At 48.1% G+C, this 142078-nt stretch overlaps 3 protein-coding genes, 1 long non-coding RNA gene and 1 pseudogene across 13 annotated transcripts; 3 read left to right on the top strand and 2 right to left on the bottom strand.

Annotated features, from left to right (window-relative positions):
- Window positions 1-14515: 14515 nt before the first annotated feature.
- Window positions 14516-23127, top strand: TMEM254 (transmembrane protein 254). The gene is made up of 4 exons (XM_047826259.1): window positions 14516-14677; window positions 16769-16872; window positions 17062-17121; window positions 21432-23127. The coding sequence occupies exons 1-4, from the start codon at window positions 14588-14590 to the stop codon at window positions 21550-21552; spliced, it is 375 nt and encodes a 124-aa protein (XP_047682215.1). The 5' UTR covers window positions 14516-14587; the 3' UTR covers window positions 21553-23127.
- Window positions 23128-36400: 13273 nt separating this feature from the next.
- Window positions 36401-36663, bottom strand: LOC125147595 (small nuclear ribonucleoprotein E-like; annotated as a pseudogene).
- Window positions 36664-50783: 14120 nt separating this feature from the next.
- Window positions 50784-64904, top strand: PLAC9 (placenta associated 9). The gene is made up of 4 exons (XM_047826437.1): window positions 50784-50954; window positions 62623-62720; window positions 64142-64268; window positions 64767-64904. Exons 1-4 carry the CDS (start codon window positions 50903-50905, stop codon window positions 64811-64813), a joined length of 324 nt encoding a protein of 107 aa, XP_047682393.1. The 5' UTR covers window positions 50784-50902; the 3' UTR covers window positions 64814-64904.
- Window positions 64905-74506: 9602 nt separating this feature from the next.
- ANXA11 (annexin A11) lies at window positions 74507-118937 on the bottom strand. 3 transcript variants are annotated; one of them, XM_047824909.1, is made up of 16 exons: window positions 118754-118937; window positions 94982-95015; window positions 92748-92810; window positions 90691-90803; window positions 89376-89768; window positions 87992-88079; window positions 87688-87782; window positions 86864-86977; window positions 85001-85091; window positions 84550-84629; window positions 84357-84413; window positions 81960-82053; window positions 78659-78754; window positions 77638-77696; window positions 77350-77472; window positions 74507-75334 (listed from the first exon to the last, which is right to left on the bottom strand). In XM_047824909.1, exons 3-16 carry the CDS (start codon window positions 92800-92802, stop codon window positions 75275-75277), a joined length of 1518 nt encoding a protein of 505 aa, XP_047680865.1. In that variant the 5' UTR covers window positions 92803-92810; window positions 94982-95015; window positions 118754-118937; the 3' UTR covers window positions 74507-75274. The 3 variants fall into 3 exon arrangements, with proteins under 3 accessions (XP_047680865.1, XP_047680864.1, XP_047680866.1); XM_047824908.1 differs by lacking the exon at window positions 94982-95015; XM_047824910.1 differs by lacking the exons at window positions 90691-90803; window positions 94982-95015.
- A 70-nt stretch (window positions 118938-119007) lies between these two features.
- On the top strand, window positions 119008-137527 carry LOC125147731 (uncharacterized). 8 transcript variants are annotated; one of them, XR_007145282.1, is made up of 6 exons: window positions 119008-119304; window positions 121380-121458; window positions 123881-124073; window positions 126427-126608; window positions 131608-131788; window positions 134204-135757. It is a non-coding gene; the product is annotated as an uncharacterized LOC125147731 (long non-coding RNA). The 8 variants fall into 8 exon arrangements; XR_007145283.1 differs by lacking the exon at window positions 119008-119304 and adding an exon at window positions 120500-120800; XR_007145287.1 differs by lacking the exon at window positions 119008-119304 and adding an exon at window positions 120503-120800 and having other exon boundaries at window positions 123970-124073.
- Window positions 137528-142078: the final 4551 nt, after the last annotated feature.

The raw sequence follows: 142078 nt of genomic DNA, 5'->3' as shown, positions 1-142078 counted from the left end.
GTTGTATTAAAAGATTAAGTTATGCTGCCTCGAGTAAATCCTTATTGATTGGCGCGTCCTCAGAGAACCCTCTCTCCCTGTCTGGACCTCATTTGTCTTGTTCACCACAGTTGTATCCAGGACCCCGCACTGTGCCTGACACCCAATGTTCACTGACTATTTGAATGAATGATGTAACCTTTTCTGCAACCCCATTTTACTCCTTCATCTATGTTTCAACTTCCCTGCTTTCCTTGCTTCTAGTTTTACCTCCATCCAATGTACACCATTTTCACCCTGCCAATTAAAAAAAAAAAAATCTTCACTGACTCACGTTGGCTGAGGGATTGAAACTCCTCAGTTTGGCACCTAATGCCATTAAGGATCAGGACCCTACCTGCCTCTCCAGCCTCACCTTCCTTCACTCAGTGTCACATTGTTCCCTCTGGCAACAACAAATGGCTTCTAATTCTCAGGGCACACAGGGCTCTATCCAGTTTCCCATAGGTTTGTTTAGAGTCCCCTCCCCCTCATGATCCTAGGACAGTATGGGGGATTTTTCTTCATCAGTTCATGCCCACCCATCTCACCAGGAACTTGTGTAGGGAAGAGAATAGAGTTTAAAATATCCCCCCCCCCCCCCCCCCCGCCCCCGGGGCGCCTGGGTGGCTCAGCCGGTTAAGCGGCCGACTTTGGCTCAGGTCATGATCTCTCGGTCCCTGAGTTGGAGCCCCGAGTTGGGCTCTGTGCTGACAGCTCAAGAGCCTGGAGCCGTTTCAGATTCTGTGTCTCCCTCTCCCTGACCCTCCCCCATTCATGCTTTGTCTGTCTCTGTCTCGAAAATAAATAAACGTTAAAAAAAAATTAAAAAAAATATTTTCCCCCAAATAGATAACCAGTCATCTTAAGTCAATGCATACTTCACTTTTTTCTCCATATTTTGAAATGTTACCTTTATCACAAAATAAGTGGTTGGGTATTCATCAGATGTGTCTCTTGAGTATCATTTCCCATTGATGTATATGATTTGGGTTTCAAATACCAAATGTTTTAAATTATTACAGTTCTTTATAGTGTGTCTTTCTTTTTTTTTTTTTTAAGTAGTTTCCACAGCGAACGTGGAGCTTGAATACATGATCCTGAAATCAAGAGTCACATGCTCTACAGATTGAGCCAGCCAGGTGATCCTATAGTGTGTCTTAATACCTGGTAGAACAGTCTTATGGGAAAAAACAAACAAAAAAAACCACAACGGTATCTTATTTGGGCTTTATTTTGCACATCCCAAATTGCCATGAAGGTTGAACATCTTTTCACATTTCTTGGCCGTTCAAGTTTCCTTTTTTAAGGATGTCTGATTTATACCCTTTACTAATTTGTCAATAACGTATACATCGAAGAATTCCTTCTTGTAGTGTCTAGATGGGGTGTCTCTCCCGATCAGATAAGAGCCCCCAAATTCACCTGAAGCAGAACAAAGGAGACAGACATTTTTTTTTAAATTTTTTTTCAACGTTTATTTATTTTGGGGACAGAGAGAGACAGAGCATGAACGGCGGAAGGGCAGAAAGAGAGGGAGACACAGAATCGGAAACAGGCTCCAGGCTCTGAGCCATCAGCCCAGAGCCCGACGTGGGGCTCGAACTCACGGACCGCGAGATCGTGACCTGGCTGAAGTCGGGCGCTTAACCGACTGCGCCACCCAGGCGCCCCCAGACATTTATTGAATACACTGCAAGGGAGCAGTGAGCAGGACAGCAGAGGAGAGGCTGTGGGCACAGAGGCAGTGGGCGGGGTTGTACTTAAAGGCAGAAGGTGAGGAGGTATGGGGATTTATGGAATCTTCTCTTTTTTTGGTAACTGTGCCTGGTTGTAAGTAGCCCATTGGTCAGTTAGGGCCTGTGGACATTTTGAGGTGGGTCTCCTGAGGGGCCTGTCAGTGTTCAGCCAGGGGGCTGCTGTGGGCCCCTTTCTACATTCCGTTGCTCAAGCCTCTTTGCCTCAAAGCAGCCTCTACCCTCCCAAGTCCTTCAACTTTATGGTGCCCTTCATAAGAATGAAGCTTTCAGGGCACCCGGGTGGCTCAGGCGGTTTAGCGTCTGACTCTTGATTTGGGCTCAGGTCATGACCTCAACGGTTCAGGAGATCGAGATCTGGGTGGGGCTGTGCGCTAACAGCTCTGAGACTGCTTGGGATTCTCTCTCCTCTCTCTCTGTCCCTCCCCCACTCGCTTTCTTTCTCTCTCAAAATAAATAAATAAACTTTTTTTTTTTTTTAAAGCATAAGTTTTCAGTTTAGATGCAGCTATAATTTCTAGCTTTCCTTCTATGGCTTTTATTTATTTATTTATTTATTTATTTAATGTTTGTTTTTTATTTTTGAGAGAAAGACAGAGGCAGAGAGCACACACAAGCAGGGGAGGGGCAGAGAGTGAGAAAGGGAGACACGGAATCCAAAGCAGGCTATAGGCTCCAAGCTGTCAGCACAGAGCCCGATGCAGGGCTCGAACCCATGGACTGTAACTTCATGACCTATGGACTGTAAGTTCATGACCTGAGCTGAAGTCTGGTGCTTAACCGACTGAGCCACCCAGGCACCCCTCCTTCTATGGCTTTTAATTTTAATATCTTGCTAAGAAGTTTCTTTCCCCCTCTCAAAGGTTGTAAAACTCTTTCCCTGTATTTTCTTCATTGTCTCCAATGTGTAGGTACTAATCCACCCAAAAAAGAGACAGAAAGTGTAAAGGGTGAGAGACTTTTTTGCCAACCCAGAGGGGTGGCAACGTACGACAACATAGGTGGCAACATAGGACAAGAGGACATAGGACATAAGGACTTGAGCTACCCTTGTTACGCATGAAGAGGGTGAGTTAGAAGAGAGGAAACCTTTCTGGATTTTTTTGTTTTACTTTTTGCATTGAGCTCTGAATTTTATTTTATTTTTTTTAAGTTTTTTAATTTATTTTGAGACAGAAAGCACGAGAACCCTCAGATCTTGACCTGAGCTGAAGTCAGATGCTTAACGACCTAGCCACCCATGTGCCCTGAATTTTATTTATTTATTTATTATTTTTTATTTTATTTTTTATCTTATTTTTTGTTTGTCTAATTTAATTTTTTATTTTATTTATAAAAAGAGACAGAGCGTGAGCATGAGAGGGGCAGAGAGAGAGGGAGACACAGAATCTGAAGCAGGCTCCAGGTTCTAAGCTATCAGCACAGAGCCCAATGCAGGGATTGAACTCCCGAGTCGGGAGATCGTGACCTGAGCTGAAGTTGGACGCTTAACCAACTGAGCCACCCAGGCCCTGAGAATTTTAGTTTTTAAAGTTCACTTTTGACAACCTGGCTATGAGGGGATGGCTCTGATGTAGGACTTTTTCTTCTTCTTTTTTTTAAAAATTTTTTAATGTTTTATTTATTTTTGTGACAGAGACAAAGCATGAGCAGGGGAGGGGCAGAGAGAGAGGGAGTCACAGAATCTGAAGCTGCCTCCAGGCTCTGAGCTGTCAGCACAGAGCCTGAGGCCGGGCTGGAACTCACAAACCAAACTGCAAGATCACGACCTGAGCCGAAGTCAGACACTTAACCAACTGAGCCACCCAGGCACCCTGAGGACTTTTTCTTCTAAGAGACAATTATTAACTCCGTTTTAGCCATAAAATATCAAAAATAAAAATAATATGTTAAACCCTAACAATTTCTCCTAACATAAACACAATTGTATAGTCAATTAAAACTCTAAAGTAAAAAAAGCATCTTGAAAAAAGTGCAGCCATTGAACTTCTTATTCTCTGCATATCCTAAACCTCCCACATTCTTTCTCAAAATCTATGGCATTTCAAGACTAAATTTTTAACGCAGATTTCACACCTTATTGCCGTCCTACAGCTAAATTTTGCTGCTTTCAGAAATCTTTTGTATGTCAGTTCCATGTGCTTCAACTGGAGGTGAAGTACCAATCTTGAGGATATGTTTGCTTTTTTGTTTTGTTGGAAATTAAGCTAGAGACACTGGAAATAACGTGTTCTTTGTTTTCCAAAAGAGATCAATCTGAGGTTTCCTAAAGTTGGTGACGAGTCCTTTAGAAAAAGCAGAAATCAATTCTGAGCAAGAAAGTTTAAGGTAAGCAATATTATATGAAAGTGAAACCGAACACGAATCCATTTTTGTTAGCTTAATAAACACTGTATGTCGAATTCAAATGTGCTATTGTTTTTCTTTTAATGAAGATAGCTTGTATTGATCAATAAACTTTCGAGTTGTCTGGATGTATGAGGAGATATAAAACTTATTCTCATTTAGACTGATCAAGAATTGCTTTATTTGGGGCGCCTGGGTGGCTCAGTCGGTCGGGCGCCCGACTTCAGCTCAGGTCACGATCTCGTGGTCTGTGAGTTTGAGCCCCGCGTCGGGCTCTGGGGTGACAGTTCAGAGCCTGGAGCCTGTTTCGGATTCTGTGTCTCCTTCTCTCTCTGTCCCTCCCCCATTCATGCTCTGTCTCTCTCTGTCTCAAAAATAAATAAACGTTAAAAAAAAAAAAAAAGAATTGCGTTATTTGATCTCAACGAAGTTTCGCTTTAGGCTGTGAATCCAGTTTGGGTCAGGATGATACACTCACCTTAAGCAATTGCCATTTATCAAAGAAACCACAAGGGTTTACTAGAAAAGTTTTAAACTTTTTTTTTTTAAGTTATTTATTTATTATGAGAGAGAGAGAGAGAGCGCAGGAGCAAGGGAGGGGCAGAGAGAGAGGAGGACAGGATCCGAAGCAGGCTCTGAGCTGACAGCAGGGAGCCTGACTTGGGGCTAGAATCCACAAACTGTGAGATCATGACCTGAGCTGAATTCGGAAATTTAACCGACTGAGCCACCCTGGTGCCCCCCTGAAGATTCATTCCTAATGATGAATTGAACTTGCTTGCTCTCTTTAAAAGGTTTTACTCTGCTAGGGGTGCCTGGGTGGCTCGGTTGGTTGAGCGTCCGACTTCAGCTCAGGTCATGATCTCATAGTCATGATCTCATAGTCTGTGAGCTCAAGCCCCACATCGGGCTCTGTGCTGACAGCTCAGAGCCTGAAACTTTGCTTTGGATTCTGTGTCTCCCTCTCTCTCTGCCCCTCCTCTGCTCATGCTCTGTCTCTCTCTGTCTCAAAAATAAATGAAAACATTAAAAAAAATTTTTTTTTAATGTTTTATTCTGCTCAAATTTCAACTTTACTTTCTTCTCCTTGAAACCAAAGAATCTCACCATACCATCCCCAAGTTTTAAGCATAATTGGCCTTAAATCCACAGTAAATGATCAGGTAAGAAAAGAAAGGCAAGGGGCGCCTGGGTGGCGCAGTCGGTTAAGCGTCCGACTTCAGCCAGGTCACGATCTCTCGGTCCGTGAGTTCAAGCCCCGCGTCAGGCTCTGGGCTGATGGCTCAGAGCCTGGAACCTGTTTCCGATTCTGTGTCTCCCTCTCTCTCTGCCCCTCCCCCGTTCATGCTCTGTCTCTCTCTGTCCCAAAAATAAATAAACGTTGAAAAAAAAAAAAAAAAAGAAAGGCAATATTATTAGGAAAATCATAGTGATGCAATCCTAAAATATAATTATCTCATTGAATAAAGAAATAGAAAAGGCTCCATATTTTCCCAGGGAAAGCCCATAGTCAGAAAACATCCTGCAAACAAATAAGGTTATAATTAATCATTTTTCTAAAGGGACCCCAATATACTCAAGAGCAATTTGATCATCTGATAGCTGTATGCAAAAGCCTACAAGTGGATTGTTTAGCGGCTAGAACTGGTAGGAGAATCTAATTCAATAGCTCAGTAGAAGCTAGGACTAATAACCTGGCCCCAAACGCTCAGATAAATAGGTTCTGGTGATTTTACAAAGAACCTCAAGGGTCCATAAAAATGAGATGTCTTCCTATGGTTACAAAGCTAGTTATTGTCTTCTCAAAAGTGTTCAGAGAATGTTGAGAAAATGATTTTATAGGACGCTAGTGAGTTCATCACAACTGCACCAATATCTTTAAATATGGCACCCCTTTCAAGCCTCCTTTTGCTAGCATACTCTATTATAATAGTCCGCTGCTTTAACTAGGCTCCCTTTCTCCAGCCCCTCAGAAGCACTAGTATATGGTATTATCTTTGTAGTTCATGTTGTCATTAGTGGTTTTGACAAGCAGGAATCTAAAGTCTAATCATCCATTAAGTGAACCAATAAAATTGAGTTGCTGAATATGTAAACCCCAAGATTACAGCCAAGATCAACGTGTCTTCGCCAAGGTGAGCTTGGTGAATTGTTCCATCGACCCTACTGGAAACAGTCTTCAGCTGTGGCCAGGAGAAATGTATTCTAAACCAGAACAGAATCACTAACATCAACTTTCTTTCTTTCTTTCTTTCTTTCTTTCTTTCTTTCTTTCTTTCTTTCTTATTTTTCAACGTTTATTTATTTTTGGGACAGAGAGAGACAGAGCATGAACGGGGGAGGGGCAGAGAGAGAGGGAGACACAGAATCGGAAACAGGCTCCAGGCTCTGAGCCATCAGCCCAGAGCCTGACGCGGGGCTCGAACTCACGGACCGCGAGATCGTGACCTGGCTGAAGTCGGACGCTTAACCGACTGCGCCACCCAGGCGCCCCTCAACTTTCTTCTTTTAAAACAACAGAAAAATAGGTCCAAGATTAAAATGTTATAATTTTTAGTTCCTCAAAATGACTTATTAAAATTATTTGTTAAAATATGTGCTGCTACTTATATGTGACCTTCACAACTCTCAACTCTGACCGGGCTGTGAAATAGAAACTAAGGCTGCCTCATGGGGCGCCTGGGTGGCGCAGTCGTTAAGCGTCCGACTTCAGCCAGGTCACGATCTCGCGGTCCGTGAGTTCGAGCCCCGCGTCAGGCTCTGGGCTGATGGCTCAGAGCCTGGAACCTGTTTCCGATTCTGTGTCTCCCTCTCTCTCTGCCCCTCCCCCGTTCATGCTCTGTCTCTCTCTGTCCCAAAAATAAATAAACGTTGAAAAAAAAAATTAAAAAAAAAGAAACTAAGGCTGCCTCAGTCACATTTTAGACCTACCCGATCCGATTCTCCAGGAGTAAAACTCACGGGCAGATCTGTAGGCTATGGTTAACTTTTGTCGTCACATCACATCATCTGTTTCTGTTCCTCTGTCTAGTATTTCATTCATGTTAACATTTCTGACCACCACGTATTTTCTAGGCACTGTACTACATACTTTCCCATACCGTTTCATGTACACTAATATTTAGAGATGGATTGACATTTTAATATTTGACAACTCTGATATGATCCATATTCTTAACAACGCAGACAAAATATTTTAATATAAATAGGAATAGAGCATAACTTACAGTGTAACTCATTTAGCTCAATGCTGACAGTGTGGTTAGTCAGGCTTCAAATATTAAAAAAGTATTGGATTATTTCTTTTTGCTTTTACTTTTTTTAATGTTTATTTATGTTTGAGAGAGAAAGAGACAGAGCGTGAGCTGGGGAGGGGCAGAGAGAGAAAGGGACACAGAATCAGAAGCAGGCTCTAGGCTCCACGCTGTCAGCACAGAGCCTGATGTGGGGCTCAGACTCATGAATTGTGACATCATGACCTGATCGGATGCTTAATTGACTGACACCCAGGTGCCCCTGGATTATTTCTTTATTTAATAATTTGAGCTAAAGCTACCAGCATGAGTTTAATAATCCATGCTAAAATTGTATTCTGCACTACAAGTAGGGGTTTCCATTTAAAGAATAATTGTTCTAATTCTATTTCCTGAATTCTTCTAATACTTCTTCAGCTATCCGAGCTTTAAATATTGATTTCCCAAACTTATCAAACGTGATAGAACAAGTGAATATTGAAGATCAAGCTAAAAGACTATTTGGGAACGATTTTCGTTTAGACTATTTCCCCTGACTTCCTGAATGCCCCAGGGCATTTTCTTTTCCTGTACCATGTGTTAAAGTTGAAGTGCGTTACATAATTGAACTGATTAACAATTTTCAGGAGACTGACTAGCATCCCAACAGAAATTTCACCAAACTTTTCACTAATACACCTTAATCTTGACAGTCCAATTTTCCTCTCAGAACACTCTGAATTCCCAGAGATGGCTTCTAAATATGGAGCCTCTGTGTACTTAAAGGAGCTTTGCACCACTGAGAGTAGCTTTGGGGGTGCTGGGGAAACCAGAGGAAGCCTTGAAATGGGCTGCTTAGAAACAAGAATGCAAAGTCCCCCTCAAGCCTTGCAGGCTTCAAGCACTGTATATCCCTTACCCTGACTGTACCTGCAGCCAAGTGGAATGATTTGTTTGTGACACAACGAATAGTAGATGACTACCATTTTAGTGGTAAATTTTCATTTGTGATTCCGGGGGCTGTGCGAAATAAAACACCCTTATCTCTTCCCGTAATTGAAGGCAAATTGCTTCTGGAATTTCTTCTGAGAAAGACCATCTAAGAACACTGATTTGACATACTAGTCTGTGAAATAAAACCTTTTTTTTAATGTTTATTTTTTATTTTTGAGAGAGAGAGTGAGCAGGGGACGGACAGAGAGAGAAAGAGACAGAGGATCCAAGGTGGGCTCTGAGCTGACAGCAGAAAGCCCAATGCAGGGCTTAAACTCATGAACCGAACCATGAGGTAATGACCTGAGCTGAAGTTGGACTGAGCCAGCCAGATTGTGAAATAAAACATTTAATGAATGCACTTTCGTAGGGAAAAGCACTGTTTCTATGATGGTTATTTTTATTTCTGAAGTATGTTCTTTTTTTTTTTTATTTTTTTTTCAACGTTTTTTATTTATTTTTGGGGCAGAGAGAGACAGAGCATGAATGGGGGAGGGGCAGAGAGAGAGGGAGACACAGAATCGGAAACAGGCTCCAGGCTCCGAGCCATCAGCCCAGAGCCTGACGCGGGGCTCGAACTCCCGGACCGCGAGATCGTGACCTGGCTGAAGTCGGACGCTTAACCGACTGCGCCACCCAGGCGCCCCTTTTTCTTTTTTTTTTTTTTTAATTTTTTTTTCAACGTTTTTGATTTATTTTTGGGACAGAGAGAGACAGAGCATGAACGGGGGAGGGGCAGAGAGAGAGACACAGAATCTGAAGTATGTTCTTAACTGATTAAGTTTTTGCTTTTAAAAACCGATGCTGAAGTATATCATGATGTTTAAGCTTGCCTCAGAAGCTCAGAAAATAAAAATCTGCCTATTCTATCTGATTTCACATCTATCTTATTTATTAATTTTTTTTAAGTAAGCTTTATGCCCAGTGTAGGGCTTGCACTCACAACCTTGAGATTAAGAGTCACATGCTCTAGCGACTGAGCCAGCCAGGCACCCCTGATTCTACATCTATTTTAATTTTTTTTTTTTTAACGTTTATTTATTTTTGAGACAGAGAGAGACAGAGCATGAACGGGGGAGGGTCAGAAAGAGAGGGAGACACAGAATCTGAAACAGGCTCCAGGCTCTGAGCCATCAGCATGGAGCCTGACGCGGGGCTTAAACTCATGAACCGCGAGATCATGACCTGGGCCGACGTCGGACACTTAACCGACTGAGCCACCCAGGTGCCCCTCTACATCTATTTTAGTTAAAATATCAGTTAATTTCTTTTTTTTAATATCGGTTATGTCTGAAAGCAATCATTAGTGTCACAAGAACAACTTATTAATAAATTTCAATAAGCAATGTAAATGCATTAAATAGTAATGATTGGAAAGAAGAGGAACTTAAATTTATGCTTACAAAATTTAGAAAGAGAAATATCTTAAAAATTAGTAATTTTAACAGGGTGCCTGGAGGGCTCAGTTGGTTAAGTGTCCGACTCTTGGGTTTGGCTCAGGTCATGATCTCATGGTTCATGAGTTAGATTCTCTGTCTCTCTCTCTCTCTCTCTCTGCCCCTCCCCTGCTCACTCTATCTCTCTCTCAAAATAAATAAATAAACATTTAAAAAGTAGTAATTTTAAGATTAGAGAAGGATTTAAATTGGCCAGGAGAACAAAGCATTTTCAAAACTCTCAACTACTTAAGAAATCTCCATGATAAATCAGTGATATGCTACTTGCATATCAATATAGCTGTTTATTAAATCTCTCAGTGATATTACAGAAAATGTTTGGTTAACCCATTTTTTATACCTTAAATAAATCACAGTATCCACTTAGAAATAAAAGTACTCATTTACATTTTAGAAAATTACTAGGTGTCTACCACATTTCAGGTGCTGTTCTAAATCCTGAGACATCAGCGAGCACAATGCTTATAATCCCTGTTCCAGTGGAACTAACATCCATCCAATGGGTGGGAGCCGGGAGGGGTGGGAGGACAGAAAATAAACAAGGCAGCAAATAATTAAATAATGTCAGATAGGTAATTGGCTAGAAACAAAATGAAACTGAGTAATGGATAGAAAGTGGAGGGGGGTAAATTGCTGAAGGGAAACTAACATCACTGTCTCTGGGGTGGGAACTGAGCTGACAAATCTGCGGGAAATTGCAAATCCAAGGTAAGTACAAATCCAAGGAAATTACAGGTAAACCTACCTGTAGACCACTAGTACATAGGAATAAAAATCTAACACACGTGGGGCGCCTCTGTAGCTCAGTTGGTTGAACGCCCGACTTCAGCTCAGGTCGTGATCTCATGGTCAGTGGTTTCGAGCCCCGTGTTGGGTTCTGTGCTTTGCATCCTCTGCCTCCTCTCGCTCTGCCCCTCCCCTGCTCATGTGCTCTCTCTCTCTCTCTCTCAAAAATAAATAAACATTAAAAAAAATTTACACATGAAAAACAGACCTTCTTCTAACATTTGCAGGGTCCAGGGCAACAATATAAATGAATGCTCACATACCACGTCTTAACATTTAGAAGTTGTAACTCAAGATAACAAGGTGGTAAAGGAAATGTATTCCACATTCACACCTTGACAATATCACCACACCAGAATGTGATGGTATGAGCAAAGCCTGCCTTCAGCTCTTGACCTAGCCCCTTCCTCCTACTTTTGGACTCGAGTCTATACCGCACGGAACCTTATACACCCACATGTGGACTCTTTGTGTTTAACTTCTTGGAAATATTCAAGAGGTTGTTGGATGGTTTCTACAACATCATAATTTTTAGTTTTCCACAAATTTTTTAGCAATTAATTCCTGTCTCCATCCATACCTTAAATATTTTATTCCTTAAGGCTCTGTTTTTGAGTCCTATTCTTTCCCATTTTATACATCTTCCCTAGGTGACCTCATTCATTTCCATGACTTAAATTATTGTCAGCAGGCCAATTACTGCCTCCCTCGGGCTGTGTTTTTCTCTAAGACTGTCTGTTTGATAATTACACTCAGAAGTCTCTCCTAGCTCAACATGTCTGAAATTGATTGTATTCTTTTCTCCCCCAACCGTGTTCCAGTCTTCTCTGCTTCAGTAAATAGCACCCTCCCATCTGAGTTGCACAAGTGAGAAATTTGGGAGTCATTCTTTACACTGCCCTTTTCTTTACCTCTTTCCTCCACATCCAGTCAGTCACTAATTACAACAATTCCATTTCCTCAGTATCTTTTTTAAAAATTTTTAACGTTTATTCATTTTTCAGAGATGGAGAGAGACAGGGCATGAGCAGGGGAGGGGCAGAGAGAGAGGGAGACACAGAATCTGAAGCAGGCTCCAGGCTCTGAGCTGTCAGCACAGAGCCCGATGCAGGGCTTGAACCCACAGACCGTGAGATCACGACCCTAGCTGAAGTCAGACTGCTTTAACCGACTGAGCCACCCAGGTGCCCCAGTATCTCTCAAATCTACCCATTTATCTATAACCCCTATGGACACTATATTGTTCAAACCACTGTTTTTTCTTTCTTTCTGTTTCTTTCTTAAGAGATAAGTCTTTAGATTTTTTTAAAAAAATGTTTATTTGTGTTTTTGATAGACAGAGAGAAAGCATGAGCTGGGGAGGAGCAGACAGAGAAGGAGACACAGAATCCGAAGCAGGCTCCAGGCTCTGAGCTGTCAGCACAGAGCCCGATGCAGGGCTCAAACTCAGAATCTGTGAGGTCATGACCTGAGCCGGAGTGGGATGCCCAACCTACTGAGCCACTCAGGCGCCCCAGCTGTGTGTTCTTTATGAATTGACAAAAACTACTCACATCTGAGTAAAGATCTTCTGTACCTTCATCTGGATTCCTTATGTGTGCATGATGGTCTGATGGTAAGACCCCTGGTTATGTCCCTACCACTCTTTCCCACCATAATCAGGGCTGTGGGGAGGGGAGCCACGGAGGACTACATATCTTGATGGGCTCAGAGCGTGATGGTGGAAGATATGGTTTCCCTAGCCATTTTGCCTCTTCAACAACTTTTATCCTGAGTTATTCCTCCTATTATCTCCCTTGCTGCAGACTAATACCAGAAGAGGCATACTGAAAAACAATAGCCTAAAATTAGGGAAGTTCTTGAAAACTCTTGGTAAAGGTTGGGTTAGGACTGTACTTTGTAGATTACTGTAGGTCGGATTTGATAAAGGGATTGCACGTGGGTTGAAGAAGTAGGACAGAGGAGAGAATGACTGAGGGAGGCAGTAGAAATTAAGCCACGGTTTAATCCAGAAGGACGGTAAGTAATGTTACCCAATCAACAGAACTCTTGGAAGCTGACTAGATATGAGGGCAGCCAAAGGTGGGCGGGAGGGAATCTGGATTCCCGGAAGAAGGAAGTGGCTATTAACATAAACAGGGGAGCCTTGGTGGGACTGACCCTGTGGATAATAGTGGACATATCTTTTAAGTGCGGTGTAACACCTAGTAAAGGTGACCAACAGGCAAGTGGAGGGAGGCTAAGGCTGCAGACATTAAGGCTGGAGTCATCCAGATGGAGGCAAAAATTGAATCTCAAAGGTATGATTATAAATATAGAGAAAAGATCATGGGAAAAACCTGTGTCTAGAAGACAAGAAGTAAAAAGAAAGCTGAGAAAGCACAGGTATTCAGAGAGAGAGAAGGACCAAGAAAGTGATGTGATGGGAAAAAATTAGTACTAAGAAAAGCTGTCTAGGACTGTTAACTCCAATGTTGACAGGCACTGTGATTTATCTGGGAAATGGATTGCATCACATATCCTGGAATTCATTCTTTATAAAATGTATCTATTTATTTTGAGAGAGAGCGAGAGCGAGCACACGTGCATGAGTTGGAGAGGGGCCAGAGAGAGAATTCCAAGCAGGCTCTGAGCTGTCTGCACAGGGCCCGAAGCTCAGGTTATGATTTCACGGTCCGTGCGTGGGTTCAAGCCCCCAAGTCGGGCTCTGTGCTCACAGTGCAGAGCCTGCTTGGGATTCTATCTCTATGCCCCTCCCCTTCTTGCACTCATGTGCATTTGTGCTCTCTCTCAAATAAACTTTAAAATTAAAAAAAAAAAAAAAGGTAGTCCAATACACTCATGTTAAAAAATGAGGACACAGAACCTCGGCTGTTCCCATGTCAACGAAAGAAGTTTTGGAAATATTCCACACCTCATAGAGCATGGTCCTTAAGAGTGCCAGAACGCTTGGCTACCACTTGATTTCCAGTATTCCTGCCCACTTACATGACTTTGGACATTTCTATGTGCTGTTCCCTCTTCTTTCATGTGAGGGACAATAATCTGTGCAGAGTTGTTTTCAGAATTACACTTAGCACAGGGCCTGATGCAAAGGCCCAGGAATTATCATCAAAACTTATAAAGCACTATGGGCGAGAGACTTTTGTGAGTGCTGTTATTATAGGTAGGTATTAACTCATTTAATCCACCGAAAAGCCCTGAGGTAGGAATAGATATATTCCCATTTTACAGATGAAGAAACAGACCCCATGTCAAGACTTAATACCTAACTTAACTGCAGTTTCATTCTCCATCCCACTCCCCGATGTGAACTTCAACCAGCCACATTGGAATTTCTCGGTCAACCCCTTACCCTTTGGCAGGGATGCATTGCCTAAAACAATGCAATCCTTGGTAATAAATTGCTTTTATGCCCTCTCTCTACCTTAAAAACAAACAAACAACCCAAAGCCTTTTCTGCAGCTCAGCAGAGCTCCTTTTGATTTGCTAGATGGGCGCTGCCCCACTCAGGAATCCTTCAGTAAAGCCAATTTGATCAATTACTCAGTTGAATTTTTGTTATTTAATAGTGACTAGTGTAGGCTTAAGACACAAATGAGTGGCACAGGCAGTACTTAAACCCAAGCCGTCTATTCCACAGCCCCTGCTCACTAGTGCTGTGCAGTACGATACATCTTCACTAACGAAGAGGAAAAGCATCCCTTCACTCAGACTCGTGGTTATTGGAGGCGGAAAGTACCATCTATTCCAACACTTTCCTCTTAAGCCCGGGAAAGGGCCATGCACAGAGGGGGTGTTCCCTGCGAGGCAAAGACCGGCGCAGCAGGTCAGAGGCCAGCAAGCCTCGCTGTCCGCGTTTCCCAACACGCAGGTGCCTCGGCCTCCCGGGGGTAAGGAGGAAGGGAGGAGCGCTCGCCCAGGCCCCGCCCCGCCTCGCCGTGCGCAGCGGAGCACGCAGTCTCGAGCCTTGCAGTCTCGCTGAAGTGCCGCAACCATGGGGACAGCGGCAGGCGGTAAAGCGTACTTCCAGAGGGGCAGTCTGTTGTGGTTCACCGTCATCATCCTTTCATTTGGGTATTACACGGTAAGGGCAGCGGCCGCCCTGAGCCCTCCGAAGAGCGGAGCAAGCACTCCTCCAAGCGCAGGACCCGGGCCAGCAGGGCCGGAGGGGTCGCGCAGGCGCAAAAAGGCTCGGAGCCCCGGGGGCGGAAACCGGGCCCGGGAAAGAAGACGCAGGCGCACTCGTGTGCCCGCGCCTCTCCCGGGTTCTCGCGGTCCTGAGAAACCTGCTACCCAGGCTTTGTCGGGATGGGGGCGGGGGCGGGGATGGTTCCCCATCCCACGATTCAGTGTGTAGATCTTTCAAGATGGTGGTGACGAAGTCCGAGGCCGGCAGGGCTGCTTCTGGCTACTTCCGTCGAGCCAGACGTTTGCCCTCGCTGGTCACCGTCCTGGGACTGGGCTATTTCGCGGTGAGGAGTAGGGAGGGGTCGTGCACCTATTTGGGCCCTCCAGGCCCTCGTAGGGCGAGGGGAGCTCGGCAGCGAGGTCTCGCGCTTGCGCGTCCGGCGGTTGCCTAGGTTACTATCGTAAGCGGAAGGTCGGTGGGCTCACGGGACGGTTTCTACTCCACCTGTCCCTCCTTTGCGTCCTCGCGCCTCCACACTTACTGCGGCATAACCGGGTGTGAGTAGAGTTCACCGAGGAGGAATTCACGTTGACAGGCTGCCGTAGGCCTGCCGGCTCAGAATAGGGCTTCCGAAGCAGAATGTTTGAGGCAGTTAGAATTGTTTGGAAAACGGGGATAAACCTAAAGAAGGGATAGACAGGATATAAATGTTATGGCATAGATGTGGTATCAGGAAGAAGGGATCTCTGCTGAGAGAGGAGCGACTTTTGTCTGGCTGACAGTTCGTTTAATGGATAATAGGAAACATGCCTGGAAAAGTAGCTTGGGGACTAGGTTGGTATAATTTTGAAGAGAGGGAAATCTATTTGGATCTTGACGGGGAGATCCTTGGACACTGGGGCTTAGAAGTGTGTTGTCGTGTCCACAGTGTTGTTTGTTGTCAAATCTGAGCTCCTTGACTCTGATTTCCTCATATGTAAAATGGAGGGATTGAACCGAAATTCTGCAAAGGTGCATTTCTGTTCTATGGTTCTGCATTCCTGACTAGTTAGAAAAATAGATGGAGGAAAGCGTTGGGGACCTCAAATTGGGATATTATGGGGCTGGCAGGTGCTGCCCCTTCCATTCCCTTTGGTTTTGGAAGGTGCAGTGATATTTTAAGCTTTATTTAAATTTTAGATGTGTTACAACATAATGGGAGAGGTAGGACTGCTCTTGCCTGAGATCTGAATGAGACAATAACGTTTTGGACCTGTTGGCATTTAATTATTCTCAGAAAAATCCGGCAGAGGTTACAACATAGAGATTAAAGGAGAGTCGATCAGATTACACAAACCTAATGTGATTAGGTACTTCACAAACTTGACTCACATATTTTTCAGCTCTGAGGTGGATCATTCCCAGTTTTAGAGGTAGGAAGAGTGAAAGAAGTGAAGGAATTCTAAGTTAAATGGGGGTTTTGTTCAAGCTGTAGCTTCTGTCGTAAAGAAGCTACCAAGGACGCGGAAACTTAAACATTTATTAGTAACCTGTATAAAAATAATGTTTTGGGTGGAATTCATTAAGAATAGGAGTCATCCAGCCTGGACACTGAGTCTGATAATCACACAGCTTCCTTGTCATAAATCTCCCAACCAGATAACTTTTAGGAAATATTAAGTGGAGGGGCACCTGGGTGGCTCAGTCAGGTAAGTGTCTGACTGTTGATGTAGGCTCAGGTCCTGATCTCACAGTTTTGTGAGTTCGAGCCCCACATCGGGCTCTGTGCTGACAGTGTGGAGCCTGCTTGGGATTCTCCCTCACTCTCTGCCCCTCCCCCACTCGCACTGTCTTCTCTTTCTCTTAAATAAATAAAACTTCAAAAAAAAAAAAAAAAAAGAAAGAAAACACAAGTGGAGAATGGAAACCCAAATGACTTAATTCAGAGTTTCTTTGGTCTTTAGTTGTTTTTGTAGAATCTGGGTTATTTCATAGTTTCTTTGAAAAATAAACCTGTGCTGATTTCAGCACCCTAATAGGTATTCTGTGCCTCTGATTCTCTTTCAGTGGGTTGTCTTCTGGTCTCAGAGTATTCCTTACCAGAGCCTAGGGCCGCTGGGCCTCTTCACTCAGTACTTGGTGGACCATCATCACACCCTCCTGCGCAGTGGGTAAGGAGAGCTCCGGAAGTGGAGTGTGGCCAGCTCCAGCCCTACCGAAGACCTGGAAGGCCTGCACTTGCCTTTAGATATCTAAGAGTGTTGCTGGTTCACATTAGGGCACCTTTCTTTTTGAGGTTTCTGTGTTAGATTTCATCAGCAGATAACCATCACCTTAAGCAAGGCTGACTTTTGTTTCAGGTATTGGCTTGCCTGGCTGATTCACGTGGGAGAGGCCTTATATGCCATGGTTTTGTGCAAGTAAGTGTTGGGGTTTTTTTGTTTGTTTGTTTTTTGCAAGTAACTGTTTTTAATAGGTTTTTATCATTTTTCTCTTGGTATCTAATGTAAGTTAAGAGTAGCCACATTTAAATAATTCATGCCTTTGTAGGCCAAGAGCATCCTCAGGGTAGGGTTGAATCCCCACGCCTAATACTGAGCCTAGCCTAGAGGGAGTGCTCAGTAAATATTTAACAAATGGATTCATTTCATTTGTGTTGGCTAGTCAATTAATGAGCTACTTAATTTAGATGGTTTTTCTCATTAAAAAAAAAAAAAAAAATTCTCTGAATAGCCCCAACTAGAACAGAAGATTTGGAGTTTGCTTTCTAGTTTGAAAAAGAGCCAAGTTAGGGGACCCTCGGTGGCCCAGTTGTTTGTGCATCTGACTTCGGCTCAGGTCATGATCTCACAGTTCGTGGGTTCGAGCCCTGCGTCGGGCTCTGTGCTGACAGCTCAGAGCCTGGAGGCTGCTATAGGTTCTGTGTCTCCCTCTCTCTCTGCCCCTTCCCCTATTTGTGCTCTTGTCTTTCTCTCTCTCTCTCAAAAGTAAATAAACACTAAAAAAATTTTTTTTTTTAATAAAAAAAGAAAAAGAGCCAAGTTATGGACATAGGCCATCGATTCTCAGATTCTCAGTCCTAGTTTCATGACTGAATCACCTGAGGAGCTTTCTCAGAATACACATGTCTGGTTTCCAGACCCAGAGATCCTGATTTGGTAGGCCTTGCTTCAGAAATGGGAATATGTTCTTTGCTTTCAAGCTCCACAAATAATTCGGGGTTAATTCGGCAAGTTAAAAAAAAAAAAAGAAGCTTTTGGACTAGACCCTACTCAGCAGATGCCAGCCTAAGTTAATACTATGTGAGCGTATTTGGAAAGATTCTCTTTCCATTAGTACTTTACGTAAGCGTGTAGAGACAGCCTGCTGTCATGAAGCAATGGTTACCGTCATGCCATATTCACTTTGCAATATTTACTTTTTCTGGTCGAGATGAACTATCACCTCTATTATTATTGTATTCTAAAGGTGAGAACTGAGATACTTTATAACAACTATCTTTTAATAATAAAAGTAATTAATATTTATTGGGTGCACACTCTGCCAGACCCCTGTTAAGTGCTTCAAATAGATTATGTCACTCTGTCTTCTGATTTATGAAACAAGCTGGGCGCTCTAGGAGAGGAGCAGAAAGCTGCTTTATTCTTTCTCACCCCTCTCCAGTTACACTCACCCTGTGGGTTATTGTCTGCCTCCCACTGGACCGTGGATGAAATCTGAAGTGGTTCCATAGGTTTTCCAGTCACTCTCTGATGTAATCCAGTCTAGTCCAGGCTATTTATTAAAACGATGAAACTGTTAACCAAAGTCAAAAGTGTCTGTTCTCATCCAGCTGGGGCTCAGGAGGCTGCCCTGGGGAAGAGAGTGTAGTTAGTGTCTTCTCTCTCGGGCCACCTCTTTTTCCTATTTGTTAGCGACAGCTGCTTGTGGCCCACCAAGGTGGGAGTAAGTTTGGGGAAACAGGGCACGGTCCGCCTTGTGGTCAGGCAGCTGGGGGCTGTGGATGTTGCATGCCTGGTGGTGGCTTGTTTTCTCCGGCGGAGGCCCAGTGGATTTTTGAGAAAGCAGCCATCACTGGGGATCAGTCTCCCTTCTGCATTTCCCTTGATGGTTCCTTCCGCTGCCTCCTCCAGCCTGCCGCCTGCAGTTTCCCTTCAGGATCTGTGGTTGAGGGGAAGTTTTCTTTTACTGAGATCTCTTCTACCCTTCAATTAGGGCCTCTGGGCCAGGGTCCCTTTTCAGCCCACCCACGCCTGTGGCCTTCCACCAGATCTGGATGGCTCACAGTCACAGCTTCCTTGTCCTCCCAGTGGGATAATCTGCAGATACATGCACTTCCCACTGCAGTCATGTATGTTTGGTCTCCCATCAGGCAAGCTTTACCTGAGTCTTAACTTTAGAGTCAGATATTAATCTCTTCCCCTAAATTCCAGGGGACTCGGGTCAGGCTCTCCAAGTGGGTCTGTTGAAGCTGTTCTTTGAGTCTGACCTGTGACAGGAAATGCCGCAGCACTTGGCCCCTTCAGCCTTGCATTGAAATCTTAGCTTGGAGGCGTGTGGTCTAACCCCTCGAATTTACAGTGTTGGAGTATTGGACGCCTGTTCTGTTATGGGCATTTGGAGCCTCCAGTGAAAACCAAAAGACTCAAATTTAACATCCTGCTATCCAAGTTTTTGAAGGGTAGAGGAAGAGCAGGCATAGAGAGGTGAGGTCACTCTTACTATGTTCTTGAAGTTATTTCTTTATGGTCTCACGTGTTGCGGTTAGTCACTGTACATCAGAATAAATACTCCATTTGAATTGTGAATGAATGAATGAATGAATTTAAGTGAATGTATTTTTGTAACCTCCCAAATCACACTATCAAGCCATAAAAAGGAATTGGTGAATCCTTTTTAACCAGAGAAAAGATTGGTCTATGTGTTTGACTTCGTAGCCACCATAATATATATAAATGTAGATATCAACTCTTCCGTAACTTTCCATTGTCGCATATGCCTATTTTCATGTCTACACCTATAAATTTACCTCATTCATTTTATTAGTGCATAGTATTCTGTTAAATGGCTGTGCCTCACTGTATTTCACAAATCCCCCCTCTGATGGACTTTGAAGTCTCTAGTTTTTTATTATTATAAATAATACTGCATGAACATGAATTCCTCATATATCCTGGCCCTTGTGTTGTTGCCGATTAAAGGGAAAGCTTTCAAATTTTGCACCGTTTTTTCTAGAGTCACGTAGACCTCCTCTATTAGAGTAAGAAAGTTCCATCCTGTTTCTAAGTTAGCTGAGAACTTGTATTCAGAATGGATGTTGTCATTTCTCAGATGCTTCTGCATGTATCCAGATGACCATAGGATTTTTCTCCTTTAATCTGTTAGTGTGGAAAACAATATCATTTCTACGTATACTATTCTAAATTAGAAGTCATCCACATAAGACTTATTTATATACAGATGAGACCAGCAAGCCATTCACTCCCATTAGGCCATTTTCTTTTGAGCTCTGTTTCAAGCAATTTAGTTTGCAGCCGGGTGTTTATTATTTCTGTGAGCCAGGCTTTTGACTAAGCACTGTGTGTATGTTATCTCCTAAATCATCCCCAAACTTGCTGGGATAAATACCGATACTTCTGTTTTTCAGAGGAGGACACAGAGTCTAAGAGAGGAGTGGCTTGCCCAGCCGTCACAGCTGGTAGTTGGCCAAGCTAGGATTTACATCTGGTCTACCTTCAAAACTCTTCCTCTGAAGGCATCCCAGTGCTTTTTAACCCTCCGCTCATCGAAGTCACAGGAGAAACTTTTTTTTTTTTTTAATGTTTTTAAACATTTATTTATTATTGAGAGACAGGGGAGGGGCAGAGAGAGAGGGAGACACAGAATCCGAAGCAGGTTCCAGGCTCTGAGCTGTCAGCACAGATCCCGACACGGGGCTCAAACTCACAAACCGCAAGATCATGACCTGAGCGGAAGTCAGACGCTTAACCGACTGAGCCAGCCAGGTGCCCCGAGAAACAGTTTCAGAATTCCATGTCCTAGGCAGTAGCCAGACTGCATCTGAGGGAAGAGTGTACCATCCTGAATGCACAAGAAAAATGAAAATAAATGAACTAACCATGCGAGTTAAGAAACTAGAGGAAAATGGCAAAAATAAACCTAATGAAAGTAGATAGAAGGAATATATATATATATATTTTTTTAAAGTTTTTTTACTTATTTTGAGAGAGAGAGAGTAGGAGGAACAGATAGAGAGGGAGAGAGAATCCCAGGCAGGCTCCATGCTGTCAGCGCAAAGCCTGATGTGGGGCTTGAACTCATGACCTGAGCCGAGATCAAGAGTTGGACACCCAACTGACTGAGCCACCCAGGCATCCCTAGAAGGAATACATTTTTTAAGAAAATGGAAGGCTAGGGGCGCCTGGGTGGCCCAGTTGATTAAGCGTCTGACTTCGACTCAGGTCATGATCTCATGGTTCGTGGGTTCGAGCCCCACGTCGGGTTCTGTGCTGCCAGCTCGGAGCCTGGAGCCTGCTTTGGATTCTGTGTCTTCCTCCCTCTCTGCCCCTCCCCTGCTTGTGCTCTCTCTTTCTCTCAAAAATAAACCTTAAAAATTTTTTTAATAAATAATTAAAAAAATAAAAAATGGAAGACTAACTCTTATGAAACCATAACATAAAAATTCTGGTGGTTAAGTTTCTCTTTTTTATTTTTTATTTTTTTTTTTTAGGTCTAAAGGCATCACGGACGGTCGGGCTCAAGTGCTGTGGTTCCTACAAACTTTCCTCTTTGGGGTGGCATCTCTCTCCATCTTAATTGCTTACAGACCAAAACGCCAAAAACAAACTTAAGGAAGATATTCAAATGCTTTCTCTACACTTTTGGCCTTCCACTTCACTGTTTTGGGGGCAAGGAAGATGCTGACTTTACTTGATCTTTCTACTTTCCAGAAGTTGGAGACTGTCTAGTTATTCATTATTCTTTCATATGCTCTGGTTGAACTTGACTGGATGACAAGAAAGGATTTAAGCTTCCCAGTTCTGTAGACAGACTGTTAGGCAGAGGGTTTCCAGCTACCTTCTTGAGGTCATTGGCAGTGCTGGTGCTCATTCTATTGTCTGGTTTAAGCTGTGCACCAGAATTGTCTGGTGGTATAATTTTGCTCCCACCTTCTCCATAAACCCCATCTCAGCTCTCTTTTCCGCCAGTTTTTTCCACCTTTCTGAACCAAGACAGAGTGACATTTCCACGACACCTCAATTCCACACACAGTAGGCATCTGTGAGGCAGGATCTCATCTTGAACTTCCTTTTCTCACGCCACCAGGAAAAGATCAGAAAGATGAGCAGGTGCATGGAATGGGCCAGGCCGAGCAGTAACATAGAGGCACAGAGGACACGCTGAGTACCGAGAGGGGAGGATTGGGGGACGCCTTCTCTGATCCTGCCAGCCCGAAGCCGTCCTTCCCTCCACGTGGCCTCTAGGACATAGCACTCTGTGGTGTGCAAGGGTCTGAAGGCCACTGCTGGATTGCTCCTTCCGGGCAGGATCACATCTCAGACAGATTTATTTTTGTTTCAGCACCTGGCCCATTGCTTTGCACACAGGTGTCCTACCAGCGTTTTCCGAACAAAGGACAGAAACCGATGTAACTTTCCACGTGTTCAGTGTCATTCCAGTTGTTCTATGAAAACTGCAGAACCCACTCAGTGTATTCTCTTCTCAGTGAGAAGCACAGGACTGCCCTTGGCCGGTAGCGCCACCTTTCTGTGGGTTCCCCATTAGGAAACCTGTATCTTTTTCTTAGTCATTTTCTCCAGTCTGACATCTCCCTCCTGCTCTGGCTTACTCTAACACAGCTGTTCCTGAGCTAGAGATTCTAACTGGAAGCTAGCGACTACCTCTCCCATTCACCTGATTAGACCTTTTTACTACTGACTGGTCAGGGCAGAAGGGTCACTGACTCTGTCCCCTGACCTTGGCCAGAATGGCTCAGTCACCTAGGAGCCATTCAGATTCCTTCCCAGGAGGATCTGTTCCCCAGGGACTAGACCTGATTTTCCTTCTATGATGCAGGAGGGCATGTTACCTGTTTTAAGCAAACGTTTATGAGAGGCAGCCCGCTCACCCCTAAAGAGGCCCCAAGTAAAAGTACAACCCTGAGAGATGATGGACTGTGAATTGTCTCTGGTGGCGATCACTTTCTACAACTAAATCTCAGTCTTTCCAGTTTCTCTGGTGGTGAAGGGGTTGCCTTTTGGTGAAGAGACAGATTTTTAATCATAGAGTTAAACATCATGGAAATCCAACCCAGATTTTTTAAACGCATGGCCCTGTCAAAAGAGAAATAGTAATGACAATATTACAGTAATGGTGACAGCAACGATATGGCAGATTATTGAATAAAATGCATTAACTTGAATAAATGCTGTGAATTGCCTTTTCTGTTCAAATACTTTTTTGTATGTCAGTTTTGTTATTGTCGCACATTTGATTTTACTCTTTTCTAAGTAGACTCTGTTATGGAACTGTTCATACAGTTCAGATATTGAGGCTTTTTTTCCATGGATAAAGAAACGTAGAGGGGTGCCTGGGTGGCTCAGTGGGTTAAGCGTCCGACTTCAGCTCAGGTCATGACCTCACGGTTTGCGAGTTCAAGCCCAGCGTTGGGCTCTGTGCTGACAGCCCAGAGCCTGGAGCCTGCTTCAGATTCTGTCTCCCTCTCTCTCTGCCCCTCCCATGCTCATGTTGTCTCTGTCTCTCAATAATAAATAAACGTTAAAAAAAAAAAACAAAACGTAGAATTCCCTAGTTGCAGGGCATATGCTCCTCGTTACATTTACAGAGCTGCCCGGGGCCCGTTTACCTCCATGCACACAGAGTCGTCGGTGGACATGAGTGTCTCCTTTCACTGTAGGAGTGTTCCCCTTTTGTTTTCATTTATATTTCATTCAGCATCTGATACAGTCTATGCAGCAGGCAAGAGGAATATTTGTGCTCTTTTAAGTGCCAAAAGTATAAACTATAATCTCACTTGTGATATTATCATGGCTTACCCCAAAAAAAGGATGTTAATGAGCACACAGTGTAGGTCATTTTGTGGACCCATAAACTGCATCCCATCGAGGTGAAGTAACATCACGTGGAGAGGCCAGACCTCAGCTGGATCTTGTGTCTCCCCTCCTCTGCAGCCCAGGAGCATAGAAATTAAGCCTGTGAAACAAAAAATAAACAAATACAGAGACCTGTTGGCTTTGTGTTGCAGCTGTAAAGGTGATAGGGGAGAAACATCCTTGTTGAGTTTGGATGAGAAAGGACCAGAAGCACCTTAATGGAAGCAACCGTGGGAGGCAGACAAACTAACCTGTTTTCTCCTGCCCCTACCCCGAAGATGTTTGGGAGCATGTGTAGTTTGGAAGAACAAAAAAGAAAGGACTAATGGAAAAAACTAATGACCTCACCACTTAAATAGTAACAGACCTGTTTATAGTTTCTCCTTATAAACATTCAACTTATTTAGGACTCCATGCAGTCTACGTCTAAACATGTTTTCAAGCCACGGTTTTAAAACAAGTCTTGGGCTTAAGAGGTCCTATTCCAGATGGAGGGTCTTTGGCAAAACAGCTTGCCATCTGCGGGCCGTACGTATTTACACGGAGGGTCTGAAGACACAAGGACAGTCTGAGCACCTGCCGTTGAGATTAGAGAACCCTGCGATCACGTTTTTATCTTTGCCTGGACCCTTCCTGGAACCTTGTTAATTAAAGCTCTTAGTTTGGCATAAATGTCATTGATCTGCCCTTTATTGGCCCAGGCCAAAAGATGCTGGTAGGGCAGCTGAGTAATGTCTGTGTAAGCATAGGAGACACCTGTCCACAAGGCTCCTTGTCTGCCTCAAATTGGGAATTATGGTTCTCTCTTCATCAAGGTTAGTGAGAGATTAATGTCATTTCACATTTCTCTTTATGAGGAAGAACGCTATCCTCTGATTCCACAGCGGATATTTGAAAATCCTACTCAAAATACTGTATTTGTCATTTCTATGACCATTTTAAGATGGCTACTAGGCTTTCTTGATAGGATTGAGTTTACCGATTGCCTCCTTTTTGCTTGTAGTGAGGCATAAAGGTGGCTTAGGGAAAAAGCCTTTGACACCCTAGTACTGTCAGGGAAATGTTCACGTAAGTGTCAGGGGTGAGAGAGTGCATTGTGGGAATGGAGGTCTCAGTCTTTGGATTTCCCACGAGACGATTCACACAGGGGAACCGCGCTGCAATGACAGCCAGCCAAAAGGAAACCGCGAGCACCAAGCAGTTTCCTAAAACGAAGGTATGCTCTCAAAACGGGAGAGAGAGCCGGCAGCTTCCCCAAGGTGGAACCAGCCCCCAGGTTGTTTTGGGTTTGGATATTACTGGGTCTCTCTGGGCCGGGAGCTGGGACACACAGTGGGGAAGCCTCTAAAGGAGGTTGCTGCCAACAGGATGGGAAACTCCTTCCACCGTAGGGCGATCACTGCCTGCTTTGTAGCCTGATCCGGCCCTTCTCCACGGGCAGGGCTGGACCCAATGCCAGTGCATATATTGAGTGTGGGGGTTACCCTGGGGCCCAGGTGGGAGAGGAGAGCACTTGTCCCGTACCTGTGGCTCTTGAGCTGTCGGGCCCAAGGTCTTAGAAGCCTCAAGGTCAGCCTCAAGCTCCCAGGCTTTGTGTAGCTTTTTCTTCCTTTCTTTCTTTTTTTTTAAATCACCATCCTTGCCTCCAGCTCATGTCTCTATTGTTCCCCTTCAGGGGCTGGGGACTCTGTCTCTGGGAGTTACATTCACTTTTTCTTTGTACCAACAGGTTGCACAAGCCGTTCTTAGTAAACAGAACTTAGTTGATAAAAACTGCCACCAAAGCTTTGATGTTGCTATAAAGGAGAGTAATGATAAGATAGGGAAGTGTTCCCTAGCCCTCAGGCATGTGGGGACCACCCCCCGCAAGGCTGGTCATGCCTCTGCTACACAGGAATTCATTTTAAGAAATCTTCCTAGGGAAGAATAACTATGAAATGCCCTGCTTGGTTTGTTCGTTATATTTTTTTTCCTCTGATACGTATGAGAAGAAAGCACAGTTGTTACCTAACTCACCAGGCACATTAATGATGCATTCAGCGAACTGTTAACGATTTAGGGGTATAACACTACGCAGTGATACCGAAGTGTGGCATTTCACCTGGCTCCAGGCACGAGATTTTAGGCAAGTTTGTCACCTTCCTGGACCTCAGTTGCATCAATTTTGCATCGCGGCTGGGATGAAAGTAGAATGCTAAACGTAAGTGAAATAATCTAGATAAAGCAACTTCATACACTGTATCGTACGGAACAATAGTTTTACTGGAAGGCTGGTAATCACCAGTGATGCGTCCTGTGCTTGTTAAATGTGCCCATGCAGATGGGTCACGTGAAACCTTGCAGAAATGCAGGTTCTGTGTGGGTTACGCGTGTGTAGCGGGGAGGGCAGGCACTCGGTAAGTTAACTGGTCTTGATGTTAAATTGAAATAGTTCCCTTTTTAAGGGGAAATACGCTGATCAGTTGAAGAAAATGATTGGGGTAATAAATCGTGAGCTGAGGGACTAGGTACAACTCCCAGAAGAACAGAAATAGGATATATATCATTGCTTTTACTTGAAAAGTTGTAAGCCTTCAGAAAAGTTACAAGATGAGTATAGAGAACATCCATATACCCTTCACCTCCCAGGTTCACCAGTTTTTAACATTTTGCTGTGTTTGCCTTATCCCTCTCTTTTTGTCCCTCCATATGTAATTGTTTCTTTTTCTCCCCCCTGAATCATCCGAGAGTCTTTGTAGACACCACTGCCCTTCACCTTCAGTGTGCATCTCCCAAGAGCGGAAGCGTTGTGTTACATAATTATTACACCCAGGAAATGTAATGTTATCTTTTACACAGTTCAGATTGGAATCTCCCGCCTTGTGCTGATAACATCATTCAGAGCCTTAGGGATGATGGGGGTGGGAGGGTCCCGGATCCCGTCCAGAATCACACATACTGTTTAGTTGTCCGCTTTCCTTAGTCTCTTTAACCTAGAAGGGTTCTCTGCCTTTTTTGGTTTTGGTTTTTGCCTTTAACGACCGACATTTTTGAAGTGCCCAGGCCCAGGCTATGTTGCAGAATGGCCCCCAATTTTGCCCGCCTTCTCACGATCAGACTGAAATTAAACGTGCTGGGAGGAACACTGCCAGGTCCTTTCCAGTGCATCACAGTGAAAGGTATTTCCCCTCCCTTTGAGTTAATAAGAGATGTGTGGACCGACACTTCAATACCACATGACCACATATTCCCAACCCGTTGATGATTATCCATTATGATTATCCATGGGTGATTCTAGCCTCAACCAATTTTTACCATGATGTTTATGAACTGGTGATTTTCCTATTTCCATCATTTCTTCTACATTTATTAGTTGACATTCTGTAAAGAAGAGATTTCCTTGGGACATCTGGGTGGATCAGTTGGTTAAGTGACCGACTTTGGCTGACGTCACGATCTCGCGGTTTGTAGGTTTGAGCCCCGCTTTGGGCTCTGGGCTGACAGCTCGGAGCCTGGAGCCTGCTTTGGATTCTGTGTCTCCTTCTCTCTCCGCCTGTCCCCACTCACACACACTCTCTCTCAGAAATAAATCTTTTTAAAAATTAAAAAGAAAAGACTTCCTTTCTCGTTGCTCCACCCGTTTTCATTTTTTGTTCGTTTAATATTGGAGGTATCACAATGAACTTATGATCTCTTTTAAATTTTATGTATTATAAACCCGGTGTGGGGCACTGGCCTCCATAATGTTTACATTTTGAAAAGCCAGCTCAGGACCTTTAAGAAAAACTTTGCTGGGTACTAATGTTGAGTGGCATAGTTAGCTTATTTCAAAGTTTATTTTATTTTGAGAGCAAGTGCAAGCAGGAGGAGGGGCAGAGAGAGAGATAGAGAGAGAGAGAATCCCAAGCAGGCTCCACACTGTCAGTACAGAGCCGGATGCAGGGCTTGAACCCACAAACTGTGAGATCGTGACCTGAGCCAAAACCAAGAATTGGATGCTTAAGCGACTGAGCCACCCGGGTGCCCCAACCTTTCTATCTACCCTTACCCATAACAGGTATCATTAATTTTGATTTATCCCTCCTGTGTGTAATTTTGCAAATGCAAACAAATAAATGTTCTTACTTCACCTTTTCCTTAGGTACCAGTTCCTGTGGTAGATAGATGCCCACCATGGCGTAGATTTTCCAGACAAAAATGGGCTGAGGCCCTTTCACAAAACACCTGGCAAAAGATTGGGGGAACCCATCCCCGGGAGAGTGGTACATCGAGCGAAGCACCAAATTTTGTAAAATTTTCCGCTTTCTAACCCTCCAGAGTCCTCTAAAATCTCCATGAGCCAGAGCTGTGCCCCTGATATAACCTCAGAAGACCCAAGTTGAACTACCTTACCTTACCTTTCCGGCTACTGGGAAATGAAGCCACCCAAAAAAGACAAGATCTAATCAGGAGAAAGCGCCAGAAGGGGGAATCCTGCAGATACTTTACTTTCCAAGGGAAAAATAACAACATAGCAACCCTCTGAGACAACTGATAAATAATAAGTCACACTGCACCCCTTTGTTACTGTTGTTTCCCCTGAAGAATGAAAGGCGGCAGGTGTAATGGAGTAGGGTCCTCGGCTTTTGAGCCACAGCTCTGTTCACATTGTTATCCCGTACTTATTACCTATGTCACCCTGGGTGAGTTTCATCATGTCTTTGAGTCTCAATGTCTACTCGCCCCTTGTTTTGTTTCCTTTTATCCCCATTTCCTGCCTGCCCCGACTCCCAGGCAACAATTCCAATGTGTTTGCTGGGCATTCATTCTTGCAAAATGTACGTTGTTTTGTGAGCAAGTATCTTTAATGTAAATGAGTGGTATTGTGATATATTAAGACTTAAAGACCGGATCATGTTGCAATATGCCAATTGCTACTAGACTTTGGTCTCCAGAAGGACTTCCAGGACAGTGTGAGTTTGGGAACTTAATCTGATTCTTGTTTAACTTTTGACAATTTGCCAACAAGAGCTGGGTTGCCCACATTCCATTGGAGGGAAGAAAATCTGTATGCTCCTTTGGAGCGGGGAAAAATCTGTCTCCAATACAACATGAGAGCCAGCTGGAACCTGTCTGTCTGTGAACAAGACAGGTAACAGTAGAAAAAGAAAGTCCAGGTTGGCCAACTAAAAAAATCTATCTTAGTTTTGCTCAACTTAGAGAGAATGGCATTAAACTACAGAGGAGATGAGATGAAATCATGTTTGTGGCCCTCTTGTAATCAGAAAGCTGGAAGGGACTGCTTAAATGTTCAGATAGACACCCCTTTCATTTTAGCTTTGGAGAAACTGAGTGCCAGTCACGTCACCACCAAGGTCACACAACCAGTTTGACGGCAGACCTAGGTCCCTGACTCCTCCATATGTCACCAAGCCGCAGGTCAGCGGTGTTGGACGAGACATCCAAAGTATTGTTCTCAACAGCACGCCTCACCTCCCAACTATTTTACAAATGTTATCCAAGAATGATCCACGAAGAGTGAGAATTATCTCCGTCGTTGTTAGCTGCCCTAGACCCCTACATCCCGTTCATGTTATGGGTGCCTGCCTTTGATGCCGTCTCCATAGCAATGTACAAATATTGTAAACACTCCACAGACCTAGGGATTTTCTTGCTATTGGTTAAAGATGCGGCACTAATATGTTGCACATGTATACAGAATAGGGGTATTTATAGCCTTTGCGAAACTTTAACATCTGCGATGTTGGCGAGTTGGCCGGGCTTATGTTCTGGTATTACAGAATATTTCCTAGGAAACCGAAAATAAATACATTATGAAATTTCAGTGTTCCACATGTCACTAGTGTTGTCCTGGTGTCCTGTCGTGCCTATTACAAAACACACTGTTGGCCAGAGACCCGAATTCCTTAAGTAATCCCATGATATCCTTTGAAACTGCAGGAATCTCACAGAATGGCTTCTCTGTTTATAATAATGAGAGCAAACATTAATTGAACTCTCCCTGTGACCCAGGCATTATGCTTAGAGACTTGCTTGCATTCTTTCCTTGAATCCTCACTAACCTTTGGGAAGTAGGCGCTGTTCCCATTTTCCAGGTTAGAAAACTGAGGTCTGATGAAATTGAGTAGTTCTTTAACAGTCAGAGCCAGTGAGTGGTAGAACCAGGAATCAAGTCCGGATCCCTGTGAGTCCCAAGCCTACGTTTGTAATGGGCATTCATGGCCCATTGGTTCTGGATGACAGACGTAAACCGAATAAAATCATTCCCTGGGATTAATATATTCACAGTGAAATACACTGCTCCATGAAATACATATTCAAAATGGACTCTACCACCTAGCTTCTTATATAGATATTATTCCTTCTAGGGGTGCCTGGGTGGCTCAGTCAGTTGAGCGTCCAACTTCGGCTCAGGTCCTGACCTCACTCACAGTTCATGAGTTCGAGCCCCACGTCAGGCTCTGTGCTGACAGTTCAGAGCCTGGAACCTGTTTTGGATTCTGTGTCTCCCTCTCTCTTTGCCTCTCCCCTGCTCACACTCTGTCTCTCTCTCTCCCTCTCAAGAATAAATCAACATTAAAAAAAATTTTTTTAAGAAATTCTTCCAAGTATATTTCAAACAAGGGATCCATTTGAAATGTCTCTTTGAAATGGCATCTAGTAGGAAAGACATTTCCATCTGAGCATGAGTCTGAGCAAGGGCCAGCTAGCTTGGGAGATAGCCCGAAGCAGGTCAGCTATAACCGTTACATCCACACTAGGTGGAACAGGTAGGTAAATGGACCTTGGCCTTCAGGGCCTGTGAGCCAGAGACCAGGCATCTTCATTCAAGCAGGATCAAGGTGGAGATTAAGAGGCCACTGGGGGGGTGCCTGGGTGGCTTGGTCAGTTGAGCGTCCGACTTCGGCTCAGGTCATGATCTCACGGCCCGTGAGTTCAAGCCCCGTGTCGGGCTCTGTGCTGACCGCTCAGAGCCTGCAGCCTGTTTCCGATTCTGTGTCTCCCTCTCTCTCTGCCCCTCCCCTGTTCATGCTCTGTCTCTCTCTGTCTCAAAAATAAATAAACGTTGAAAAAAAAATTAAAAAAATAAAAGAGGCCACTGGGACTAGAGAGGGCTGGGCAACTGAAAGGGTATGCCCAGAAATGGGGCAAAGAGGAACCATTCATGTGATATTGGGGCAGGGTGAGGGGACTGCCTTGCAGAATGTGGCAAGGAGAACTCAGTTCATCATTCAAATGTTCCAAAATAATTCTCGTCCTGGGGTCCACGGATGGATCAGCGAACCTTTAATATAGTCTGGGATCTGAAGAGGCCCAGCGAACACAGCCTGGGGCCTCCAGGAATTGTTCTTTGAGAGGGTGGGGGGCACTGGTTGGCGCAGCACCAAGGCTCTCAGATGCATTCAGGAAAATGGACTTAATAAGATAGGGGGGCAGAGGAGGGTACAGCTGCCATGTGACTAGCCCGGCAATGTTGGACAAAGCATTTCACCTCCTGCACTTGGGTTTCCTCATGAAGCAGTTTAAACTTGATGGTTTATATGTTTCCAGCTTTAAAATTCCTTTAAAATCCCAGAAGCACTAATCACTAGTGCAAGGATTTACTGGGATAAGTAGTGAGTTCCCCGTCACTGGCAGTATTCAAGAAGAAGGAGAATAGCCACTTGTCTAACATGGCCCGAGAGAGAATTCCTACATTAGTTAGGAAGTTAAGATTTGACTTTGAGTAATAAAAACAATAATAACGATAATAATAATATTAACTATCATTGATTAAGTAGGTAACACGTGCCCAGTACTGTTCTAAGCATTTACACACATCTCATCTCAGGTATGATTAACATTCCCGTTTTGCAGAGGACATTCAGAGCTGAGGTTGACAACATGTTGCTCTGACTCCCCCACTTCCTAACCACCACCCTTCATTCCACCTTCAGCCTCTGTCACCACCGGGATAGGCATGCCTTGCCCGGCCTGGGTTCCGAGTGCACGGCCATACGACTGCTCCCACTTGAGCTAGCGGAATGCAGACATCCTTGCCAACAAAGATGCTTTCCCAAGGCGTGTTGCCAAGAGCAGGAAGGTGTGGTCATCCGTGCTGAGAACCCCAGTGCTCTGGGCCCCTTTCACCCTCCACCTCCCTTTACAGAGGGAAGACTACTGCCCAGAAGGGGTGAGCTAACTACCCACACTCACCCAGCACATTAAGTGTCAGAGTTGGAAAACAAACCCCCTTGCGTCCCGACTTCCAGGTCGGCGCTTGACGTTGTGTTGTTTTGTTTTTAGCTCAGCCCTGTTATTGTGGTAGCTCACGTCCGTCCGTCCCTGACAGTCCCCCGGTTTTGATTTCTGACTAGACACATTTTCGCATGAAGGCACATGGATCAACCACAACTAATTGGAGATTCACAAGGCTGGTAATTATTTAAATTCCTGTCTGTTCTAAAAGTCCGAATCTAATCTCACCCCCATACGACCAAATTTACCTCATACTGATCCTGAATCAGCATTTCTGCTTTTAAGCACATGTCTTTACTAACATTGACCCCGAATTACATATTCCTGCCTACTGTATTTTGCCCAAGTCCTCAGCCCGCTAGAATTGCCCCCCCCCCCCTCCAAAACGCCCTCGGCTTATCTGCCAGGGCTGTGAGTTCCTGCTCACGTGCACCCCCGAGGGAACTGCAGTCACTGGAACACTTAGTTTACAAACTAAATTTATGCCTCAGTCAGAGACATGTGACCCCACTCTGCTTTAGAATCCCCCACTCATCTACCCTTTCAGTCCTAGGGAACTGAGGTAAAAGCAGAATTGTTCCAGGGCAAAGATATTTGCCTGTACCTTCTTTTTCCTTCCCTCCCTCCCTTCCTCCCTCCCTTCCTCCCTCCCTTCCTCCCTCCTTCCCTCCTTCCCTTCCTCCCTCCTTCCCTCCCTCCCTCCCTCCCTTCCTCCCTCCCTCCCTCCCTTCCTCCCTCCCTTCCTTCCTCCCTTCCTCCCTCCCTCCCTGCCTTCCTTCCTTCCTCCCTTCCTCTCTTCCTCCCTTCCTCCCTCCCTCCCTTCCTTCCTTCCTCCCTCCCTTCCTCCCTCCCTCCCTCCCTTCCTTCCTCCCTTCCTCCCTCCCTTCCTTCCTTCCTTCCTTCCTCCCTTCCTCCCTTCCTTCCTTCCTTCCTCCCTTCCTCCCTTCCTCCCTCCCTTCCTTCCTGTCTCTTATTAGTTCAGTGGTTTCCAAATTTTAGGTGCAAAATTATTAATTTCAGTATGATTTAAAGGGTGTCCGAGGACTGTATAACTTTAGGTCACATGCTGGCGTGAGGACCAGCCCCTTAGCAAGGGGTCCTTCTGATGGGGTTCTTGTGCAAACGGCTAAGAAAGAATTCTTGAGACATCTTTGGTGCAAAAAGGTGATTTTAGAAAAGCACAGGGACAGGACCCGTGGGCAGAAAGAGCCGCACTGGGGTTGTGGGGAGTGACTGACGATATACTCTTAAGTTAGTGGGGGTTAGGGACAGCGTTAAGTCCTAAGGAATTTGAAAGCAAGGTTTTCAGGCCCTTGAGGGGTAGCTACTGTCTAGATAGATAAGATTACTTTTAGTCTTTAATGAAACAAAAACCTTAAGGAAGTAAGGCAGCCCTGAGTTCCTTGAGCAAGGTCATGCTCTGCAAGTTTTAGGTGTCTCTCAGTGGGCTGCAGGCTTTAAGGAGATTTAATTTAAGCTACATTTCTCTCACCTTTGTTTCCTCACCACTTCCACAGTCTGGAGCACTGTTTACAGTCAGGAGCAGGCTTTGGAGTCCAGTGTGACCTTGGGCAGGCTTCTTATCCATTCTCAATCCATTTCTAAAATGGGGGTGATGACAGGACTCCCTCACAGGACGTGTTTGCTGAAGGGGGAATCAGTGGGTCTGGGCCTCTGCACCCTGGTCTCTGTCACCTGCTACAGGTCCTACTTCACCCTCAGATGTAGAGACTGTCGTCAGCATCAGCCCCAGCTGGCGTCATGGCCGCCTTCACCAGCCCATCACACTCAGGAACTGTGCCCAATGCCACAGAACTAGGGCCCGAAGCCCTGTTTTCCATTGCTGACTGGACAAGGGAACTCTCAGAGTTTAGGGAGGCAGGGCCCAGCCCCTCCTGTGCCCTCCCATAAGGCTCAGTGCATTTTCTACAGTCTCCCGGGCTGGGCCTCCTCTGCTACCCTCTTTTCCTTCCCGCCCTGCTTCCTCAACTGCTCCCTGCCCCCACTCATTGCTGCTAACCCACTGGCTGGCTTTTGAGCAAGGCCCTTTCTCGGGGCCTCAGTTTCCTTTTCTGGAGAAAGATGAGCTTGACTGCAGCAGGGGTTGTTTCTACTGCTATTACAAACGTATCGCATGCTTGTAGTGAAACGTGGGATCGATCAACAACGTGCCGTCGGCCACACAGAGCTCCCAGGCATGCGAGGACCTCACTTCCATCCCAGTTTCTGCGTTGAAGAGATTCCACGCTCACCAGTTGAATGTCAGGTTCGTTTTCTACGTATCAGCAATGGGTGTATGAATGGGCATGCGTGAAAGAGAGTATGATACATATGCACACGCACTCATTCACACACTTTGTTCAGGAATGGGATTGTGTCATGAATGCTCTTCTGAAACTTGCTTTCTCTTTTCAACACTAAGTCTTGGAGGTAATTCCATTCTGGCATATGTAGATGGAGTTCCTTCATTGTAACATCTCCTTAGTATACTGTCTGCCATTTTTGTACATTTGATTCATTACCTATGGACTAGATTCTTGAAAGTGGAATTGCAGAACCAAGGGCATGTACATGTAACGTTGTTGTAGATGTGGGCAGATGGCCCTCCACAAAGGCTGTAAAAATTTATGTTCCCACCAGCAGAATATGAGGCTAACATCAGAGAAAGTGGGAGCCATCAGGAGAACCAAATCTGAGGTGATGGGTCAGTACGAGGCCCATCTGAGCTTGAAAGAATGAGGCTTCCGCCCAGAGGATCGGGAGAAAGGTTAGTTCCATCGAACTGAGGATGGGCAGCATAGTAGCATCCTCAGGGCGGCTCCCAGTGACTTAGGATTGATTGCTTCAGAACCCAAGGCTGGAAGATGCTTCATGCCATTGAGAAGGGAGAACAAAAACCTTTATCTCAATTCTGTGGCAGAGGGATCACAGCCTTTGGTTCTCCATCTCTTTGGGATCATGGGCCCCTTTCGGGATTTGACAAAAGCATGGGACCTGTGCCCTGAGTACGCACACATACTCAGACAAATGTGCACATGCAACTTTGCATATAGTTTCCAGGAGCTAATCCCAAATCTCAATGTACACGAGACATCACACAGAAAGCCCAAATTGGCCTTCTGGAAGGTAAGATACGATGCAGAGTCCCAAGCCATTCTAACCCTCTCAAACAAGGCCATCGTAACCTGCTAGTGCCAGCTGTCCCGCCGCTGATCACAGGCCCATCAGTGAGCCCACCTGAGATCAGTGGAGACCAGCAGAAGGACCACGTAGCAGAGCCCAGTCCAAATTGGTAACCTGCAGAATCATGAGCTAAAGAATGACTGATGTTTAAACCATCAAGTTCGGGGATGGGTTGTTATACAGCAAAAGCTAACGGATACAATCTCCATGAAGAACACTTGGGAATGCTATTGGGAGCCTCAAAAGAGGAGCAGAACAAGTGGGAAGACGTTCTATGTTCTTGAGCGGGAAGAATCACGATCATGGAGATGTCGATTTGCCCTAAATTATTCTATAAATTAAATAAGCTGCAAAGGAAACACAAATGGGATCTTTTTATAATCAGAAGAGCTGATCCTAAAGTTCCCATAAAAAAAAGAAAGGGTCAAGAAGAGTCGGGGGGGGGGGGGCGGAATCTGGAAAAGAAGATGGAGAGGACCTATTCCTATTAGACAGCACAACACATTACAAAGCTTCAGTAATGAAAAACGGGCTCATGAATACAGCAACATATTAGATAAGCAGAATAGGAAGCCCAGAAACAGATCTAAGTATATAGGAGTTTGGTATATGCTGAAGGCAACTTTTTAAATCAGTAAAGGAAACAAACAAGTATTGTGCAACTAATGTCACTGGGGAAAGTAGATAGCCATCTGAAAACGTATAAAATTAGGTAGGCACATTTACTTCGAGATTCAAATGTAAAAAAAAAAAGAAGTCATATTAGAAACAAGAATCTATTTTTTTAATGAAAACAATCCCACAACATTTGCTGTCATCTGATAACAACGTGAAGGTAGTCAAAACAATTATGAACAAGTGTTTCAGAACGACTTGTTCTGAAGCACGCCTAAAAAAACAAAGTATATTGGGGCGCCTGGGTGGCTCAGTCGGTTGAACGTCCGACTTCAGCTCAGGTCATGATCTCGCGGTCTGTGAGTTCGAGCCCCGCGTCGGGTTCTGTGCTGACAGCTCAGAGCCTGGAGTCTGTTTCAGATTCTGTGTCTCCCTCTCTCTCTGCCCCTCCCCTGTTCATGCTCTGTCTCTCTCTGTCTCAAAAATAAATAAATGTTAAAAAAATAAAATAAAATAAAATAAAACAAAGTATATTTGCTTTCTCAAGAATTTCTCACTTCACCGATCATTTCTAGTTGGAGATACTTTGGAACAGGGTAATAGTATCTCTTTTTAGCATGATCCGACCCAGTTGGTTTCTCGACTTTGTTTTAGAATGAATCTGCATTATCTAACACAAAGTTCATACACTCATCAAAACCAATGATACGGCCCTCTCTCCGAATTTACTTGCTCATAAGGCCACACCTGAATCCAAGATATATTTTGCAAGTATCTGAAGATGAGGTTGATGGGCTCTACCATTACCTTGTACATTTTGTGACCCCGGGCCATGGTGCACCATGGTGAAAGCTGACAAAGACCACACACAATACTGTGTAGTTTTTTTAAAGCCTTATGGTGGGAAAGGGTTGTCTAACTATGATATAAAACACAAAAGTCATAAAAGGACATTAAAAAGAAATACGGGTAAACTGTATTATGTGAAAATTTTAAATTTGATGTTGAAATTACTATAAGCAGACTAAAAAGACAATAATGAAACTGGGATAAATATATGGAATTCATAACATAGACAAAGGGGAACATCCTTAATATGTAAAGAACTCCCACAATTCAATAAGGAAAAGCTTTACAACACAACAGAAAAAGGAGTAGATGATATTAATATCTAGGTCACAGAAAAGGAAATACAAGTAGTTCCGGATATTTTAAAAGATACTAAATCTCACTCATCATAAAATACATTAAAATTAAAATTCTACTCAGAAAACAATTTCCCACCTGTCATGTTGAGAGGAAACCATCTAAGAGTTTTATAACACAATCTGGAACTCGTGTGAGGGGAAAGGCATTTTTACATACTGCTGTTGAGAGTGAACATTGGAGTCACCTCCATAACTCAATTTGGCATTATCAATCAAAATTGCAAATGCGTATAGCCTCTGACCCAGAAATACAGATATATTCTGATGCACGCAAGTAATATACAGACAAGGTTTTTCACTGCAGCATTATCTGTGACGGCATATCATAAAATATTATGCAGCTGTCAAATGAAGAGAAGGAGGAAGTACTTTTATGTGCTGATATGGAAAGATCTCTAAAAAATAAGTAGAGAAAAATAAAGTGTAACACAAACCGTGAGATCATGACCTGAGCCAAGGTCGGCTGCTTAACCGACTGAGCCACCCCAGGTGCCCCTAAAATTTCTAATATTTTTTTTTTAATTTTTTTTTTCAACGTTTATTTATTTTTGTGACAGAGGGAGACAGAGCATGAATGGGGGAGGGGCAGAGAGAGAGGGAGACACAGAATCCGAAGCAGGCTCCAGGCTCTGAGCCATCAGCCCAGAGCCCGATGCGGGGCTCGAACTCGTGGAACGCGAGATCGTGACCCGAGCTGAAGTCGGACGCTCAACCGACTGAGCCACCCAGGCGCCCCTGCTTCTTTTATATGCTACAGGTAGCCTCTATCTTTGGGTCTCTTAATGCACGTGTTCCTTTTCACCACTTGGAGAAGCTGTACTATTGGGATACCCATGGCCGCAGAAAATTGTGTTTGAGTACTCATGAGTTCTGCTCATCTGCTGAAATGCTAATGGGTGACAGTGGGTAGTTACGAGTATCTCTCTGTGAAATGGAAGTCACTTTGCTTAAAAGTTATCACCGATGAGCATGATTGACACTATGCTTAACAGTAATAGTTTCAAAGAAAGACAACTGTGTGTGCTTCTGTTTTCCCAGAAAAAGAGTAGTGTTTCCCTAAGGCACCAGTATTCACATTGGTTTTTTGGGGTTTTGTTTTTGTTTGTTTGGTGAAACTCCCTATACATTCTTCAAGCATTTTGAGGACACTGAACAGCTTTTCTTGTGTTATAACTAGTGATATTTACTGCCTTGGACATTGAAATCGAAAAAGATTTTAACACTTATTTAGTAATTCAGTTGAAAAAAGCAATAATGAATGCATTGCAAGTTAGTAGCGTCTTAGCAACGTTAGGAGATTGGTTCTTACCTCATGGGTCCTCCGAGATCATTCCTAAAGAGTCAGTTTGTTGCAGAATATGAAAGAGCGTAATGAAAGACTTAACAGTGAAATTCATTTGCCTTGCTTTATAACACCTGAGTCTGAGACACTGTGAAATGTGTTTAAAATATTAGAAATTTTAGGGGCACCTAGGATGGCTCAGTCGGTTAAGCAGCCGACCTTGGCTCAGGTCATGATCTCACGGTTTGTGGTTTCAAGCCCCACATCTGGCTCTGCGCTGACAGCAGGGAGCCTGCTTGGGATTTTCTCCCTTCCTCTCTCTCTGCCCCTCCCCGACTCAGGCTTTGTTTTCTCTCAAAATAAATAAAAATAAACTTAAAAAAAGATATTAGAAAATTTTTCTCAATTTTGATGGCCCCATTTCCTTGGTTTCCTGTTCTATTGTTACCCATTATATGAAGGGTTATTCTTTTTCCCATGTGATCTGCCTAGAGAGTAAAGACTCAGTTTTATCAGAATAATGATCTGATTTTTATGTTGTTATTACGCCTTTAATTATTTAAGAAAACAAGGTTTCTTACTTAGGAGGGTGCTAAGTGTGCTTTATAGTCATGTCATTTTCTGTATTTATTCTTAAATGTTTTTATTGTCACTTTCAAGTAGATACATGAGTATTTCCCACGTACCCGTGATCCTACCTTAAGTGTTCAAATCTCCTGACAACTTTGGATTTTTGCCTTCCTCAGGTCAATCCTAAACATAAAACAAAATAAAATTATAATGATATCTGAGATTTCCCAGACAGCCCAAGGAAAATCACAAGAGATCTGTTACTTCGCCTTATAAAAAGGGAGGTGCCAGAAATAATTAGATCTATTTGATACATTACTATTGATGAAGTTGCATGGGAAGGAATGGAATTATTTTTGATCGAAAGAGGAGGAAACTATAGGAAATTTTCTTTCAGTGGAAGACTATGCATTGGCTGTAGTTTTCCCTTCTGCATTCTGGTTTTGATTTCATGGGGGTTGTTTTGCAATTCTGTAAAATGTAGGTAACTGACAGCAACAGAAAAATAATTCTTGTTTTTAGACATGCACATGACCAAAACAGGTTTCCGCCCTGGAAGAAGCTGGTTTGGCCTTCATTCATGCATTTGTTGTAATATTCCTTTACGTCTACACCTTTGTGCTTTTGGATTTCTCCTTTGGACCAATTATAATTTGCTTTGTTCCCTTATTGAATCAGTGAAATAAAATCCTTAACACATGTTTGCATTATATCTGTTTGAGAGTCACTATTTTACCTTTTTTTTTAAAAAAAATGTATCTCTTTATTAATTTTTAAAATGTTTATTTATTTTTGAGAGAAAGAGAGAGCACGAGTAGGAGAAGGCCAAAGAGAGAGGGAAACGCAGAATCTGAAGCAGGCTCCAGGCTCTGAGCTGTCAGCACAGAGCCTGGTGTGGGGCTCGAAGTCACCAACCATGAGATCATGACCTGAGCCAAAGTCGGACACTTAACCGACTGAGCCACCCAGGTGCCCCAAAAATGTATCTTTTAATAATGCATTGAACAGAAGCCCAACTCATCACGATTCATTACAAGAATGAAAGCTTTAGGCATTTGAGTTTGATTCTTTCCCTAATGCTAGTTGAGAAAACCTGGATGGTGGAAACTGAAAGATCAGTAGCTGACATTGACCTTCACCATGTAATCTGGCCCCTCCCCAGCATGGGGTTGCCTTGGGCAAGTCACTTCCTTTCCCTACACCTCCCCACCCTTCTAGTTGGGTGGGTCTAAAATAATCCCTTCCCACCCTACAGCACCAGCCAGGACTGGATCAAGCATCTTAGCCCTGGAAGGTTAGCATCAAACACGTACAGTTTAGGGGTGCCCAGGTGGCCCAGTTAGTTAAGCATCTAACTTGATTTCGCTCAGGTAGTGACCTCATGGTTCGTGGGATCGAGCCCCGTGTTGGGCTCTGTGTTGAGAGCACAGAGCCTACTTGGGATTCTCTCTCTCCCTCTCTCTTTGCACCCCCCCCCTTTCTTTCTCCAAGTAAATAAATAAACATTAAAAAAGAACGTGTGTAGTTTAGAGATCAGTATGCAGGTGGGGGCCAGATTAGAGGCGATAAACGTTAATACCAATTTACATGAACTTTCAATTATTGCCCTCAGGTTTTTTCAACTGGGATGAAGTGAAAGAATTAAACTCTCAAGTGCCTAAAGTTTAGAGATTGGTCCTATTCTATTCAGTTAATGGGGTTGCTCCAGCAGCTGAGCTGAAATGAAGGCAACATGAAGATTTCTAAAAACTTTTTACTGAAGTATGTTCATCTTAAGACTGGAACACACCCAAGTGACCAGCACCCAGACTGAACTGCAGAACAGTACCGGCACCGGAGGAGTCCCTCATTTTTATTTTTTTATTTTTTTTAACATTTATTTATTTTTGAGACAGAGAGAGACAGAGCATGAACGGGGGAGGGTCAGAGAGAGGGAGACACAGAATCTGAAGCAGGCTCCAGGCTCTGAGCTGTCAGCACAGAGCCCGACGCGGGGCTCGAACTCACGGACCGCAAGATCGTGACCTGAGCCGAAGTCGGCCGCTTAACTGACTGAGCCACCCAGGTGCCCCAGGCGTCCCTCATTTTTACAGCCACTGGCAGCCCCAGCCCACATGAGAGTAACTCAATACCCAGTTCTCACAGCATGGCTTAATTTTGCCTGTTTTTGTACTTCGTATAAAGTGAATCATACAGATTTTTTGGTGAATATTTCTTTTCATTAATTATACTTCTGTAAGATTCAGCCTTGCTGCTGGATACGGGTATGCTGTTTCAAAGGGGCAATTACACCCCAATATTTATAGCAGCACTATTGACAAGAGGCTAAGTATGGAAAGAGCCCAAATGTCCATCGATGGATGAATGGATAAAGATGTGGTGTATATATATATATATATATATATACACACACACACACACACACACACAATGGAGTATTACTCGGCAATCAAAAAGAATGAAATCTTGCCATTTGCAACAACATGGATGGAACTAGAGGGAATTATGCTAAGTGAAACTAGAGGAAAACCAGTATCATATGACTTCACTCATATGAGGACTTTAAGAATCAAAACAGATGGGGAGGAGGTGGTGCCTGGGTGGCTCAGTCGATTGAGCGTCCGACTTTGGCTCAGGTCATGATCTCACAGTTTGTGAGTATGAGCCCCACATCGGGCTCTGTGCTGACAGCTCAGAGCCTGGAGCCTGCTTCGGATTCTGTGTCTCCCTCTCTCTCTCTGCCCCTCCCCCACTCATGCTCCCTCTCTTTCTGAGAAATAACTAAACATTTTTTAAAAAATTAAAAAAAAACAAACAGATGAGGGGCACCTGGGTGGCTCAGTCAGTTGAGCGTTCAACTTTGGCTCAGGTCATGATCTCACAGTTTGTGGGTTCGAACCCTGCATCAGGCTCTGTGCTGACCGCTTGTTCAGAGCCTGGAGCCTGCTTCAGATTCTGTCTCCTTCTCTCTCTGCCCCTCCTGCGCTCACGCTTTGTCTCACCCTGTTTCTCAAAAATAAATAAATGTAAAAAAAAAAAAGAAAGACACAAAACAGATGAACATAAGGGAAGGGAAGCAAAAAGAATATAAAAACAGGGAGGGGGCAAAACAGAAGAGACTCTTAACTATGGAGAACAAACTGAGGGTTACGGAGGGGTTGTGGGAGGGGTGGTGGGCTAAATGGGTAAGGGGCACTAAGGAATCTACTCCTGAAATCATTGTTGCAGTATATGCTAACTAATTTGGATGTAAGTTAAAATAAATAAATAAATAACTTTTTAAAAAAGAGGGAAAAAAGATTCATCCCTGTTGTTACATGTGGGGGTAGATCTGTCCCTGATGTAGTCAGCCGTCGATGGGAATTTGGGTAGTTTCCATCCCAGGGCTATTGTGATAGTGTAGCTCTCTTGATATTGCTGTCCACGTCTTTTCGTGACCACGCATTTCCATTAGGTATATACCTGTGAGTGGAGGTGCTAGATCACATTTATTTCTGCATCTTTCGATCTGCATATGTATTTAAAAAACAAACAAACTTGAATTCATGCTGATCTCTCCAATTCTGATCGAACAGAACAGGGCCCATGTTATCCTTCCCCCTTTCCTTATTTGTAATTCTTTTCTTTGAGAAATCTAGCTCCCATTAAATACAATATATTTACTTATTCGCTCAATCCTAGGATACCCATAACGTAGCTTCAGAATTGCTAACCCATAGTCCTTAGTCCTGTCTGCTGAGAGGGCCTAGAAGCAGTGACACCCCAGTAGCAACGAGCACACCCAGCACTCAGATGTTAGTTTCTAAATACCATTCTCCAAAAAAAGGAACCAGGGTTCCTTGGAGAAATGACTGAGTCCGGGGGCGGGGGGCGGGCCACGGGAATACAAGATGAGCCTGAAACATCCTGTGATCTCAGGAAGTATGGAAGTGCTCAGAATAGAATAGGAGTATTTCAAAAGGACACAGGGGTCATCCCGAAGATGCTCCTAATCGCCATATCTGGGACAATGTGAGAAACAAAACAAATAATGTTTGTAATGGATTAGAAGCCACAGAATAAAAGAAATATCCGCGAGTCCATACTTAAATAAACAACTGAATAAGTCACTAAATGGGAGAGAAGGGAGAGCCCTTCTATACACTTGGATTTCAACTCATAAATGTAGAAGGAATTATGGAGGTGGAAAATCACCTTTGGAAAACCAACGGTAATAAATATTGCAGATAAGAATCAGCAATGAACGCTAAAATTACTGGGTTGAAAGTATGATGAGAAATAGATTTATATAGTTTCAGAGCATCTCCACATAAGGTACTTACTAATTACAAAAGGAAATGCAGTAATTTTGGAGTGGAGAAACCTGGCACACAACAGCTTTACCACAGCATCCTTCAAAGTTAACAGTACAAGTAACGAGACAGCAATATCACATGGGCCCTCTGGTCTGATGCACTGGGAAGGATGCAATAGCACTTCTGTGGGGCTCTGACCAAAAATGCACAACTTCAGGGGCGCCTGGGTGGCTCTGTCTGTTGGGTGTCTGACTCCGGCTCAGGTCATGATCTCTCCGTCCATGAGTTCGAGCCCCGCATCGGGCTCTGTGCTGACAGCCCGGAGCCTGGAGCCCGCTTCAGATTCTGTGTCTCTCTTTCTCTCTGCCTCTCCCCCATTCACACTCTGTCTCTCTCTCTCTCTCTCTCTCAACTCCAGTTGAGGGACAGTCTGTAAAACAATTGGCCAATACTCTTCAAAAATGTCAAGGTTATGAAAGAAAACATAACTGACCCGGACTCATAAGAACCATCAAAGTTCTGAGACACACGGAAAAAGAGCAGCTGTTCTAGATCTGTGGAATCCCGGATGGCATCCTGGACCAGAAAAAAAACAGTAGGGGGACAATTGGCAACATCTGAGTAAAGTTTATAGATTCTTTAATCCTATTGTATTGCTGCTAATTTCCTGGATTTGCTAATTCTTCTGTAGTCATACAAAATGTTAGTATTTGGGGAAGCTGGTAAAGCCTATACAAGAACTCACTGTATTATTTTTCTAAGTCTAAAATTATTCTGGGGCGCCTGAGTGCCTCAGTGGGTTAAATATCGGACTCTTGATTTTGGCTCGGGTCATGATCTTGTGGTTCGTGGAACTGAGACCCCGTGTCGGGCTCAGCACTGACAACACAGAGCCTGCTTGGGATTCTCTCCTCACCGCCACCCCCCACCCCCCGCCCCAGCTTGCACTTTCTCTCTCAAAATAAATAAATAAACTTAAAATAAAATAAAATAATTTCAAAAGAAAAATATTTTTAAAGGAAGAAGAAAGGGATTGGGCACGACTGTGTCATCCTTCGGCCAAAATCCCTTCCAGCACCTCCGCCCATAGCACGAAAGCAGACTCTCCTGAGAGTGGCATTCAAGGCCCTCAGTAATCAAGCCAAACATTCCCCACCAATCTCGAAAGCACGAGGTGCTTGGAAGAAGCCTTATGTTTAAAGATCACCGTCATGCGACCTTGACTCAGAACCGACCTCAGGAAGCAGCATCTTCTGTTGGCTCTTACTTGGTCAGCAGTTGACTTTCCTGACTCGCTGGGAACTTTGAACTCCTTCCGAGGGCCTCCGCAGGCCTTTTAGGCATTGCTCACACACCCTTTCTAACCCCGAGAAACGCACGACATGCAAATAAGGCCAGGAAACAACAGTGACAGGCTCAGGGACACTCGGAAAGCAGGTCAGAGGCTGGCAGGGGAATTCACACTATCTGCAGTGAGGCAGGTGTTGCTGTGATCCCCTCTTCGCTGGTGAGCAAATTGAAGCTTAGAGAAAGGAGGGCATCTGCCTAAGGCTACATAGCCAGTGAGGACAGAGTCAGGGCTTACACCCGATGCCTTCCCTTGCTTACTGACGGATTCGAACTGAAATGCTTTGAATAGTTAGCCAGGCAGGGTCCTGAGACAGTCTACATTTTACCCCAACTCCAGCCTTGAGCAGCAAAATGAGATCTCCCTAGAAAGCAGTGCAGACAAGATTCTTAAAGAGCCAGGGTGATGCCAGCCGACTCCCCACCCACCAAGCCGCGGAGGATGCTGGAATCGAGCATCAACACATTCTTGGCAAATGTCACTGCCTCTTACGATGACCTGAACGGACACTGAGCAATGTGAATCTGTGCAAAATACCTCTGGGCAGGCAGGATTCCTTGCTAGACCCCACTCGGCGGATCTCCTCCACTTTTAAACGTGGATTCATCACTTCAGAAAACGCCGGCTGGGAAAGTGTTCTTGCCAAGCTCTGGGATGGCCACAGAACCCATCTCCCAGAGTGGCAGCCGCAGTCACTGAGAAACGGAGCACACGGTGCTTCCAACGCGGTCGGGATCGGTGAACGTCAGCTCTCAGGGCTGTGATTATTGACATTGTCATTATTTTTATTTTCTAATGCTTATTTTTGAGAGAGAGAGAGACAGAGCATGAGTGGGGGAGGGGCAAAGAGAGAGAGGGAGACACAGAATCTGACACAGGCTCCAGGCTCTGAGATGTCAGTGGGGTTCAAACTCGGAATGACGAGATCATGACCTAGGCCGAGGTAGGACACTTAACCGACTGAGCCACCCAGCGCCCCTTGATATTATCAACGTTAAGCCTCTACCCTCCCCCACTGCTCAGCCCCTTGGACTCAGCAGATTTTCCCTTCTTACAGAAAGATCTTACATATTTTCCTATCTGGGGAGATTCAGGACCGCATACCAGAAAGGGAGCAGAGTCAAAAACAAAAAGTTCTAGGGTGGGGGAAATGGGTGACGGACATTGAGGGGGACGCTTGTTGCGATGAGCAACGGGGGTTGTACGTGAGTGAGGAGTCACGGGATTCTACTCCTGAAGCCAAGATTACACTGTATGTTAGCCAACTTGACAGTCAAAAAGTGTTCTGAAATTTCAGCTTGTCCATCCTACCCCCCCCCCCCCACTGCTATCTAACCCCCAACCTCAGCAGAGACATCCATGGCCACACCCCACCGCCCCACTGGGTCGCTTCCTCTGACAGTGGCTTGCATGGCCCTGGGCTAGTAGCCTGCTCCATCTATGCTGAGAGGAGGCGGCCTGGCCCACCAGCACTGAGGGCTCTCCTCGAATGGGTCTTGCTTGTGCCCAGACAAGAAGACGAGGAGGCTTTGTGAGGCCCAGCTCTGACACTTCTAGCCCCTGAGACCCTTTCCATTGGGCTGTGCCTCCCCCTCCGCCCCTCCGCCCAGCCCCCCAGAGATGATGGCCCTTTGCTTTGGTTGCGGGCTGGGAGAGCAAGCCTCTGCCTGACTCCCCTCCCTTCGTCCCGGAGCGAAGCCGGGTGGGAGGCCCGTGCCCGGTTGCCTGTGGAGGCGTGGGGTCCCTGGGAGCAAATCCCCACATTTCTACATGGTATGTGTCTAACCTTGGGCCACTTCTTAACCTCCCTAAGCCTCATATTGCGAATCTTGACGGTAGCATTAAATGAAAAACTGCAAGTTACAGCACTCCATTGACACAGGATGCTATGCGTGTCCCCCTAATGGCCAAGAACTTGCCGCTCAGAGCCCTCAAATGCCCTGTTTGCCCTCTACTCACCCACCTCCCTCCAGACTTCCTAACTCCCTGCTCACCTGGGGCCTGAGAGTCAAGAGGCCTAATATCACACAAGAGCATGGATTGTAACATCAGATCTACCTGGCTTTCGAGCTGAGATCTGCCCCCTCTCTGACTTTAACCGAATACATCTTATTTGAAAAATGGGGATAAGGACACTCACCTTATAGGTTTATTGGTACTAGGATTAAATGAGATAACCCACGGACGGCCTTTGCCCAATACCAGGTTCCGAGAAGCTTAGCAGATAACAGAGTAACAACACATAATGATACTTATTGTCATTAGTCCAGCTGGCCACCAACTTGCTTTGAGACCTGGCATATGGTTGACATATTTCCCTAGTTCCTGGCACTTTCCCTAGTTCCTGCCCGTTTCTTCTACTTTTTGTTTTATTGCCCATTTCTGGAGAAGGTCAGAAGGAGGATATTAACAAACGATGACCTTAATATCATCTGGCCCGGAAGTTTTCCCTTGCGTGTTGTAGCCTGATTTCCGTCGGTATGTGGAAAGAAATTGATTTCCAGACACTTGAGTCAATCCAGCCAGTTCATGGAATCATTTGAGTTGTCCTTCTAAGGATTTTCTAAGAAAGCAATGGACCCTTCTACTGTTAGCAATATTTTGTCCCCTTCACGATGCCTCTTCGTTTGTGTTTCGTTGCATGGATCACACTAAGGATAACTAATAGTGACTCACGTTGCCTCTTTACCTCATTCCTGGCTTAACAACGAATGCCTCTCTCCTCTCTCCTGTACGTACGCGTCAACTATTTGTGTGAGGTAAAAGTAGCTATCTTGTTACGGCAATATCCCTTTATTTTCTTTATTTCTACCTCTTAGAGTTTGTTGTTGTTGTTTAGTCTGGGAAGGCTGTTCGATTTCACCAAATAATAGTTTCAGTGTTCGTTGAAATGATACGGTTATTTGATTTTTGTTTCTTTGACCTAATGACAGACACGATGGCTAGAGATTTTTCTGGAACTCCACTTGGGAATGAATAGCTATTTAATTTTGTGTTCCAATTAGTGGCTAAAGGATGGGGTACACAAGGAGCACTAGGCTGTTTAGATGCCCATTCAGGAAAATATTTAAGTTTGAATCTTTCTTTGCAACCACATTAAAATTCTAGATGGATCAGGGATTATACCTTTAAAAAAGTTTTAGACTAGTTGGCAAAAAAAATATTGGAGAATATTTTTTATAGTCTTGATATGAGGAATCATAAGCAAGTTGTAAAAGCTAGAAGCCATAAAAGAAAATCCTGAGAGATTTGGTCACCTAACTAGCTAAAACTTCTTTATGATGAAAGACACCACAGAGAAAGTTAAAGACTCGGGAGGAATGGAAAGAAACATTGCCAACATACGTAACAGGCATTGGATTAATAATCAGAATATGTCAAAAGAGGAAAATAGAAAAAAGTATTTGACTAGGCAAACAAATACTAAATAGCATGTAAACGAAAATGGTAAGGTAATATTTTTCATCGTCACACTGTCCACGTTTTAAAAGTTGTTTCCAGCGTTGCGAAATGTGCATGGCTAGCTAGATCTAGGACTTCAGTGGTATTTTAGGTCAAGTATTTTATGTAAATGGCGCCCCCTGCAGCCCAACTGCCTTAACTACATGGAACGTTAGTTCCATTAACTACAATGGAATTGGGTGCCCCTTGGAGTCAGGCTCTGAGTGCCTGCCTCCTCCCTCCGGCTGAGTGTCAGTTTTTGCATAACCAGTAAGATGTGACAGGCCCTCTAACTCAATGATTCCTTTTCCAGGAATCTAGCCTTTCAGAAATATATGAGTATGTAACGTGGGCGTAAAGATACACGCAAAAGGATGCTCATTGAAGCTTGCTTTATATTGGGGAAAAACAGGAGAGAAAGTACATGTCCGTCGACAGAGGGCTGTCTGCACAAATAAGGGGGCATCCGTTCGTGACATATTTTGCAACTCTTCAAAGGAATGAAGTGGATTTCTGTGTACTAACAGAATAATCTTCAAGGTTTAATGTTCTGACTGAGGTGAACATGAATGTGAAAGCAAATCCCCCAGATATCTATTATTCATTCCCATGTACGTACGTTTGCGTCTGAAAATGCATAGGCAAGGAGCTGGAAGAGTCCACCAGGCTGACAGAAGTGGACTGGAATGGCTGCGCCAGGGAGGGTGGTGACAGGGAGGACTCTCAGCTTTCACTCTACCTGCTCTATGCGTGACTCTACCACAACCAGAAAGTTTAGTACATGTGCTGTTTTTCTCTGCGACTTCAAAACCTTAAGTACCCCCACTTGGTCCGAGCTTCGAGAATCCCTGTGGGTTAGGCTGTTCTTTGACACCTTCCCACCTGGCTGAACTACTGAGGAATGTCCTACGGAAGCGGGAGACATTGTTGTTGGCATTCTGAAATAGATTTTTCTGAGCCGGCTCATCCGGGCATCCTAATCCCCACGACAGCTTTCTAAAAATTTAGATCCAAGTCTCTGTGCAAGATCTGCGGATTCAGAACAGGAATTTCTGTGCTGTGGCTATTATCTGGAGGAGGAAGTGACGGGTGAGGGTCCCTGGGTAGTGTGGTGGCTGTATGGGACAGCCACAGGTGGGAGGGAGAAGGCAGGGAGGCAGCCTGGATCTGCGAGGGCTCCGATGACCCCCAGTGGAGACACCTGATGGATAAAGGTGTGCTCTTGGGCCAGTGTAGCCAGGCCAGGCCCTCAAAGCTGTGCAGAACAGACGGTAGGACTGCAGCCTTCATTTCTTGTTTTCGCTAAAAGTTAGCTTTTCTTGCACTTTTTGGGTGGGTGCTATTGTGTTCTAAACTGGAGGGAAGGTGGAGAGTTGAAGTTCACCCAAAAACTCACCTGGGTTTGCTTAGATGGAGAAAGAAAACCCGGCTCTTGGGGACGATGTGTAAGTATATCCTTATTTAAGGATAAATAAATAAACTCCGGCCTGCAGAGGCGGTGGAAGTGGATTCAAATCCTGACTCCGCATTTATCAGCCACGTGACTGTCGCAAGGTTCTTAACCTCTCTGAGCCTCAATATCTTGGTCTGCAGAATGGATGTAACGATGTGCTCCTCCTGGAGTTGCAGTGAAGATTGGAGAGGTTGTGCGTGTAGAAGCGAATCAATCAAAGCTGAGCTGCGGCTTATTAATATTACGGCAGTTCCTAGACCATGAACTCCTGGAGGAAGACATACGTGATGCCGAGAATTTTTTCTCTCCTCCCTTCTCCAGAGTTTACCTAACACTAATCTAGTACAGACCTTAAGTATTTGCTGAACACTGATTCTTTTTTTTTTTTTAATTTTTTTTTCAACGTTTATTTATTTTTGGGACAGAGAGAGACAGAGCATGAACGGGGGAGGGGCAGAGAGAGAGGGAGACACAGAATCGGAAACAGGCTCCAGGCTCTGAGCCATCAGCCCAGAGCCCGACGCGGGGCTCGAACTCACGGACCGCGAGATCGTGACCTGGCTGAAGTCGGACGCTTAACCAACTGCGCCACCCAGGCGCCCCTGATTCTGATTTTGATCCTATTAGGGCTTTGGGTCTCTCCTTGCGATGAAGCCATTTCACAAGTCGGTGTGTTACAGAGAGCAGTGCAAAATAATTGTTGCCTACAGACAGGCAAACTATTCCTGTTAGAGGTTCAATTCTCCGTCTCCGTGTGGAAGAAGCCGGTCTCACCTCCACCTGTGCCTTCTTGCCAATATTCCAGACCCATGTCTGTTCTTTGGACTGGGTGTCACCTCTTACTGGTTCCCTCCTTAATCGTGAGTGAAATAAAATCTTCAGCACATGATCACTTTACATCTGTATGAAAGTCACGATTTTACCTTTTCCTGAAAAGTACCTTTTAACACTTGCTATTTACCTGTTAGCAGAACAGGAAGTTTCCATGAAAGGCAGACCCCACCACTGAGACTCTCAGGGTCCCTGTCCCCTTGTAGTTAATTACGAATTAAAATGCGTAGGTGGACGGATGAAAGCCTCCGCACTCGGTGCGTTCGGGGTTCGGGAACCGGGGGTGACACCGGGGAAGCCTCGGTCTGCGGGTCTGAGATGGGCTCCCGCGAATACCCGGGCCGGGGAGCGGTGGCCCCGGGGTGGGGGTGGGGGCAGCCCTCGCCCCTCCCGCCCTCCTGCGCCCGGGCCCCCGGGAGCCGCAGGGAAGGGGGGCGGCGGCCCCCGGCTGGGGAGGCGCCCGGGCTGGCACGCTGACCCCTCCGCCCGCGGGGTCTCTGGAGGGGGCGGGTCGCGCGAGCCGGAGAGCCCGGAGCCGCCCAGGAATCTTGGCTCCGGCTGCGAGCATTTCCTGCGGGCGGGCCGACGCGGGCCCGGGGGCGCGGCGGCGGGCAGACTCCGCGCTGCGCTCGGCCAGCCGGCAGCATGCGGCCCCTGCTCTGCGCGCTGGCCGGGCTCGCCCTGCTCCGCGCCGCCGGTGAGTGGGGTCGGGCCGGGTGGGACCGAGGGGACGGAGAGCGGAGAGATGGAGAAAGGGGGGACCTCCCGGGAAGGGGGGGTGTGTGAAAAGAGACGTGAGAGAGAGCGCCCGAAAGAGGAAGGCTGGAGAGACCCGACGCCCCGCAGGAGAGAGAGGAGACAGGCATCGCAGGGCGGGGAGGTCAAGTCTGCAGGGAGGGCACACATCCCCCCAGCGCCCCCCGCCGCCTTCCGGGCCAGCTGCATCCCGAGGGCCTGTGGAGGCGCCCGGGCTGGGCTTACGGGCAGGGCACTCCCTTGGAAGCTGAGTTCCGGCAGACGACGACCCAGGCTTGGCCCAGCAGAGCCAGCGGGCGGACAGGCGGCCCCAGGAGAAAGGCCACGACTTCACCTGCCATCTGGCCGGCCGAGGGCTCTGCGGCGTGGGAGAGGACAGTGTCTCTGCTTCCAGAGATCTCCCCTGAGGCCCCGAGCTGCCTTGGGTGGGGGTGTTGGGGTGCGGGAGGGAGAGGCCCTCCGGGTGCTCCACAGGCTGGGGGAGCTCCACAGGCTGCTGCTCCCAGCGGGGCAGGTGAGGGGAAGGCTGGCCTCTCACAGCGGTGCCATGGCAGAGGCCTCACCAAGTACCCAGGCCTCCTGCCCCCTCAGGCAGACCCTTGCCCCCACCAGGCGGCTTGCCCGCCAGCCTGGAGCCAGTGCAGGTGAATCACCTAAGTGAAGTCCCCTGAGCTAAGATGGGAGCCTCCCAGGCCAGTGCCTTTCAGGGCACAGCCAGCTGTGGGTGTGAGCACCCAGGGGCAGGGTGGAGGCCTGTGCTGATCCTGGGCAGCAGCCCCCCCCCCCCCCCCGGCCCCCCGGAGTAAGTTGGATCTGCTGCCTTATCTCTGTGAGCCTGTTTCCTCCTCTGTAAGGTGGGGAGAATGACACCCACCCTGCGGAGACTGAATGAAGTCCCCAGCACGGAATTCAACACACACGGGCCCCCTCCCTCATCCCCTCAGCTCCACTGATCTCTCTGAGCCTCAGTTTCCCCACTTATTAATGAAGGAGGACCAACAACTGCCTCCTCAAGGGCTGTATGATGAGTGGCTGGGACTGTGCTCGGCACAGAGCCCATAGAGCCAGGCCTTCTTTCCCCCCTCCTCCCCCGCTGCTCCTGGAGCCCCCCCCTCCCCTCCGGGAGCCGAGGGCACAAAGCCGAGTCTGTGCTCCCCCAGAGGGAGGATCTGGCTGCCGCCCACAACTGGCCGACTTTATTGTGGCCCCTGCAGTCATGACCAGTATATGCGCTTTAATTTAAAACCGTTCTTAAACATTCTTTCTGATTATGCTTGCATATTGCTACGGATGTTTTAAAAAGGGGGGAAGTATAAATGTATGAGTGTAATCTCACACCGCGTTCGCACAGTGTTGTGTATAATCTTTCAGACTTCAGACAATTTACCATTGTGTTTCTTAACGCTTGACTATGAAATATCTTGGATGCAAAGGCAGAGCAGCGCGGCAAACCCCGGTGTTCCTGCCATCCTGCTTCGGCGAGTATTGGCCTGTCTTGTTTCCTCTGTCACCCCACATTCTGTCCCCTCCCTCCAATAATTTTAAAGGAAATTCCAGGCACCATATATTTTCATCCGTAAATATTTCCTTCGGTATCTCTAAAAGATAAGTAATCTTGTTCTTTTTAAGTTTCATTTATTTAAGTAATCTGCATACCCAGTGTGGGGCTTGAACTCATGACTCCAAGATCAAGAGTCATATATGGGGCGCCTGGGTAGCTCAGCAGGTTAAGCGCCTGACTTTGGCTCAGGTCATGATCTCACAGTTTGTGAATTCAAGTCCCGAATCGGGCTCAGAGCGTGGAACCTGCTTCAGATTCTGTGTCTCCCGCTCTCTCTGCCCCTCGCCTGCTCATGCTCTGTCTCTCTCTCCTTCAAAAATAAATAAATACACATTTAAAAAATTGTTTAAATTCATATGCACTCTGAGCTGAGCCAACCAGGCACCCCGAAGATAAGTAATATTTTAATAAACACAACTGCAATACCATTATCACACCCTAAAAAGGGATGAAAATTTCTTAATATCATCAACTGTCCACATCCCCCGTTGTGTCATGTTTACATTTGGTTTTGTTTTGTCCAAATAAAGTACACATGTTGCTTTTGGCGGACATATCAGTTATGTTTCCTTTAACACATGAGGTCTCTTCCCCCCTTTTCCTTAAGATGTATTTGTGGACGCAGCTGGGTTGTTTTGTCCTAAAAAGTTTTTCCACATTTAGATTTTAGCTGATTGCATCTGCTGCGAGTCATTTAAATGTTCTTCTCTCCCCTGTATTGTCTATAAACTGGCAGATCCGGAAACTTTTGCTGTTCTGCAAGAATATGTTAAGATGGTTTGTTGCTTTAATTTGTATTTCTTTGATTACTACTGAGGTTGAACTTTTTCTTTAAGTGCATATTGGTCATTTCTACTAATTCATGCGAATTGTCTCGCGCTTTTCAGTTGCGGTACTGGGATTTTTCATATTGACCTACAAAAGCTCTTTATGTATTGACCGAAGCAAACTGCTTGGAATGCTGATAAGAGCCCTTTTTCAAAATTAAGTTTTCTGTTGAGTTCCTTTCCTGTTTTCCTATCAGAGACATCTAAACTCCTAGAGCCTGGTTCTTTTACCAGTTGTCACCCATGCCTTGGGGCCCTTTGGGCATTCTCTCATTGTCCGCCCCGGCTCCAGATCCCCGTGGACTGGACATCTGTCTTCCACTGGAATTCTGCTTTCTGCTTCAAGTGAAGGAAGAAGATGCTGAAGGGCTGTCGTGAGGGTCACAGCATTTCTTCCTACAAAGATGGGTATCGTGGGAGTGAACCAGTCAAAGACGTTTTGATCCCAAGCACATATTTGGGCTCTTATGGGGCCCCAGACAGCTGTGAGGGTCATGCGAACAGGTCCTCTTTGCCCCATACCTGTCCAAGCCCTCATTTTGTAACTGTGTTCAAGTGTATTTGCTTGCCGAATGATAGGCGCGTTGAGAAGCAAGACGTTGGTGTAGGAAAGCGACTTTATTTGGAAAGCCAGCCAACTGAGGACATGGTGAACTATTGTCCCAAAGAACCATCTCTCAGAGCATGTGAGTCGGGCTTGTTCTATGTTAGAGGGACAGGGAGTCAAAAGATGACTGATATCTGTAGACATTGAAAACAGTCGGGTAACTTCTTTGCCCTTGGTCAGTTGATCTTTGTGTGTAGGAATCTGGTGGTGTCGTTCCTGTAAATCTAAAACATAGCATAGTCATTTCTGTATGTACTTCTGTATCTCCTCCAATGAGGCAGGTTTCAGGTAAGAAGGCGGTTTTTGCAAATCTCAGTTGTAAGCAGAATTCCTTCCGTGATTACCGTGCCTGTGTGGGGGGCTAAGCAACGTTTCTAAGCTACAGGTTACAGTGGCAAGGGAAATAAACGCAACATGGAGTCAGGCATGCTAAGTGTCTCCCTGTTACCTTTTACAGAGGAGGCAGCTGAGGCCCCGAGAGGGGAGGCCCTTAACTTACACAAGGTCACATGACTGCCAGTGCACGGTCTAGACTGTGTCGGGCAGGTAGGATTCAAATCCTCTCCCTACCACCTACTAGCTATGTAATCTTGGTCATGTTACGCAATCTCTTTGCTCTTTAGTTTTCTAATTTGTAAAAACGTGACGTAAGCGTCAAGTGGGATAATGTACGTAAGCGCTCAACAGAGAGCTTGGCGCACAATGAGTGATCGCTAATCGATGGGAGCTTCCCGTGTAGAGTGTGGCTATGCCTATTGAAAAGGCGAAGGACCCAGGAATCCAGTGAGTGGGACTGGCTTGTAAGAGACCCAGAGAGCCGAGTCAGCACCGAGCCCTCTGTGTCCTTGTTGGAGAAGCCCCTCCCCAGCATCCCTTGGACCCCTGCATAGGTTTATCCCTAGAGCAGATGCCTCTCCATCCTGAGAACTGGTCTGTGTGACCCAGCAGAGAGGCAGAGCCCTGGCAGCTTCCTCTGCCTTCTTCCATCTTCAGCTCCCCTGATAGATGCCCTACACGCCACTGGCATAGCACTTGGCAGTTCCAAGGCATCTTCAAGGGCAGGAGTCCCTTTAATCAACACAGCAGTCCTGCCAAGTAGACCTGGCAGGACAGCTCCCTCACCGTCTGAAAGAGAGGCAAAGAGCGTTCTCAGTAAGTCTCGGAGGTGGGGCTGTGTCTCTGACTTCCAGCCATGTGTGCTTTTCACGGTGCACGGAGAGAGGTTTATTCTGGATGGCTTCTTACACCTTCTCCGTCTTGTGGGGCTTTTGGAGTGTTCTAGTACATTATGACCCCGCGGACTAAAAGAGCATGGTATTCCAAGATGGAAGGAATCAGGGTTCCCATATGGCTCGGGGAGCAGAGCTCTCTGCCAGCCCTGACCACCAGCCAATCTACCTCTGAACTCACATATGAGAAAACGAATAAATACATGTGAGCCGAGGGGGGAAGGGGGCTTTTTTATGCCTAGCTTACTTACTGCAACCAGATACTGAATGTACTGGAAACGACATTGAAGTGTTCTCAGAGTGATCAACAAGACTCAGACCCCCATTTGGAAAATGACCAGAGACCAGGGGAGATGGGAGGGCGTGTCTCCCCCAAGAATGTGCCTCAGAATCTGAGCTCTTTCTTGGGGGGCTCAAGAGTCTCTCTCCTGGCTCAGCCAGAGCAGTTCCTCATACTGGAATTCTTCATATACTTGTTTGAAAATAGTATTCTTCTGCTTAAAAAAAATTTTTTTAAACCGCTGGTGGTTTTAAATGAAGCACCAATTTTAATACAATTATTAAATGTGGTAAATTTTATTCTATTATAGTGAGTGCGGTCGAACACAATTAACCCCTAACTGATGGATGTTGCTGGTCAAAGCAGAGTGTGTCTTTGATGATTCAGAAGGCACAGCAATCTTCAGGGTCTCCTCTGGGAAATTATGCGTCATCCCAGAAATCACTGGAGCTGTGCACGCTTTCTTGGTGTTTGAGTCCCAGATACAAGAGGTCCCCTATGCCTGTAAGTAGGGGGGGCCATACTTCCTGCCTCAGAGGATGGGGACGCGGTGGCCATGTCTCTTTAACTGAAGAAGTTAGCCCAGCACCTCCGCTGGGCCTCTGGCCTCCCCGACAGCCTGCTCTCACCAGCCCACTGTGTTCCACCCATGGCCGCCATCCAGGGTGCGCATAGGCCCTGAGTGGGAGCCAGGCCAGGGAAAACAGCCCGGCGTCCAAGAAGGTCCATTTCCCAACTGGCCGGGCAGGGAGGGCGGGAGCAGAGGAAGGAAGGGAACATGGAGACCCACAGCCTTGGCTCCTCCAACATGCTCATGGTAACCCTTTAGCCTTCCCCACTCCTGACTGTCCCAACAACCCCGTGGGGCAGGCATTATCCTGAGCCCCTTTCTACTGACGGGGAAGCTCAAAGACATGGCAGACGCCCAGCTCTTGTCTCGCTGGAGCTTCTGATCCAAGAAGCAACTTGTCCTTGACTCACGCCGGTTTTGTCCTGGTAGCTAATTTTTGAGGCCTCTCAGCAGGCTGTGAGAGACAAAGCGGCATCCACACATGAGCCAGATGGGGGTGGCGGTGCGTCAGGCCTCCCCACCCCGAGTTAGCAAGGAGGCAGCAGAGACTCAGGGAGGAGAGGAAAGCTTCCCACAGGCCCGCACCAACTCGTGGCAGAGGGGGGTGAGAACGGGGCTCTCCGGTGTGTTTGGGGCCCTTGTGCAGTGAGGTCAGTGCCAAGTTAGGGACCCACGTGGGGGAGGGAGCAGCAGCACAGGCCCCGAGGCAGCTTTCTCTCTCAGATGAGCTCGTAGGGAGGCCTGGATGAGCTCACGGACAGTTGTGCAGCGGAGCCCAGGGCACAGCTCTGTCCAGATGTGAGGGATTAGTGCTGTGTGATGTGGAAAGCAACCTCAGCCAATCCTTTCCCCTGGAGGGCTTTTGGAGCCAAATTAGACCTCATTGCAGACTCGTACAAAACAGGATGTTTTAGGCCGGCGGAGGGGAGTAGATTCATGTTGTTCAGGACTTACAGGGCTGGCAGACCCTCACACTTGGCCAGCCGGGTCAGACTGTTTCCTCCTGGCCCAAGCTGGGGCTGGGAGAGGGCAGGCCGGGCTCCGGGGAGAGGCTTGGCCAGAGGCTCATGGGCGGAGCCCACAGTGGCTGTGTGTGGACACAGATCCACACTGGACAGATCCCCTTTTCACGGACAGTCCTCCCTGGGGGTGAAAGCGACTCTTCTTGCCCCCCAGGAAACCCTTCCTCTCTAGACTGGGCTCTGGAGAGCTGAGTTCTTTCCGCTGAGACAGATGAGTCAAACTTTCTAGTCCCTTCACCATGGCCACTTCTAGATCTGCTTCTGCCTATCAAAGGCCCAGAACAGAGCACAACCATCCAGGTGGGGTCCCTCAGACCACCCCCTCCCTCTTCCTGAGCCTTTCCTGTCCGCGCATGCGGCCCGCCACGGCTTCTGCTTTTAGCTAACAACCCTATCAGACAACTGGCCTTTATTATGGAAAATTTCAAACCATATATACAAGAGCAGAGAGGGTAGTGGGAAGAACTCCAATGTCCCCGTCACACAGTTTCAACAATTATCAATTTCGGCCAATCTGGTTTGGCCACCCATGCCCCCGCCCACTCCCAGGCCTGGATTACTTTGAAGTGAATCCAAGATATCATAACATTTCATCTCTAAAGATTTCAGTATGGATCTCTGAAAGACTCCCTTTTAAGAACATAACCAGTCCTCACTTGAGCCGCACATATACTAGAAAAAAATAACCGAAGTACCATTGTAATGTCACCCCCCCTCCCCAAAGTCAACAAGACCATTGTCTTTAAAAAAAATTTTTTTTTAATGTTTATTTATTTTTGAGAGACAGAGAGAGCGCGAGCAGGGGAGGGGAAGAGAGAGACGGAGACACAGATTCTGAAGCAGGCTCCAGACTCTGAGCTGTCAGCACAGAGCCCAACGCGGGGCTCTAACCCACAAAGTACGAGATCATGACCCGAGCCGAAGTCAGACGCTGAACCAGCCGACTCCCCTGGCGCCCCAAGACCGTTGTCTTTTGAAGAGGCTTTTCTAAGTTCAGTGGAGGGAACTAATGGAAAATACAGAAACAAATTGTTCTCCGTGAAAGATGCTCAGGGTGGAAGGGAGTTTTGTCTCTGCTGTTAGTTCTTACCCCTAAGTGGAAGAGCTGGGATCCAGAGAGAGTTGGGACAGGAAAGTCTCAGGACGGGAAGCCTCTGGCAGAGATCCAGAAGGCCAGCTTGCTGCAGTGAGAGATCAGGAGAAGGGTGCTAGGGGTCCAGTCATTTGCTAACCATGTGACCTTGGGCAGGTCACTCAACCTCTCAGAGTTACACATTCATCACCAGCAAAATGGCTCACCATCTCTGTCCTCGCCTCGAGAACTGTCAACCTTCTGGGCGACTCTGTATGTCCCCTTGGGCCATCCAGCCAACACCTGGGTCTTACGGTTACAACAGTTTTGCACCTAGACAGATCAAGTCCAATAACTCTTTGTCCCCACTGTGCCTCAGTTGCCCACGTCTATGGCCGCAACCTTGATATTGCCACTAGGAAGCTGCTTCACCTCTTAGAGCTGAAGCTGCAATATCTTTTGCCACTCATTCCTTCCGTTACTGCCATCACCCTTCAGCCCCTCCGTTTCTCCCAATTTATTGGCCCTCTTCTTGGCCTCTCTCCTTCCTTATTCAAGCTAGACTCCAGAGCTCATCCCCTTAACTGCTTGCTGGTCAAATCCTCAGTCCTTTGCTCGCTTGCTCTCCCCCATACTCTCTCTGCAGACTCCCAGCTTCCGCTCCATCCAGCCACCTGTCCTGGCCACTCCCAGCCTGTCAGGTGGCACACCGTGGGTCTGGGGTTTCCAGAGTTCTTCCCTGAGTCGCGTCCTTCTCCATGGCCCTCCTCATTCTCCTCATCTCCTTTTGAAGTCCTCTGCATATTTGAGCCCCCTCCCCAGTGGTCTGCCGATAAAGTGGCTCGCAAAAACAGACACAAACCGAAACAGGACATTTGCTGGTTTCCATGATGGAAGTGCTCTCACTGCGCCTCCCGTTTTAGTGGCTGTGTTCAACAACCCCCCCTTACAGAATTCCTGAAAACGTCACAACTAGCTTCCTCTTTCACAAGCCAACGCGTATTACCAGCAGATGATTCCCCTCTTGCTTCACAGAGTGAACAGAGGCCAGCAGGTGAGAACTCCCTCAACTTCTTGGCCCTTTGGGTAGAGGTCTACTGTGCCCCTTGTCCTCTGCTCAGTTCTTTTTTTTCTTTTCTTTTTCCTTTTTTTTACTAATTTATTTATTTATTTTTACAATTTACACCCAAGTTAGTTAGCATATAGTGCAACAATGATTTCAGGAGTAGATTCCTTAGTGCCCCTTACCCATTTAGCCCATCCTCCCTCCCACAACCCCTCCAACAGCCCTCAGTTTGTTCTCTGTATTTAAGAGTCTCTTATGTTTTGGCCCCCTCCCTGTTTTTTTTTTTTTTATTCATTTTAATTTTTATTTTTTGAGAGAGAGAGAGAGAGAGAGAGAGAGCACAAATGGGGTAGGAGCAGAAGAGGGGGTGGATACAGAATCCAAAGCAGGCTCCAGGCTCTGAGCTGTCAGCACAGAGCTCAACATGGGGCTCGAACTCATGAACGATGAGATCATGACCTGAGCTGAAGTTGGACACTTAACCGACTGAGCCACCCAGGCACCCCTAAATCTTTTTTTAAATTTAGTGATTTATTTTTGAAAGAGAGAGAGCACACGAGTGACTGTGGGAGGGGCAGAGAGAAAGGGAGAGAGAGAATCCCAAGCAGCTCACAGCCGGGAGACCGAAGAAGGGCTCGAACTCACAAACTGTGAGATCATGACCCGAGGGGAAACACAAACACAAACACAAATATGGAAGCAAATAAGCCCAGAACCGTGAGAGGAACCTTGACTGTGGACCCTTGGGTGGATGATGTTTCTCATTGAAGTTCTGGGCTTGAGAAGCTCTGTGGGACAGCTTCCAAGGGACCTGCACTTCCTGCCGTGCTCCCTCTCAGCCCGGTGTGGTGGGCGAGCACGCCCGGAACTGAGACTGCTATGTCTCCTTTACTTCTGGAAACTAAGTTGACGTGAGAGAATCAATCCCCTCACTTGAATTATTTTAACTTAATATGTTCCTGAGACTTTAACTTTGTCATTTCTGGCTGCTCCCATCATTCAATTTAGATCATTAATATAAATTAGTATATGCCTTTCACCTTTCTGTGAGAATCCCAGATGTGAAAGCCTGAGTGAATCTTTCTTTATTTTGAACCGTGAGTTCCATTTCCAGCCCTTCACAGATGGGCCCCTCCTGTCTCACGATGTTTCTTTCTTTCCGATGACACTTGGGCCCCGGCTTTTCCTCAGGTGCTCATTTTCAGCCTTCCTTGGGTAGCCTAGAAGAGTTTGCTGCAGTCACTCATACATCTTGCCTAGCTTATTTTTGCCAAATCTGATCACTTATGTATTTAAAACTTCTGAATAATATACATATATCACCAATCTGCAATAATCCTGATTCAAAAAAAAAAAGTTCTTCATTCAGTCTAATCTGCACTGAAACCCTTTTTTTAAATTTTATTTTTTTAAATTTACACCCCAATTAGCATATAGTGCAACCATGATTTCAGGAGTAGATTCCTTAGTGCCCCTTACCCATTTAGCCCATCCCCCCTCCCACAACCCCTCCAGCAAGCCTCAGTTTGTTGTCCATATTTCTGAGTCTCTTCTGTTTTGTCCCCCTCCCTGTTTTTATATTATTTTTGTTTCCCTTCCCTTAGGTTCATCTGTTTTGTCTCTTACAGTCCTCGTATGAGTGAAGTCGTATGATTTTTGTCTTTCTCTGGCTGACTAATTTCACTTAGCATAGGACCCTCCAGTTCCATCCACGTAGTTGTAAATGGCAAGATTTCATTCTTGTTGATTGCCGAGTAATACTCCATTGTAGATATATGCCACATCTTCTTTATCCATTCATCCACCGATGGACATTTGGGCTCTTTCCATACTTCGGCTATTGTGGATAATGCTGCTGCTATAAACACGGGGGTGCATGTGTCCCTTTGAAACAGCACACCTATAGCCCGTGGATAAATGCCTAGTAGTGCCATTGCTGGGTCGTAGGGTAGTTCTAGTTTTAGTTTTTTGAGGAACCTCCATACTGTTTTCCAGAGTGGCTGCACCAGCTTGTATTCCCAGTCCTTTGTTAAGTTCTTTCCTTCAGGCTGTAAGTGTGGTTGTTTCTTCGACTTAAAAGAACAGAAATGACAACAAGAAACATTCTGTAGACCATGTGATCTGATCTCCCTTCCTTCACAGCCAAACTTCTTGAAAAATGTTTCCCAGGGTCCAAATTTCCACCTTCCAACCTCTCTTTCCGTTCCCATCCCACAGCATCTCGGCTTGGCTTTGCCTCCACGACTCCTTGAACAGGGTCGGGGTGGAATTTAGCAGGACTTTCCTGTTGCTCTGTCTTTCAATCCTTATCTTGCTAGACTTCCCTGCTGCTTTAGGCCATGCTGACCACTTCATCCTCAGGGAAGCTCCTTGCTTCTTTTCGTTTCTGGGACAGTGGCCTTCTTCCTGAGTATCCGCATTCTCCAAGGATCCAGCCACCTCTGCTGCCTCACAGGTACCTGGGGGTCACTGACACAAAACCTGAGCTCAGAACCTTCTGGTGTGATGGCTGGTGGTGCCAGGAGGAACCAAGGGGGAACCAGCGTTGGGGAGGAAAACGATGAACCAAAATCCGGACGGGTCGGACCTCAGATCTTCCATTTAACTAGCTGCGTGACGTAGGATATAGCATTTCACCCCTCTGCATCAACTGGGGATAATAAACAGGTTATTGTAAGGATTGAATGAGTTCGCACACTTGTTTAGCGGGCCATGTGGTACATAGTAAGTGCTCATCAAATGTCTGATATTAATAACTGGTCATCAATGTCAGTGTGACGACTAAAATATCTTCCCTTCATCCTCTCTATACCTACTGCCTCCCCTCATCACTTCTCACAGGGATTCCTGCAATAACTTCCTGCCTTCAAAGCCAAATCCCTCCGATCCATTCTCTGTATTTAAAAAATTCACATAGGACCGTGTGACTCTTGTGTTGAAATAAACCCCAAGATAAGCACTGCGGTTGGCTTATTAGGGCCTCTGGTTTTGTTTCCATGACCCAGTGTCCTCCCATCCACCCTGTGTTTTCCAGCCACGCCAACTCCCTGAGGGTTTGCACACGGAACCGTGCCGTCGTGTGCCTCTCTCTTTGCACACGCCGTTCTCTCTGTCTGCAACCTTGCCTCCCTTCCTTACCTCACCCAGTTCAGGCAGCAGCTTCTTGAAGAAGCCCACCTGGGTATGGAGGTGACCATGGCCATAGAGACAAGCGAGTGATTGGGCCAGCCCCCTGGCCCCTCACACCCTGACCCACACACTGAGCCTTCCTTTGCTTCTCTGTGACTGTTTTCAGGACCCACCTCACGGAGCCCAGCGCTTTACGGGAGTCTCTAGTGTCACAGGGAATGGTGACAAGGCTTGTTTTTCCACAGCTGCTGAACCCTTCATGCCTTCCCATGGAGACCCAGCTTGGAACACAGGGTGTGACAGACACATGGCTATCCACGGCCGTTTAGACGTCATAGAGGAGGTAATCAGGGTGACTTGGGAGGACGTACAGCTTCAGGACCACCTGGCAGCCTGGCAGCTTTTTTTTTTTTCTTTAATTTTTTTAATGTTTGTCTATTTTTGAGAGGGAGAGAGACAGAGTACAAGCGGGGGAGTGGCAGAGAGAGAGACACACACACAGAATCTGAAGCAGGCTCTGGGCTCTGAGCCGTCAGCACAGAGCCCGACGCAGGGCTCGGACTCACGAACCGTGAGACCACGACCCGAGCCGAAGTTGGATGTTTAACCGACTGAGCCACCCAGGCGTCCCCAGGCTGGTAGATTTATAGGGCTCAGGACAACCTTGCTTTGGAAAATCGGGAAAACCCATGCCAATTCTGCTCCCTGGCCACCATGTGAAACATCTCCCTGCCCTGTCTGGGCTCTTAGGCTGACCAGCCCTCAACAGACCCTGCCCCTGGTGGGGGGTGGGGTGGGGAGAGGGGCTTGCTTAAACCCAGCTAGAGATCGCCACATAATTACACAATGAGATGGTGGAAATTCGGTCACTGTGTTTTGTTACACAGCCACGGTTTGTAACCGGGGGTCTATAAACTTGTGTGGGAAGAAATTACACCTTATTTTCACAAACCTTTAACTGGAATTTAGCATTCCAATTCACTATAAATACAGGCAACACACCATAGTAGTATTAACAGTACTGTGACTTTGTTCTCAATAGAAATCACAGGTAATTTCACTCCATCATAGTTGTTGTGAATATATCGACACATCATTCATCCTTGTCAGCATGACGTAATTACAGTCGTCGTTAGACCTGATGTTAGATCGTGTTATTTCCTAAGTTAATAAATACATACATTTTTACATCAAAGATTTAATTTTTAGCACTTGGACAGTATTTTAATGCAGTGGGAATCCTTGGAAATCCTAATATGCTTTATTTTGTTTTCAATTAAGGTATTTTTCTGAGAAGGGGGTCTGTAGGTTTCACCAGACTGCTTTTCATTCATGAAAAGGCTGGGAACCCTGAATAAAGAACATTTCAAAATCCCCCACCTGTCAGTTGGCAGAATTGCCACCAGGGGGCGGGGCGACAAAAGGAATGTGAGCTCCTAGTGGTGAAGAACGGAAAGGAAAACTGGAAAAAAGGGTGGCTCCTTGTCAAACCTGTTGTGACTGGGTGAAGCGCTTAGGGCCCGAGCCAGCGGCGGCCTTAGAGAACGAAGCCCTAGGATCCTGTCACATCTGGGGGATGGCGAGGCCGAAAGGGGCTGAGCCTGAACAAGAAGGGCCCAAGTCCCCTGGCGCTCAGTTCTCTCGCGCCCCACTGGGCCGCCCCGTGCCCCTTAGGATGTGGCTGATGGACTTGGCTCCACTCTAGTGCCCCACTCCTGCCCCCCTGCCCCCGGCCCCACCCCGCTCCCATCTCTCTCGCTCTAGACGGTGGAGAAGACCGTGGAACACCTGGAGGCAGAAGTGAAAGGCTTGCTGGGTCAGCTGGAGGAGCTGGCCTGGAACCTGCCCCCGGGGTCTTTCAGCCCCACGACCCCCGACCTCCTCGGAGACGGTGAGCGGCTGCCTCGGGCTGGGGTGGGGGGTGGGGGGTGGGGGGAGGGATGGTTGCCCACCGCACGGGTGTGGCCTGGACAGGCAGGGAGAGGCCTCGGGTCAGAGTTGGGAGGGCATCACCCCCTCCCCGGCCCACCCCAATGTTCTTTGCCCTCGCCCCCCTCTGGAGGGCGCTGCAGCCTGGCATCCGGACGGGGCTTCGGGAAGAGCTGGCACAGTTCACCGGGGTCCCACCCAGCGCCGCGGGGGGCACAGCGCTGCTGCCTCCTCCGCTGGCCATCTTCCCGCCTCAAAGCTCCTGGTCTCCTCTCAGGTCCCTTGCAGGGAACCACTCCTGCGCCACCACAGAACCCTCCGAGGGCGCGGTGGAGGGGCTGCCCCCTGCCCCTCCCCGAGCCCCGAGTTCCCTGTCACAGGAGTTGGGGGGGGGGGGCAGGGCCTGGGAGCGGGGCCGCGGGGGGCCTTTAGCGCTCCCGAGCCATCCCTTCTCTTTCAGATGGCTTTGGAGCACCGGAGCCAGAGCTGCCCGGCAACTGGAAATGACACGCCCGTGGTGCAGCTTCTCTGGGCACAGAGTGGCACATGGTGGCCTGCCTTCCTCAGCTGTGTGCACAATAAAAGCTACTCCCTTGGGCCTCTGTGTCTGCTGACCGTGACCCCTATAGCCACAGCCCCTTCTCTGTCCACTCCCACGCCCCGAGGCCCACATCCTCCTGCAGGCTCAGACCTGGGGACTTCCGGCGGGCTGCTTCCGCCCGTCTTCGTTATAGGGGCAGACAGGGCAGGAGCTGGTGCGGAGGTGAGGCACCCGAGGCCCAGACCGGCAAGGGGACACAGCGGAAGGGCCCTTGAGTAGCCTCACTACTCAGAATGTGGCCATAGATGAGCGGCAGTGGGAGCCCGTCACAACCCAGACCTCCTGAATCAGAACCTACATTTCAGTGAGATCCCCAGGGGACAGGTGTGCAAATTTGGGTGCGACTTAAAACCTTTTCTATTGAGGTAAAATTCGCGCAACGTAAGTTTCAGATTTTTAACCTTGTTAAACTGTTCAAATTCAGCCGTTTCACACTGTTGTATAACTCATTGCCGAACATTTTCATCACCCCCAAAAGAAACCCTGTACCTACAAGCAGTCACTTTAAAAAATTTTTTTTTATTATTATTATTTTTGACAGAGAGAGAGAGACAGAGTGCGAGTGGGGGAGGGGCAGAGAGAAAGAGGGAGACACAGACTCTGAAGCGGGATGGAGGCTCCGAGCTGTCAGCACAGAGCCCGATGCGGGGCTGGAACCTCCAGATCGTGACCTGAGCCGCAGTCGGTCGCTTAACCGACTGAGCCACCCAGGCGCTCCCAAGCAGTCACTTTCTATTCCCCTTCCTGCCATCCTTCAGAAACCACTAATATTTCTGTCTCCATGGACATTTTATATAAACGGAATCATACAATATGTGGCCTTTGTGTCAAACCTTTTTACCATTGACCATAATGCTTTCAAGTTTCATCCGTGTTGTAGCATGTATCAGTACTTTATTCTCGTATAGCTGAATGATACTATACCATTTTACATTCTCCCCAACAATGTGTATAGAAGGGTTTCGATTTTTCCACATCTTCACTGTGTATCTTTCTAATTATAGCCATCGTATTAGGTATGAAGTGGTAACTCATTGTGGTTTTAGGTTGCATTTGCCTAATGGTGATGACCATCTTTTTTGTGTGTGTTTCTTGGCCATTTGTCTTTCTGCGGAAATATCTATTCACGTCCTTTGCTCATTTAAAAATTTTTGTCTTTTTGTTATTGAGTGGTAAGAGTTCTTTATGTATTGTGGATACTAGGCTTTTTCAGATATATGACTTACAAATATTTTCTCCCGTTCTGTGGGTTTTTACCTTCTTGGGTGCCCCTTGAAATACAAAAGTTTTAATTTTGATGAAGTCCAATTTATCTATTTTTTTGTTGTTTTTGCTTTTGGTATCAGCAAGAATCCATTGCCAAATCCAAGGTCATGGATATTTATTCCTGTTTTCTTCTAAGATTTTTATAGTGTTTGCCGTTACATTTAGTTCTTTGATCTGTTTTGAATTACTTTTTGAATATGGTGTGAGGTTGGGATCCGACTTAATTCTTTTGCTTGTGGATATTCAGTTGCCCCTGCATTATTTGTTAAAGAGAATATTCCTTCCCTATCAAATGGTTCTGGCACCCTTGCCAAAAATCAATTAAACGTAGATGTTTAGGTTTCTGAATTCTATCCCATCTATAGGTCTATCTTTATGCTGGTATCTGACTGTTTGAATTACTGTAGTTTTGAAGTAAGTTTTGAAATTAAGAAGTGTGAGATCCCTGACTTTGTTGTTCTTTTCCAAGACTGTTTTGGTTATTTGGGGACTGGTCCTTTGCAATTTCACATACATTTTAGGATCAGCTTGTCCATGTCTGCAAAAAGGCTGCTGGAATTTTTATAGGGATTAGATTGAATCTGTAGATCAGTTTGCAGAGTATTTGCCTTGTCAATACTGAGTCTTCCAATCTGTGAGCACAGGGTGTTTTGTATTTTTGTGTTTTCAGTGTACAAGTCTTACACCAACAAATTTACCCTTATGTATTTTTTGTTATTATTGTAAATGGAATCTTATTTTCAGATGGCTCACTGCTAGTATATAGAAACACAACTGATTTTTGTATTTTGATCATGTATCCTATATCCTGCAGCTTTGCTGAATTCGTTTATTAGCTCTAATAGTTTTTGTGTGGGTAGGATTTATAATTTCCTATATAAGATCATGTCATCTGTGAACAGAAACTTTTACTTCTTACTTCCAATTTGGATGCTTTTTCTTGCCTAATTGCCCCGACTAGAGCTTCCGGTACAATGTGGACTAGTGGTGGCAAGAGCAAACATCTTTGTCTCGTTTCTGATCTTAGGGGAAAGATTTTCTTCTTTCACCATTAAGTATGTCAGCTCTGGGGGCGCCTGGGTGGTGCAGTCGGTTAAGCGTCCGACTTCAGCCAGGTCACGATCTCGCGGTCCGTGAGTTCGAGCCCCGCGTCGGGCTCTGGGCTGACGGCTCAGAGCCTGGAGCCTGTTTCCGATTCTGTGTCTCCCTCTCTCTCTGCCCGTCCCCCGTTCATGCTCTGTCTCTCTCTGTCCCAAAAATAAATAAACGTTGAAAAAAAAAATTAAAAAAAAAAAAGTATGTCAGCTGTGGCTTTTCATAGATACTCTCTATCTCAGGTTGATAAAAACTCCTTTTCTTACAATTTCGTTTTTAACCATCCAAAAGCGTTGGGTTTTTTCAAATGCTTTTTCTGCATCAGTTGGGGTGATCGTGCGGTTTTCATCCCCCTTTATCCTACTAACAATGTGTATTACATGGACTGATTTTTGTATATTGAATGGTTCTTGTATTCCTTTGATAAATCTCACCTGGCCATGGTGGCTAATCCTTTAACTACCCTGCTGGATTCAGCTTGCTGCTATTTCATTGAGGATTTTTGCACTTCCCTTGTGATCTCTTTGTCTGGCTTTGGTATCAGGGTAACATTGGTCTCATATGAGTCAGGAAATGTTCTATGTTTTGAAGAGTTCGAGCAGGATTGGTGTTGCTTCTTTAAATGTTTGCTTGAATTCACCAATAAAGCCTCCTGGTCCTGGCTTTTTCTTTGAGAGGTTTTTATTATCGATTTAATCTCTTCTTATAGGTCTATTCAGATTTTCTATTCTTGAGTCTCATTTGGGAATTTGTATATTTCTAGGAATTATCCCATTTTATGTAGGTTATCTCATATGTTGACCTGAAATTATTAACAGTATTTTTGTATAACTTTATAATCCATTAAAAATAAATAACATTTTATTTCTATAAGTTATCAGTAATGTCCCACTTTCATTTCTGATTTCAGTAACTGAGTCTCCTCTGTCAATCAGTCTAAAAGTTTGTCAATTTTGTTGGTCTTTCCAAAGAATTATTTTTTTTGTTTCATTGATCCTATTGTTTATCTATTCTGTTTATCTGTGTTCTAATCTTTATTTCCTTCCTTCTGGTTGCTTTGCATTTAGCTTGTTCTTCTTTTACTAATTCCTTAAAGTGAAAAGTTATTGACTGGAGATCCCTTTTTTCTTTTTTAACGTAGGCATTTGCGACTATATATTTCCTCTGAGCACTTTTTTTTTTTTTTTAAGGATGTTGTTTAATTTCCACACATTTTGTAAATTTTCCAGATTCCTTCCTGTTATTTATTTCTAATTTCATTCCACTGTGGTCATAGAAGATATTCTGTGTAGTTTCAATCTTTTAAAATTTGTTTAGGGGCACCTGGGGGGCTGTTGGTTGAGCATCTGACTTCGGCTCAGGTCCTGATCTCATGGCTCGTGGGTTCGAGTCCAGTGTCCCACTCTGTACTGACAGCTGAGAGCCTGGAGCCTGCTTTAGATTCTGTGTCTCTCCCTCTTTCTACCCCCTCCCGCTCATGCTCTGTCTCTTGCTCTCTCAAAAATAAACAAAAAAAATTTTTTTAATTTCGTTTAGATTGTTTTGTGGTCTACGTGGAGAGTTTTCCATTTGCACTTAAGAATGTGTATTCTGTTGTTGGGTCTACTGTTCTATATATGTCTGTTATGTCTAGTTGTTCTACAGTGTCATTCAAGTTTTCTGTTTCCTTGCTATCTCTTGTCTATTTGTTCTATCCACGAGGAAAGTGGGGTGTTGAAGTTTCCGACTATTATTAACTATTTCTCCCTTCAATTCTGTCGGGTTTTGTTTCAAATTTCCTGGGACTGTACAGTTAGGTGCATACATGTTTATAATTGTTCTATCTTGATGGATTTAACCCGTTTATCAGGATAAAATGTCCTTTGTCTGCCAATCTGCTTTTTTGAGAGTTTATGCCATTTATATTTAAAGCAATTACTGCTAAGTAAAGGCTTATACCATTTTGCTATTTGTTTCCTATGTTATGTATATTTTGGCTCCTTAATTCCTCGATTATTGCCATATTTTGTCTGAGACAGTTTCAAGTGTACCATTTTGATTCCCTTCTCAGTTCTTTTACTATGTTTTAGTTATTTCCAGGGATTAAGTTAACATCTTAATTTGTAATAACCATTTTGAATTAACACCAAGTTTCAACAGTATATAAAAACTGCTCCTACATAGCTTCACCACCTTCCTTTGTGTTGTTATTGTCACAAATTACATCTTTATGCATTTTGTGCCCATCAACAGAGTTATATTTCTTGATTGGTGTCACTGTCTTTAAATCATGTAGAAAAAAAAAAAGAGCTACAAACCAAAAAACATATTAATAGTAATGTTTATGTTTACCTAAGTAGTCGCCTTTGCCAAGGTCTTTTGTTTCCCTCAAGTGGATTTGGGTTACTGCCTGCTGTCTTTCATCTCAGCTTGAAGGACTTTTAGTGTTTCTTATAGGGCAGGTCTACTAGCAGCAAACCATCTCCGTTTTTCTTTATCCAGGAACGTCTTAACGTCTCCTTCATCTTTAAAGAATATTTTGCCAGATATAGGATTCTGGGTTGACATTATTTTTTCTTTCAGCACACTGAATAGGTCATCCCACAACCTTCTGTCCTGCACAGCTTCTGACAAGAAGTCAGATGTTAATCGTACTGGTGATCTCTTGTATGTGACAAGTTGGGTTCTCTGTTGCTCTCAGGATTCCTTGTCTCTTGTGTCTAGTTACGTGTCTCGATGTGGATCATTTTGTGTATCTTGCTTATAGTACGTCGAGCTTCCGAGATGTGTAGACTAACTTGTTCCATCAAATTTGGTCAGTTTTCAGCCACTGTTTCTGCAGATATTTCTGCTTTCTCTCTCCGCTGACTCCCATTACATGCATGTTGCTACACTTGATGGTGTCTCACAGGTCTCTTAGGTTCTGTTAACTTTTCTTCATTCTCTTTTCATTTTGCTCCTCAGACTGGGAAAGCTCAACTGGCTTATCTTGAAGTTTGTTGATGCTTTCTGCCTTCTCAAATTTCTTCTTAAACCCCTCTAAGTGAGTTTTTCACTTTTACTGTAGTTTTCAACTCTAGACTTTCTACTTGGTTCTTTTTTTGTAGTAACAAATTTTCTCTCTCTTCTATTCTAATATAGATTTTATTTCTATTAGGAAATTACAAAAGGGAGCCAAATAGAAGTTGGCATTTTTAAAGACAGTCGATTTAAAGTCTTTGTTTGGGAAGTCCAATTTCTGGGTTTTCCTCAGTTTCTAGTCACAGATTTTCTGGGTTTCCTGCGTACGGCTCATGCTTTCTTGTTTTCCATGCCTCATAATTTTTGTTGAAAATTAGGCATTTTGAACATTATAATGTAACAACTCTGGAAATCAGAGTCTTCCCCTTCCCCAAGATTTATCATTGCCGCCTGCTGTATTAGTTGTTTAGTGAGTTTTCTGAACTGATTTTTTGACGTTTGTATTCTTTGTTAGGTGTCACTATTGAAGTCTCTGAATTCAGTGAGCTTGGTGGTCACTCGTGATTCGACACATTTCCTTAAACTCCTGGAACCAACTCCCCAACCTCCATCCCCAAATCTCCCAGTCTTTGCAGATGTGTTCTGTGTGTATTGGGGCTTCTGACACTCGGCCAAGTGGTCTAGGACTCGACCTAAGCCTTTATTTCCTGCTTGTGCAGAGACTTAAGATCAGCCAGAGGTGAGCGCTGAGAGCCTTCTCGAGTCTTTCCTAGGCATGCCTTCAGCCCTGGGCATATGCGTGCCCTTCCAGATTGCCAGGGACTCGTGGTGCTCTTGGAAACCGTTATCCCCCAAAGTATTTCATGCCCAGCCTTTCTTCCCCAAACTCTTCAATTTGTCTCCTATTTGCCCCTACTGTTATCCCTTCCTCCAGGCATCAATGGCTAATACATTTGCCTTCAAATGTCCCCCAGAGTTGCCGCCTCCCCCCCTCCCACCCACCTCCACCAAATTAGGTGAAATAAAAGCAAGTCATTTGAGCCGGTTGCTTTCAGGGAGCAACCAGACAGATAAAAATATCCATAGTTCTTGAGGACAACAAGATCCATTCTGTTCCCCCCAGTGCTAAGAACTTACAAGGACCGTGGGATATTGTTTCTGAGGCTGCTGCTGAGCTAGGGGGGGTGTGGGGGATAGGGGCGGGGTAAGTGAACACGCAACAAAACCCTCTTAACGGAGCCTTTTTTTCTCATTTGGTTGCTGCAGACTTTCATTTAGTTTCCAGAGTTTGAATAAAGTTGATTCTGACTGTTCTCATCACCTTATTTGTTGCTTTCGTGGGGGAGGAACACTTCTAGAGGCCCCTACTCTACCATTTTTGCTGACTACATTGAAGTTTAAGAAACTCTGATCTAGTCTTTCATTTTACAAAGGCACAACAAAGGCCCAAAGCAGGGACACATGACTTTTCTAGGATCACAGAGCAAATCAGCAGCTGATCTGAGATCAGGACAAGATACTTGACTCCCAGAGTGGTACTCTTTCTGCTTCAGGATGTCCAACTCTTACTGTTAGAAGGAACGAGGTTCAGAGTGGACACCCGTGTTGGGCCAAGGCTAGCTTTCCAGGGAATGGGGGCTGAGGGTAAGAGCCCCTTGTAAAGCTGAGGGCTTCAGTGATTGAATCTTTTATGGCGAGGGTCCCTGTAAGGGGCCAGGCAGAAGACTGAGCACCATGGCCAGAGAGAGCTTTCAGGTTTGATGGGGTGAAAATTTAAGCTGTTATCTGCCCGGTGAAGACATTGGTGATGATTTAGCTTGGTTTCTTGTTTCCAGGTCTGACTCCACTTCCATCAGCCAGGGCAGGGAGGAACTGGCAGCAGAAATAAGGGGCCGAGTCCTAAGCTAGAGCTGTAGCCCTTTGCCAAAGCAAGAGGAAGGACACAGCACGGTCACCCAGCGGTCACCGCCCGTGGGCATCTGTAGAGGGCCAGCCTGCAGATCCCTCTTGCCCCATCTTCCATCACCTGACTGAACTCCAAACACAGCCTTCCTCGAGCTCACCTGCCCTGTGTGTGACCCAGCACCTCCAGGCTCAGAAGTTCTGTCTCAGCTCAGGAGCGTTTAGATCAGCATCAGAATGACAAGGCAAGCAGGAGGCAGGAGCGGTTTCCTGGCCCCCAGGCCTGCTCAGATCTGTGAGGTTGGGGCCCAGGGACCTGCATTTTGACAAGCACCTCAGATAATCCTCATATGCGCTGGGGTTTGAGAACCACCACTTTAGGACCATTTCTCCACCCGCAAAGTAAGCTCCTTTATTCAGCCTAATATACAGCAGGGAGGATTTCTTCAATTGTGCACCCAAAACAAGTGACCCCCTTGCCTCGCCCTCGCCGTGCTCCTGCCCCCAACCGTGTTCCTTCCGATGCCCCACAGCTGCAGAGAATTCACTCAGGGCTGAAATTCACCAGGTATCTCACCCTCTGGTAGCTCTTCTGGAAGTGACATTAGATGCGTGGCAATGAACTGGCCTCGACCACCATTTCCAGGGGGCAGAAAAAGACCCAGGGTAGCCCTCTCCCAGAAAGATGGCCTGTAAGGTTGAATGTCTCCCTCCCCATCTTCTTTGTCCTGGGCGTAATCAACGCAGTTATAACCTCCTGTCGACCTTGGAAGGCAGTAAATGCCTTTGCCCCTGAAGCGAGCTCACCGAGGAGGTCATGCAGCCCTCCAGCCCATACTTATTATGGGTTGGGTTCCACGGGCGTGACCAAGAGGGCAGCCTGAGGGACAGGAAGGTAGAGAGAAACCAAGACCAGGATGAAGGCAGGTGGTCCCCAAGTGTGTGGACCAGGGAGGGGTCTCAAACTCCCGACACCTACAGGGCCAAACAGGTAACATGCAGTGGGGTGTGGTGGGGCTGGTGACAAAACAGAGAGCGCTGTGCTCCAAGGGGGCAGCTGCAGCCTGGCTCTAGCAGCTCCTGGTCTGCAGGGTTGCCAGAGCTGGGTTTTTCCAGGGAAGCCAGCATTGTGTATTTTTACAAAACGTAAAACCTCTCAATACCTCAATGTTGGCAATAAATTCGAATGTCTGAAAAGACGCTTTGGGGACCAAAGTAAATGCGTGTACAGTCAGGTACTGCCTGCTGGGCACCAGGCTACAACCTTTGGTGCAGACAACAGGGCAAAGTAATGTCACCGGGACACTTACCGTCACCTTGGAGGGGGCTGGATGCAGGCCCTGGCAGGGCTCAGGAGGCCGCCGGGGTCAGCCTGAGTTCACAGTCATGTCGGGCCAATCAGTCCATCCCACCAGGCAGGGCCCCCCTGGCACCCGAGGGCAAGGGGCCTGCCCTAGGGGGGCAGCACCTGCACCGGGCATGCTGGGCCTTGTTCAAGAGGCCACGGGCATGGAAACAGGGGGAAAGGAGTGAAGAGCAGGACCTAAAATCGATATTCCAGGGCCCACAGGGACTTCTCTGGCTGGGGAGTGGGTCTAGGGGGAACAGGCTGGGATCTAGCTCATGGCTGCCCCATGCCCCTTGGGCCGTCCTCTCCTCTCTTCTATGTCCAGGGGAGACTGAGGGGTCGGGTGGTATTCCCAGGCAGACGTCTACTCCAGGGACAAGGCCTCCCTGGACCCTGCCAGGGCCCAGCTGGCTTGATCTCCCACCTCAGTCCCTGAATTCTCTCCTTTCTAAATTCCAACAGAGGTCAGAAAGGGAGTGAGTGGAGACCCCTGGCAAGGCAAGCTCCAGGCTTCTGGAGAGAACAATGATGTCTAGAAACTGTGACCCTTCTAGACTCACCCTCTAACACTACTGACCAAGGGGCCAAAGGCCCACCAGGACCACAGCCACAAGCACCTCTCAGACCGAAGGGTCCCCGAAGGGAGGCGCCAGTCTTGTGCCTCTCTGGGTTGTCCCTACCCTCCTCTCCGGCGCCTGGCCGTGAGGACTGCCCCAGGAGTCCCACACACACCCTCTTGCCCGTGCTTCTTCCTCAGGACCCGGATGAAGGACCACACTCTTCTACCTTGTCCTCAGTGCACTACACCACACCCGTATTTGACCAAACTCCACACATCACTTCAGCAGCTGGGTCCTGAGCACGGATGTCGGGAACCTCCCTTCTCGTTCCTTACAAGCCGGGGCTCCATAAATTACCCACGCTCAGGATTTCCTGAGCATGTTTCTACTTAAAGTCATATACACTTGCACTGGCTATTAAGGCCGAAACCCAGAGCTGCAGGCAGAATCGGGAGGCAGGAGAAAACAAGCTGGCACCAGGGAAAACATTTCCAAAATGTTCCAGAGCTGGCTGACTTTAATTTAGAAAGTTTTTGGCTATTGACATCCAGGTTTAAGGCACATTCACGTAATTTACACGAAGCCCTGTCACTGGCAGGGAGCTGGCCGTGTCCTCATGGCTTCGCACAGAAGAAGGAACAGATGAGTTTCTGGCCTTTTTCTTCTTCTTTTTTTTTTTTTTTTCCTTTTCTAAGAAAACTCTAAGGAGTGGGTTTGGCAATGACAAAGCTGATGACACATTCTCACCAGATGCAAAGATTACTGTCAAAGGTCTTCCCTTTTACTCCTTACCGAGGACACGGTGCTCCCCAGCCAGCCTCTCTGACCCGAAACGTGCACGCAGCACAGACCTGTATGCATCTGTCTGGCAGGGACTATTATAAAAAAAGATGCCTCCAAATAAAAATGAAAAATTACAGGACTAATATGAAGCCAAGAGTCTCAGCCACAAGCAAAAGGGGATGACTGCATGAGTCGAGAAATAAAACACGTACTTCAGCAGCAAGCGGCCGTGAGGGCTGGGGAGGGGAAGGCACCCTGAGGGAGGGAGGGACCCAGGTCCTTCAGCTCGAGCATGATATACGGAGCAGGAGAGGTGGCGGAGGATGGGCCAAGGCTCTACGGATGGACGGGCGGCACTGGGGCACCTGGGGGGCTACTCTGTGGATTTGTTAGAAACAGATGGACATTCTCTTGACCTTTTCCTGGCATCGCTGTTGCCCGCAGGCGGACAGAAGGGAGCCACCAGTCACAGCTCAATCGTTGCCGCCACAGATCTTCAGCAGAATCTTCTGGTAATCCCCTGAAGTGTCTCCCTGATCACAGAAACAAGGAAAACATCAGCTGAGGGAGCTGTGGCCCAGTTTCGGCCTCCTATCTTCTGATTTTCTTCTGCCCTGAGCGCTTTTACAGAGAGGCAGGCCCCACGGGGGAAATTCCCCATCACGTGGGTCCCGCGGCGGGAGCGGCTCACTCGTATTCTGCGTCACTGGCGACCCAAACCCAGTGTGGTGCGGTTCGGCTTCCCCAAACCCCCGCTGAAAAAAACAGAGCTGCACTCACCCCAGTGATCAAAGTCGTAATTTGAAAAATAAATACACAAAAATTATAAAAAGCTCCCCCCAAGCCCCTAACTCTGAGCTAACTCGTGGTGGTCTCTCCCCAGTGCAGTGTCATCGTGCTAAATTGAGACTGCCCCTGATGCGGCACTAACTGTGCTCTGGAAGAGTAATCTCCTGTGGCAGGAGCGTCTGCTGCTATTATTCGGGCATCCCAGCTCAGGGGCGCCTGGGTGGCTTAGTCGGTTAAGCGTCCAACAACTCAGGTTATGATCTCACGGTTATAAGCTCAGGTTATGATCTCACGGTTCGTGAGCTCGAGCCCCACATCAGGTTCTCTGCTGTCAGCTCAGAACCCACTCTGGATCCTCTGTCCCCCGTTCTATCTACCCTCCCTCACTCGCATGTGTGCACTCTCTCTCTCTCTCTCTCTCTCTCTCTCTCTCAAAAATAAATATTAAAGAAAGAAATTAAGAAAATATGCAGAACACAGTTAGCTAACTTCCTTTTTTTTTAAAAAAGAGTTTTATTGATTTATTTTAAATAATTTTATTTATTTTAAACTAATTTATTTTTTAAGTAAGTTCTATGCCCCAGATGGGGCTTGAACTCACGACCCTAAGATCAAGAGTCGCATGCTCTACTGACTGAGTCAGCCAGGTGCCCTTCACTTAGCTAACTTCTCATCATTTCCTTCTACCGTTTCTTTCCTCAGGGGTGAGGCCTATGGCATCTTCCAGTAGCCCACGGGCACACAAGACCCACTCTGTGAATAATTACTAATCCTCTGCTATCAACATCATCATTTTTATAGCCAGGAAATGGAGATTAGCTGTTCTCCGCGACAGGCCCAACATCAAATTTGAGGGAGTGTGAAATCAGAACCTGGTTGTGGTGACTTTGCTTTCAAGGCTCATGTGAGTTCAGAATTTAATGGTCAGACCACCCCCCCCCCCCCCCCCCCGCCACCAACAGGAATGCATTTTGTCAGACCAGCCCTGGAACACGGTGATAAGAGTAGCTAGCGTTTCTTAGACATGTCACATGTCATGACGTGCTTTATAGGGGCTGTCTCAATCAAGGCTCCCCGAACTCCTGGGGGGAACTGTAATTATCCCCATCTTGGGGATGATGGAACTGGGGTTCAAGGAGGGTGAGGAACCTGCTTGAGGTCACACAGTTAGCAAGTGGAAGAGCTGGGCTAGACTCCAGTCTGACGAGGAACCGCGTTCCTGCCCCAGGGCAAGGGGCACCCTCGGGACCGGGACCCTCATGGATAAAGGACGGCTGAGTGGAATGACTGTGACCCCGGGGCCCTGTTCTCAAGTGCCTTCTTATGCTGCCCCTGCCATGAGGCTGGGTGAAGGAAGTACTTGTCAGTGGGCTGAGCTCCAGGGAGCCTCGGGATGGGAGTCCTCACTGACGGGTCAGGGTCACAGGGTGACCAAGTACCCAGGTGGGGAGGCCCTGCGTTTTCTCACACACCGGTGTTTGCGCTCCCCCTCTTTCCACTTACTGAGCAGCAGGTGTGCTGGAGGCTGGGGAGATAGGGACGGGGCGCCATGCAAGGTCAAGGCCCAGCCTGCCCTCGGGAGCTTACAACAGTCTGGGGGCAACTGGACAAAGAAGCAGAAGCTGAAGAGGGCCAAGTACGCAGCCCACAGGCAAGATGCCTGTGCACGGCGGAGGCCAGAGTTCTGAGCGGGGAGGTATAGGAACGATGCGGGTGACCAGGGAGGTCCACAAGCATCCATCCCCCAGAGGGCCCTTACCGCAATGTCGTGGTACAGCGACTTGCCGTACAGCCGTTTATACTCCATTCTGATGTCCAGGAGGTCGATCTCACTGCGAGACACCATGATGCGAATCAGGGTCCGGTCCTTCGTCCCCGCTCCCTGGAAAGAGTCCACCAAAGGCGTGAGCAGTGGGCATCCTTACTGTCCCACGCTCCCGCTGTGGGCCCTCTGTCCTCTTAGCTGAGGGGTGGCTCTCCTCGGGCCCCAGTCATGGGAGGGGCTGAAACTCCCCCACCCAGACCCCTGCATGTGGGAGGCACATACCCTCATGGCCTTGTTGAGCCTTTCAGCAAAGAAGGCTGGGGTATTCTTGAGACATTTCACTAGAAGAGAGAAACAGCATAACTCAATCTGCAGAAAACTCTCAGTCCGAGGGGCCTCAGAGAGAGCGCGTGTCCTTCCAGGAGGCCGCACGTGATGCCCGTCACTGCATCCACCTTCCTCTCCCCATTTCTCCTCCAGGCTCAATTATCTGTGATCTTGGCTCCGGCTCTTTGGGATAGAATCACGCAGGGCCTAGAAACCAACCTCAGCCTCCCTCCTGGCAACCCATGTGGTGAAAGGAGCCATGTAGGGAAGAAACATGGCTGGTGACGGGGAACCGCGTTCCTGCTCCAGTGCGAGGGGCAGCCTTGGGACTGGGACCCTCACGGAGAAAGGATGGTTGAGTGGAATGACTGTCTCCTTAGAGACCTCAGGCCACGATCCTTACATCAGAGAGGACACGCCAGGAAACGAGGAGCCAAAGATGGGCAGACTGCTACGTCCCCACAGGGTACAGGGAGGTCACAAGGGCTATGCAGCCGGGGCCCAAGCCCTGACGGTGGGCAGAAGCGAGCCCACCGGGCCCTGCCCCGAAGGGCACGGCCCCGCACTGTTCCGGGAGCTAAGCCAGCTTTCCTTAGCAAGGGCCTGTTTTGCTGTTGCAAGTAAAAATCTTTCCACGTGTTTCCATCACCGACATCTGACAACTGCCTGCAGGGATGTATTTTTAGAGGGAACTTGGCAGGATGTGAGTCATCTTCCTCCGGGAGAGGAGCTGGCTGCCCTCCCGCGAGTGCCCGCGCACCGCGGCTCCCTTCCCCGGAGCTGCGCCCGAGACACAAACAAGGCACCTCGGGGGCAGCGGGAGGGGCGGTGCGGCAGTGAGCGGGGAGCGGTCTCGTTTCCCACCAAGGAGGCCCAGGATTCAGCATCTTGGATCACGTGGTTCGCTAGCTACCCCTCAAGCAGAGAGCGGTGAGCACCCTGAAACCGACAGCGCCGGCGACCCCAAGACACCGACCCACGGCCAGCATGCCCTGCTCCAGGTCCCCGGACATCTCCCGGCAGATGCTCTTCTCAATGTCTCGACCCGTCATCCGCTGATACTCGTTGAAAACTAGCGGAAAGAGAGGGAACAAGTTACGGACTGAATTCTGTCCCCCGAAATCCACATGGTGGAGTCCTAACCGCCGGTGCGCCTCAGAACGTAACTGTATTTGCAATGCAGACTTTAGAGAGGTGGTTGAGTTAAATGAGGCCCTTACCGGGGCGCCTGGGTGGCTCAGTCGGTTAAGCGTCCGACTTTGGCTCAGGTCATGATCTCTCAGTTCAAGGGTTCAAGCCCCGCGTCAGGCTCCGTGCTGACAGCTCGGAGCCTGGAGCCTGCTTCGGATTCTGTGTCTCCCTCTCTTTCTGCCCCTCCCCAGCTTGCACTCTGTCAAGAGTGCACTCTCTCTCTCAAAAATAAATAACATTAAAACGGAATTAAAAAAAAAATTGAGGCCCTTAGTGTGGGCCCTAATCCGATCTGACTGGTGTCCTTATAAGAAGAGATTTGGACACACGAGGAAACACCAGGGACGTCCACACAGAGAAAAGATCGTTTTAGAACACTCCAAGAAGCTGGCCATCTGCAAGCCAAGGAGAGGCCTCCGAGGCTGACACCTTGATCTTGGACTTCCAGCCTCCAGAATGGTGGGAAAGTAACTACCTGTTGTTTAAGTCACTCGGTCTGTGGTAGTTTGTTGTGGCATCTGGATCAAACTGACACAGGACACACGGTAAGGAGGCCACCCCGCCTCGCCAGAGCCCGCCTTCTCCCCTCTGCCTGCAGCACCCCACGTGGCCCCACTGACGGTGCCCACCCAGCTCTCGAGTTGGGCAGGGTCTTCACCCCACGAGACGTGTGCCCCCAACTCCCGCCTGCTCATGTGATCCCCTCACCAGACTGCTTTCCCAATCACACCTTACTCCCCCACCCAGGACCCCTCCACACACACCAGCAGAATGTTTGCTCTCTTCCCAAATCCTTTCCCGTCTCCAGGCGGACTACATGTGCTAACTCCTATCCGGCCCACACAGCCTGCGCTAGGACAGGCCCAGAACCCACGGGAACAGGACCCTAGGTTCCTAGAGAGGCAGATGGCACAGTAGCGACTTAAGTCCTAACTCTGGCTCTGCCCCCGGAGATTAATCCTCGCTTCCCCTGCCCGGGTCTCCCTTTCTATCCCTGCTCCCTAACCTTTGGGCATTTGCCCCTCTGTGTCGTGAATTCTGCTGTACCTGTATTGGTCTTCGTTACTTCCTATTTTCTTCAGATCAGCTCCTCTTTTTCCCCTAAGTAATAATATTTTTGAAACCACGGGTTTGATGTACTACTTATGTATTCTATATGCATTGAAATAAATAAAGACCAAGATGGAAATCTGTTCCCTCATGCGCCGTGACAGCGCAGTGGAGGGATTAAGAAGTGCTCTGGAGCCAGGGCCCAAGTTCGGACCTGAGCTCTGCCACGTGACCGGCTGGGTGGCCTAACTTCCCACCGGCCCCGCACCGCCCCGTGGCTTCTCCCCCATCTGTACCAAGGGGAGAACACCAGCACCTGCTGAATGCAGTACAGCCTAGGGCACGTACGGAACGGGTGCCTGCGTTTTCACTCGGGCTCCCACCGTGCCGCTGAGCGTGGCTGTCATTCCCAGTCCTCACCGCCTCACATACTAGCCTTTCCGACACAGCTGGCCTCCGGGACTCCCCTCCCCTGGGTGTTCCTTCACAGCCAGCTGTGATGGCCATGGCCCTGTCCTCCGCTGGTTTCTCTCCAGATCCCCTCCAGAGGGAACCTCTTGCGGTCCCAAAGCCTCAAGCACCAATGACCCACTCAGAGCTCCCAAGCTTCCATCTGGAGTGTAGGCGTCTCCTGACCTCCAGAATCCTAAACCCAGTGGTCCACCTGGAATCTCTGGACAGAGGCTCCTGACTTCTTTCCCTCCTAAAGCCTGTTCCGCCCACAGCTTCCCGATCTCGGGGGAGAGGCAGGCACTCTGCTCCTCCTCCAGCCACCCTCCATGCTTTGCTTCTCTCACACCCCACGTCCAAGCGTCAGCAAACAGGGCCAGAATCTGCCCCTCCCCGCCCCGCCCCTGCCACCCGGTCCGGGCCACCAGCCTCCTGGCTGCTCTGCCACTGAACCCTCCACCCTTGACGACACAACAGCCAGTGAACACGCAAAATCTAAGTTAAATCACCTCCCTCCTCCACTCTGAGCCCTCCAGGCCCTCTGGCTTTACTCAGAATGAAAACCCAAGTCCGTGCAGTTGTCCCCAGGGCTGTCCACCACTCTGATCTCGTCTCCTCTGGCTCTCACTCATGCCACCCGCCCCAGCCTCAATGACCCCCTTTGCTGGGAGCCCCCCTGCTCAGGGCCTTTGCACCTGCAACTCTGTCATGTTTTCATTTTTTAAACAAGCTTTATTTATTTTGAGAGAGAGAGAGAGAGAGACGGCAAAAGTGGGGAAGAGGCAGAGAGACAGAAAGAATTTCAAGTAGGCTTCGCAATGTCAGCACATAGCCTGATGTGGGGCTTGAACCCATCAACTGAACTGTGAGATCATGACCTGAGCCGAAACCAAAGTCATTCGCTCAACTGACTGAGCCACCCAGGCGCCCTTGCTCTGTCATGCTTTTAACTCAAATGTCATTACCTCAGCAAGGACCACCCCAAGCACCATCCCTGACCCCTGTACCATTTTCTATCCCCGTTTCCAACTTTATTGTTCATTTTTAAAGGATTTGCCATCTGGCACAGACTTTATTTCATTTTTGTTTACTGCCAGAATGCGAGCCTCAGGACAGCAGAGATTCCATGGTGCTGTTCCCTACCACTTCCCCACACCTCCTCCTTGGCCTGGTACATGGCAGGAGCTTGGCTTATAAGTGCTGAGTGAAGGAGTAAATAAATGCTACTTTTGTACAATGTACGATTGTTCTGCTTATGTTTTTATGCAGGCGCCGGATAACTTGGAACAGGTGCTCTTGAGGGCTGTCTGAATTCTAATTTCCATGTTCTGGTGTGGAAAGACACCAGCCCACAGGAGACCGCCATTCCTCTCACCTCTTCCTTTGCTTTCCTCCAGAACCAGATGCACGCAGAAACTCGGGAAACCCACCAATAAGATCTTTTAAATCACCACCAGGGGGCTCCTTTAAGGTGGAGTAAAGCTCCACGCAGAGTAGGATTGCCCAGTGTTCCTGCAAGCTGTCTCCCTATCACATCTTGTCTGCTCTTATCTATCTGGCCCCAGGGAGGCCTGGGACTGCCTTACCTGCCACCAGGTGGGCCCGGCTCCGGGAGCACAGAATTGCGTTGAACTTGGATTCATCTGTCCCCAGGCGGTTCTCCCCAGCTGCATACAGCTCCTAGACAGATGGGAAAATGGCCAGGCAACGCAGGCCTCACCCCAGAGACCAGGCCCAGGCCACCTAGGACAGCCCTGCAGGCCCAGAGGGGAAAGAAATGGGAGCACACCCTGGCCGTGCTCCCTTCACCGTGTGGAACTAGACACCATTCACACATCCTCTCGCTGGCAACACAGAGGATTCTGAGGCAGGGTAGTGGGAGGGGCGGGGCACAGGGATGGGACACCCTGGACCAGGAGAACCGAGGCCGACTGGGGCCAGGACAGGCAAGGAACAGCTTTAACCCAAGCAAGGGAGTAGCAGCACAGGGGCAAAACAGAATGAGGGCCGGGCTACCAACTTGCGGCGGGACTCTAGGCAGGCCACCGGCCCGCTCAGAGCCTCACTTCCTCATCTTTAAAGTGTGAAGGTCAGATTAGATCCAGGGTCACAAACTTGAAAGCCCAAAGGGGTCAGCTGGGTAATTGAAATGAGAGAAACGGGCCAGTTGTCAGGCTAGGGGGTGGCGGGGACTGAGGCCAACCACGGGGAGGGGCGATCGCTTCTCAGCACCTGCTGTGCACTTTAATAGAGAAGCTAGGCTCAGAGCCGCCAGAAATCCAGATTTCTATGTAAAATTTCCCAGTCTTTATAAGCAGTTTCCCTATCTATAAGGGGGAACACACGAAACAATAAATATTATGATATTTGATTATGATACTGATAGACTCCAACCGTGGATGTGGGATTTCATGTGATAGGTGTAGGTGCTTTCCCTGCGTTTCACTGTGGGTACCATGATGTTTGCAAACGGGCAGAATTTGCACTTGCCTGTTAAATCCTTGAAAGTTTGAGCCCAAAATATTTGCCAACTTGCAACCCAGTACCAGGTGCCCCCTAGGCCCCAGGTAGTGGCTCTTGGACCTAAAGGCACCGAGAGCCAGGAGAGGAGGGCAGCCACCAGGGGCCTGGAGATCCCATGGGTCATGGTGAGGCAGGAGCAGGTCTACAACTAAGAAGACAGAAAAGCAGGCACAGAACGAAGAAACGGAGGCAACTTCTGCCTCAGCTAGGGAATGGACTATCTAGGAAACAAGAAAACAGGAATAGGAAAATTCCCACTGGGATAAGAGCCAGAGCCTGGGAGCTTGGGGGTGCCCAGCCCTATGTCCAGAAATGGGAACGGATGTCACAAGCCAAGGAAATGTTAGGGTAGGCCCTGCAGGAGGGCATCTGGGATGCTGTCTGGGCACAGGGAACAAGCCAGGAGTTTGGGCCCTTATCCGGTCTCTGCCTCCGGGTTTCTCTGGGCACAAGGCTCAACCTTTTTGAGGTTCAGTTTCCCTATGTGGAAGGAAATGGGCCAGAGCAGACGAGCAGCTGCCGTCTAGCCCTAAAAAGCGGACCCTCCACAGAGGTCGCCTTCAATCTGGCAGACAGCAGAGGTGAGGTGACCACTGGCAGCTTCTGGTGGGTGCCGGGCTGGGGGTGGCAGGAGTGATGAAAGGGGAGAGGCGAAGCCAGCTCTGTCTCTCCAGCCAGCACTGCTGTGGTCTGAGCTCATTAGGGGGAAACCCAAACTCCCCTAGAGAGGCACTCAACGCCTGGACAAAGAGGCGCAGCGAGAGACCTTCGCCTTTTGGCCGCAATCATACCAGGCTGGGGAAAAGGGCAGAATTCTCAGGCTGCACAACGAATGTGACAGCTGGCTCCTAGGCTCAGACCTTCAAAAGCATTATGAGGCAAGCGTAAAGTCTGCCCGTTTGCAAACATAATGATATATGCAACCAAACACAGGAAGAGGACCAGGTCACATGACATCCTGCACCCATAACTAACCTACCAAGTCTTGCAATACTTACTATCTCTCGGGTTGGCTCTGAGAAGGGATCAGAAAGGGGGGGCGGGTAGAGGGGGAGGGATAAAGATAGAGAGGCGGCTGGAGCCCAAGCCCGGAGTCGCTCAAGGTCACACGGCTGATAAGCAGCAGAGCCCATCTGCCCATCCCAGAGCTCCTCCCTCCAGCAGCAAAAAAGTGGGGGGAAGGGGAGGGCGCCTGTGTGGCTCAGTCGGTTAAGCACCTGGCTCTTGGTTTCTGCTCAGTCATGATCTCACGGTTCGTGAGTACAAGCCCCGCTTCGGGCTCTGTGCTGAGTGCGGAGCCTGCTTGGGATTCCCTATCTCCCCCGCCCCCCTCCCCGCCTGCCCCTCCTGTGTGTTCTCTCTCTCTCAAAATAAATAAACTCAAAAACAAAAAGAAATAAAGTGGGGGGGGCACACCCCGACGCAGGAAGCCCAGGAGGGGCCCTGGCCAGCACACCCACCTGGGCGTCTCTCTGGACGAGCGACATGTCCACACTGGTGCTTTCATCCCGGTTTCCCTGAAAGGAAGCAGGACGTGTGGTCAAGTCTCCACCCTGCGGTTGTGTACCTGCTCCGTCCCCAAGCCCTCTCCTTGCTGCTCACAGGTCCACCCCGCTCCGCTCTGAGCCCCGAGCTCTGTCGCGGGAAAGGTACCTGAGACAGAGAGATGAGGAGCCGCTGGAAGTGCCCTGACGTGTCGCTTCGGATGGCCTCCTCCAGGGTCTTTTTGAATTCTGAAAGGGAGACACAGAGAAGGCCCCCCCTGCAGCCGCAGTCGCCAGCCGGCACTGGCAGGAGAAGGGCGTGGGTGCGAGGAGAGAGGTGTCTACACGGCCCTTCAGGAACACAAGGGGCTGTGACCTCCAGGCCCGCCTGGCCTGGCCCAGACCACACCCAAGAAGTTCTCCCCCTCATCCCTCCCCTACCTCAGTCACCTGCCCCGTGAACAGCAGGCAGGGGCGGGTCTTGGATCAAAGCCCCATGTGTTGGGGGAGGCAGAAGATGAGGTGGTAAGAAGGCCAGGAAAGTTTAAGAGGCCACGGGAAAGGGTGTGGCCGGGGCCCAGAGAGCACAGGAGTGTGTGGAGGGCGGGTGCCAGCCTAACCTGTTTTGTAGGCTCTGCTTAATTCCCGGATGTGCTCGTTGTTGCGGGAAGCAAAGATCTCGATCAGACAGGCTTCGTCGGTGCCAGCCCCCTGAGGTGGCAGACAACACAAACCACAGGCTTGTCACCGCTCCCTCACCAGCATCCAGGGAAGGAGCCGGTGCCCTATGCCCCACGGCACGAATCCCAGAAGCAGCGGCCGCCAACACAGCCACACGCCCCTGCTTGGCTGCTGAGGCCCCAGGCCCAGAAAAGTACCACACAGTGACAGCGACATGGTGATGGAGCACAGATCACATGAAGGGCCACCCCACTGCACCACCAGGAAACTGAGCAGAGAGGTGTAGTGACTTCTCCAAGGCCACACGGTGAATGGGGGGGGGGGGGGGGGTTGAGATGCAGACCTAGATCTGTTTTTATTCCAAGTTCGGCCAATGAACGAGACGAGAAAACAACTGAAAAACGGGTATAAAGCAAGAGCAGACGTGTGGACAAATGTGAGTCCCAGACTGGACTGTGGAGAATCTAAAGACATCTAGAAGAGGCAGCAACGAGGGCGAGAGAGATGACCAACCACGCCAGGGACAGGGAGAGAGCCGAGGACACGGTCAGCATCCTGGCTCCTAGGCTGGCTTGAATCTTGGTCTGCTGCTTATTAGCTGTGTGACCATGGGCACCTTCCTTAACCTCTCTGGGCCTCAGGTTCCTCGCGCATCAAATGGGAACAACGCTAACACCTAACTCCTGGGAAGTCATGGGGATTAAATGAGCTACGCGTGTAAAGCACTTAGAACGTGCCAGTCACGGGAAGTACACCACAGGGTTAGCTATTTTCATGATTACCACTGCTGTTAGATTACTTGGAGCTTACAAAGAGCTTCGGTTAGCTACCATGCCCGGCCCTCACCACACGCCACAAGAAAGAACATCCACATTCCTGTTTTACAGATGCTCAAAGGCACATAGCTTGTCAAGGCCAGACGACCCCAAATCTGTGTTGTTTCCTATACTCAACAATTGCCTCCACCGCACGCAGCTGGCTGGGGGGGCAGGGGCTGGGCTGAGGTCTGGGCTGCCATCCCCAACTGCCTCCCGACACGTCTCTAGAAGCGGGCATGTCTGAGGATTTCGGCAGGGTCCTCTCTCCCTCCGGGCTCCGTCCTGAATTCTCTGCCTCTCCTCTTGGGGGCAGGAAAAGTCTTTCTGCCTATCAGAAAATGCCTATCTCTGAAAAATGATGGATTCCTTCTGGAGCCCCTGTTCAATTCACAAGGGTGTCCTCCTTCTGTGGGAGCCGCCTCCTCCCCATCCACTGGACTGGGGGCAGATATTAACCCTAACTAGGTCAGTCAGAATCTGACTCTATGTGAAATTTGGACCGAGGGACAGCTTGTCTCTTCTGTGGCTGAATCTCATAGGTAAACGGAGTGGGGTCAACAGGGGTCCTCTGCCCCAGCAGATGAAGAAAGAAGGGGACACTCAGGAAGCAGCAAAGACCAGAGAAATCCTGCCTGGGTCCCTGCCCTCTGCTAATAACAGAGTCCTAAATGAATAAGGATGGCACCACCCAGGGCCTCACATCCCTCTTCCTATCACGGTGCCACCAGCTTCCTCTACAACCCAGCTGCCACCATGCTTTTCAGATGGAGAGACCCGGATGCTCCCCGATGATGAATGATACCTGTGCTGCCTCCCGGAGAAGTCACGAGAACTTGGGCTCCAACCTGAGAGGGTCCAGGAGCCACACTCACAACAGCGGCTAATGAACGGGTTAAGCCACACCATGCAGGCCAGGGAAAGGCCTGGCCTTTGCACGTCCATGCGTGCAAGCGGACACACACGTGAACATGCACACGTACATACCTTGATGGCATCCTTGATCTCATAAACGTCAAAGAGGACCGGGGTCTTCATTAGAGCCAAGATTGTCCTCTCGAAGTTTCCTGACAGTTCAGATTTCAGATCTTTGATCAAATCCTGGTCGAATATTCAAACAAACAAACAGACCGATCTTGAGAATCCACAGGTCTGGGGACCAGCGGCATCTGCGTCAGAGAAGCCAAATCTCAGCCAGCCCAGACCTGCGGAGCCGGGGCCTCCACGTGAGCCAGCTTCCCAGGGGACCCAGGCACAGTCAAGCTGCAGAAGCACAGGGCTAGGACACCAGCCTGTTCAATTCAGCCAGTGTTTACCTAAGATTCGAAAGCCCAGAAGCTCAAAGCACGTCCCACTGCATTTGTTCAGAGCTGAAAGCCTTTTCCTTCAAAGCTCGTCTGTCAGCTACACCTCCTGGGGCGGTCGTGATGAGGGCAGGGACTAGCAGCCTGGGTCTCCAGGAGGGAAAACAGGCCAGGTGGGAGCGGAAGGGCAATGACTTGTCCGCAGTCTCTGTGAGTCATGGCAGAGCCAGGGCTAGAACCCGGATCTCCAGGCGCCTCTCATCAAGCCTCACCCTCTGGCCTTTGAGATTTCCCCCTCAGAGTATCCTTCCGCTCTAGAAAATGCCATGAGCCGAGAGGCCACCACTGGGCGGGCAGCAGGAAGCGCCCTAATGGGCCTTACTGCCCATCCAGGAGATCGAGACTCGCTTGGCACCAAGGAAAAGCAAGGGTGAGTAGGGCTGTGCTGGAGGGCACGCCTCAGTCCGGCGGGGAGCAGGCCTCCCTCTGCCCCGAAGTCCCCCTCACCTTCCCGTAAGCGGTCTTGAAGGACAGGAGGATCTGCTGCCGCTGCTTGTTGGAGCGACTCCCCAGGCAGTCGATGATGGCCTGCTCGTCAGTCCCTGGGGGAAGAAGAGGTAGGTGTGGGCAGGGCTGCGGTCGTGGGGCCACCTGGCCTGGGCCCTCCAATTCTCCTGGACGTCCCAACCGCACCCCCGTGTCCTCCTCCTCTCCCGCCACCACTGGGACCAGGTTCCCTCTTCCCGGCAACCCCGCAGGGGGCCCGGCGAGCCAGGGGCCGTGAGGATGTCGCCCACCGGGGGTTTCTCACCGAAGCCTTTCATAGCCTTCCGCAGAACCTCAGCATCTCGCAAGGGGTCAAAGCCAGGAGCATCTGTGATGGTGCCTCGGTTTCCAAACTGCTCGGACAAACGGACTTAGGTAAGATGGCGTATCTCCCAAACGCAAGACTTCCCCAGCCCAGACTCTGGAAGTGCCCTGACCACCACAAGTTGGGGTACCCGAAGGAGCCTGCGACCAATAATTGCGTGGGCCTACGGCGATCATTTCGTGTCCTCGTGTTCTGGTACTGAGCTTTCTGCCTGGCTCCTGCGGCTAGGAGCCCCGCTCTAGCTGAGTCCTGATGCTGAAAATCTGCCCTCTGCCCAGGTTCTGCAGGACTGGGCCTGGGTTCCCGATGAAGGGGGAGGCCCCGGGAGCAGGGGCCACTGGCCTCTTCTTGATAACTCACTGCCACAGCGCACGTGAGCATATATTCGGGTCTTCCTGACAGGGTCTGGGTGGTCCGTGCAGCACAGCACCTCTGTGCAAATGAGAAAATGCAGGTGCCCAGCCTTCGCGATGGTACACCCAGCCCCGCCACCTCCTGGGCTAGTGCTGATTTCCAGGCTCTGTGACCCGCCTGCCGGACTTCTTCCTCATGCTAACAGCTGTACTCCCGGCAAGCAAATTTTCCTGCCTAAATGGTCTCTTGGTGGACTACCTCCTGTGGCCAGTACAACGCCGGTTTTAACAGAATTAAGGAGAGAAGCTCCGAGAAGGGACGAGGGGGAAGGCACAGGGAGGACAGAGAGTAGGGCGGGAGTAGGGGATTGTGGGGGCAGGGAAGACAGAGACCCTCAGTCTAAAAACAGTAGTCCAGCACTATGCTTGGTTGGTTTGGCCACGTAACCATGACAATGAATTCTAGGCCCTGCAAACATGAAATGCTCTCCAAAATGAGCCCAGAGCAGTCCCGAAGGAACCGCCAACACCCTTCCCTCGCCAAGGGAGGTTTTAAGAATCCTCTAAACCCAGCCTGAGAGGCACCTCAGGGGACTAAAGGCTAAGCGCTGTTGGGCACAAAGCCTTGAGGCCAGCGGCCTGGCAGCTCGTACAAAACACAGAGCCCGGGCAGTAAATGACAAAGGAGTGACGAGAACCCCAGGACATGCAGATCCAACTCGCACATGGAACATCTAACCGAACTGGGAGAAACAGGCCGGCTCCCTCAGGTCTTTTCAGAGCACAAACCAGGGGTGGGGGGTTTGAGAGAACGCAACACCCTGTTAAAACAAGATGTTATGGGTGGAGGACCGAGCCCTTATCTGGCCCCTGCGCCCTCCCTGGCCTTGCCGGTGGAAGACACTATGCCACATGTCGCGGGCCTTTGGGGCCCAGGCCTGGGCAAAGGGCAGTGCAGGGCGGGCACTCACCTGGGCTGGAGGCACGGCAGGGGTGACGGTCCCAGACCCCAGGTATCCTGGGTAGCTTGGCACTGGCTGCTGCTGCTGCCCAGGAGGCGGCATCGGCGGCTGCCCGGGGTAGGTCATTGGCGGCTGTCCAGGGTAGGGCCCTGGGGGCTGCTGTCCAGGGGGCGGCATGGGCTGGCCTGGCACAGGGGCCCCTGGGTAGGGCGGATATGAAGGCATCCCGGAGGGCGCGTTTCCTCCAGGGGGCGGATACATTCCATATGGAGGAACAGGCTGCTGGGCAGACGGGGGCTGCCCGAAACCCCCAGGGGGGATGGGAGGGTAACCACCCCCGGGGGCCCCAGGGTACAGATTTGGCACGTTGGCTCCTCCAAATGTCCCGGACATGTTGGATGCCTGAAAGTCCACAAAGCAAGCCTAAGATCAATGGCCGTCCCTGATGAGCACGGCCACACCCGTGCATCTGTCCTTCCCTGCCCTGAGCTCAGAGTCCGAGCACCAGCGATTTCTTAGCGAGGCCCAACCCGACCACGCAGGTTGAAACTACTGTCCCCCGGCCCCCTATCTGCACTCCTGACCCCTCATCTGCCGTCGTGCCCAAGGCACCCATATTTGCTCTAAAAACACACAATTTACTTATGGCGACGGTCTTCCCAGTAGGTTCGTACTTCAGGGTCGAGGTTTCTGTTTGTTGTATTCACGTATCCCCAGCGTCTAGAACAAGCCCGGCACAGGTGAGACTGCGTGCCGACTGCACTGTTTACGCTGTGCCAGCAGTTGTTTTTAGCTTATAAAATGCATTATTTTACAAGCCAAGTAACAATAAAAGGAGCATGTCCGGGGGCGCCTGGGAGGCTCAACCGGTTAAGCATCAGACTCTTGATTTTGGCTCAGGTCATGATCTCATGGTTGAAGCCCCACACACTGACAGCGTGTGCAGCCCGCTTGGGGTTCTCTCTCTGGCCCTCCCCCACTCTCTCTCAAAATAAATAAACTTTAAAGAAAAAAAAAGAGGTGCGCAATACATATTCTATGAAGGCACCACCCCCACCCAGTTCAGAGCGGAAGGGGACTTGAGAGACCATGCGGCCCTTCCCCTCATTTTATGGATGGTAAAATCAAGATGCACAGGGACGGTGAACCGGAGGGAGGCCTCACGGAAACCCTTCGTTCTCAGATGCAGCTCCGGACTCGGTGCCTGCCCATAGGTACGCACACACACAGACACCTCTGAAGCCACCAAAGCCAGCAGTCTTTGTCCCTCCGGCCATGCAGGTGTGGCCCCCAGGGGCAGCCCCGGCAGGAGGGCTGGACTCACCATTCCCGAGAGGTAGTCCTGGTTGAACTGCCCTGCGTAGTTGGCCATGTTATCCAGCCCGATGGGGGGCATGTTGGGCGGGGGGTAGCCAGCACCTCCCCAGGCACCGCCACCTGAAAGCAACACTGAGCCCTTTAGCACCCTGCTGGCACCCCCAACAGGGAAAGGCAAAGCATCAAGCTCTCAGGGGTGGGGGAGACCAAAGCAGGGCCTTGGGGACAGCACAACAGACCCCACGGAAAACACTCAGGCGAGAGAGTTGAACCCAATCCCACTGCCAGAAGAAGAGAAGAGAGGGACCCCCACCTCCTTCCGAGGAAGGTGGGGTTCAGCAAACACTCCCAGGACCTCTGTGGGATATTATTAAGGAGGTAGGAGGGCCAAGGGCAGACCTGCCCTCCTGGGCTCACCATCATGGAACAGGAATACAGACATAAAAAAAAAAAAAAACACAACAACAGGTCTTTGGGGATGCTGTGCTGAGCCCATGACAGCGGTGAGCTCAGAGAGCACCGAGAATCCACAATGAAGCAACAGCATGGCAGGGAGGGGTGGGTGTCCTGCTGACCGGGTTGTTTGCGATCATAAGTCCGTGAAGGGCAGGGAGAGCAGGATGGGAGGGTGGAGGGAGACAGGGTTGGGTCACAGAAAACACAGACACCCATCCCTACAAGGGGGGCCGTTGGGGGAGAGCCGTAAAAAGGCCCAGCTCTGAACCCAGAGGGACTGGGTGTGTGCCCTGGGGCGAGGGACTCAGCCCCTCTAGTTCAGCTTCCTCAGCTGACAAGTAGGGATAATAATTCATTTGTGTCACACTGCTGTGAGCAGGACTAAGACCTAAATGCCCATGCAGGGCTCCCATGCTGCAGCAGGTGCCGGGACAAGGGGCGTGGCAGCTAGCATCATGGTGCGGGCCGCTGGCCTGTTATATGCCTTCCTGACCAGGGCTCCGGGACACTGAGGACAGACCCTGCTGGGAATCACCTCCTCTCAGTGCTGCTCAGTGTGGCAGAGGTGGCAGGGGTAAGACACAAGGGCAGGATCCCTACTGGGGAGAGGACCATAAGGCCAGTGCCGGCAGACCCAGGCCGTGTCTCATTCAAGAGGGAAATGGCCCCGCTCAACTCGATATGCCACACAACAGTGGCCAAGCCACCTCCCTGCTCCAGGCCCGTTCTCCACCTGTCAGATGGCAGGGTGGGCTCAGGAGGCCTGCAGGAGCCACAGGTGCTCAGACTCAAGGACCTCGGCTCTGGGGAAATGAATGTGCCTGGTGGTCTTGTGGGGGCGAGGGGCAGTGCAGCTCAGGCAACCTCAGGATGACCAGCCTGGAATGATCCCCTCTCCCCCTCATCTCAGGAGACCTCGTTTCCTCCCCTACCATGGGGCCCAGTCTCATTTCAGGAACCTAGGAGGGGCTGGGGCCAGAGGAGCCAACTTCTAAGTGTGAAGAGAGGTGTTGGAGCTGGGGCCGGGTTCTGACGGCCTGACCACTGGTGCAGCCCCATTGCTATCAGGCTGTGCACAGCATCTGGCAGCTGCAGGAGGCCCATCTGACCCTTAGTGACTGCCTCCTCTTCCTCCCTTGGCAGGAGGGACCCTGCCGCTGCACAACCACGTGTTTGAGCCCGGGGTAGGAGAAGTGACAAGGGGCAATGGTCACCTAACAGTGCTTTGGAGGACACGGTGCCACAGGCTTTACCTGGCTACCTCATTAGTATCTGGGATAGCCCAGTGAGGAGAGATACTTGAAACCACTTGCAAAGGAGAAGACTGAGAAAATGGAGTCTCTGAGAAAAGAAGGCATTTGCCTGCTGTTACCAGCTAATAACGCAAGAAACTGGGTCTCGGCCTTGTCCCGGCTTTCCAGAAGTGCTTCCAATCCAGGCCTTTCGTGGCCCCTGGGTCCAGGATTTTCTCCAACCCCTCCCCACCTGGCTGAGCCCTTGGGGTAGTGAGGAAATGACTGGAAGCACCATTCCTCTCTCCCTCTCCACTCCTGGACGTTGGGCAGACAGGGCATTCATTCCCTTTCCCGCCGGCCCCGACCCTCTTACCTGGTGCAGCCGGTGGGTAGCCACCTCCGGGCGGGGGATAACCTGGGTAGCTCATGGTTCGATCTGAAGGGGAAGAGGAAGAAACCAGGCTCAGGCTCTGCCGGGAACCGCCACCAGCCTTCCCGACAACGGGGACACCCACAAGCCAGGCCCCTGCAGGAGGAGGGGCCGCCTCGGGCGTGGCCTGGGCCAGCCCAGCTCACCTTCTACTTGCTGGGTGGGCCCCCAGCTAGAACAGGGAAGCAAGGGTAGACCCATGCCTGCGCCCACACCCACGACAGGCTTCACCACGCACCAGTGGCTGCATTTCCTGGCAAACCCCTTTCTCCCACGCTTCGCTCCCACCTCGGCCGACACAGGATGCTGCACGTGGGGAGCTGTTCTCTGACCTCAGGGGCAAGCGCGCACTGCCTCGTTCTCAGGGGTCTGGGTCTATTTGTCTTTGTTTTCCAGTGTCTTTCTTCATCACCATCCAGCCAGAGGCCCTGTCCCCTGAGCCCGACCGACAGACCCCAAGCTATCCACGGTGGCCTCCGAAGTGCATCTGCCCCAAGCTACATTTTTCATTCTCCAACCTCTGGTTCCTCAGGCACAGGAATGTGGCACGGAATCATCATTTCTAGCAACCAGACACCTCAGGACAGCTCATCTGACCCAGGATCTGGAGTGAGGGCGAGCGAGGCAGTTGGGAGCCCAGAAAGGGTAAGTGTCTTGCAGATCAGGAGTAGGGAAGGGGAAAGGCCGGGGACCCAGGACGCTTGCCTGTTGGTGGCCGGTAGGATACCTGCTCTCACTAAGTCCCTCTATATACAGATCCCTCTGCCTGCGCCACGCCACTTGAACTGCCCAGGAGGGACACAGACCTGCTGTGACCCAGACCACTCAGACTGTCACGCAGCCTCCTTCCTCTTGCTCACTGGCGGCTGCCATGGTTTGCAGAGGCACTCAATGACAGGTGGGAGTGGCAGGAAACCCGTAGGCCCCCTCAACAGTCATACCTGCTGACCCCCGGTGACCGCCTTCTCCCTGTACATTGAGCCCCAGCCTAGTTCTCAAACTGCAGCGTGTGAATCCCCGAGGGGCTTTTTAAACACGTTGCGGGGCCCCGCCGCAGTTTGGGTCAGCAGAACCAGAATCTGCATTTCTAACTAATTCCCAGGTGACGCTGCTGGTGCAGGGAGCCCACTCCGAGAACCACTGCTCTAGATGCCATCGTCCGCCCACAAGATTCTAGTTGCCCTTCATAGCTCCTTTGGAGATCTGTGCATGTTGTTGTCAAGGAGGCTGACGGGCTTCCTTAAGGTGCCACTCACTGGTCTCCACAGGGCCCACAGGAATGATGGACGTGGGATGTGTCAGCAGGGGCGACTGTAGGCAGAGCAGCAGGAGGCCAGATGATGGCCTGGTGACCTTGGAGAGAGCTAGAATTGGCCACGAGCAGAATGGGCCAAAGACCCTTCCCCTTGCACACTGTGGTGAGGTAGGTGGTTGAGGGTCCCAGTGGTGCTGCCCTTGGTCTGTCTCATCCCCCCCGTGGCTGGCTGAGCCGTCAGCATAAAGTCCTCCCAGGTCCTGCCCTAGGCTGACCCTTCTGACAGAATCCCCAGACCCTGCTGATGAGGAGAGCCTGGAAATCTGAATGATGGATGAACCAGGAACCTTCTGATGGGAGGAAGAGGAAGCACCCTGCACGAGGTCAGTGTGAGCTGCAGTTGTGTTCCAGATGCCCTTCTCTCTGGAGACCACCATTAAGCAGAAGCTTTGGGCAGCAAAGACCCTTCCATGCCCTTCTCGTCTCCTCCCAGAAGACTGAGCCCAAAAGGCCCATCCATAGCCAGGAAGGGAAAAACAAACAAACAAACAAAACAAAACCACGAACAACTAAAAGCTGGATACTATCCTGTTTCCACACATCAAAATTAATTTCAGCTAGAGCTTTCAATATGAGAGGTGGCCCCAAGCCCCAAAGACATAAAAATAAGTTCTGCACAATAAGGAACAAATAAGGAAAACAGCAAAAAGACAAGAGAAATGAAAAATTTAAGAAAATTGTTTTGTGATTTAAAAAAAACAAACAAACCCAACAACCACTAGAGGAACTCAAATGATGTGAACAGGCCATTCTAGAAAAGCAACTGAAGGTGCTCACCCATGCTAATACCCTAGGAGAGCTGCCAATTACAAACACAGAGATGTCAGAACATAACACACTGAGTTCTGACCCAGAAACTCACCTTCTAGAAATCAATTTCCCAGGCACACTGACACCTGTGTGAAATAACACAGACGTGGATCTCACTGGAGCATTCTGTTGCAACAACAAACCCCTAAATAACCATCTGCAACGGGCTGGTTAAGTTCATCAGAACAGATCCATACAGTAAATACGCTGTAGCTATTTTTAGAATTAGCTAGTCCTACGTGTGGGGATAGGTAATGGTCACCGTTATTAATCAAGGTGAAAATGGTGTATACACTAAGCTAACATCTTTTTTTTTATATATATAATTTATTTTCAAACTGGTTTCCATATAACACCCAGTGCTCATCCCAACAGGTGCCCTCCTCAATGCCCATCACCCACTTTCCCCTCCCTCCCACCCCCATCAACCCTCAGTTTATTCTCAGTATTTAAGAGTCTCCTATGGTTTGCCTCCTTCCCTCTCTGTAACTTTTTCCCCCCCTTCCCCTCCCCCATGGTCTTCTGTGAAGTTTCTCAGGACCCACATATGAGTGAAACCATATGGTATCTGTCTTTCTCTGCCTGACTTATTTCACTTAGCATAATACTCCCCAGTTCCATCCACGTTGCTACAAAAGGCCAGATTTCATTCTTTCTCATTGCCAAGTAGTATTCCATTGTATATATAAACCACATCTTATCCATTTGTCAGTTGATGGACATTTAGGCTCTTTCCATCATTTGGCTATTGTAAGCTAACATCTTTAAAAAAAATGTAAACATACAAACTCAGTGGTGTATATGTATACACACACACACACACACACACACACACACACACACACACACCATCCCTGGAATGATAAACAAGAAACTTGGTAACCCCGGTTGCCTTTGGAAGGGAAAACCGGGAATAGAAATGAAGCTTACGGTTTATATTTACACTTTTTTTGCCACATACATGTATTGCCTATTAAAAAAACAGCTTTAAAAAAGGCCTGATTCAGGTGTGGATTTCTGAGCTCACTTGAGGCCATGGCTGTCCTTCCAAGATTTAAATAACTCACACAGGGTCTATTCAGCCCCAGGCAGCCTGGCTCAGAGCCTGGGGTTAGCAGTATTACATAAATGTACCAGGGGACCCAGACCCAGAAGATCCACTAGTGTGTCCCCGCCCAGGGCAGGACCACAGGGCAGCCTCAGGCTGCTCCCAGCGTGATGGCACTCATTCCCAGGAGGGCTTTGCAGACTTCCCAGCAAGAGTCTAAATTTGTCCCCTGTCAGTAAGCCGGGTCTAAACCCATGACCGGGGAGCAGGCTTTCATCCCTGGGTCTTCCCCTCCCCTTGTGAGTCCACCTCCAGTCCACGCCCTCTTCTGCAAGCAGCCTCATGTCCCCACCACTTCCGGTCTGCAACTCACTCCCTTCTCTGTCGCGGAGCCCTCTTCAGAAGCAAAGGCCCCAGTTGTGGTCCCCCAAGAGTACAGGACAGGACAGGACCGCCGCCTCCCTCTTCCCTGCCTCTTTGGGGGGTACATTGAGAGACAGTTCTGGACAAGGAGACCTGATGCGGATTCCTGTTAAACTCCCAATCATTCAGCCTGCTGCTCAGCCTGCTGATGTGCAGACATTCCGATATCAAACATCTTCATGCTCAGTTTTGTTTTATAGCCGCTGATTTGGTAAGCATGACATCTGCTTTCTTCCAAGTAACTGGGAGGAAAGGGCCAAGGACCACATTCTTGAACTGTCACTGCCAACCACACGCCAGCCCCACAACAGCAGGTGCAGCCACTCAGCTGGCTATCCGGCCCCCAACTCTACCACAACACCACACACGAGTCCCCATCAACTTCATGATGGTTTAAAGAGGGCCTGCGTCAAGTGAGGATTCTAACACACGGCCCATGCCTAGAGTCCTCTGGTTTGCCTGCCTAATAATCCCCAGGAGAAGGGCGACGGCAGCTGGATGACCTAGGGCACCCTTGGGGTGCACCATCCCTGCCCCCAGTGCCTACCCAGCCAGGAGGCTGCTGGGATCCAACTCTCTGACTCACAGTGCCCACATGCTTTCCCCTTTGTGAACATTAAGAAATCTGCTCATCGTCCAGTCTTTGTGTAACTTTGAGCCACCACCGGGGGTGCCTGGGTGGCTTGTGGCTCAGTCGGTTAAGCGTCCAGCTTCGGCTCAGGACATGATCTCAGTTTGTAGTTCGAGCCCCGCATTGGGCTGTCTGCTGTCAGTGCGAGCCTGCTTCGGATCCTTTGTCTCACTCTCTCTCTCAAAAATAAGTAAACATTTTTTTTTTTTTTTTTTAAAAGAGGCCACCACCAGGGCCTGCTGTACTCGGTGGAGGTGCTCCCGGCACCCCGGGGCTGCCATATCCCCGATCGGAGGTGAGCTCAGGCAGGGCTGCTAGGGGCTCCTCACCGTCCTCTCCCAGTGCCTGACTAGCCCTCGTTCTCCACTGCAGAGGAGAACACAGTGAGCTACAACCTAGCAGATCTGCTTTCTCTTTGGCATCCACAAGTATGGCATCTTCCGCACTGACCAGGCCCTTCTCCTACTTCTGTCCTTCAGCAAAGGAGAAAGGTGCCTGGGGAGGAATGCTTCACATTGCTGATGCAAGTCTCACAGACTGGGGCATATCCCCCATTCTACGGTGGCTCTGGTCAGGACGCTGACCCGGGGACTCACTGGAGAGAGCTTATTCCACAAGGCAGGCAGCTGGCCTCTTTCAGGATTACTCCAATTCTCAGACACCAGTCTCTGGGGAACGTCCAGCCTCCAGTCCTGCCACTTTTGGGCCCATGTGAAACAAACACCACCCCTGCTTCCTCACTGGGGCCATCCACCTGCCACCCACCTGCCACTGGACACTTGATTTCATCCAGCTGTGGCCTGTCTCTGGCTAAATTGTGCTTCTCCAACTTCAGTCTGCAAAACAATCCCCCATCGGACTTGTTAAAACCCAGACTGCTGGGTCCCTTCCCCACAGTCTCTGAATCGGTAGGTCTAGGACAGGCCTCCAACTCTGTATTTTCCACATGGAAGCTTCCAGGTGGTGCCGATGCTGCTTGACTGTGGACCACACTTTGGGTAGCACTGCTTCATCACGCACGAGAATCGTCTGGACTGCTCGCTGAAAATGCCTGTGCCGTGGCCCCAGTCATTCTGGGCCCTTCAACCTTGGAAGGACCGAGGAATCTGCAATTTAAACAATCACCCTATCCCCATCCCCAGTGATTCTGATGTAACTGATTCCGCACTCCACACTCCAGGAAACACTCTTTCCTTTCAGGTACTGGGACACCTTCTAGCTTATACTGCCTAGACTTTCTTCCCAATAGCAAGCCCTGAAGACGAGCACCTAGACCTGGGCATCCCAGGATCGCATCAGAACTGAGCCTCATAGTGCCAGGCTGATGAGGAAACAAAAGCAAGAGAAACGTAGCTTGAATTACATCTCCTTACAACCTGAAGCCCACTGACACACATCTGATATACGCAGAGCATGACCTTGCTCAAGGAGCTCATGGCTGCCTTCCTGCCTTCATGCTTTTTATTACAAACCACAAGTAACCTTATCTCAACAGCAGCTAGCCCCTCAAATCCCTGAAAGCCTTGCTTCCAAATTCCTTTAAAACATACTTTATCTTGGGGCGCCTGGGTGGCTCAGTCGGTTAAGCGGCCGACTTCGGCTCAGGTCATGATCTCGCAGTCCGTGAGTTCGAGCCCCGCGTCAGGCTCTGTGCTGACAGCTCAGAGCCTGGAGCCTGTTTCAGATTCTGTGTCTCCCTCTCTCTGACCCTCCCCCGTTCATGCTTTGTCTCTCTCTGTGTCAAAAATAAATAAACGTTAAAAAAAAAATTAAAAAAAAAACAAACACGCTTTATCTCTATCCCCCTCCCTCCACAAACTTAAAAGTATATCATCAGTCACTCCCCACAACCCCAGTGCAGCTCTTCCTGCCCACGGGTTCTGTCCCTGTGCTATAATACAATCACCTTTTTGCACCAACAACGTCTCAAGAATTCTTCCTTAGCCGTTTGCTCACGAACCCCACTTCATAATTCCATCAAAGCGAATGCTGAAAGTATATAGCAGGCACACACTATATACTCTACAGTCTCAAGGACTGTAAAAGGGCCTGTTTCCTAAAGCTGTGTATACGTATGCAAGCATATGGTTACATTTCAAGGGCTCCACAAGGGCAGGAGCCAGAGTCCTCAAACGCAGGAATCTAGAAATGCTGTGTTGGCAGAAGAGGCGAAATCATCCAGAACGAGAACCTTACTCCTCCCGCTCACTCGCCCCCCTCCCGTAACAGAGAGCCTAGTCGTTTCCTCACCTCATCAAGGGGAGAGGGAGACAGGAGCCTCCAGCAAGGCTGGGCTATGCACACCTCCTGGTGTCCAGGCTGACTTTTCCGGGACATGGAAGAGAAAGGGAGGGTTGGATGGTGGCAGTGCCATGCCGGGCACAAGGACACGGAAGTATCTTCCCCAGAAGGCCAGCACGGGACTCAGGGGGGGACAGAGCTTGCAGCAGGCTAATGCTGAACAGAAGGGGAGGCCTGAAAGCATCATCCCTGAGACCTCCTGCCCCTCTGTGCCCTGCAGCAAGCCAGGCAGGCCTGGACCAGAGTGGAAGCTTTTGGGGGATGACCTCTCTATTGGCCTTCCCCAGCCTGGGGGCTGGAGTATTCATTTGTGTATTCATCTTTTAATATTAAATCCTCAATCTGGTTGTATGCAAGAATTTAAATATAGAGTTTAAGTCATGCAGCTCAGATGATTCTCAGCTGATATATTTTTAAAAACAAAAAGAAGAGAAGACAAGCCACCAACTGGGAGAAAAAGTTTATGCAAGACACATCTGATAAAGGGCTGTATCCAAAATATAGAAAAGAACCCTTAAAAACTCAACAGTAAGAAAACAACCTGATTTTTTAAAATGGGCCAAAGGCCTGGACACCTCACCAAAGAAGACCCACAGACGGCATTTGAGCAGATGAAAAGATGCTCCCCATCAGACATTAGGGAATTGCAAATTAAACAACGATATACCATTACACACTTATCAGAATGCCCCAAATCCCACACAGTGACAACACCAAATACTGGTGAGGCCGGGGAGCAACCAGAGCTCCTGCTCACTGCTGGTGGGAGTGCAACAGGGGACAGACCCCTTGGAAGAGTCTGGCAGCTTCTTATCTTATCCTATAATCCAGCAATTCTTGGTACTAACCCCAGTGAGTTGCAAACCCGTCCACGTAGAAACCTGCACACAGATGTTTACAGCACCTCTATTCAAAATGGTCAACATTTGAAAGCAACCAAGAAGTCCTTAAGTAGGTGAATGGATGAATACCCAGAGGATGGAATATTATTCAGTGCTAGAAAGAAATGAGCTGTCAATCCACGAAAAGACATGCAGTGCATAAGAGAAAAGGCTACATATTGCAGGATTCCAACTCTTGACAGACTGGAAAAGGCAAAACTCATCAGGGGTAAAAAAAAAAAAAAAAAAAAAAAAAAAATCAGTGGTTTCCAGGAATTAGGGAGTAGGGAGGGATGAACAGGCAAAGCACAGAGGACTTTTTAGGCTGGTGAAACTATTCTGTATGATACTAAAACGGTGGGTATATTCGTTAAAATTCAGGGAATGTCCAACACTAGAAGTGAACCCTAAGGTAAACTATGGACTCTGGTCGATTACGATGTGTCCACGTAGGTTCATCAATTGTAACAAATGTACTTGTCTGGTAGGGGTGTTGATAACAGGTGTTGATAGTAATGTACTTTCCACTCAATTTTGCTGTGACTCTAAAACTGCTCTGAAATATAAATTACACTTAAAAAAATAGAAAATAGAATTTAAAAAGAACAGGGGTGCCTGGGTGGTTCTGTTAGTTGAGTGTCCGACTCTTGGTTTCGGCTCAGGTCATAATCTCAAGGTTTGTTGAGTTCGAGCCCCACATCAGGCCCTGTGCTGACAGCTCGGAGCCTGGAGCCTGCTTCAGATTCTGTGTCTCCCTCTTTCTCTGCCCCTCCCCTGCTCATGCTCACATGCTCTCTCTCTCTCTCTCTCAAAATAAACAAACATTATAAATAAATAAATAAATAAATAAATAAAACTAAAATAAAAGAATAAAATAAAAAGATTAGAACATATTGTAGGGAAATTCAAACACAGCCAGAAAGACACAAAGTGAAAACAAAAGGTCTCTCTACCCAAGGTTGCCGCTGAGCAGTTTCTCATGTATAATTCAAGACCCCCTCCCCCAAAACATACACAAAAATGCATGTGTATGCACGCGCGCGTGGTTTATGTATGCTCCTATGTATATACAATTGTTTTAAAGCAAGAGATGTATTTGCTTATCTGTAAACTCTCCTCGCTCCAGTGCAAGGCTAGGTTTGGGCAGACTCGGGTGTAATTAATGGTGCACATTCTTACCTGGCACTGTTTGCAGAGATAAAGTTAGTTCGCCCCCAGCCAGTCTGAGCAACTTCTGGCCTCCATACACTGCCCCAGGAGTGGTGGGCCATTCTCCCTGGGTCAGTGGGCAGGACAACAGGAGACAATGACCCAGACACGATGCAAATGAAGCCCAAAGCAAGCAGAAACACCTACCCAAAGTAATCCACTTCCAAGAATCTTACATGGAAAAGGATCCCAAATGTGACCAGGAACCAGCTCCATCCAGATCTCCGCAGACCTCACTAACCCATGGGCGTGAAGTGGGATTGGGAGGAGGGCTGGAAGGAGGGCTTTACCTCTCAGGGCTCGTCCTTCCTTTTGCATTCTAGGACTCCTAAAGGGGTCTTTAGGTTTTTACTCCAGTCCTAGGTCTATAGACTCCCAAATGTTCACACTGGAAGCGACCTTGAAGAATATCTAATTTCCAACCCCTTTGGTTTTGCAGCTAAAATACACCAGGGGCACTGTTTACTCAAGCCACTAACATACTAGGGAGAGGGTCCGTGGTAGAACTCTGCTTGCTGCCTGCTCTCTCCTAACACAGCCACGCTGCAAAACCTGTGGCCACTTCATCCTGAGCTAGGCTGGCTTGTTTGGTGGTCCCAGTTGGTCCCGCCACTGGAGACCTACTTCCAGGCCCCTCTTCCCAGGGCAAAAGGAAATGCAGTAAATATGCTCTGAATCAGGGTTTGCCAAGGCCATTCCTTATGGCCAGAAGGCCCCAGAGATCCTCAGGTGCCTAGGCTCACACCACTTCCCTCTCCCCACACCTACAGGGTAGGAGGGAAGCCAGGTACAGGCTAGAGCTATGCCACATACAGTCCTTCAGAGCTGGCTCAGCACTGACCTGGACCCCCCACCCCCAGCTCAGCCTTAGCAAGCAGAAACAGGCAGCTTGATGTACAGTTCAGTGTTTCCTGAACTGTGTTCTTGGACACCAGCTTAATATCTTGCGAGTTGAGAATTTAGACGGATGCAAAGAGAGAGAGATCAGTTGTCCAAAAACTTTGGAAAATGCTGCCTACCACATCCCCTCCCCGAAGTGCCAATTCATAATAGCATAATAAAGGCTCTGAGAAATCCTGTAACAAAGGAGCCTACTTAACTTTATCCCCAAATTTCCCAAACTTATTAGGCAATGATGACAACAGTTACCATTTATTGAATAATTATGTGCTAGGCACTGTGTTAAGTGCTTTGTGTGGAATTCAACTTTACAACAATTCTACAAAACACTAAAATAATGATGCCCTATTAGAGATAAGGAAATTGAGGTATGGAGAGATTAGGAAACTTGCCCAATGTTACAGCTAGCAAATGACTGAGCCAAGATTCACACCCAAGCAGTCAGACTTCAAAGCCCAGGCCTTTTACTGCCCTCCCCGCCCCCGGCTATACTATACTTCCTCCAGCCCCAGAAACTAGTATCTCAAAAACTAAAACACACCAGTTGATGGAAGAGTATGGGATTAGGAATTGGGACCATCAAGCCTCACTGTGATCCCAGGTGCTCCATCAAAGGCAGGATAGGGTGGTGGGAAGAAATGAACTCTGATGCCAGACTACACGGGTTCAAATTCCAGTCCTGATCTCTACCAGGTGTGTGGCCTTGGGCAGGTTACCTAACCTTTCTGAGCCTCACTTTTCCACATCTGTAAACTGGGGACAGTAACAGTTTAATATCAGATATGTTCTCCTTGTATCACTTAACCTTTCATTATATCTCTTTCCCCGGTATAAAACAGCAAACAGAGTTAGAGGGTCCCAGAGACCCCCAGACCATTTGATAACACTCATGATGAGAACTGTGCGGGCAGAGGGGACAGGGTGTAGAGTTGGGGAGTAAAACTAGGGGTGGGGGCAGAGGACATGAAGAGTAGAATCCAGTCCACCAGTCCCTTCTCTCACACCAAGCCCAGCCCTGGGAGCAGCAGGTCCTGGGAACGGCTGTGTTGGATGTTCTCATCTCTCCAGGAAAAATCACCAACATGAAACCTGCAAAGTTTTCTTTCTTTTCCTTCTGCACACCTGGGTGCCCTGGGGGGCCTGGTGCAAGCCCCAGGAATGACAGGGGCTGGGGAAACAGAGGCAAGAAGCTGACTGGGGGGGGGGGGGGGGGAGAAGGGGGGGGAGAGGAGCATCTCTGAAAAGGCCTCTTGGAGATGAAACCTGCTCAGGAGGAGGGCGCTGGGGAAGAGCCCCCGCGCCCCTGCACAAAGCTCCAGCCCTGCAGGCACCCAGGAACTGGCGTCGACACTTCCACCTGGGCCCGGCACTGACGGAAACCATTTTCTCTCATCTCAGCTGGGATGAGAGAGAGCACAGCACAGCTCTCCGACAAACCTGGCTCGCTCCTGTTCACGGGACGGTTGCCTCTGACACCGCACCGAACGGGCTTCGGGAAGAGCCGACGCTTAGTCAAAGGCCGATCCCCGATTCGGGATTTCTGAGCGATGGAAAATGAAGGTGAACCCAGATATGGTGTCACCGTCTGGCTCACACCCAAAGCCCAGAACGTGACAAGGGCTCAGGCCTCGGTCCTTGCCGATGCCAAGGGTCTTGTGACAGACGCAGTGGCAGTGAAAAGTCCAAGTCATGGTCAGGACCTGAGGAAACCCACCCCAAAAAAGGGAAACTGTGGGCTGTGCTTCCAAGTGCAGTCAGGCTGAGAGCCAGGTCTGTGTCTGCCTCACCACTTCCGCCTGGGGAGGCGCCTCCTGGTTACGCCACCTGAGCAAGAGGGGCTGCTCCTGGAACCACCTGAGAAACAAGGAGGAGGGGCCCGCACACGTTAATCAGGCATGAGTGCCAGGGATGCCTGGGCCCTCCTGGCTGCCCCCTTCGCTCTCAAGTCCCTCGCCCTTTCCTGCAAAGTCCAACCCAAGGCCGTTTCCCCAGGATCACCTGGGCCCCCAGGGGTGCAGCGCATCCACACCCCAGAGCGGTTACTGTCTGTGCAACACAGCCTTTCAGTGGCTCGCAGGAAGGCAACTTGGGGAGTTCCTTCCCTGGACCCCGCCTCTGAGTGGGGAAAGAGGAAGCCGAGTGACTCATCCCACGTCTTGTAGCCTAAGCATCACCAGCGTCCATCCCCAGATACTCTGTAGGTCCTGCTACCACCAACTGCTCTCCCTCCCGGACCCTAAACCAGTTCCCCATCTTCACACAACCCACGCTCCCCCATCAAGAGCCACAAATATCACAGGGCAGTCACAAGAAACATCTCGGCTCTGCCGTATGAGTTTTGCCCACAGCCCACACAGATCTGATATCATCTTCTAACACTGCTGCGGAGGAACCAGGGTGATACACGGGGTTTCGAGCCCGACGACAATGATTCCAAGTCTAGCTCTACCACTTGCTGGCTGGGTGACCTTGGGCATCTTGCTTGACACCTTGGAGACTTTTTCTTTACCGGGAAAATTGGGGAAGAAACATCTATCCAACTATGTGGCTGGAAGGATTCGATACACTGATACCCATATACAAAGCTACCCACCGTGCAGCTTATTAGCATATAGTAGGCACTCAGGTAATTCCAACTTTCTCCCTAAAAAGCATTAGCCTGGAAGCTAGGATCTGGGTCCTGGCTCCACCACTTGCTGTGTGACCTTCTTGGAGCAGCTCTACCTCTCTCAATTTCGATGCTGTCTGCAAAGATATGACCTGCCCACCTACTTTGGAGTTGCCGTGAGTACTGAAGGAAGCAATAAAAGAAAAAAAAACTTTGTCGAGTATGGGACAGCTCTCTTAACTCTGTGACCAACTCACACAGTGCTGGTCTCTCCCAAGAGGCCAAGAGGACAGGCTGCGATGTTCAGAAAGGGGGAAAAGGGTCATCGAAGATCCTGGACATACACTCCAACTTGGTCAGTGTCTGGTACTCACCTACCAGGTGTCCAGCCCACACAGGAGGGGCGTGCCTAACCAACTATACAACCATGGGGTGTCCCAGGACAACGTTGGTAAGGAGGAGGGCTTTTCCAAGCTCGAGATCAAGGCACCATCACGTTCCTTAATTAGGTCCTTCAAAAATATCCCAGACAGTCCACACCCTGATCCCCCAGAACGTGTGAACATGTTACCTTACATGGCAAAAGGGGCTTTGTAGATATGATCAAGGTTACCAATTATGAGATGGGGAGGTTGGCCTAGACCATCCAGGTGGGCCTGATCTAATTACATGAGTCCTTTCCTGAGCGGAGGCCCCTGCCTGGCTGGGTTAAGGATGAAAAGGAAGAACACAGAGGACGGATTTGAAGCACCGTGGAGGAAGGGGCCATGAGCCAAGGAATGCAGACGGCCTCTAGAACCTCACGAGACAGGGGTGCGTTCTCCTCTAGAGCCTCCAGAAAAGACACAATCCTGCCCAACAAACACCACGAGGCCTGTGAGACAAAAGCGTAAGACAGAAAGGTTGAGCGGTAAATGGTGCAGCCGCTGTGGCAGACAGTAGGGTAATTCCACTTTGGGGTCACAGACCCCGAAGACCAGAAAGCAGGGACCCAAACACACGAGCACACCACTGTCCACAGCACTTTACAAGCGCCAAAAGGTGGAAACAACCCAAATGCCCATGAGAAGGAATGAACGAACAAAATGCTGTGCACAACACATGACAGAATATTACTCGGCCTTAAAAGGGAAGGAGATTTGGAGATTCGGACGTGTACTACAACAGGGATGAACGTTGAGGACGTGATGCTCAGTGAAATATGCCCATCACGAAAAGACCGATACTGTGTGATCCTACTTCCAGGAAAGAGGTGCCAGAGTGGCCAAATTCAAGAACTGTGGGTGCCAGGGGCTGGGAGGAGCGGGGACTGGGGAGTTTCTGTTTAATGGACAGAGTTTCAGTTTGGGAAGATGAAAGAGTTCTGCAGATGGGCGGTGGTGATGGTCGCACAATAATGTGAATGAACATAATGCAGTGGAGCCACACACCTTTTAAAAGTGCTTAAAATGGTGAATTTTATGTTTTTTAAAAAACGTATATATATATATTTTAAATGCTTATTTATTTTTGAGAGAGAGAGAGACAGAGTGCAAGCAGGGGAGGGGCAGACAGAGAGGGAGACACAGAATCTGAAGCAGGCTCCAGGCTCTGAGCCATCAGCACAGAGCCCGATGCAGGGCTCAAAGCCATGAACTGTGAGATCATGACCCGAGCCGAAGTCGGACACGTAACTGACTTGAGTCATACAGGCACCCCAGTACATTTTATCTTTTATATATTTTACCACCAAAAAACTGTGTGTGGTTTTAAGCCACTAAGTTTGTGGCAATTTGTTATGGCAACAATAGAAAACTAATGCATACAATGATCTCCTTCTTTCCAGATCCTCCCATCGTGTTCTCTTTGAAAAGGTCCCTGCCCTCCGTGTGTAAAAGATTCGTGAACAAGTCTATGTAACTTGGCAAGCTTTCTTTGACATGGGAAGCAATAAACCACCAAGACCAGAGAAAAACCATTCCCACCGAGAAAGGGAGGAGCAGGTGCTCGCCTCTCCTGTGTGTCTGGGAGTAAGAGCTCAATAAAGCTTTGCTCCCTTGTATTATCAGTCAACATGAATCACCATGGTGAGACTTGGGGCTCCAAGCGGGTTCTGTATGGCCAGGCCAGACACACCCAGCCAGGAATGCAAATGCTCTGGGGAGGAAAAAGCTCTGCACAGGCAGGCAATCACACTCCAACAGGCCAGGACCCCACCAACTAGGGCACCAGAGCTCACTCCCCCCTAGCGATGACTCAGTTCATTCCTACCCACCCCACCTCAGCCCTCATTTCACAAATGGGGACACTGACAACTGGAAGGGAAGAAGGGACATGCCTAGGTGACATAACAAGATCTCAAGAGGGCCGACCCAGGACCCCCACCTCCTGCCTCCAAAACAAGAGCTCACTGTCCAAAAGGTAGGACACCAGTCAGCCGCTGCATCTACAGGAGTCGGTCCTGGTTTGCGGAGGTCTGGAACTTATACAATTTTAGGGGCCCTCTTTAAGCAATGACACGATGTCAGGGTGTCTGGGTTAAGCATCTGACTTCAGCTCAGGTCATGATCTCACAGCTCGTGAGTTCAAGCCCAGAGTCAGGCTCTGTGCTGGCGGCTCAGAGCCTGGCGCCTGCTCCGGATTCTGCGTGTCTCTCTCTCTGCCCCTCCCCTGCTCGCATCCTGTCTCTCTCTCTCTCTCTCAAAAATAAACATTAAAAAAAAAAAAAAAAAAAGAAATGATAAAATGTTTTGCAGATTTTACAAAATGATAGGACTTTGTGAATCCACTGCCAGGGCCCCTCTCGTGGAAGGGCCAAGGCAAGTGAGGTGGGGGTAGGGGTGTCCCCCGAAGCCAAAGCTTAAATTCCATTAGCTTCAAGGTAATGCCATTCCTGGGCTCGGAGAGGTGCCGGGGCTGGGCTAGACCATCAGGGGGAAAGAAGAGGAGAACACAAAGTCCTGGCCTGTGCCGGGGTCCCTTCTGGCTGCGGACACACACAATAAAGCAGTTGCAGGAAGTTACCCACAAGCGCTTTAGGAGCCATTCCTAGTAAGAATGGAGATTCCGGCTGAGAATCAGGAAATGCATTCTTTGGGAGAGGAAGGTGGGAGAAGAGTCTAGACAACCAGCTTCCCTCTGAAGGGTCTTGGTCAACCTAAGGCTCTCCTGGGCCTCTCCCTCCCTCACCTATTAAATGGGTGAGCCTGCGAGGGATCCATGGTCGTGGACGTGTGCTGCCCAGAACCTGGGGCTCCATGAAGGTTTTGTAGCTCACACTTATTTCCTGGTGGGGAGGGGGAAGAGCGTAAAAGAGACTCTGGGCCTGACTTAAAGGTTTTTTTAATGTTTATTTATGTTGAGACAGAGACAGCACAAGCGGGGGAGAGGCAGAGAGGGAGAGAGAGAATCCCAAGGAGGCTCCACGCTGTCACCGCAGAGCCCCACACGGGGCTCAAACTCACAAACCATGAGATCATGACCTGAGCCAAAACCAAGAGTCGAATGCTTAACCGACTGAGCCACCCAGCCATCCCTGTTTTTTTGTTTTGTTTTGTTTTAACGGAAAAATAGCAGATCTGGTGACACGGGTCCTAAACTTCCTGATGGGAGCACACGGCTAGGGAGGCAGCAGCTACCCCTTCAGCCAGGTGTGCCTGCTTCAGCTGCTCACTGTTCCAGGCACCTGCACACATAGTCAAAGGGACAGGTGTCACCCAGGGCCCTGCCAGTTAAGATACAACGAGCCATATGAAAGCCCAAGGCCTATCACAGATCCTCTCTCACAGTGAAGTAGGGGAAGAGGGGTAGCGGACAAGACTGAAGGCGGTGGCTGTTCAAATGGCTTTGGAGAGGCTCAGTCCCTTCAAGCCTAGGGGACAGGAGACAGTATCTATCCCAGGTCCAAACAGCTGAGGCACTCCCCACTCACCTACAAGCCCCAGGAAACCTCTCCTTCAAATTTTACTTACCAGCGGCTTAACGGTGACAAAGTCCCGGCCAACCTTCTTACTGCTGAAGTGGAAAGAAATCCCCACCAGAGCCTATAGATCAGAGATCTATAAAGATCCGTGAAGATTCTCTTTTAGAGCTCAAGTATGGGCTGACCCCTGTGTAGCTGGGATCCTAAGGTTTGCCAAAGGGCCCTGGGCCAAGGGATACACTGTGCCATGGCAGGAAAATGGCAGGCTCCTGGAGGTCTATGGGCGATGGAAAGACTCACAGGAAATGGCATGTCCGTGGCTCAGCCAGGGCATTTTCTTGGCACTTCTCATCTTCAGGACTTCTGTTCAGACAGTTCCTTCTACCTGGTCTGTCCTCCTTGTCTCCTTTATCCCTTCCTTAAGGCTGGGTCAGTCTTAGCCTTCCTTTAGCCAAGATAGAGCCCCCCCCCCCCCCCTTCAGGAAGCCCACCCGAATCTCTCCATGCATAATGACTGCTCTTCCTGGAACTTATCAGCACTTGGCCTAAAACGTTTTCTATGTTCTCCAGTGCTCTAACAATACTCCCCCTTTTCCAGTACCTATGATAGGCACACATATTAGCTCAAAATAGATCACCTCATTAATCGTCACAATGCTCCCACAAGATCGGTAGTGTCACCTTAAGGGAGCTAAGGCTTAGAGACGACTGACAGGCAAGGGTCACACACCCAAGTAGTGCCAGGGCCAGAATTACTTTTTCCTAGGGGAAGAGCGAGTGCCCAGGCTGTAGGATAGGCCCCTCCTCCTCCTGCCACTGGCTAGCATAGGGCTGGGCACAGCGAGGGCCTCACACGTTGACAGGATACGAGTGGACCCTGATTCATCGCTTCCACATCCTGGGTGGCACCTGCTCTGATGGCCTCTTTGGTCAAAGCTTCTGGTGCACGGGCTTCAGGAATTCCGGGGGCAGAGAGGACTCATCAAGGACATTCCCTTCTCTCCCTCCCACACCAAGGCAGGACCTCAAGCGTTTTGAGAGGGTGCATGAACATCCCTAACTCTGCTGGAGAAAGGGGGTAAGTGGCCTTACCCTCTGCAGGGACCTCAGAGCCTCAGTGCCCTGCCCTCATGGGGAAGCTGCCTCTCCTCTCAGGTGTGAGCACAGTGCCCTTAAGTCACAGAAACAAGCCAGAAAGCCACCGGGCAGCACTCCACAGATCCTGACCACATTTTCCCAGGCACTGAACAAAAAAGCCTCCGAGAGGTGCGGTTAAACATTCAACTCCCCACCCACAGGCCATGAATTAAGACTAGATGGAGCCTATGTCAATCATTATCCAGGCAGTGCCTCAGGCTGTCCTCTGAGGCCTGGCACCCGGGGCTGACCAGCCTGGAGAGGTTCTGGGCAAAGCAGGCTGGCAGAGTGGCAATGGGACGGTGTACAGGCCTTACCACGGGGCTGAACTTGAGCAAGCCAGTTCTGAAAGACACCTCTTAGAAATAAAAAGTCAGTTCCCGGGGTGCTAGCATTGGATGACGCAGGAATCCTAGAATACTGAAATTGGAAGCGGGCTTCATGAAATCATTTGCTTCAACCGGCCTATTTTACTACAGTGGGGAACCAAGACCCAGGAGCAGAAGAGGTCTGCCTGACGTCTCAGGATTGACTAGGGGCAGGACACAGACTAGAACTATGTCTTTTGACTTCCAGGCTGATGCATTAATGGCCCACGGGGACTCCCCTCCACTCAGCACACTTCTGGGCTCCAACCCACTTTCCCGGGCTGGAGATTGGGCTGGGGAAATGTACAGGCTGTCAATAAGGAAGTGACTCTGCGGCCTCCCAAATAAATTCCCGTAAAATCGAGCAGCACAGAAGACAACCTTTGCTCCACGGAAGCCTCTGGGACATTGTTTCCCTCCCTATGAATTAACAACAGCAGAGAGTGGGGGTTGGCCCACTGGGGCCCGTTCTGACCTCTCTGGGGTCCGTTCGGAGTTTAAATGGCCTCTTCCCCCAAGCTCTCCTGGAAATAGTCACCTCCGCCTAATACCTGGAGTTGAGAAAGGTGAGCCAGGAGGAGGAAGCACAGCAAGATACTCTGCATCCCAAAGCTGGGTCTTGGAGGGGCCATCCAAATCCCTGCGCGGCCTGTAAGGTCAGGAGGTGGCTCCAAGCGACAGGATGTGCGGCTGCCAGACCTGACTCCTGGGGGCAGCCCAGAAGGAGCGATGATTCTCAGAGCATCAGCAAAGTGGGGGCAGCAGCTGCTTGCCTGTTCATTCTCGAGCCCACGGGTGGGAGGCTGCCACGCCCAGCACCGAGAGCTGGCCTGCCACTGTAGCGACAGACCATTCCTACTTCCTAACCTGAGGGATAGGGGCTTAGCCAATGGCAAGACTGATAAGCACAGCAGGAGTTCAAATTATAGACAGCAGTGGGCGGTGTCCCAGGAACTTCTGGTTGTCCCCCTCAACCATCTGCCCTCTCTTACTTCCGTAACAGAGCACAAACTGTTGCCTGGCACACGGTGGCTTCAAACAAGAACTGGGTTTCCAAGCCTCCCTTGGCAACTTAAGCAGGGCCCTGCCATGAAAGTCTGCTGTCCCGGGCCATGCACGCAGGGGAAGCTCCTGGAGCAGGGCTACCCAGGGTGGCCCCCAGACCGACGCATCAACACAGCCCGGGTGGCTGTCACAAATGACAATTCCCAGTCCTCACCCCAGACTTCCTAAGTCGCAACTAGGGTGGGGCCCAGAAACCTGTGTTTTAACAAACTTTCCAGATTATTCTTATATATGTTCACATTTGAAAACCACAGCCCCGGAGAATGCTGGAAGCAACTTTACAGAAGGAGCCTGGTGCCTGCACCATCTCATGGAGCGGACATTGACTCGGGCCTCCAATTTCTGAAGAGAGGAGCTCCTCTCTCAATCCATGACCACACCCGAATCCTAATGCAGGTAGGTTAGGGAAGCAGGATGATGAGAAACCGAAGCAAGTCAGCAGAAATCAGAAAAGCGATAACATCCAAGTATAATAAATAATGAACAGCAAACAAGATGCAAGGAATAAAATCAAGAATAGCTGGTATGTGGGGTGGGGGTGGGGGGGCCTGGCTGGCTCAGTTGGTGGAGCGGGTAACGCCTGATCTTGGGATTATGAGTTCCAGCCCCATATTGGGTGTGGAAATTACTAAAAAAATTAAAAACAAAAATAAAATTTTATGTTTATTTTTGAAAGAGAGAGGGAGAGTGCATGCACATGAGGGGGAAGGGCAGAGAGCGGGGGACACAGGATCCCAAGTAGGCTTCATGCTGACAGCAGCCCACATTGGGCTCAAATTCATGAACTGTCAGATCATGACCTGAGCCAAAGTTAGACGCTCAACTGCTGAGCCACCCAGGAGCCCCTTAGAAAAATAAAATCTAAAAACAAAAAAAATAAAATAAAATAAAAAAGTAAAAAAATATATACGTCTCTCTCTCTCTATATATAGACAGATAGATAAATAGATAGATAGATATAGTATGTAAACAGTATTAGGTAAACAGAAAGAAAAACTATTAGTGGAAATACTTATATTAAAAATATGTTGAAGACTGTTCAACATATTTTTAATATAAGTATTTCCACTAATAGTTTAGTGGAGGGTTTATTTCCACTAATAGTTTAGGCTGAGGGTTTTTTCCAGCCCGTTTTTCAGCCTTTTGCCTTTACCTGCAAATACAGGACTTGGAAAACTACTCACTAGGATTTCCTCTGAAATCGCTGATGTGACTTAAAACACAAAGATGCAAAAGGGTGTAAGATTTGGGGGCCCACGTCTTTGTATCTGACATTGGGCCCTCGGACATTTTTGTGTACTGACTATTTTGTCACATACCTTGCGGAATCGAGAAGGGTCACGTGCTGTCCCAAACGAGGAAGGAACAGTGTAATTGCCAGTCAGAGCTGACTGTGACTTTGGACCTAAAGGAAGGGGCAGATATGGAGAGATGCGGCACCTGGGCCTGTCCTTGGGGCTTGCAGGCAAATCTTACTTTACCCATCCCTCCTAAGAAGTTGGGACTGGATTATTTCATGATTATCAGGGAGCTGAGAAGCAGGTGGGGGAGACCTGAGTACCACCTACTCCACACAAACCTGAAAGAAAACTAAACAGACCACGTTGTAAAACGTGTAAAACATTGGAAACCCCCTAGCTGATGCCTCCCTCTACATGTCTGAGCCTTTCACTTACTGTCTTAAAAAATGCACATACTGGGGCGCCTGGGTGGCTCTACACCCAACATGGGGCTCGAACTCACAACCCTGAGATCAAGAGTCACATGCTCTTCCAGGTGAGCCAGCCAGATACCCCCACCATGTAGATCAGTTTTGATCCAAGGATGTTTTAGAAGACAGCATCCTGGATTTCTGAGTATTTTTGTGGAGCAGTATGATCATATTTTAATGTTGACTGGGGCTTTTATTGGGTTATAATTACTAAATGTGATCAGCAAAATTTCTTCTCATTGGGCTGTATTAAGATTTTCTTTGTGGCAACTATATGACCCATACCAGAAGGTTTCACGGACAGGGAAGGCTGTGTATTCTCTGTGGGACACATACTCTAGATGTATCTGTTAACTTGAGCTTATCTGCATTTCTTTGAGTATCTATCAATTATGAGAGGTGCTCCAAAAATTTCTCATTATGATCTTTATTTAAGTCAAGCTGTACTTATATTTATTCTAGATGTATTAATCTGGCATCCATGTTTGGTGTGTACACGTTCATCACGCTTATCTTTGCGGACTGTAAGGGCGTCTGCGTGGCTCAGTTGGTTGAGTGTCTGACTTCGGCTCCGGTCATGATCTCAGGGTTCATGGGTTCAAGCCCCGCGTTGAGCTCTGTGCTGAGAGCTGGGAGCCTGAAGCCTGCTTTGGTTTCGGTGTCTCCCTCTTTCTCTGTCCCTCCCTCACTCATGCTCTGTCTCTCTCTCTCAAAGATAAATAATAAAACATTAAAAAAAAAAAGACATTAAAAAAATTAATTAAAAGACTAAAAATAAATGAACCAATTTAGATATTAAAAGTAGAGCAACAAAATAACCAAAAGAAGGAATGAATAATGATAAAGGCCGAAATTAAGGACCAACAAACAGAAAAAAGTGGAAAGGACACACAAAAATAATTATCCAGTTAGCATATCCAGTTGGAGTCCCATTCATAATATCTCGCAAAGATGTATTACAAGGCCTGTGATCTGTCCCTGATTTGGAAAACTTAATGTCATAAAAATGTCAACTCTTCCTTATAAATAAATACATTCAATGACATTCCAATTCCGATTTCAAATTACAAAAACAGTCAACAGTCTCAGTGCCCATCGATAAGGGAAAAGTTATATAAATTATGGTCCATCTGCACTATAGAACATTCCACAGCTGCTACTGACCTGGAGGAATGCAAACCCAGAGTTACTGCCTGTGATAAACTAACAAAAACACAAGCTACAGAGTAAGGTGTGCAGTACGAATCCATTCTGTGAAAGAAGCAAACATTTACAGGTGCCTTTGTCTACATGACACAGAGGGACACAGGGAGAGACCCTTGGCTGCAGGCCACCCACTGTGCTAACTTCCTGGGTGGAATGGGAATAAAAGAATGAATTGAGAAACAGAAACAAATATCCCCTCAGTGCAGGCCTCCTGCAGCACCACCCAATCCCTCTTCTTCCTTTCAAAGCCAACATTTTCAAAGCCTGTCTACACTCAGTATCCCCAGATCCCCACCTCCTACAGCTCGTGCACCCATTCATTCCAGTCTGGCTTCTGCTCCAACATCCCACCAAAACTGCCCTGGCTAAATAAAGTGCCAAATATCCTCCTTGTCACTTCCCACAGCAACAATGGACACCGCTGGCCATTCCTCCTACTGACGTGGACTCACCCTGGGCTCTGGGATCTGACACTGTCCTGTTTTTCCTTCCCCCTCATGGACTGCTCTTTTTCTGGCTCCTTTATAGGCTCATCTTCCTTTACTCAGCTTTCAAGGTGAGTTCCTCAATCTCATCATGCCTTAAATCAGACACAATCCGGACAAAAAAATGTCCCTCTAGCCCAGACCCCTCCAAAGCCCCCCACATACCTGCCTACTTGGTACCTCAGAGGCACCTCAAACGCTACATGTCCAAGACTGAACTCATGATCATGCCCACTCTCCAGACCTGGTTCTCATCCAGTGTTCCAGGTCTCAGGGGAATCCAGGGGGGACAACCTAGGGTGGGTGGGGTGGCCTTTGCTTTTATGCACACAGCACAAGGCTAGGCAGACAGTGGGTGCTCACTAATGTTGAGTTCAACAGAAACACGCCTTGTCACCCACTTCCTAAAAATAGCCATGACCTTTTAGGTGGACACAGCACGCTCACATCTGCTATCACCAGCCCCCCCACAAAAACAACCTCTCCTGCCACCCCCCCCCCAAGATGCCACTCGCGGGCTTAACCTGCCACATGCTCCCCCCACCCTGCTACCCTCCTCTGGGTTTCTCCTCTCCACCTTCGCTCAGATTCCTCTCATCTCACTGTCCTCCTGGCCAGCCTCTCCCCAGGCTGTAGGTGTCAAAGGCTGGCGCCACGGGACTTCCCTCTCAATTTCAGGAGCAATTCTTCCCTTCTTTTCTGCTAAGGCGTGGCACTTTCAGGAGCACAAGCCCATGGAAGACCAGACACTAAGGGATCACAGAAGCAGGACTCAACCACCTGTACACTCCAATCCCGTTTCAAGTCTCATTACAGTAACACCCTCAGGGGTATCAACATTGTCATCACTACATCCTAACTGATCTTAAACTCCCTTTGCAAACAGTTTCTGCAATCAACCATCTGAGGTAGGCATTTTTACCATTCAGAACACTGGGACCCCGTGTGGCTCCATGGCTTGTCCCAAGTGACCCACAACGGATGAGAACTCTGTCTATCGACTCCTTTTTTGCCCTCACCCCGTTACTTTCTCCCATCAGTGTATCTGAGTCACTGTTCAGGCGGTACTGTTAGGATCCTCCCAAATACAAGCCACCGGGTGACATCAGACGGTTATTTTGTGGGGCAAGGGGCCAGAGTCAGTAGGCCTATGGTGGTACGGTTCCGGTAGTTATTAGAAAGTTCCACTGAGTTTCAACAACTCCCTTTAACAATGCAAATTTCCAACAAAGAAACTTCAGTTTTTTTCATTTCCCCTAAGGACTTTCCTATCTAGGATCATTCAAACTCCCAGTGCTACAGGAGACAATAGCGTCAAGAAGGTGCTGTAGAGAAAAATCCGGGGAAACCTGTCGGCTTGCCTGGTGGTGATTGTGTAGCACACCCGCACACAGACTCCTCCCTGAGTGCTCCCCATGGGACCAAGTGCCCGGAGCTGCTCAGGCTTAAGGGGGAAAGACAGAAGCTAAGGAGAGAGAGAAGGAGGTGAATGCAAGAGGAAGGAGGGGGAGTTCCAGAAAGGCTCTGGGTCCTCTGAACATCCAGCACTCAGCACAGATTTTGTTTCTACATTTACCTCCTGCCTACACTGGCTTCCCCGCCCCCCCGCCTCCCCCTTACCCCCCCCACCCCACCCCCCCTGTTCTGCAGTGAACAGCAAATTGCCAAGAACCCACACTAACCTATTCTGGCTAGATTCTTACTGCTGTCACCAGGAACTACCCATCCTCCCCTGAATCACAAGACCAAGGCATCACTAATCGATCTTGGCCTTCTAGGTACAGCAATCCAGGATGGGCTCTGTCACCCTTGCCCTGGCTACATAAGGGAATCAAAGAGGACTCTCAGCCATCTCCTACTCTCACCTCTCAGTCTGAACTTATTTCTATTTCATTCTCCTTTTTTTTTTTTTTTTTTTAAACTGATCCAAACCCAGCCTTCAAGGTCTAATATCAAAGAAAACCTTGCTTCTCTGGCCTGCCTCTTTCAAGCAGCTAACATCTGCTGAGCACATACATTAGGCAAGGCCCATCCTGGGTATTGTGAGACCAGAGATGGATAAGAAACAGACCCTACCCTCCAAAGAGGAAGGACAGGGCAGAAACAAGACATGTGGTCATACAAATACCAAGCAAGGTGAGTACTGAACAGTGGTGCCAAAGGAGTGGAGGAGGAGGACTTTGTGGGCTCAGGGGATGTCGTGTCCCTTTCTGCTAGGAGGAGGCACCCGGATGGCTCTCGGGAGGGTGGTGAATAATGGGCAGAAATGGGCAAGGAGGGCATTCCAGGAGGACAGAACGACATGAACTGAAACAAAGGAACTGGCAGAAGGGCAGTTCAATCTGAACCTTCAGCTGCACGAAAGAAACAACAGCTATTATTATTGTATTATTATTATGGCTGACACAGATTATGACTTACGAACCAGGCCCTGCTGTAAGCTTTATCTACTGTGGGTGCTATCCACCTGGAGCACAGGGGTATGGTGTACCAGTCACCAGTTCAGGTCAACGCCTGGGTTGTATGGTTGCAACATAATAACTCACTGAATTCTCAGTGACCCTGTAAGGTAGGTACTATTATTACCTTCACTTAAACGATGAGGAAACCAAGGCACGGAGACTAGTAAGAGACAAGATTAGGGAGGGATGCAGGACCCCAGATGCAGGACCCCAGGGACTGAGCACCCAATGCCAAAGCAACAAATTTCCCTGGCACCTCACTTGGCCAGTCTTGTCAGGGACCACCTAGAAGCACAGAGAGTGCCTTTGAGGGAAGGAGCACTGTCAATCCTCCTGGAATCCCCAACAATTGACTTTAGCAAGGAAGGAATGAAGGAACATAATGAGAGCCATTTAGGAGTGAGCAAGAGAACACACCCTGCCGGTCCAGCTCCTGGACTCAGCCCTGCCCTCCCCTGCAAGTTTTGTTCCTTGTTGCGTGAATAGGGAAGAGGCTCACCCCCACAGCACCAGTCCATGCCTAGGTCAGGGCAGCCAGGAGCAAAGCAGGGGCTCAGGAGAGAGAGCAGAGGGTCTGGCTACCTAGGATACCCAGAGTGCCTTAAAACACCCAATCTCCATAGCAAGGTCACTGATGGGGAGAGGGGAGGGGGGGACATAAATGCTCCCGGGGCCAACTGTAACCATCTTGGGCTAGAATTGGCTAGCTTAACTCCCCTCCTCGGAAGGGGAACTTCACAACTGTCCTGTAAGCCAATAGACTTGGTTCCTGCCTATTTAAGCCTTCAAAGGGCTGGGTAGGGCCCAGGGGGAGAGAAAAGTTCAAGAACCCCTCCCTGAAACTGTGCTCGAGGGGAAAGGCAGAGAAGGTAAATACACTGGTGAACACAGTACCCCGGACGGTTCCGCATTCTCTCAAAGTGCCTTACGAACACTCTCCAACAGCGGCAGCTCCCAGGATTTGCGTCCTCCCAGGTTCAGAAGGAAAGTTCCTGAAGCCAGCCTCCCCTACTAGCTCTCCTTAGCACAAGCCTTTCCGGGAAGGGCACATACACTCTCGAGAACTCAGCTAGGTCAGAGGGGCCCGGGCCATAGGCCATCCCCATACCAGCCAGTCGCCTTCTGGTCACAGATTCACCCGGTCGCAAGTTCACCCAGTCGTCTCACGCCGACCCTGAACCTGCAGAGCCCCAGACCCCCTCCGAGCAACACAATCACGTGGTCCTGGCGACGGGGGCCCGGCCTAGGCACCTCCCACCCCACAAGGAGGGCAGCCATCTACTGACAGCCAGGCCGACGCAGCCCGTCCGGAACCGACAGCCCGACACCATCATCCCCCCCACTACCATGCCTTGCAACCAGGAAGCCGCAGGGCGGGGGCGAGAGCGAGCGCGGGGTAGTCCCGGGCCTCACCGGGCGGGCCACCACGCACTGCAGCCGCCGGGTCTCTGCCGCCGCCCCGCCGCGGGTCGGGCAGCCCTCACTTACCTGGCCACTGACCACAGGGGTGGGGGCCGCGAGGGACAAAGGGGGCCGCAGGCAGCGGCGTCTCTCTCCGCGGGCGTCCGGCCGCGGCGCCTTGGTCGGCCTGGAGCTCTGTCCCACTCCGGCTTTCTGGGCACTCGGGGCACTTCAGGCACTTGGGCTCCGCAACACCCAGGGCGGGGCGGGAGGAGGAGCCCGGCGGGCGGAAAACTCGGCTGGGCCCCAGCGCGCCCCGGGGCGGAGCCGCTCGCACTGGGGGCGGGGCGGGGCTGGGGGCGGGGCCGATGTGCGGCCCCGCCCCTAGGTCCTGGCCCAGAGGGCTGAAGAGCTGAGAGCTGCTTCCTGAGGCCGGGGAAGAAACACTCCGGCTTGCCGGCTCTCTTTAACCGTCAGGGGATCCCGCGGGCTCTCGGAGGTCGGCGAGAAGTAGCAGCTCCGCCCGCCTCCTCCGACGGTCTCGCTCTCCGCGGGGCACGCCCTGCGCCGCGATCTCGGGGCGGGCGTTCCCCAAGCCCCCTCTAGCCTGTGTACCGTTGTTAGCGACTCTCCTTAAGGTAAAGAACACTTTGCACGCTAAAATGGCCACGCAACCGTATGGAAATGGTGGGGGTAGGGCGAGTGGCTGTACAGTGGAGAAACCCAGCAAACTACCTTAGCCAGGTGATCAAGGTCAACATCAAGAGAGAGAAATCAGCAGTGAGAGTAGGTGCCGATTGTGGTCTTCCTCCCAAGAATACATATTCCCAGTCTATGGGAAAAACACCAGCCAAACCCTGGTTGAGGGATGTTCTACAAACTACTTGGCCAATACTCCTCTAAATTGTCAAGGTCATCAAAACCAAGGAAAGTCTGCAAACACGTTGTTACAGCCAAGAAAGCCTACGGAGATAGGAAAATAATGTAGTGTGGGATCCTGGATGGGATCCTGGTAAAAGGACATTAGGTAAGAACTAAGGAAATCTGAATAAAGTATGGACGTCAGTTAATAAGGCATCAGTATTGGCTCATTCATTGTAGCAAAAGCACCATACTAATAGAAGATGCTAATAATAGAAGAAACCAAGTATTAACTTCTCATTTTTTTCTGTAAATAGAAAACTATTTTTTTTAATGTTTATTTTTGAGACAGGGCACGAGCAGGGGACAGACAGAAAGAGGGAGACTCAGAATCCGAAGCATGCTTGGGGGTTGGGGGAGAGCTGGAGCTCACCAACTGTGAGAACATTACCTGAGCCCACGTCAGACGTTTAACCGATTGGGCCACCCAGGTGCCCCAATATAAAAACCATTCTTAAAAAGAATAGTTAAAATTATTAAAAATTTTTTTAAAGTTTATTTTTGAAAAAAATGTTACACAGGTAATAAATGAACAAATGGTAATTTAAAAGCAGTTTTTAGAAACTAAAATTCTTTACTCTCCCAAGACTTTTAGGCGTGCCCTTCCAGATCCTTCTCTCTGCAACACTCTACTTCTACTCTAGGTGAATATATTCACCTAGATGTACTGTTTAAAATGATAATTGCAGTAATTTCTTTTTTCAATGTGTTTTACTCATTGCATCTTGCAGGGTCTTTCCCCGCAAGCGTACCTTGATCTACTTGATTCTTCCTAAGGATTGCATGGTGCGCGCCATCGTGCGTGTCACCTAGCTCCTTAGGGAAGGACATTTAGGTTGCTGCAGGTTTGGGACTATTGCAAACAGCGCTGCTGGTCCTGTTTCCATTTTTCAGAGCGCACGGAGTGGGAAAGACTGGGCGCAGTAGGCCAAAGGGGAGACTCTGGCCTCGGCTCTGCAGGGGACAGGGGTGCGGGTGCCTTGCGGCAGCCGCGCCCTCCGGCAGCCTGCTGCCTCCAGACTCCGAACCCCGGGGACCCAGTCATTTTCCACGGCCTCTGCAACACCCCTCCCAGCAAGGCGCGGCCCTTTTTCGGAGCTGGACTGCATTTTTTAGAGATGAGTGGCCGGGTGAGCCTGAAACCCTGGCCAAAGGCTCCAGTGCGACACGGAGGAAATGCCCCGCCCCCACCCCCAGCAGAAGAGAGGCCGAGGTCAGTGGCACCTGGAGACTCTGCCAAGGTTGGGAATTACTGCGGTGGGGGCGTCCGCGGCGACACAGGAACGGGCGTCGGGGTGAAGCTCCCACCGAGCCCGCGGGGTTCCGAGGAAGCTTCCGTCGCCCGGCGCGCTCTGGGCCGGGGGTTTTGTCGGGGAAGGTCACCTGGCGCCCACCAGGCCTCTGCCTGGGCACCCTGCCCTGGCGCCGCGCGTCCCGGCGGCCTCAAAGGCAAGCTTCTTCGAATGGCTCACTTTTTTCGTAGATGAGCGACTGCCTCTTTAAATACTACCTTAAAAAAAAAAATAAATAAACAAATCAGGGTTGGAATTCCTTCTGCACGTAGCACACACTTTCTGGCATCGGAACTGAGCTCTTCAAGGCCAGGATGGTGAATAGCTACCACTGTGCTCCCCTTACTGTGACTCAACCGTTTACTTTCAACAAACGTGTGTGGAGCTCCGACTCGGTGGGAACACTCGGGTGGGGGAAACGCCTCTAGGTTTGGTGTGCAAGCACCTGGGTTCTGTCACTTGAAGTTACATGTTCTTTGAGCCTTGGTTTTCTCGCCTAGAAAATCTTCAAAATGATCTATGAAAACTTGTAATCACTGCTTCATGGCTGAAAGGAGCTGCTAACAAGCATCAAATGAGGTAAGGGAGAGTAAGTGCCTTATGATAAGTCCGGGGCTGCACAGCCCGGAATAATAGTAGGAGACTCTTCTGATCGTTCTTACATTGAGTCATTCGACAATGATTGAGTATGGCCAATGTGACAGCCCTCTGCTGGGTGCCACAGAGAGGGACAAAAGGAAATTCTCTTCCTCTAGACTCCCATCTCTTCTCGTGTGGGGAAACAAATCGTACATACCTCACAAAATACAGGCTTGTAAAAAGCATCGTTCTGGGTGGATGAGCAGCCAGTGTAGAGGATGGGATGCTGATCTGTCTGGCCAGACTTTTCAATCGACTTTTAATTTTCAAAATCATGTTTATTCTCCCCCCCCCCCCCCCCAGTATCTATTGCTTTCATTTCTGCTTTTATCTTTGTGGGTTTGTTCCTTCTTTCTTTGGATTTGCCCTAGTGCTCTTTCTCTGGTTTCTAGAGTTGAACTTCAGGGCCATTTATTTTCCAAATCTTTCTGTTGTTGCTTTGTAATAAATATATATAAGACTATAAATCTCCCTCTACATCCTGCTTTAACTACATATCACAAGTTTTTAATATGCCATGCTTTTGTTATCTCTCAGTTATAAATATTTTGGTGGGTTTTTTTTTTTTCCATTAGGATTTTATCCCTAATTCATGGATTATTTAGAAGTGTGTTTCCATTTTTGTTTCACAGTCATGGCTTTTTAAGAAAACATTTGGTCGTAGGTTTCTAATTTTAATGCTTGGAGATGAGAAAATGTGCTCTTTTTAGAATTTGTTGAGACTTCTTTGTGACCTGAGAGACAGACTTTTTTTTTTTTTTAATGTCCCAGTTTTTGTAAAGGCACAAGATTCTAGTATTTCTCCATCCAGTTTGCTAATCTAGTTATTTATTTAGCTTGTTTATACCCCAGGCTTTTTTCCGTTCAATCTGCTGATTTCTGAGAGAGTCGATTTAATGTTTTCTACTTTTATTGTACTTTACCAATGTTCTCTATAATTTGGTCTCATTTTGCACTATAATTTTGAGAACAAATTATTAGGTTCACGTAAGTTCATAATTGCTTTATCTTTTGATGACTTATCTTCTTTTATTGCTTTTCTCCTTGAAAAATTATGATGCCTGATATCAGTATTGCTATCTAAGATAGTATTTGTCTCGTATGTTTTTCCTCTCTTTTTTCAGGCTTTACTCTTCTTTAGGTTCGTCTCCTGGAAATGACATACAATTTTTTGTACCAATCTTAAAAAAAAAATCCATCTGGGTATCTGCTCTTTTTTAAGTTTATTTGTTTTGCGGAGAGAGAGAGGGAGGGGAGGAGAGAGAGAGGGAGACAGAGAATCCCAAGCAGGCCCCACATTGTCAGCGCAGAGCCTAACCCAGGGTTCAACTCACTAACAGTGAGATCATGACCTAAGCTGAAATCAAGAGTCAGATGCTTAACTGACTGGGCTACCCAGGTGCCCTCTGAGTATCTGCTTTTAATTGGCGAGTTTAGTTTATATGAATAAAGATTACAGAAATATTTGGACTTATTTCTGCCCCTTGTTTTGGTTACACACACACACACACACACACACACACACACACACACACTCAGGGCTGATATTCACCTAAAACACATTAATAAAATGCTGTAAATTGTAAAAAAATTGAAATTCTTCCATCCTGCTTGGTAAATAGCTGTTGCCTTGAGACCTCACAGGGCCCCCACCCCTGACATTCCCCTGACCTAGCAACAAAAGGGGCAATGCTTATCAGAGGGGACCTACGGCACCTTTTCCAACTCTCTAATTGGTCAGCAAACGGGCCATGCAGGTGGCTTAATATTTTGAATATCATGTGAATTATACTTTCTCCTTGTTTCCTTTTTTTTTTTTCCTTTCCTACTTCCCTTTGAAGTGTTTGAATTTTCTTTGGTTAAACAGAGAGGTGATACTAGAATTAAAAATGTATGAATAAATAACTACTTACAAGACACCCTTCCCAGGATATCCCTCAAAAAATTCAAATTTATTATGTCAAAAAATGAACCATCTTCTCCCCTCAACCTGCTTTTCTTCTTGGGTTCTGTATCTCTGGTGAGATACCACAGTAGTGTCCCTCACGTCTGTGGGCTCCTCATGGGAGAGGCTTAGCAAACTTTTCTGTGGTCCAATGTTCTTGTAGAGTTTGCAAAGGTAAGCTATTTTAAGTACAAACAGTTAAGACCTCTGGCTCTTTCTACCCTGAGTTCTCCAAAACCCTCTCGTGTTGGAGGGGCCATAGGCATTTTGGGGATTTAACTAAAAAAAATAAAAATAAAAAAATAAAAAAATAAAGTGAGCTGGAGATACACTTAGTTAGGGCTTAGTAGGAAATGTTTATGCCGTGTGCAATCACTTCTGTGTGTACTTAACATTATTGCTAATCTTCCCATGTAGAAAATGGTTTCTACGGATGTGGCTCTGATTCAGCCAGCAGAACCAGAGGTGGCTCAATAACAAACATGTCCTGTAACACCTGTTTTCAGAAATATGTAGGCAGTGAAGGAGAAACAAGATTTGACATCTTCGGAACCAGAAACTAGTCTATGGAAAACTCTTCCAACCATCGTACGTATGGAATTTTAAGCATGTAAGTCTATTCTACTCCACGCCCGTTTAAAATGGAAGCTCTCTCTTATAGGGAATATATACTCAATAAGGCAACGTAGACAATTGTAATATACAAACAGATATAAATACATCTTTTTAAAAAATGGTTTCAAGAAATATATTTTACTAGAATTCTGTGTAATAAGGCACAAACTGTAGGAGTGCAGTGTGTGAATTAAATGCTTTCTGCACCTCACTGTGTCACATCTCAACTTATGCCATGTGTTTTATACTGATGGAGTCTGTAAATTCTAGATGCGCACACCAAGAGAGACAAAATTTTAGCATGACTTTTTTTTCTTAATGTTTATTCATTTTTTTTTTTAACATTTATTTATTTTTGGGACAGAGAGAGACAGAGCATGAACAGGGGAGGGGCAGAGAGAGAGGGAGACACAGAATCAGAAACAGGCTCCAGGCTCTGAGCCATCAGCCCAGAGCCCGACGCGGGGCTTGAACTCACGGACCGCGAGATCGTGACCTGAGCTGAAGTCGGACGCTTAACCGACTGCACCACCCAGGCGCCCCTATTCATTTTTGAAAGAAAGAGCGCAAGTGGGGGAGGGGCAGAGAGAGAGGGAGACAGAGGATCCAAAGCAGGCTCTTCACTGACAGCACAGAGCCCGATGTGGGGCTTCAATCCACAAACCAAGAGATCATGACCTGAGCCGAAGTCAGACGCTCAACCAACTGAGCCACCCAAGTGCCCCTAGGGTGACTTTTATATGAACTACATCAGGTGATACAAAACTCAATTTACCACTACAGTAAGAACATCCATGACAAGCTGGAAAATACGGTATCGATTCAAGAAATATTTAAGATTAGACATTGCACAAGAAAACTTAAAATGCCTAGAAATCTCCTGGCCCAGGACACCTGGCTGGCTCAGTCAGTAGAGCATATGACTGTTGATCACAGTGTTGTGAGTTCGAGCACCACATTGGGCGTGGAGCCTACTAAAAAAAAAATAAAAATAAAGAAGTAACAAGGTTTGTTTCTATAGCCTTCTTGGCTTTAAAGTTCCTATCTGGTGATAAGGATGTCTTTTTACTTCTTAGCACAGGGAGGGTACCTTTTGTATGGGAAATTTGTTTCCTGCTCTCCGGGGGACGGAGGAGGGTCTAAGTGTCTTGCACCTGCTGCTTCCCAAGTAGCTTCAGCTCAAAATAATCTATATTCCATTGGGGTACCTTTTGGGCAGCCTGCCCCCTCACCTCTACAACATGACTTTACCAGCAGTATTAATTGTTTGCAACTCAAGTAGCTTACTTGTGCAAATTCCACACAACCATATGACCATACTAGAAGAAGATTGGCATCCCTTTCTATTCTACGGAAGAAGACACACTATCAGAAAATCCTCCCTATAGATAGATTTCTCTGCATTTTTTTGCGTCTGTCCCATACTCTCCGCCCCTTAAGCACCGCTGTTGTAGTTTCCAGGCCCTTGTGGTTTCTCACCTGGACTCCTGCAGGGCCTTTCTAACTGCTCTTACTGGCCCCAGTCTCATTCTCCTCAGATCTGTCCTCCAGGGCGTTATAAGATGCACATGTGACTGTGTCACTCTTTTAGGCCCATCGTGAGCTCTCCAGGATGAGGTTAAGCTCTTACCCTGCCCCATCAGCCCATGCCCCGCCTCTCCTTTTGCAATGCATGCAAGTCTTGCCTCTCTCAAAGTGTCGACTTGCTTACAATCCATCCTCCCTGTCCTACCCTGTCATGTCCCCATACCTTTGCTCATGCTGTCCCCTCAGCCTGCAGAAGCCTTCTCTCCACTTTTCACCTTGGTTGCTCCTACTCATCCTCCAAGACTCTGCTTAACTGTCATCTTTTCTAGAAGCTCTCTGACCTCCTCTTTCACCCTAGTGGACTGAACACCTGCTCTCGTCCCTCTCCGCAGCCCCAAACTCCAAAAATGAGGGGAAAGGACAAAAATTGGTATTTTTAAAAAAGAGGACAAGGAATGTTCAGAGGAGCAGAAGCACTGAGCAATTTCTGAGACTGAAAGTAGACAGGATGAGATATAACATTTCAGCCGAGCACATGAGCAAACGGTGCTTATATTCTGGAGTGTGTAGGCCATACTGTACATTACACCTCATATTCTGGAATGTGTATACTGCACTATATATTACAGAAGCAGGAGCAGCAACAAGGACACTCCATGCCTGAGGTGGGGGAGGCCTGGGACAAGAAGGAGCTAACGGGCTATTGATTGGCAGGTGAGATAAGCACCCCCTTGGGAGCAGCTAGATGAGTGGACTCCTCAACATCTCCTTAAATCCAACCTTGGAGACAAGATGGCCGTGACAGGAGTATCTGTCTCTAGGTATGAAGGAGCGAAGATAGGACGAGGCCCAGATGGATGGCAAAGCCAAGGAAGAAAGGGTAGCAGCTAAGCTCCAAAGACCAAGTATGAGAGCATCCACCCAAGGATCCATCCTGCCCATCCTGTACATTCTGAATGTGTGGTGCACACATTTGCAAAGTGGCTTTCACCCCTTCATCACAGTAAGTTACGCAAACAGATCTTTTTTGCAGGAAATCTCAGGGCCAAACATGAGTTCACTACCAAAAAATTAAATACCCTCTGAGAAGCACCAACACCATGAAAGGAAGATTTATAACTGAAGAAACATAATCATTGCTAATGTTTACTGAGCATTTATATGCCAGGCACTATTCTAAACATATTGAATATATTTATTTAAAAAAAATTTTAAGCTTATTTGTTTTGGGAGGGGGGAACAGAGAGAGAGAGGGGGAGAGAGAGAATCCCAAGCAGGCTCTGCACCATCAGAACAGAGCCTGAGGTGGGGCTCAAACTCATGAACCGTGAGATCATGACCTGAGCCGAAATCAAGAGTCAGATGGTTAATCGACTAAGCCAGCCACAGTGCCCCGTATTACATGTATTTAAACTTTAGGGACACCTGGATGGTTCAGTCAGTGAAGCGTCTGACTTCGGCTCAGGTCATGATCTCACAGTCGGTGAGTTCAAGCCCGCATAGGGCTCTTTGGTGACAGCTCAGAGCCTGGAGCCTGCTTCAGATTCTGGGTCTCCCTCTCTCCCTGGCCCTTCCCCTCTCGCGCTCTGTCTCTCTCTCTCTCAAAAATAAATAAACATTGAAAAAAATGTAAAAACTTTAACCCTACCAGAAATCTTTTAGGGTAAGACTATTTTTATCTCATTTTACAAAGGGGTAAGCTAAGGTGTAAGTGATTAAGTAACTTCCTGCAAAGCCATACAGCTTTACAGCCATACAGCCATACAATTCTTCCTGCCTCCAGAGTCAAAGATTAAAAAAAGCAAATAGGACAACTGGTACTGAGCTTTGAAGTAAGTATAACTAATTTTCTCAAATAAGAGAAGATGAAAAAGAACCAATTAGAGATGTTGGAAATGAAAAATATATTTATTAAAAAATTTTTTTTAATGTTTATTTATTTTTGAGAAGGAGAGAGAGAGAGACAACATGAGTGGGGGAGGGGCAGAGAGAGAGAGGGAGACACAGGATCTGAAGCAGGCTCCAGGCTCTGAGCTTTCGGCACAGAGTCCAACATGGGGCTCGAACCCATGAACCGTTGAGATCATGACCTGAGCCGAAGTTGGACATTTAACTGACTGAACCACCCAGGCGTCTCCAAAAATATATTTATAATTAAAGAAAGAAAACCACGCCAAGTGGATGAGCTAAGTAGTAGAACATATGCAGCTGAAGAACGAATGAACTAGCAGATTGGATGAAGCAATTTTCCCTGAAAACAGAAAGGGATTAATAAATAGAATGGAGAAAAGATAACAGACATGGAAGATAGTTCCAGAAGGGCCATGATCCATCCATTAGGTGTTGCAGAAAGAGACTAGAGCAATGGATGTCCAGTGAAATGTGGTTGATTGGCAACACAAGTTTATCTCCTCTCCCTCCCCAAATCCCAACACCACGGCAGTAGAGGAAACCTGCAAAAACAAAAGGAACAAGAGAGAAGAAAATGGTAGACAAATTTTCAACACACTTTTTGAAGACAGAAATTGTATGGAGGAGTGGTCACTGATTCGTAGAATGGAGGATGCTTTAACTTGGGTGCACTAGAGGGAGAAATCAAGAAGTCAGCTGATTCTCCCCACCCACCCCCAGAATCTCAGCCAGGCTTAGCCTTACAGATGTAAGCTAGAGTATGAGGCTGCAATGAGTATGGGAACATACTTAATAATCTGCAAGCCTGGCCCACTTGCCCAGCTCACAGCCTGTGAGCACAGTCATCTGCTATAATTTGTAGGGTGTGGTGGCAAAATCTGCCAAAAGTTATATTAAATGGTTCGTGACTTTTGCTGATCCTTTTCCAGCCTTTGACAGGATATGTAGGGGAAAATAGGGACTACGCTATTTGTAATTGCCAGGTGGGTAAAACAAAGCTGGATCAAAGATGGCTTCTTTAACTTTTAACTTTACCGTTAACCACCTGACACCACTTTTGGATGGGTTAGAGGTATGTTTTCCTACCGAGCTCGGTGCAGCCCGCCTGCCAGTGTGGGTTCTGAAGGGTCGGCATCCGTGCCATACAGGTTGTTAAATGTGGTAGTACTGTGCCATCGTGCTCTGTACTTGACAACAGAAAGCTAAGCGTTCTCTGGGATGCAAATTATCTGCTTTTGACATCATGAACTCGGAATGGTCTTAATAGGCAATCGATACTGCTATCTTATTACCTCCAAATACAAGGGCTACTGATTTTGGATCTGAAACAAACATTTTAATAGATACCCGCCAACCTTAGGGGATTTATAGAAAAGAATTATTAATAGTAAGTTACCTCGTTTAGTTACCTTGGGAGTGCATTTCACAACTAGTTTAACTAGCAGGGTCTGTTGTTCAAAACGAAATGTGCTGCAGGTTTTTATATGTGTTGCCAAATAGGGTGTATGGTTACCCATCTCCTGTACAGTTTCTCCAGGCTGAGTTTTATTGCCAACACACGTTATGATGTGGAACTGCAGGGCCTCAATTGCTCTTGTTGCATTGTTAGGGAACTCTCAGTTTCTCCTAAAGCAGCTCGTGGCTCTGCCAGCAAGGACTCCCTTGAGGACATACTTTGGAGGGGATGTGTGTTGGCCTTTGCTTGAGGAACACGTTCTTGTTGGCACCTGAGTTTTCATAAGAGGCTTGAATCGAAGTTCCAGCTCCATTTATTATGAAGGCATGTGGCTCATGTCTTAAATGGCAATGGAAAGTACCAACATTCCAAGTAGAATCTCAACCTCATGGCCACAATGGACTTTTTTAAAAAGCTTGGTTAGGGGCGCCTGGGTGGCGCAGTCGGTTAAGCGTCCGACTTCAGCCAGGTCACGATCTCGCGGTCTGTGAGTTCGAGCCCCGAGTCGGGCTCTGGGCTGATGGCTCGGAGCCTGGAGCCTGTTTCTGATTCTGTGTCTCCCTCTCTCTCTGCCCTCCCCCGTTCATGCTCTGTCTCTCTCTGTCCCAAAAGTAAATAAAAAACGTTGAAAAAAAAAATAAAAAGCTTGGTTAAAAGAAATGCTGTTTGTGGACGAGTGCCTACAAAATATGTATTTTATTCAGTCTCTAGACACATGTTATTAAATATATCACCAATTCAGCCAGAGCATCAGACTTGTGTGCTTGACTGCCTCTCATGGCTTCTTGACAACCGACTTTTAGTGGATTGTGTTTGGGTCAATGTCCCTCAACCTCTACTGAGGGACATTATGCAAAATATGGCTTTGAACATTGATCCGTTGTCTGTTGTAGGGATGCTGTTGAGCACATTGCTTCTCATGCCCACAGTGGCCTCTCCATGAGGACCATTTGTAAAAGTGAATGCACTAATTGGTCTCATGTATCTGGAATTATGGGATAGTTGCATTTTTTTTTTTTTTAGCAACTTGCAAATACTCTGGATCTTATAATAGGTCATATTTCCCTCCCCTCATAATAGGTCACATCTCCCTCTGCTGCTAGGTCTTAGAGCTAGGTTGATAAACAAGCGTGAGACTGTACAAAGGGGACTAATCACTCACATTGGCATAGTTGGTGAAATGGAATCAGAGCACGGGTGTTGGCAAGGTTCTCTGGAGGATGTGCCTGCCATGTTGAGTGTCAGGGAATCCCCTCCCTGGACAAGGGTTGGAGACCAACATAGGTCTCTCCAAACCAGTCTTATAGAAGTACCTGCAGATTATCCCTCTCATGTAGGGTTGGGGTTAGGATCAGGTATAGTGGGGCGATGACATGGGGAGAGAGGCCCATCTAGCTCTCTACCCTCTTCCCTCACCAGCTTTCTATCTTTTATCACACAGGGCATGGTTGGAAACAAATGGGCACCATATGGGAAGTTAGGGGCCAATTGCTTTCCAATGCTTCACCCACCTCAGTCTCCAGATCTAGATTCCAGTGTTCACTTCTGTTATGGGAGCCAGGGAACCGTAGATGTTGAAAGTATAGCTCTGGGAGTCAGAGGGCCAATTTCAAATTCTGCCTCCATGCTCAATAGCTGAGTGGCCGTGGGTAAGAAATCTAGTCTCGTCATCTGTAAGGTAGGAACGAAAACACTGCTTGCCAAACACAGTTGTTACGGAGACACATTATGTAACTACTGTGAATCATCTGCCACAGAGCTTGACGCAGCAGTAGATGTTTGCTATGAAAAAATACATCATGGTGGTTAAGAGTTTGGGCTTTGGAATAGGATATACTGGGGTTCAAATTCCAGCTCTTCCTGAGCCAGCTATGAAACTTTGGGCAACTTTCTAACTTCTTTAGTCCTTAATCTTTTTCTGTCTCCAAATAATACATATAAAACTCTTTTTTTTTAATTTTTTAATATTGATTTATTTTTGAGAGAGAGAGAGAAAGAGAGAGAGAGAGAGAGAGAGAGAGAGAGCAAGCAGGGGAGGGGCAGAGAGAGAGACACAGAATCCAAAGCAGGCTCTATGCTCTGAGCTGTCCGCACAGAGGCTGGAACTCACCAACCGTGAGATCATGACCTGAGGGGAAGTTGGATGCTTAACCAACTGAGCCACCCAGGTGCGCCCCTGTACATATCAAACTCTTAACACACCATTTAATATGAAGTGTGTGGTCTATAAATGATTGCTCTAATTTCTTACTTTACTGCCGCCCCGAGAGAGAATGTTGCTCAAGTCAAGCAGGCAGGAGGAAATGCCTAAGAGAGAGTCCCCAGAGCTGCCAGCACTTTGGTAACAGGGGAACTGATGTCCATCTCTAACATACTTTGGTAACATAGCCACTTAGATTTATTATTTTCTCTGTGCTCAACAATGAGCTAAGAGTTCTATATTTTTGTTTTACCTGGGACTAGGTGTGGTGGATCTTTTGGGAGCCACCAGTGCTGTATCAGTCTGGGTCCAGTCAGGAGACAGAAACCACATAGGGGTTTAAGCAACGGACGTGTAATATAAAGAATATTACGCGATGATGAAAGAGTAACTATGGGATGTAAAGAGAGCGTTACAGGGCTACTCTCCCTACAGTTGAGGAAGGCTTCCCAAGGAAGGACAACCTCGGAAGGGTCCACCTCTCCAAACTGTGGATCAGGCCTTATTGGGGAAGGATTCGTGGCAGCCCCTGGGACGGCGGAGAAATTTCCCGGTGCATTGGCCGCAACTGCTCTTTGGTTGCCAGATAAGGATGAAGCAATCTGCGGGAGCCCAGGTGAGTCACAACCTGGAAGGTGGGGCTACGGACATGTAGAAGGAGTCAGGCAGCAGTGTTAGATGGGCAGCACGGAACACACAGTGTCAGTGTCGGGAGGGCCATGGGAAGGTGATCACCAGGCTGGACAGGACTCTAAGGTCTCTGGGGGACCTCCTGGGCACGTAGCCGGGGAAGGGCACCATAGGATGCCACCTACACTTGCCAAAACCAGCAGCAGAAGCCCCTTCTCCTGCAGAGTTCTCCCAGCATAATGTTTTATGCTCACTGTAAAGGAAAGATGCTTATGGGGATTCTGCCCGTTATCACACAGCACATATTCTTGGGTGAATTTGGAGCTGAAAAGTAGTAAGTTGATAACCAGCGGCATTTGAAGAAACTTGGAAACACATATGTGTGGATACATATGTTCATGCATGTGCATATATGTGTACTAATCCACCCTGCTTGGTGGGGTGGGGGTGGGGGGCGGATACTTCTAGAACGTTCACAGACCCTAAGTGAAGAACACCACTCATGGTTCCCCACAGCCACAAGAAAGCCTCCATAAAGCACTGAACTAACTCTCCAGGGGAGGTGGGGCAAGGTGGCATGAAAGAATCGACCAAGAGACTTCCAAAACCCTGTCCTAGTTATGGAGGGTGACATTTCTTCCTCCTTCTCCATTCCCTTCTGTATTGATCATGCACCCAAGGGAGACCTGAAGACTCCAGCAGGGCAAGGCCTTTTTTTTTAAATTTGCATATTCATTTCCCCCAACCCCTAGCTAATCTGTCAGCTTGGGCACACAGGGGGCATTGTGCTCTGAACATCAGGCTTCCTGGGTTACTACACAGACTCAAGGCCAGTCATTTTCCTCCACCAACTAAACACCAAGCTACTTGTTGGGAGTGACAGACGCCAGTTTCCATACTTTCTACTGTTCGTGGCACGCTAAGTTCCCACTCATGGCCCTGCTGAGAGTAAGGGCCCAGAGGCTGAAAATTCATCTCTCGCCCTGCTCCAACCTCATCGAAAGGGCCGGCTGTTGGCAGTGGTCAGAGATGTCCGAAGAATGAAATCGATTCCATTAGGTGCTCAAATGTATGACGCATGAATGGAACCCTGTCTCCATCCCACATCTACCAGAGCCAGAAGGGGGCCCAGGAGCCTGTGTGTTCTGAATAAGACTGTCCTTCCCCCAGCCACATCACCTTTGGTAGAGTGAAGAAGGCCTTAGGAGCTCCACATGTTGCTGGAAGGCCCTCATCTCTCCTCCCCACGCTTACTCTTCACCACCATTATTTGCCTAGAGAGCATCAGGATCCATCTTATCTTTAAGGCTTTATTTTGATTTGCCTCAGTCGCTCCAAACAGTTGAGGCCCCCAGGCCATCCCTTATCTCCAGACTGGAAAGCCCTTATAGCTCTTTATGGCCCTCTCCACCCTTTATTTTTCCCCACAGCACCTGACAAATAGTAAGGCCGACTCACTCATTTGTTAGACTTCCCCAACTGAGGGTGAGGTGTCTTGTTACATTTGTTAACCACTCTGCTCCCAGCATAGAAGATATCTGGCATATAGTAGGTGCTTAATAAATACATGTCCCAGGAATGCATGAACAAACAAAGCATCTCCGATGCCCTGTGTTTCGTGGGACTCAGTGTCCACTGCAGACCAGTTAGTCTTGTCACTACCTTCCCATCAAGGGCCTCAATTACAGCCCCCCTGCAACCCCCGCCCAGTGGCTTATCACAACTCTCTGGCACTTTCAGAGCATGGGCTTTGGAGACACACAGGCTCGGGGTTGCATCCTGGTGCTGCCACCTGGAGGTTTTTAGCACCTCTATACCTCAGTTTTGCCTATTTGTAAAACTGGGACTTTGTGGTCAAGTGGATTAAATGGAAGGCTTGTGTAAAGGACTCCGCACAGCTCCAGGCACCCAGTTAAGTGCTCAGTAAAGGATAGTGGGCAAGGAGGGAGGCCACAGAGCAGGGTGGGGAGGCACAAAGAGGCTTCATCTGCCTTCCGTCTGCTGTGGGTTGGTAGCGGATGCCTGGAGCCCTGTGCTAAAATGGATTCTGGGCAGGCACTGAGCTCAGGGGGGAGTCCCGCAATTGATTAATGATGTCTGCCATGGGCATGGGTGCTGGAGGGTGTGGAAGAACAAGGAGAGTAGCAGACCCAGGCCACACATTTGCCATCCTGATCTACAACTTGCGCCACGGCTCCTTTCCTTTTGTACGTCTTGACTGCTTTCAAGAGTAAGAGCTCCTCTCTTTCCAGGAGCTCTTCCCTGACCTCACAGTTCTTCACACGCCCCCCCCACTCCCCGAAAAGGGTAAGGTTTGCTCCTCTGAGCCCCCACACCTTTTCTGTGCTGTTCCTTTGTTAGTCACCATATAGCATTTTGCATGATTTTTTTTAACTTTCAGATCTCCTGTCTGTATATATGAGCTGAAAAATGCCTTCAGGGAAGGTTTTGCCTTTGAGAACGGATGTGGTAAAATAAACGTGGTGTGCTGGAGTAGGAATCAGAAAATTTGACCTTGCTGTGTGAATTTGAGCCCATTGGCTTGCCTCTCTGAGCCTCAGTTTCCCCGAATGAAAATGGGAACTTTGAGTAAGCTGCCTTCCCCGCCCGCTGTATCGCAGCATTTCATAAGGCTCCGTAGAGAGTAAAAGCGTTCGTGTTGTGGTTGCATACCCCTTGTGCTCTCTTTCTGCGGCTAAAACTGGAGCTTCTGCAGATATATGTTGATTTCAGCAAAGGAGTAGAAGAGAGCCTCAAATGGGAGCAATAGGCACTCTGGACGCCCTGACGGCAGAGTCTGGAGAACGGAAAAGCCAACTTTTCTCCCCTTGTGCTTGCAATTGGGGAAGAGTGAGGAGCCGGGAAAGGTAAATGCTGTCATCTGCTGGTCATTTCCTGTGTAGCAGCATCAAATTAATAGTTTTGCAAAGCTCTCGTTCAGAGTTAGCTAAGGACCTGGAGGGAGGAGGAGGCACTTGCTGAGCACCTACTGGTTATAAGGGACTATCTTCAGGGATGCTATGAACAGAGATATGACCTAGCCCTGGATGCTGCCAATAAGGAGGACACGGACCCCAGGGAGCCAGGGGCGCCTCCCTGTGCCTGTGTGCCTCCAGCACACCCTTTGACCTCTCTGAGCTTCAGGTTTCTCATCAGGTGCGTGGACTAGGATGGTCTCCAAGGATCTTGAAAGATGAAGAGAATATTACAGATGGGCACTGGGAAGGAAAGGAGGAGGGCATCAAGAGAAGCCCTTGGAAAGTCTGACAGATGTCCTCTTCCCTGGTGCCCACGTTTGTGACACCGTGGGCTAGGCTCCAGATCGCTAAGCACCTGCCCTCCTCTGACTTCTGTTCAGGGGAAGGGACAGTGGAGTCGGAAAGACTTCTTGAAGGAAGACTGGAACCAACGCCTGCGTTGTCCCCACCAGTTTTAAGAAATGGAACCATATAGTTGCCTCTGAAGTCATCCATTATATGAATATATTATCATTTCTTTGTACATTCTGCTGTGGATGGCATTTGAATTGTTTCCTATTGTTCCCAGGCTTTTACTGCTTTGGACATCCATGCACATATATTTCTGTCAAGTATGACCCAGGGGGTGGAATTGTTGGGTTGGAGACCATGTGCATTTTCAACTTTACGGTTAATTACAATTCATTATCCCAAGAGATCACAGCGATGGGAACTCACATTGGAAGTGTGTGTAAGTTCCCATTACTCCAAATTCACTGCAAGTACTTGATGCTATCAGCTTTTCTACAGTTTTGCTGATTTGGTGGGGGCAAAATGGTGTATTACTGGGTTTTTTCATTTATTTCTCCCCAATTAATAATAAGCATGTTTTCTTACATTTGTTCTTTTGCATTCCTTCTCTGAAATGCTTATTTGTTTTTCTGTTTTGTCCTATTAATCTGTAGGAGTTTAAAAATATATTTGAGGGGTGCCTGGGTGGCGCAGTCGGTTAAGCGTCCGACTTCAGCCAGGTCACGATCTCGCGGTCCGGGAGTTCGAGCCCCGCGTCAGGCTCTGGGCTGATGGCTCAGAGCCTGGAGCCTGTTTCCGATTCTGTGTCTCCCTCTCTCTCTGCCCCTCCCCCGTTCATGCTCTGTCTCTCTCTGTCCCCCCAAAAATAAATAAACGTTGAAAAAAAAAATTAAAAAAAAAATAAATAAATAAATAAAATATATTTGAGATACAACTCTTTTATCACCTATGTATATTGGAAAATGTTTATCCCACTCTGTAGCTTGCCTTTCCACCTTCTTATAAATTTCTTTTGCAGGAGAGAAGTTATTAATGGTAATGCAGTTGTAGCAGGCAGGCTTCTAAGATAACCGCCATGCCCATCACCCTGGTATAATGTCCCCCCACTGAAGTTATGGAATATGATAGGTATCATTGGGGATCATGTTCTAGTCTGTGGGAAAAGGAATTTTGCAGATATGGCTGTGATTACTACTCAGCTGAGTATGAGTTAACCAAGTGGGATGTTATCCAGTTGGGCCTGACCAAGTCACATGGTCCCTTCAAGCCTGAGTCTAGAGATCAGAAACGGAAAAGGTCAGAGATTCGAAGCATGAGAGATTTGATGTACCATTGCTGGCTTTGAAGATGGAGGGGCTCCATGGCAATGCAGGTGGTCTCCAGGAAACTAATAGATCTTGATGGACAGCCACCGAGGACCCAAGGACCTCAGTCTTACAACCTCAAGGAGCTAAATCTGCCACAACTCCGTGAGCTCGGAAGAGGACCCAGAGTGCCAGAGGTCCCAGAGACCACAGCCCAGTCCATTCCTTGCTTTCGGCCTGTGAAACCCTGAGCAGGGAACCCAGCCATGCCGTGCGTGGGTTTCTGGGCAACTCATCTGTGAGCCAACAAATGGGCGTGCTTTTAAGCTCTGCTGAATTTACTGTGCAGCAATAGAAAACAAACACAGTGGTTGTATTTATCAGCATTTTCCTACATTTATCTCACTTTCTGAGTTAAAAAAATCATTCTCTACACCGAGGTCGTGAAGATACTCTTCTAAAATTGTTACAGTTTTGCTTTTTCACATGTAAGTATTCCAACTTCCTAAAATTGATTTCTCCCCTTGCTGTGAAGTAGAGCTCGGACTCCATTATTCCCCACTTTGGATAAAAATTTGTCCTGAGACTACTTATTGACTAGTCCATTATTTCCTCATAGATCTGCAAGTGCCGTCTGGTCATGAAGGCGATTTCCGAACAAATGAAGGTCTGTGTCTGGCCTCTTTATTTTGTGTCATTGTTAATTTGTCTGTCTTTGCAACAGAGCCACACTGTGTTAATTGCTATAGCTTTCTAGTAATTCTAGATGTCTGGTGAAGTAACGTGCCCATCTTGTTCTTCAAGAGTGTCTTGGCTTTTGGCTCTTGCAAATAGATTTGAGACGGTTTATCAAATTTCATAGGAAAACCCGTTAGGATTTATATCAGAATCATAATATTATATCTCTAAATCAGTTGGAGGAGAGATTGGCATCTTTAAGATACTGAATATTACAATCTATGCCTATGGTCTATGCCTCCTTTACTTGTCTTCCTATCTTTCCTAAAGACTTACAATTTTTCCAGTTACACATCTTTCCCAAAATTTGTTTCTAGGTACCTTCTATCTCTTATTTCAACTATGAATGGCATCTCCTAAAAATACATCTTTTCTGTTTGTGACTAGTGAATGAAAATGCAAGCCATTTTTATATTCTCATTTTGTAGCCCACAACCTTGATAAATATTCTTATTCATTCAAATAACTCAGTTGTAGATTCTCTTTGGTTTGATTTCTTGAATGGATATAAGACAATTCGGATTTGGTAATTTGTGTCTTTCAAGGAAATTCATTTCATCTACGTTGTCAAGTTTGTTGACATCAAGTTGTTTATAATATTCCTTTATTATCTTTTTAAAAATGTTTAATGTTTATTTAATTTAATTTTGAGAGAGAGAGAGAGAGAGAGAGAGCAAGCTGGGGAGGGGCAGAGAGAGGGAGACACAGCCTCCGAAGCAGGCTCCAGACTCCCAGCTGACAGCACAGAGCCTGATGCGGGGCTCGAACTCACGAACCATGAGATCATGACCCAAGCCAAAGTGGGATGCTCAACCGACTGAGCCACCCAGGCGCCCCCCCCTTTTTTTTGTGAGAGAGCGAGCGAGAGTGAGCATGTCAGCAGGGGAGAGGGGCAGAGGGAGAGAGAGAGGATCTTAATCATGTCCTACACTCAGTGCAGAGCCTGACACAGGACTTAATCCCACGACCCTGAGATCATGACCTGAGCTGTAATCGAGAGTTGGAAGCTCACCCGACTGAGCCACCCAGGTGCCCCCTTTATTATCTTTTTAATATCTGTAGGGTTTAACTGCTATCTTCTTTTTATTCCCAATATTGGTAATTTTGATCTCTTCTTGATCAATCTTGCCAGAATTTTTTGGTTTTGTCTTTGCTAGAGTTTTATCATCTATTTTCGCTATGTTGTCTGTGAGTTTTTGGTTTTGCTATCTGGTTGCTCTGTTTACCTGTGATGATTAGGGGAGATTTAAAAATGATGTCATTGTCATCATTTTCCTACAACCTCACACTTTGATTTTTGAAGTGTATTTCAATGGGTATAATTCTGTGTTGGCAGATTTTTTTTTTTACTTTCAACACTTAAAATTTTTTTTTTTTAACGTTTATTTATTTTTGAGACAGAGAGAGACAGAGCATGAACGGGGGAGGGTCAGAGAGAGAGGGAGACACAGAATCTGAAACAGGCTCCAGGCTCTGAGCTGTCAGCACAGAGCCCGACGCGGGGCTCGAACCCACGGACCGCGAGATCATGACCTGAGCCGAAGTCGGATGCTTAACCGACTGAGCCACCCCAGGCGCCCCTACTTTCAACACTTTAAAAGTGTCATTCCATGGGCTCCTGGGGATGAAAATTTCTAAGTATGTATAAATTATGGTAAATCAATAAAGAAGAAATTATTGACTCCAAGGAAATTTTTTATATGTACAAATTAGGTAGAATAATCATGGTATACTTCAAGATATATTATAATATATATTATATCCACAACCTAGTGATCCTTTTTTTTATACAAATGCTTGTTCTGTTTTTGGTTACCTCTCGGAGGACTGAAACACTACCTCTCTCCACAGTGTTGTGGGAAATTAATTATGTAGAATAATTTTCAAAAATTTGGAAGGAGGGACTATGTAACACTTATTATCGTATCTTATTGTTCATTTGCTTATTTATGTCTTATTTTAAGCTCTCTGTTGGTAGGGAACATATCTTTTTAATTTTTTTTCTTTTGGTGAAGCCTTAATATATTTAAAAAAAATCTTTGTGTCTTCTGGAACTAGAATGTACTGGAAGCATGTTATTTCTTTTTTTTTTTTTAATTTTTTTTTTTGTTTGTTTAACGTTTATTTATTTTTGGGACAGAGAGAGACAGAGCATGAACTGGGGAGGGGCAGAGAGAGAGGGAGACACAGAATCGGAAGCAGGCTCCAGGCTCTGAGCCACCAGCCCAGAGCCTGATGCGGGGCTCGAACTCACGGACCGTGAGATCGTGACCTGAGCTGAAGTCGGACGCTTAACCGACTGAGCCACCCAGGCGCCCCTGTTATTTCTTTGAATTAACGATGACACGTAGGTATTGAGATCACGTAAGGTGAAAGGAAACTAACGTTTCTTGAGCACCTACTGTGTGTCCAAGATTATGGGAGAGTGTCTTGGAATTTGGTTGAGGTTGAGGATAGAGACAGGTGACAGAAATGTTCAGAGCGGGCCTTCAAAGGAGGGGAATTTGCTGTGTTTTGCTGGCCATGGAGTATGTTTTTCTCCACCTGGGAGTCACAGGGGAAGGTGTAGCCTTCACTGGTCAGATGTGGGGCTTAGTGACCAAAACCCTTGTGAATTGTGCTGGTGCGCAAAATCAAGATCCGCACGGAGGGTGGATTAGACACGAAGTGCCTGGAGAAAAGAAGGTTCAGGAGGACACGGTTTTTACTGAAGTCTTTGAAAGGCTGCTGTGCTGTGTGGAAGATGGCGCAGACTTGTGGGAAGGTCATGGCTGTGTCCTGTGGGCAGAAATTTGAGGGAGACAGATTTTGCCTCGAGCTTGTCATTACGGCACGCCATTTGTAAATAGAGTGGGCTGCGTCGAGAAGGACCGAGCTCCCCGTCTCTGGAAGTACGCAAGCAGAACTCGGCTGGCCGTCATGACATGACTCTTGCATTAAGAAGGATGTTGACAGCTGACTCTGGGGTCCCTACGCTTTTGACTGAGGCTGAGAAAGGCAGTCTCGTCGCCTCAGGTTCTCAGCCAATTCATTCAGGCGCCGAGATAGCCGTTTTCGATTTAATAGAAGGTGTTCAGACCAACACTTGGGTGTCACACGGCACATCTAGAAAGAGAGACAGTAGGAGAGAAGAGGGAGAGGGATTGCTGCTGCTGATCCAGAGCTCAGACACCAAGAGTCAGTAACACTCCATCTGGACCAGCTGTTTATACATCACTCTCCCTTAAGGGCTGTATCCAGTAGGGTCTCTATAGGACACAGGGTCACCTCGGGTGACACCCGTGAAGATGCTATAATAGATTACTGACAGAGATGTGGGTGGGGGAGGGAAACAGGCAGGAAATGGAGAGGCTCCAGAGACTAGCCACAGTGGGAAGCCTTTACTACCCCCAGGCTGCTGGGATCAGAAGAGGAAACTGTGTTCTGGACCCCTTGAGAGCCGGAGCCATGGAGGAGGATGTCTCCTGAGGGAACTGCCATCATGGAGGTCACATCTGCCAATGGAGACATGTTTGTGAGGAAGGAGAGGAGCCAGGGAGGAATACCCCTGGGGCTTGCTCCTCTTGTCCTCCAGAACCCCCCGCCGGGCCTCCTTTTGGTCAAGCTGATCAGAAACCAGAGGCAGAGGAGCCAGGAAGACTCAGTCTACAAGGATGAGCCTCCCCAAGTTCATAGCAGAAAGGGGAAGAGAGACGTGGGGGGAGGGGTGACAAACAGAATGGCCAGCGAGAGGGCTCCTTTCCCCACCCTTTGGGGCAGAGGCTACGGGCTGCCCCACGATCTCCTGGACCAGAATGCAGACACATCAGAAGATGAGGGCAGGACCTCAACAAGACAGAGAAACTAGAATGAGTGACCCTGGTCCCCAAAACCCCCCAGGACTGCTGCCCTCTCTCCAGAGGGTACCATTAGGATTGTTACAGGAGAGAGACCCAAACAAAACAGTGCTGGCTCAGAGCTGCCAACCTGGGCCCCCCACCCAGACTATTACAACCTTTTGTGGCTTTTGAGAAGGACAGAGTCCCCATTTTCCAGGAAGCTTTAAGAGCCTCCTGCATGTTTTTACAGCGTGCCACAGGGATCTAGTCACCTTCTTGCCTAGGACCCTCCAGCCCCGAGACCGCTCAGAGCAACTGCAACCTTGCACTAAGAAGCTCTCTTCCAGCGCCGGCGTCCTTCCAGTGCTTTCTGCAGAGTGCTGGTGTCAGCCCCGAGCAGGGTGGGCAGGCTGCGCCTTGGTGATGCTGTAGCTCTCTGTCTCTCCTCCTCAGCTGGGCTCTCTGCCCTGCCTTGGCGTCCTCGCCATCCCCAACCTCTCTGCCCTGCACAGCCCACGGGAGAATGACTGCTGGCAAGAATCACTTCCTGCCGGGTGCCGAGATGAGAAGAGATGGCCCGCGTTGCAAGCACCATCTCAATTTCTCTGTGACTCCAGTGAGCCTCCCCCTAGAAGCAGCAGGGGAGACAGAAGAAAAGAAGATAGGTTCCCCCCACCCACCCCCCAAGCTTCCTGCCTTGGTTAGGCAACAAAGCCTGTACAATTTGCCCAAATTACTGGCAATCCTATTTTGTACTGGTATTTCTTCAAGTTGCAAAGCAACTTCACACGGAATTTCACCCCGGCGGAGAAGTTTGGCAGAAGCAGATTCCATTCCCATTTTGCAGGTGGAGAAACTAAGGTTTAGAGGAGGACGGTATCTTACCCAGTGACACACACATGTACCCAGTAGCCAACAGGCTAGGAGTGAAACCTGATTTCTGGTATTTATGCCAGAGGACCTTCCCCTTGTCCCAGAGAGCCCCACGTGATGAAAGAAAAGGTCCCTTATGAGTGGGCATTTTATGAAGTGACACATAGAAAATTCTGACCTTCTCCCTCTGTGCTGCCTTGGAACAGAGAGACAGTGGGTGCCCGATGGATACCTCATCGGGGCCAGTCGGGAGGTCAGAACCCGCCCGGCTTCG

This window comes from Prionailurus viverrinus, chromosome D2 (assembly GCF_022837055.1).
Source record: "Prionailurus viverrinus isolate Anna chromosome D2, UM_Priviv_1.0, whole genome shotgun sequence".
NCBI lineage: Eukaryota > Metazoa > Chordata > Mammalia > Carnivora > Felidae > Prionailurus > Prionailurus viverrinus.
This window is presented reverse-complemented; position numbering and strand designations above follow the sequence as displayed.

Bases quoted from the DNA above. Each gene is read 5' to 3' on its own strand.
- PLAC9 (XM_047826437.1), top strand. From the start codon at position 50,903: ATGCGGCCCCTGCTCTGCGCGCTGGCCGGGCTCGCCCTGCTCCGCGCC. The intron at 62,721-64,141 runs GTAATCAGGGTG...CTCTCGCTCTAG, and splicing joins GTTTAGACGTCATAGAGGAG to ACGGTGGAGAAGACCGTGGA. The intron at 64,269-64,766 runs GTGAGCGGCTGC...CTTCTCTTTCAG, and splicing joins CCCCGACCTCCTCGGAGACG to ATGGCTTTGGAGCACCGGAG.
- TMEM254 (XM_047826259.1), top strand. From the start codon at position 14,588: ATGGGGACAGCGGCAGGCGGTAAAGCGTACTTCCAGAGGGGCAGTCTG. The intron at 14,678-16,768 runs GTAAGGGCAGCG...ATTCTCTTTCAG, and splicing joins TTTCATTTGGGTATTACACG to TGGGTTGTCTTCTGGTCTCA. The intron at 16,873-17,061 runs GTAAGGAGAGCT...CTTTTGTTTCAG, and splicing joins CACACCCTCCTGCGCAGTGG to GTATTGGCTTGCCTGGCTGA.
- ANXA11 (XM_047824909.1), bottom strand. From the start codon at position 92,802: ATGAGCTACCCAGGTTATCCCCCGCCCGGAGGTGGCTACCCACCGGCT. The intron at 85,092-86,863 runs GTATGTACGTGT...CTGCCACCTCAG, and splicing joins AGATCAAGGATGCCATCAAG to GGGGCTGGCACCGACGAAGC. The intron at 82,054-84,356 runs GTGGGTGTGCTG...CCATCTGTCTAG, and splicing joins TCGTCCAGAGAGACGCCCAG to GAGCTGTATGCAGCTGGGGA.